Here is a 131,641-nt window from a genome sequence, read left to right on the forward strand (position 1 = left end):
CTAAAAAAGCATTAATAAGAGTAAAGAAGGTTTCATTCTTATCTCCATATATATTATCAAACTAAAAGCTACGTAGTGACATTTTATAGGACCTCTAATATGTGTCCAATTTGTGAGACATGTATCTTAACTTGCAAGGTAAGTTTTTTATATATACGCCATATTGTTAACTTATATCACAAGCTATTTACATGTGCAACACATGACTAACTTGTTGGCCAAGTTTCTAACCTACCAATCAACTATAAACATGTGTAAAGTGAAATATGTATCTATAAAGCTTCTAAGAAGCTTTGTCCCAAGATAATATCAAATCTATCTATATTTAGCTTCTATCTAATACTTCTTATGTGAGTAAATATGGGTGTCCATAAAAATAAATTATTTAAATAATTAAGCATGGTTCACAAAAGTGTGAATTATTCTTTAGCAACCATTGTGATTGAGACTAAATGTTGTTTTAGATTGCAATAAATTACTGCTTTAGTAGGCAAACATCTTTGGCATCTTATAGTCTTTATTAATTGTTATATAGATAAGAATCAATTCTATCAAGTTCAATACATAAGAAATTTCTTCCAATTATGGACTTAGATTTTTTTGGCATTTAGGCTTAATGTCTATATAATGAAGCAAAACTCTTTTAAAAAGACCATACCTATGGCTATAGAGAATTTATCTACTATTCAGTATTATGATACTTTATCATATGCTTGCATTTAGAATGGAGCTTATTGATCTCAAATATAGAGATTCTTCAAAGAAGGTTATATATTTTTGTAATATGATATATCTATGATACTTAAAGTCAAGGCAATATGTATAATTCTTTGTATCAAAGATGTCTTGTCCATTGATATTTTGTTGCTTAAAAATAATAAAAATAATAATAATAATAAACAAAAGTCTTAAGAATATTCAAAGAACTATGTTCTTTGTCATCTTCCTATTAATGATTTTGTACATTATAAATTGGAAGTTGTTCTAAATGGCATCTCTTGTTTTGTGTATGGTGAGAAAAAGGAGGTTGCTACTATATGACCAATACCAAAGTAGGTGGCATATAACATATTTGGTACTACTTTTTTGTATTCTTCCTTCAAAAAGTTAGATTTTCTTTTGTTGTAGAAAGTCTTCTAGCCATACTTCATTTGCTAATAATGAAAGAAGATTCCTTCTTCAATATTTGTTACATGTATTGGTGGTCTAATTGCCACAACATTGGCTTGGTTGTGTTTATTTTTATATCAATATAATTATAGCATTTATCTCCGACTACATGTGAATTATTATCTTACTTCATTGGTGGGACTTTCAATTAGTTAGGAGAAGAGGGAGAAGAAGGAAGGATATATAAAAGTGTATTTGCTATATTTTCTTTTTTGGTTTTGATTGCATATTTGATGATGATTTTTGGCACTCGATCTATTGTATATGACAATCTTCATTTACACAACAAAGCACAAAAATTAAATTGTTTTGTCTTCTTTTCTAAAATGAATGAAGGAATCTCTTCTACAAAATTGGCAAATTCATGGAGGCAAAAGCTAGTGCTTTGTTCAAAAACTAACTCCTTGTTTTTTGCAAGAGATTTGATAAAAAGTTCTTCTAAAAAATTATAAAGAAAAAAGAAGCATCATTTCTTGACTATGAGTATCAAATAAACTTTCTCCAAGTGAAAATCAAATTAAATAAAATGCTTCTACATTCCGCAAAAAAGTGTTTACTAACTGATTTTAAAATATCTTTTCAAGGGCTGCTCAGCAAAGTCCATTCCACATAGTTTTTTTGGTTGTTTGTAGTTGTTGTTTGTGCCAACAGACCCCCATGGAATTCACAACACACAATATCCAGTCTCATTTTTTCCTGAAATAAGGTCAGAGGGCTACACAAATGGCAAATGATAGGTCAGTTTCTAGAGAGGTGGGATATAGAAGCCATGTGGAGTGCATTGCACCACCAAAAAGGATCACATGATAAGATTACCCCATAGATCAAGAGGAACTGTACAGAAGCAAAAGCTGGATGCAGCAAATAGCAAAAGGAAGCCTGCACCACAACAGTGCTAAGACAATACACCCTAACAAAAGCCATGAGTAGAAGTTGGGGGGGGGAGGTGTGGATAGGGTGAGTTTGATGGTGGGAGTGGGAGTGGGAGGCACTCATTTGTTGCTGCTGCTGGCTGAGAGACCTGGTACACATGGCATTATAAAGCTAGTAAGTACACACAACACATGACAATCCCGTAACTTTACATCTCAGTACAGCCACTTCTTTCTTCTCACTCTCTGTGCCTCTGGCACTGTCAGATTCACACTTCAGCATTTAAAGCTCACACTCAAAGCTGCGCATTTCTTAATGGAATCTGCTACACTGGGGTGGCTCAATGTGATACAGATGGGTGGACTTTCAGAATTATTTATATTTGTGTTTTCAAGTAAATGCACACACACATAGAAAAATAAATGAAAAATGAAAAATGAAACAGAAAATGAGATTGATACACTATTATAATTGGGTTTTACTTCCCTATCTATTTGTATGGGATGTGTGTATCTTTATAATTGTTGATCAGCAAGCAAATCCAACACGATGGATTCAAAACACAAAAAAAAGTACTAACATGAAAAGACAAGTTAAAGTCCTAGGAGTGTGCTGATGAAATTTATTGCATATTTTACTTTAAGAAAAAGAAAAAAATGGAAATTGTATAATTATATGTACAATTCAAAATGAACATGAAGAATCTTTGTCACAATATTAAAATCTCAAAATACTTTGCTTTGGGATTTGGTTTAAATATTCAATCTGAATAGGCTTGAACACCAAATAGTATATGCATATAACCATACACAATGTTTTTTGAAATCATGAAAAAAAAAACAAAAAAAAAAATCATTTGTTTTGAAACAACTACTATGTTGTAGTAGAAACCACACACAATACATGCAATCTTGGAACAACAACAAATATTTTATGTAAACTCACTTTAAAGAGAAAAAAAAATTACCAACATTAATAAGAAATTATTGCATATTGCTCATTCAGTATGTATTTTTCATTGTTTTGTTACTTTCAAAATTGGCAGTTTTATTGATGGTTTTGAGGTAATCTTAATGTACACTTCTGGATATGTATGTATGTGTGTGTGTTAACCAACCAATTGACCCAAAAAAGATGATACAGGGTAAGGGAATGTATGTAAAACAAGAAAGAACATAACTCAAGAAAAGTTTCCCTCTTTGCAACTCCATTTTCAAACTGCAGCAACCACTTGACATATGATTACAAAAAAACACACAAAATAGTAAACAATAAATAGCAAAAGTTGTAATCTGAAAACGGTTCAGTGTCACAATACTCCTTTCCACTTGTAGGCACAATCTTTATTTTTGAATTCACAAGCAACCAAAATCCCTGAACGGTCGAAGCCCTAATTACCAAAATTAGAGCCATCAGTTCATCTTGGCAAAGGCTCTCTCTCTATATCCTGCAACAACAACAGCAACAACAACAACAACCACCACCACCTGATTTGGAAAGGTAGATAGGTCCCACTTCAGAAGGACAATAGCAAGGGAGGCATGGAAGAGGCCAAGGGTTTCAAAAACCTAAGGGAGAAATCCAGCCTGTGGGGTGGGGTTCTCTCATTGTGAAGCAGGAAGGGATGGGAAGCCTTCCCCCCCCTCTACACTCTTCTTGGCTTGATGTCACGAGAAGATGCTCATAAATACACGCATCACAATGTCAACAGCATTGGCATGTGGGGGAACTTCAAGGAAAGAGCAACCCCAAGGTATGTGTGTGTGTGTGTGTGTTTGCAGTGGTACAGGGACAGAGAAAGAATGGCCCAGGGTGGGCAGAGCAGGCAGAGTGAGCATGAAAGGAGGATGAGGAAGAGTGAGGGACAGGGGAGGGACAGGGTACTATGAAGTTACCAGGCTAGACGACTGCCATGGCCCCCAAGTGACAAAACATGATGCTCACTCACTCACAGGGGCATGCTTGGAGGTGCTGAGGGAGGGAGGCCCTGTTTTATGCCCCTCTGGGAAAACCCATGTGTCCAATTTCTCATGATGGGGAGGGGGGGGCTTGTGTTCAGGCATGATGTCCCTCTCTCTCACTCTCTCTCACTCTCTCTCTCTCTCTCACTCTCTCTCTCTCACTCTCACTCTCTCTCACTCTCACCAGGGGAGTCATTAACAACAACAACAACAACAACTCCAGCTCTCTTTCTCTTTCTCTCTATTTCTTTCTTGCCCTCCCTGCCTCTTGTTGGACACTCCACACCACCACCCAGTGAGTGCATCATTGGACACCAGCATTGCTGTTAGCCCTGTGACTGTGCTTGTGTGCTTGTTTGCTTACTTTCTCTTTGTCTCTCTTGGTCCCTCCTTGTTCAGGGGCCATGGATCTGTCCATTCTCACAGCCACAATTTACATTGAAGGTTGTTGCAGGTTTAGAATGCTGGTAAGAGAATCTGAGTTTTTCTTTGGATGTGTGTTTGGCTGACACTCTCCTACAAATAATGTAATTAGAGTCATTCTTGTAGTATACATGTGTGTGTGTATATATACATATACATACAGACATGTATCCTTTTATACACACACCAATACAGAATGTGTTGTTTTGTAACATCTAATATTGGAAAAATTAAACACAATTACAAAAAAGAGCACAACTTCCAAAAAGACATTTCTGGGATTGAGAGTCCTGAAATTGTTGTTAACTTTTGTTGGGAATCCCATACAGATGCATGGTTTGATTGATTTTGTAGGAAATGCATGCTACTTTGACAAAAAGTAAAATAATAAAATAATAAAATGAAATGAAATTAAAAAAAATGCATTAAAGCTTCATGTAGTGTCCACAGTGTTTCTTGTTCCTGTTTACAACCCATTGTGTAAGCATGCAGCAAGGTGCTTTGGGAAGTTTTATGACCCATGATTTATACTTTTGATTGTGGTGAGCCTTGGCTCTATTGTGGTAAGCAAGTAAACCTATTAAATGGAAGCATTATGGGAAAAGCTGGATAGTTACCCACTAGTATGCATATTCTCTCAACTTGAAGGACATCAACCATTGGAAAATTCAATATTTTTGAGCATGTTTCTCAATCAAGTATGAACTCTTTCATTATTGTTTCATCATCATGAAAGCAAACATTTGGAGCAATACACTTTTCAAGGCAAGCTAATGTAATGGTGTTTTAAGATTGAAGATCTTGCTTTGAATTTTCAACACTATCCTCCTGCTTACTGGAAACAAAATATGCTAATGCAAAATTTCTTGCATAATGTTAGTTTTTTCAGTATTGTTCAAACATTGAAATTGCAATGATTTTTCAAGTTTGACATTCACATGTACCTTTAAAATAAACAAATAAATAAATAATGCTTCAAGCCTATATTATTGAACAATGGTAAATTAAAACAAAATGTATTCTTTATTTGTTTATCTTTGCTGTAGTCATTCCTCATCAATCTTTTGAGTGTTTTTGGGCATTGAACTGGGATGTGTTTTTCCATTCAAGTATAATAACTTTGCCTAAATTTATCAACCATTGGCTCAACTTATGTGAAATTGATCAATCTTTGTCAAGATGAATATGTTTTGCTGAAAAAATAATCACTTTGCAACTGCAACATTGTTTCTTTTTATTAATTGGATCACAAGAACTTGGAGTTACCTTACAATCTATGTTATTGATGTTGATGTTTTTGTTTTTGGTTTTCTTGAAGCTGGGGATATAATATCCATTTCTAATAATAATAATAATAATAATAAGAATAAATTCTATTGTTAATTAGCATCCTGCCATTCTACATCTAGTTGTCATCTTCTTCAGATATTTTTAAAAGTTGCAGTTGCAAAGTACCAAGCCCACACACACTTCTAGCTTGAACCTGTCCAAAAGCAACATAGATGACCATTTCAGGCACACCACCTCAAGGTGCGGGGAACCCTTTAAATTAGCTTGGTAGGCAATAAATAGGAATGTGGAAGAACTGGGCAGCTAGTCTCTTCTCATATCCAAGGAGTGCAGCAAGCAAGGAATCAAGCAGCTCAAGGAAACAAAATAGAATGCTTTCATTCAATAACTGTGACAGGAATGTGGTCATTGGGCTAAGTTCACACCCACACACAAACCCATCCATCCATTCTAGCCCACTGTGTCCTGTAGTGTGGGCTTTACTTCACAGATTAGAGCAGGAGAAGAAGAAAACCCCTTTCTGGCTTTCTTTCAATCCCAACAGCAGCAATCTGCCTGAACTTACTCACCTGTAACTCCAATATTGTATTCCACATGAGTGCAGCAGCCCCATCTTTTGAGTCCTCAAGGAAGACAGTGATCACTAAGAGCCATCACTCCACTCTGTAGTAGTGGCAGCTCCACATCTTCAACACTGCCTTGAAGGCACACAAAGCCCACCCTCCTTTCTCCTCCTTTTTTTCTTTTTTCTCCCTTCTCCCCCATCTCTTCCAACAAAGCACTTTCCCCAGTTCTAAAGGAGGCATGGAGTGGGGGGTGGGGGTGTGGGATGTCCTGATGCTGATATCCAGTGTAATAGTAATCATCGATGCGCTCATTGGACCAGTTAGATCAGCAGTTTCAGCCCTGTCAGACCCCGCAAGATCATTATTTAAGATTGCACAAAACCTATTGTGGTAGACATGAATATTCTGAGACAATCATTTAGGGGAAAATGGCAAAGCCTGGAAGGGAAGATGAAGAGGAGACAGACAGACAGACAGACAGATAGTTATATATATAGATATATATATATGTTGTGATTGACAACAGAGTAGTGGTGAGGTGGTGAACTGGTGGTGGTGGTCTGGAAAAGCAATCACATGCCCTGAATCTGGCAGAAGGATATGAGGGAGTGAGAGACAGAGTGAGTGAAAGAGAGCTCTCTCAAGCCAGAGCATGTTGACAAAGTGGTGCCTGAAGCTCTCTCATTAAGTGCCTGGGCACAGATCCCACTTCATATTGTTCATCATGGAAAAGCCTGTTCCTCCTCCTCCACAGGTATTGGGTGGATGGATGGATGACTGAGCGCATGGATGAATGAATGTGCCCCCAAGAACACCACACGGATAACTTTCAATTTGGGTCCTATCACTTGGATACATAGTTTTAATTAAGTGATGTAATATTTTACTTGAATGAAGGTTGAAATGCATGTAAATCTTTTCCTGTTGACACAATTTTGGAGGACATTGATCAATTTAAACCAACAGTTGCTTCTTTCAGGTAATACGGAAGACCATATAAATAGACCTCTTCCTCTTCTTATTCACAGGCAATGTTTTGTTTTTGTTTACTTTTATCTTCTGCATGGTTTACAGTATCCATGGGTGAATTTTATGACAGGAGTTTCTGAAATTAAACTTCTAGCATTAATGAAGGAAAAATAAAACAGAGGTTTTGAACCTTTTTCTTTTTCTTTTTCTTTTTTTCATGTAAAGAATGAAGTTTTATTATGTATTGATATTACTAATACAACATGTGAGTTCCCTGGAAGTCCCAAATTGGAACATTCTAGAGAAATGGGAAGGGGAGCTTGTAACCAAGACCGTCGGAGAGCTAAGGGACAGGCACCCATAATTTCATCCATCCAAAACGCGGGTGATTCATTCATCCAATCATCATTCCCACGTAAGCAGTTTACCGCAGAGACAATGCGGTATACGCACAGTAAAAAAACAAAGTTACTAACGGGGGGGAGGGGAGGGGCTCTGGTAATTGACCGGAGTAAAATCGATATTTACCCCCGCCTGCCTGGCCTGGGATGGATGGATATGCGAATGATCCTTGTCCGGGGGGGGGGGTGATGGCGAAATACATTCATCTATTCTTCCGTCCATCCGTCCATCCTACCTAACCCAAGATTTTGTGGCCTGTTGCTGGGGCTCCTCTCCTCTCCAGGTGGGGGAGGGACCCACCTTAATGATAAGCACCAGATGGTATCATAACTGGCTCGCTTGGGGACACACACACACTTCCTTATCCCCCCCCCCTTTTTTTGGAGGTCAATCCATTTATAAATAATAACTTTGTCTTGGAAATGTTGCTTCTTATATACACTTCTATAATTAGGATGTTTTCTTCAATAAATAAAATAAAATAAAATAAAAACCTTTTTTTAAGTGTTGATATTTGTGATTTTAAAGTGTGTGTGTGTTGTTGTTGTTTGTTTGTTTGTTTGTTTGTTTTTTTTTTCTTTGTTTTTTGGGTTAAGGTGCCATGATTCTCTTTGTTTGTATGTTCGTGTGATTTTCATGGTTGGGAATTTTTTAGTTTCTCGATGTTGTTGTTTTATTTGCTTGATTGGGTTTTATTGCTACTTCTTGATCCTCTATGCATGGGGTTGTTTGTTTCTTTCTTTGTATGTCAAGTGACATCTTGTTATGGTTTGACAATGTCAAATTTTTGTTTGAAGCTTGGTCATTATTCATCTGGGTAGTTTACCTTTTTATATTATATTATTCTTATAAGGATATATAGTGCAGTAAAGGTTGTGGATTAGTTAATTAATTTTCTGTAATATAAAATTAGGATAAACTTATTGAAAGATTTTGTGATCATGACAATCTTGCAAACAATTCAAAATGGAAGTGAATATTATAAAAATGTAAATGCAAGAAAAAAATAAGGTAATTAATAGGTGCCAAATTCTATTTCAATAAATATATTCATTTATGTTGTGTTTCTGACAGCCAATAACCATAAAGCATGAAATTGTTGGATTTAGATAAGTACACATCGGTCTTTAAAAAAATTATCAGAAAAGTATGACTTACAATTGAACTTCAACCTCTTAAGTTAAGATCAAATAACCTTTAGCCATACTGTTTACATCATTTGATCAGTGTCTTTTAAAATAAAAAAGTAAATAGATTTTTTTATTATTATTTTTTTATACATGCATACAAAACAAAATACAATCTGTATGGCAAATAACACAAAATGTGTTTATTATAATTGTGATGATTCAAATTTGTTTACATGTTACAATACATGGAATTGGCTTTCAGCATTAAATGTAATGATGCAGATTTGGAAAGTCATATGTTTATATACGTTACAGAATAAACTCAAAACTGAAAAATTTAAAACTACTCATATTTCAAATCTCTAATCATACCACTGGTTTTGGTATTAATTGTGTCAACTGTTAATTTGAACATCATTTGGCAGGTTGTTGAAAAACAAATCAACACTCCATCATCTTGACAATGATCTCAATAAATCATCTAAAGCGCACTATCAAAAAAACAATAAATAAAATTGAATGTGGATCTATTATACTTATCAATGCAGTATTTTAAAGGTTGCATCAGCCAACACATTATTGAAGAACTATTAATATTTATTAGTTTTTTCTTCACCATCATTACTGACGTCTCTTAAATACTTTAATCAAAATATAAAAATATCTCAAAATATAAAACATTTATAATTATTAATTAGGTGGAACAGTTACATTTATACATACTCCAATTACTTGAGACATTTTAAAGAAAACATAGGAATATCTTGCCTAGACACTCATTAGCCAAGTTTTAAAATTTATATTAAAGGCACATACAATTGTATTGAATCAATTTTTTGTTTACTGTAAAGTAACCTTGTGCTGGTCAAGGAATAATGTGTTGATTTTTTCAAAAATATAAAATTAAAATTTTAAAAATAAAAAAAGTTAATTCAATTAAGTTTGAATGAATTAATAGCATTTCATGACGTGGCACAATTATCCAGAAAGAGGGAAAAATACCGTAGTTTCCATCAGTTTGTAAACGGTTAACAGTAAGTGGATTCATATCCACTTTGGATAGGTTTCACGATATTAAAATCTCCGAGGCAACTTCACACATGTCAAAGGAAAAAGGGGAATATAAAAATGCAGACCCATCCATAGAACTGTAACGGAAAGAAAGCTAGCAAGACAAGGTCAATTCAAGGAGTGAAAATTGTCGCATCGGAAATCCGTCCTCAGACAGACATATAGACTTCTCGGCGCTCGCATGGTGGTTCCCGAGGTTCCCGTGCACTGCGAACTCGCCCCCCAGACCAAGCTCCAGATCCATTCTCCAAGCAGCGATAGCGTCGCACCGTTCATGGGCAGAGGAACCGTGGCGGCGGCGGCAGCGACAGCAGGAACCCAGTTAGGTTGTGTTGTTATTGTTGTTGTTTCAATTTTTCATCGGCCGATGCCATTGCCAATGCCAATCCCAATGGTGGTTCCCGGTGCTGCAAAGGCTGCAAAGAAAAAAGAAATAAAAAATAAAGAAAAAACAGAAAACACATTCATCGGAGAATTCACCTTCTCGTGGGAGGGCAACCAGGAATGGCCAGCCGCTTTTAGGTGGCTTCCTCAATCTTCGAGGAGATTATGCTGACACTGCCACAGCCCATGCCCTCTCGCCTTAACCCCACAAACCAGCCGAACCACCCCCTAAGACCGAGTCTGTGCGAGATCTGCGACACCTTTTAATTTTTTAGTTTTTTAGTTTTTTTTGTGGGTTTCGAGACAAAAGCAAAGCATCGCGGGCCTGCTCCGGGAGGTGGGCGGGTTTTGTTTTATCCTTGTTTGCTGGATCGATTGATACTGCAGGCAGTATGTAGGTGTGAAAAACAACGTGTTGGTGGTATCCGGTTTGATTACGGCCCTGACCGGTTCCCTCGGCCTTGTCGTTACGTTTCCGATATAGCAACAGCTTAACCTCGGATCGGTCCACCAGCATCCGGCGGGATTTCTGAGAGATTCCCCCATATTCTGACCCTTTTGAGATTTAGGGCAGTGATGAATTATATGGGTTCCTTACGTGCTATTTATATCGGTTGATTAGATTAGTCGATGATAATTTGGGAAGTAGTTGGTCATTAACGCTTCCTGCTGCGCACCCTCGAGCCGTGTGTGAGACTGCTAATCAGGGAATCTTGGTGTGCCTTTTGAATTCTCTCATGTGTCTAGAAGTCTTACCTTGTTAAATCTTGCAAGAAGGTTAATTTTTACATCTCCTGGTGCAATTCCATTGCAGCACGACCTTACGTAGCTTTTGGTAATCACTCTGGCACTGGTGGCACATATAATCGCCATAGATTCTTGGTTAGAAATGGCATCCATATTCATTCTCTAGAATTTCAGTTAAAAAGCAGATAAGATGCAGCTCCACTATTTATTTAGTTCCTGTTCAGAGGTGTATCAAAGGCGTCGTCAACTTTCTTCATGTGTGGGAACTGAACAGATAATAACGCTCACCCAAAAACTCCGCTTCTTGCAGGAGTCATGTGGCAGCAGCTTTGAAAAGGTGGCTACATATGACGTATGCATGAAAAATCACCGTTCATTTGCGTGACCTGACATTCAGATCCCATGCATCGGTTGCCTTGATCGATTCATTTAGCATTGTCAGACAACAGCACATGTGTATACTTTGGTGGCTTGAAATATTCGATGGTGATGGTGTTCTACATGTCAAGGTTATATAAGTAAAATATCAGCGCGTGGATGGGCAAAGAGTACAGTCATTTAGGGACTGCATCTGTTCGGGAAGCTTAAGTCTCTGACATCTGCCTAAGAGCATCTCCAATTCCATCAAAGGCGAAAAGGAATTTGGTTTTCATTGTTTTCGCTACTACTCTGTGTTTAAAAGAGACTAAAGTAAGGGCTTCACTTTGTCGGAAGAAGAGTACCATTCGCATTTGTAATAATAATTCAATCTCGCAATTTCTGTCCACCTACTGTAAGTGGCTTCTTCCTTCGAGCAACCGCAATAAGAGGACTCACGGCACCTCAAATAGATGGTCTGCGAGGCTGCATTTGAAGGGAATCGATTACATGCAGATCCCTTTTTAAAGAGTTACCATATCCAGCTCCATGACTGTCGTTATGGGGGACAAGGGTTGTTCCTCTCTCAGTACATTATACTCATGAAAGTCGCATGCGTAAATGGAGCGCTTAAAAACGAAGACCTCGAATTGTGCAGAACGAATCTACGACTTGAATAGAAGGGAGAAGCACAGAATTTACTTCTCAATGAAAAAAATAAAAAAAAATCAAAAATCAAAAATCAAAAATCAGACTTTACAGGTGATATGAGTTTCAACCAAAAGGAGAAATTTATGACTCCTAATGAGGTTCTCTTTTGTAGCAGGAAATAAATAGGACCTAAACATTCCTACTCTATGTCACTTGGACCATAATGAATTATATCTGGGTTCATATCAATAAACTCCATTGCAAAATCGGAGCAAGAATAATTAGAGTTGAAACCGATCATCCGCCTGATCTTTGAAGCCTGCAGGCAATGAGTTTTGCAAGAATAACTGCAAAGCCTTACAAGGCTAGCCTGCACTCTTCGTACAAAAATAATCAGAGGGTCTCCTCAGCTGTCGATGTAGAAGCTAATGTTGCTTGATGACCTTTGGGCTGCTTAAAAGCCCACAAAATCATTAACACTTAATCCTCTATGAACACATCAGAAACCAACAAAAACGTCCACTCACAGAAGACCAAGCTTCACAATTCTGAGAAGGTGTATTCTTTTTAATGATGTGTAGCCAAAGAGGTATGTTGTGTTGTGAAAAGATACTCCTAGTGTAATCTATTGCATTAAACAATACCAACCCCTCAAATGTCGCACTAATGATCGTCTCAATGGGGCATTAGCAGGAATACAGTGGTATGTTCCATAGATTAGATATAATGATGTATCAACGACCCTCGGATCCATTCTAAGATACAGCTGTGAAGTTTGAATAAAAATTCACATAAAGGTCCACTTTTCAAGTGGTTACAATACGTGGTCTTTTAATTATGTGTTCCCCCAAATCCATTAGTACATGCCTGCTTGAATATCACCCCTACAAGCTGACGTAAAAAAATACAGCATCTTATCTGAACACGGAACTCGGAGACATTTTAAAAGAAATACATAATTGTCAACACAGTTTCTCCAGCTTTTGTCTTCCTCAATTGATGACAGCACACTGAAGTGGCATCAGAGTACTAGTTTAATACCAACAAGTGCTTAATTTGTTTTTCTTCATATTTCCAGAAGTAACACACTGGCAGCCTATCACTGGTGTTGCTGAGCACATATTTACAACTTAAACAGCAATCCAGACAAGTTAATAAGCCATTCAGCCTGTGAGCCAGGTGACATCCAACACAAGAGTGGAGTTCGTCATGTTTCAAAATTCTTGTACCAATGGTTTGAGCTTCACGTTGACTGATGTATGCAAGCCTCACCCCTCCACCTGCCCGACAGAAAACTACTTGAAAATAATCAGTAACGAATATATATATATATATATATATATATATCTATATATATATGTTCTCCAGTACAATTTTGCATTTAGTGATTCGGGTTGTTATTAACACCCCCTAGAGGACCCATAACTACGGATCACAACTAATCCATGAGGGATAAAAGCTGACTTCAGAAGAGCACCTCCTGGTGAACTCGCGCATGCGTAAACATGGATAAAAAACTAATGTCAAAGTAATCACTAGTGCATGGAAGGTACCAGTACACAAAAGTCATAGGATGGGGTACAAACCTCAAGGAGTTTCACTGCTTCTTTGGGGTGTCAGAGTGGGTATTACAGCCCGGACACTTGAGAGTCTGCTCCTTTGTAACGCCGCTCTGCAAATCAAACGAATCCTGCATGATTGGGAGAAAGGTCCTTCATATTAATGCCAGATAAACTGCGTCTCGTGAAACACACTGTCAGTGTGTGTGTCATACATACATGCCCTTGGTGAACAGAAGAAACCCAACTCACCCCAAAAGCATCTAACTTATCCCTCCACACGGTCACCACTTTCAGTTGAATCAAAGCGTGAAAAAATGCTTGTGTTGCAATTGAAGAAGCAACGAATCTGCGAGTGAAGAAGAAGAAGCCGGAGTTTGGTTCAAATCTGGATTCATCCTAATTTGGAGACGTTCTGAGATGTTTGTGCCCTCTCATCCAACCAGAGTTTAGATGTTATGTTGTCAAAATCCTCAAAAAGTACAATGGTCTGTTTAATCTTTACATTTATTTATTGAACCTATTGCTTATGTTTAATACATTCTAATGTACATGAACATCCAATTTTTTAACAAATTTTGAAATGCATGTTGTCTTACTCTCATGTGTAGTATCTTATAAAGTAGTATTTGCACCTCCCAATTGTGTGGTATTTCAACTCATAATTAATTACTACTTGAGAAAAAGATACTTCAAATTATATAATACAGTTCTGTAAGATTATGAAATGATTATTACAAATATTCTAAGTGAAATAGTTTAACCTTGATTGAAGATTCTAATTTACAAGAGTTAATAAAAAAAAACTAAGAAGAATTGGCTAGTATATATTTATTAGGAAGAAAACACATTTTATTCACCACAATAATGTAATTATGAAAAATGGATGAAAAAAGTTCACATGCATATTCTACCAAAATAATACATCCATAGCTGGTTGCAATTTTTTCAATCATCACATTAATGTTGACATATTATTAGATTTGCTTACAAACAACAATGTGATTATTCTAAGATGGATGGATTAAGGAACAATCATACTCCACTAATCTAATTGTTTCCAAATCCATACATGTTATCTAGACATTTGGTTGTGTTTGGAGTTGCAAAGCATGCCAGTAGAATAAGAAGCAAGATTGATCCGCATTACAAAATGGCAAGAAAATGCCTTTGAAGTTCGTTTTGTTGGCCTAGTGCCCAAAAATCAAGAGACACTTTATACTTAAGATAGAATGTGAGAGGTCTTAATTCTTATTTTTTTTTGATTGGCTGATATTAGAAAGTCTCTTTAACTTGCCTTTGTATTTTAAAAAATAAGTTAAAAGTCCTAAGAGAAAAAGATGCTGTAGAATGCACTTTTTTTCTTAAATGGCATAAACAATATTATTCTCTAGAATTTCCAATGGGTCCATCTTAAAAAAAAATGTTTAAAAAAAATAATTCAAGAAGCTGTGTTAGAAAATGTGTAAAATATCTATTAAAAAAATCAAATATTTTATACTTTTTAAAATTATTTAAAACAAGATATGAGCTGAAATATTTAAACTTGTTTTCTACTAGTTACATCAAGGGTTGCAAAATCTATTGGCCAACTTTAGGTCCATGTGGCTATCCTTCAAACCACATCCTCCACTGACTGTTAGAAGCTTGCCACTCCGTTGTGTTTATTATTGAACCTCTTGTCAAGATAATGTAAAGATGGATGACAGAATGACAAGACTAATTAAGTGACAATACTTGAAAATATTCTGTTATTCAATGGGTTATCAAAGCATAGATCATCAAATAGTGCTCACAAATTACAGGCCCAAAACGTGCCGAACAGCCTCCCGTGTAAACTTTTTTTGGACTAACCCCAACGAAGGATTTTGGTCATGCCAACACCTGATGACCATTGAGGCTGAGCCCACTAGACGCACGTTGAGTAACTAACATGCATCCTGTAGGCACTAACAGTCGTCATTTCACAAGGAGGTTCGGATAACATATGTAGCTGCATGAAGTGCAGAAATTTAATGCTGGTATAATGAATGATTAACATTTACAGTTCAATGTTGCAAACTGAAACTATATCTGCAAACACCTTTATGCACAACTCGCTTTCTTAACACACAAGGACAACTAATATACACTTCGCTAGTGTTCGTAGATATCGAAAATGAATGATATGAATATATGTAACTGGGAAGCCTAGTAAAGAGGGACCTTGCCCCTCCATTCTAAACAGCAATCTAATGTAATGGCAAAGGGGCTATCAAATCCAAACGTAACTCAATGCAACGATCCATCACTGCTACACTTCGTGAAGTGTCAGCGTCAGTTCTCGACCTTGATCAACACTAGTGGCTGAGAGAATGCTGGCCAAGCTTGTAAACCATGATGAATACCTAGTCGTCAAGCCGTGTATTTCAGATGTACACGAAATTTTAATCACACTACATAAGAGGGATGTAGGTGCCGCCATGACCTTTTCGTAGAATCAATGGGCCAGCAGAATCTGGCACTTTATCCAGGGCTTGCATGCCAGCATCGACAATATCAGAGAACCCAGTCGCAACGATGGCCAGCTGGACACACGACCTAATATCTCGCACTAGTTTTAGAAGGAACCTCATGGACTTGGCCAAATAGGTCGAGCCACACGGAGGAGTTCCGCCTGGAGTCAACCACTTGGAATAATGGTCCAAGTGATCGCCTCGTGCAGAGACCTCCGCGCGATAGAACCGGGCCAACTCCATAAGCATGCTGAATGGGAGAGGGAGAAACTCAACAAAATCCGATAAATATTGATCAATGCGACCTGGCTGTAGCATCTGATTCCATAATACAGGCACCCATTCTTCTGTTTGGTTAAGATCATACGCTTTGGCCACAATGAGAGCTTCTTCAAAGCGGGGCCGTTCAACAAGCCGGCGCCTTGCATTGGTCTCGGACAAATTAAGCCATGTTAACTCAGGCATTCGCAATTGAAGAGATAATAATGATGCTTGTGCACAACACATACTGGTATTCATACCTGCAAATAGAGTGTCTACAGTTGAGTACAAGGGTAGTTAATCAAACCAATGTAATGCAAATGTTCAATTCTCAATTTCATTCAAATACTAGGATTAGTATACGTACCAGCAGAAATGTTTGAAAATGCTTCTGCAGCCTCCACGTACAAGCGCATAGATTCCAGCACATCTTCACCATATTCAGGGTCAGCAGGATCTACCCATTTCTCCACGGACTTGCGTGCTCGGAGTAGCAATAAAATTGCCATTTCCTGTGGCATGTTGAAATGATTATACACCTGTGTTCCCCATCCAACAAGTTCCATACCATACAAGTTAAAAGACTTCAAAAAGGACTAGCGCATACAGCTCGAAAAGAATTATGTATCCATGCTGTCCATAATAACAGATCCCGGATCCACAAAGACTCTAAAATTCTTGCTGTGGAGAGGAGTGTATAACCATCCTCTGCATTTACATACCAAAGAGGGTAAAAGAAGGTAACGATTGCAAAGCTCCTTGCTAAACAGTCACTGCTCAACGAGAGCACGCACCTGCATCAAGGCATCCTGGTCATTGACATTGAAGCGCTTGAGAGCTGCGAGAACAGCCATGCAGAATCCACGAACAGATAATGGCGAAGCTTCTATGGCCGGATCAAAAAAAGGCTTCTTCTGAAGAAGAAGCTGCAGAGAACCATGCTCGATTAATACATCAAGTATAAATCGGAGTCTGTGAAAGTTGCTGACACCCGTGACAAGCCGTGCTATAAGAGCAAATTCACCTTCAACCACGTATAGATCCACACGTGTAGAAACCAATGAAACTAAAACATCAATTCCGTCTAAGCATGCAGACAATTCGTAATAGTGATGGGCCAAGATAATGAGTTCCACCTGCACCATCATTCACCCAGGTTATCAGCATCGCGTATACCTCAACAAGCCTATTTCAGCGATCAAGGTAATGGGTGTGGTATAAGTCATTAGTACGGCATCAATCCTCGACCAAAAAAGGACATGCTAGCTCTTATATAAAAGGAATAGATCAGCTGCATGATGTGCTTGAACAGAATAGGTTAGCCATTTCCAAATACCTCGCACGAGTGTGGAATGTCACGGCCACTAATGACCAGGCGCATTAGTGCATGTCCGATTTCAGATTCAACTGGACAGAGCTCAGCCCACGCTTTGAAGTCGGAGGACCTCCATAGCAGCGGCGCTGGTCCCTCTTCTCTGAATGAAGACTCCATAAAACCTCCACGATGTGCTGCCAAAAGTCCCTAAATCCCAGAAACAAAGACTCTATTGAGTAGCTTGCAGACATTGCTGGACCTTCATAAGAATCACACTGCAAAAATAGGGAGGTGGGGTGCTATCTAGGAGCATTGGAGTGTTACCAAGTTACCTTTAGATGAGATTCCGCTAAGATTCTCGCGATGGCTGGGGCTGGCATTGAGTGAGTATCCACTAGCAGTTTAGCCTCGGAAAACGCTTCTTTTCCCTTTAGCGAGAGGAGCTGCAGTAGCTCAGGAGGTGTCTTCGAAGATGCTTCTGTAAAAGTAAGGCCCAAGAAATGGCTGATCTGAGCCACTGCAGCTATCCTTCGGCAATGTCCACGTCCACAACCTTCTCGACAAGCATTCGTCAATGCGTTCAAGACCTATATTTTCACCAAATTCGAAGTTGTTGAGGTGTAAAGTATCTGATATCACACCACATTAACATCTAACATTCATGCATGGAGTAGGAAAGACATTGGCATAAATGTGGGTGATATGTACCTGCATGGGAGTAACTGAAGCATAATTATCAAAGAATTTGGTAGAAAGTAAACATTCTACTACTGTAGGATGCAAGAATGCAGGCACCGCAGACCACTTCGCTGTTGGCATAGACAAGGTTGCAATCTTTTGAGCGGCTTCAACAAGAAGAAGCTCCAGAGGTACATGAGTAGGGGCCAACTTTAGCTGCAACTGTCTAGCTGCTGGAACCTGGCCAACTTCCACCAAAGCTAAAACCGCTCTTTCCACCTCTCCCTCTCCAACCCGTTCTTCCCATCCTCTTGTTTCTTCATCCGGCGTTGAAGAGTTGTCCTCTGCAAGGTTAATTTGGGCATCGTTAATTTGGGTGCCCCTTATTTGACCTTGAACAACTGAAAGGCTGTGATGCCTGTTGAGAACCTCTCTGTCGTCGCTACTATTGAAGCGATTGAAACTTTCGGGGCGATCGAAACTGTTGCGCCGATCAAGACTATCTCTTTTAGTTTCTTCCGGAGAACTAGGAGCACCGTTCTCCGTGTTATCCAATTGCGTACGTCTCAACTGCTTGGTTCGACGCTTCATCCGTGCAACTGACCCACCCCGGGAGCTACTGACTTCCTCAGTTTGAACACTTCGAGAACGAACCAGCTTACGTCCATTGTCGTCTGCTGAACTTTCAATCTGCGACCTTGTGTTCGGCTTTCTTAGGTGACTGTCAACAGCTGCAACAGCATTTGCTGTAAGGTCCACAGGATTCCCAGAACCAGGTTCCCCATTCCGAAGTCCAATGGTGCTGCGCGCCTTAGACCGTCCTAAGAGAACAGTTTCCTGATCTCTACTAGTTTGTGCCTCTACTTTTGCTTCAACTGCAAGAAGCCATACTCGGATCTCTAGCTCATGTAACAGGTGTAACGGATAAACTCTGCCAACAAAAAACAGTTACACGTGAGCATATTTCCAACTTACATTTGACTGATCCTCAATACCAAATAATTCAAACTCGCATTGTGAGAACATGGAAATTTGGAAATTTGACATCGAGAACTGGAACTCAAGTACAACATTAAAAAGAAGAAAAACAAGGTACAAAACACTCCAAAGCTTCAGACGCATAACATCCTCGTAGCTTATTTTGTTACCTCCCGAAAGGCATAGGACAAGCTGCAGAATAAATGCATGTTAATCACGATACAAAGAAAGTGAAACAGGAAGAATGTTTACGGCGAGGAATCGTTAAACGAGCCACTAAGCCACTGGAGGGCCAGCAAGAGAATACTGTGTAATTCCGATGTTGGAACCTGCCCCTCCACTGCATTTGCATGTTTCAGGTAGAACAACCCTGCCTGTTTTCATAATGCCCATCATTTCCATCAGTTCTAATAGGTAAACGTACCAGTTAAAAACCTAAAACATTTCTGACTAATATTCAATTTTCTGCTCAAAGTTGCACTATTGGCAGCATCACTTGATAACGAACAAAGTATCAACCTGTAACGAAGGATAAGAGTGCCTCATGAAAAGTGCTTGGCAGTGGCTCCAAAGTGCTGCACGCTCCTCTGGGACATCCCACAGCAACTCCTTCCACTCCTCGACCATTGCTTCTGCCTGTCAGGCGAGCATAGCAAATCTTAGTATACAGTCTATTATGATGAGAAAAGAAGTACAATCAGAGTTGCTCACATAAATTAAAGGACACACTGGAAGCAACTGCACTCGACAATTATTGAATTCAAACACCAAAAGGAAGAGAAGGAACAGAAAAAGAACACGTTATTCAAAAATCTCAAAACAAAAAATTTCAACTTAGTTACTAGGATTGATAACTCCGCAAGACATGGCATGCAAGAAATATGCTTCAGGAATTGTGGCCCGGGAAGAAAAGTAACATGAAGATCTCCCTAATATTTCGCATTTGGCGAAGTTACTCACTTGAGTTTCAGTCACATGATGAAAAGCAGATCTAGTGTGTTGTGAGCTGAGATCCAACTGTCCTGCCCAACTTCGGGATTCCTCCCACTGGCCATTCTTCTCCAACTCCTGAAGCAATGCATCGTCATCAAGATTCTTTGCATCAGCCAACGAGCCCGACCTTGAACGAAGAGAAGGCTCTGCTAGTTGCATCTTCCAATACAGTTTGCGGAACCGAATGGCTGCTGAGCCTCCATCCCCAAAATCTGCAGCTGAAAGTAGTTGGAGGAGGCAACGGTGCTCATACGGCGAAGGACATGAATCCAACATGGCATCTGCTGCTGCCACCGCCGCTGCTGTGATCCACATTGTGTTACTCTTCGTACTTCTAGTATGCTGGCTGTGTTGTTTGCGCTGATCCTCTTTAAGACAATGTGAGAAGGATGCTAGTTGAGCTCCAGCATCAGAGATACGCATCTGTGCAAAAGCCTGTGTTCAAAGTTCCCCATATATAAACAATTTGCTTAACCAGGACAACAGCAATTTTCTTATTTCTGTGTCAAGAATTACATCTGCACATACAAGAAATAAATCCTTATCCGAAAGATTTTTATCATCTCGTTCTCACAATGAGTGATACATCTTTAGGGGTGTCTTTTCAACATATAAACTTCTTATTCGGCAGGATGGAACTCTTAATAGCCTCGTGAATTATGTACTATGCTCTGAAGCCTATATTTCAGAGGTTGCAGGTGAAAATATTTTACTCAGGAAAGTTAATTGAATTAAAGGTGTAAGTAGAACATTATGGTAAACGATGAACATTTTGATCTGACCTGCAAGAAGCAGATAAATGGCAGAAGCGGAGACGAAGGAGTAAATAACTCAAAGGCTCGAAGCAGGGGCACAAAACGCTGCTGCTCACATAGTACAGCCACCATAGCTGCCAGAGATTCCTGTTCTTCTGCTGCACTTGGCACATAGAGGGTAATTTTCTTACTTTTCTGTCTTGCATCAACCTCTTGTACCATATTAGAAGTAGTACGTCTAAGCGATACCTCCGAAGGACCTATATCAGCTTTCTGATCTTTCGATATTGTCGTTACATCCTTTGGTGACATAGAACGTTGCTTCTTTGGATAGCTCCAGTCATAACCAAATACGCAGGTATTCCTGTCAAGTTGAGCATTTGTTGCCTCCACAGCAGCTCCTACAGATGCAGAAACTTGACTAAATACATCATTCACCTGGATAACTGTAGTTTCCCTGTCAAAAAAAAAAAAAAAAAAAAAAAAAAAAACACGCGTTCAAGTGAAAAAGGTAGACATATATATTCGTCAACTCGCTCGCAAAAGTAATTATAGGAATGCTTGATTCAAGGTGGAACCTAATTCTGCTATGAAGGTAGATTTCCAACTCTGCTGGGAAATGTATGGGATTTGTACGCATTAGAAATGTTTGCGAGACGTCCAGAAAAAGTTGAGTAACTAGATGACAAGATATCGAAATAAATAAATCCATAAATAGGAACAGGCTTAAGAACCAGAGCTTGATAAGGAGGAATAAAGTAATAGACAAAGATTGCACTTTAGAAGATACCTGGCAGCTGTTAATTCCAGCCATGTTGTTAAGCAAGACAAGGGGGTCACATCAGCAAAACATGACGCCACAACAGCGAGCAATGGCCATCGTAAAACTTTGGCTCTACCCAAGAGTTCTCGACCCGGTTGCTTTTCTGTCTCACACTCTGCCAATAGAGAAAATAATTCTCCTGGCGCTCCATTCTCAAATGCATCCGGCGATTCACCTGTTGAACCGATAAATAATGTGCAAAGGATCACTGCTATTGAAGATGAATGCATCCCAGGCAATCGACCAATCAGATTATAGCCGATATCACTATTTCTCGAGACAGACACCACACTTCGCGAGCAGGGATATCCGGACCACCCACAGTTAAGAATCAGTAACTGGAAGCGTCACATTTAACTATATGATGGGTCACCAACCTGACGAAAAGTGAGAAACATTCGAATGCGGTGTTAATGGTTTTGGTGAAGCCGGCGTTAGAAATTTCAGGACAGTCAAGATGTGGCTTCGTAGACGCAAATCGGAAAACTCCTTGGATGCCTGCCCAAGATAAACGAGATAGATCGACAAGTCGGACAGGTAGGAATCAATGCTACAAGACTAACGACAATAAAGAAAAAAACATCTGAAGACAATTCAAAGTGACGTTAAATAACAAAGGTGAATGGCATGTATGACAAAAAAATAATTACATAAATGTATACAACCAAATTCACTGCTTCAACAGGCACTCAATAATAACGTGAGCAGAATAAGTTGAAGACGATTTACCACACTAATAAGAACAGTTGAAGGGCAGCTTTCAAGTTGAGCCTCTGCTAAAAATCCAACCTGTCATATCAAAAGAATTGTTAGCCGACCTTTGCCTACTCCAATCGCTAAACAGATTTACTTTAGAAATAACTCTACGTATGAATGGTAAATAGCAACATGTGAGTCACCTAAAAAGCAAAGGACATGATTACCCAATCATTGCATCTAGCTATCGTTGCCAGGTAAGTGGTACTAATAGGAAGCTGATGGCCACGACAGAAAGCTGTCACAAGACTCCATCGCTCACTCATAGATCGTTGCACAGTTCTTAACTCAGCACCATCACCAACTCCGTTCATGAGCCAAGCACCGGCATTGCTCTCCAGCTTCTTTAAACCATCGTGGTTCAAACTTGAATTCTCAAGTAGCTGCAATATGGCCATGACCGGCTTTCGAGGCCTTGAATTTAACAATCCTTTGCCACTAAGTATTCCAATGCCAATAGCAGTGTACTCCTCAGTAAGACCTTGAACTAAGGACCTCATCAAATCGGTTCTAGCATCTTTATCAGCTGCAGTCTCGTTCAACCCCGTATTTAGGCTACCTTCCTTATGCTGTTGGTCTCTGATATAGAGCGATATTCGACTAAGGGCTGCAACATCCACTTGCAGCAGTTGTGCCGAAAGCCCACAAAGCTCTAGGAAGGATACGCAAGCGGCCACTACGATGATGTTTTCAAAGTTTAGGATTGCTAGTGAAAGTACCTGCAGGTATAGTTCGGGTCAGAAAATATATAAACTATTTCAATGATAATCACTGCATATAGGAAGACAAAACTAAATACGATAGTTCTGTGAGTTAATCAATAAGGTATTAGATAGCTCAGTGTCTTACTCCCCATGTCAGCACCAAAATGATATCATAACGCATTTTCTCCGCAACCACAGAAGGAACCAAGCAATCCAATAGCATAACTGGAGATGTAGAGAAAAAATTGACGTACTGAAGTAATGAGAGACTCCTCAGTCTCTGTTATATTTGATAAAATACTTTGAGGATCGTAGGAAGACTGTCGACCTGGCTGTGGATTGAAGGAGCCTGATTTATGAGCCCGCAAGGAGAGTAGCGAGCTGAAAGCTGCTAGAGGACGACCCCTTCGAAGATAATGCTCAACATCCATACCAGCCTCCTGCGCTTCAAGAAAGTACAATCAAAGAGAAGTGCGTAAATAAGGTTTTCACCCATGCCACCTAACGAACGCACAAATAATCCTGCTCAAAATTCAACGAGAAAAAAATGTCTATTCGCCCTGAAATGTTATGAAATCACCAATGTTGATAAACTTGAGTGCGATACTCTATAGCCTCCTTTAGTGTACGTCTTGCAAATTTTCAGTGATACTGGATTTAAAGGTCGGAGGTGTCCACTGCTATCTAATATTAGAGCAATTGAGGTGTCAATACCTTTATTATGTGAATAACAAAGACCCATATTCAACAAGTTCAAAATGAATTCACATTATAAGTCAGAATTCAAACTTACCTCTGGAGAGACAGCATACAGTTCTTCCTTAATAGTCATCTGGGTTGAGTGCTCCCAGTCTGAAATGTGAGCTTCTTCCATCTCGACATCTGCTCTTCGAACTACACGCTCTCTGAGAGCTGTATCTGGTATAGCTCTAAGTGTTATCTCACTTGTCTGTGGCATAGCCACTTGAGTTTTCCCAACAGCTCCCTGCTTCCAGTGAAAAAGCCATTTTATAAGTCACAACATGTGTAAGGGTGGCACTCCTGGTGAAGAACTTTAATAATGCAGTAGCATAGAAATGCATTAAAGCTGAACTAAATTTAAAGTAAGAAAATAGAAATGGGTTAAAACTACAGCGTCAGGTCAAATTTTATCAATAGAAACCTGAAAAGCCAGCTGAATAAGACGGCGAACACTTGTTGGCAACCAATGAGGCATTATTTCTATAAGCGACACATCTTCCGCTGCAGATTTGAAAATAGTTCCTCGCCACTCCAAGTAACCAGACAAACCTTTCATCCTTCCTCCTTCATTTTCATTCCATAAAGCACGAATCAGATACATACATACGTACAAAAATAAATTAAAAAATCAATAAAATGAAATAAAATACAAGCAAAACAGCATCCAATGATCTAGCTTCATTAGTAAGAAATGTACAAGAAACTGACAGATACTCAAACATATCACCATACGTTCTTGAGAAGCTGATAACTAAATAATTAATTACCTATTTTGGGTCCAAGTGGCCGAACAAAACTCCATGCATCGTGTCCATAACATGCGGCGACCAGGGTATGCCACACAGTGGGGAAACGTTGAAGCCCAGGTTGAAGATCCACCGTGAAACACTGCCATGGGCGGAGTTCCTGCCTGTTCACACTGCCCAATCCTAAACACTTTTGAATAGGCAGGGGCCCATACATTAAAGTTGAAACTGCCACTATTTCTCTATTTGGTAATAAATTGCCTTCTTCCATCATAGATTTCAATTGGCCACCAACTCCTAACCCGTGGTTAGGTACTAAATTTTTCCTGGAGATAGTGAGAGCATTCGCGACAGAGGCATCATACTCCCGTCCTTTCAAACGCGAGAGAAGAAGCCACTGTGCCCAGTTGCAATTGCCCTACGCTCATGACAGTAAATTGTCAAATTAATATTGCCTTTCTTTACAGAATATGGCACATTCTAGATGTCATCCGCCACCTCATTGTACTTGACAAATGAGCACAAAATATGCATGTTAAACATTTAGGAACATCAAGTAGATGAGGTTATAAATAGAACATTACCACAGCAGACTGCATGGCAGCTACAGATCCTTTATCGAGAGCTAAGGAGTGGTAATTCAAGTATCGCTCCAAGAGATTGATGAGTGAATACTTCACACAATGCCGAACCACAAGTTCATGTAGTGCTCTCAGAGTGTCTTTGTGAAAAGTTTCCTTTCTAGGAACGCCCAGTACAGGTGATGATTGTTTACAACTGGTGCTGGACGGCTTCCCAGAACTGCGTTGGTAAACCAATTCAGCAGATGCTAGCAACGAAACCAGTTCTAAAGTCCCTTGCCAATGTGTGCGTAAAAATATATGGCTTCTAATAAGCTTCACTTCCATCATATGCCATAACCAAGCGCTGCACATGGACCGCATGTTGATACTCAAAATATGTACCTTGGGTACACAACGCATAATTTCTTCAAAATGTGGTGCTCTTGGTGATTGCTCATCAGCTGAATCCAGATCCGGATGTTTAACTTCATCGTGGAGATATTCAACATCCTCGTCTGCATCAAGATGAATTCGTAATTCGTCGTCGTCAAGAACAGAATAAGGGATGTCGTCCAGTAAGGCCGAGACCTGGGGCCAGTCGTTGTGCACCACATGGTATTCCAGCTGGGCACCCCAAGATTTATGTTCTCCAGTGTCCAGCGACTGGTCCAATACTACCTGTCAAATAAAACTCACATTCTCAGCCAGAACTCTCCACGAAGTAAAAAGTGACCAAAAGTCTAGGACCTAGTCAATGTGTGTGTTGTATTAAAGATATGATACATGGATTACACAAACAGATTGTTGTAAAACCTACACAAAGCGAAACCTGTTAAAAAGGCACTTTATTAGAAGTTGCAAAGTTTGGCTCGTTGACATATAGGATCATTCGACCGGTGTAGAAAGGAGATGACACTGACCCGGCCTACAGTCACCTCGTCCCAAACGTGCAACCACACAGCAGCCGTTACCAGGTACCCTGCAGCTGGGTTCACTTGCTCCGCACCTGCAGCATCTAAAGCTTCAGGATCTGCTTCATAATCCCATGACCCCAGGACCACTCCATCAACTTCTCCACACTGTAGAGTAAATGGGCTAACTGCTCCGCTGCCGCAGATTAATTGTAATAGTTCACAATCTTCCTCATTCGACGAAGGCTCCTCTACAGTATGGCTACTAGACTTCACCCTCTTAAGACGGTACGTGCTCCAAAAACTGCTGTTAGGATAGAGATTCTGTCAAATAAAAAGCCACTACATTCAGCTCAGCAAGTTAAACCAGATAATGTTTAAAACAAACATTTTATGCCAAAGTTATCAAAAGTTTACTTGAATATATAACACCTACTAACTCACCCGTACAGCTTTAGAAGATATTAACAAGCTAAAAATGACAAGAAAACCTGGTACCTCTAAAAATAAAACGATTTCAAGCAGTTGGGAGTCCCGAGAACCCAGACGATTAGAACTGCGCCGTAACTCTGTCCTCATTTGCTTCCGAAGACCACGCCTCACAGTTCCAAATGCCAACTCATAATGAGCAACATCAATCTCCTCTCCTAATCTTCGCAACGCTGCCATTGCCAGTGCTGTTTTGCCCTGCACCAGGCAAAGCCATAAATATGTAGTTAGTGCCACACACTGTTTACAACAACAGTTATCAAACACATGAAATGGTCACTACGAAGTGTTTCTAGGCTACTGTTAACACATGTATACCTTGCACAGCAACTCGTATACAATCCCTCGGCCAATTTTCTGTACATCCTGAAACACATCAATCATCTGGGGTCGCTGCGTTTGAGGACCGTTCAAGAACTCTCTAGACCGGATTTTATGTAGCTGTACAACAGCCAGGGGAACACGTCCAGCCCGCAATGCATCTCGCACTATATTTTCAGCATCAACATCCTCATTTTCCCAACGAGCAAACATTTCCGCCGCACTTTCAACAGTTGATCCTCGTTTAGGCTTTCCATCAAAGGGACCACCGATAGAGACACCCCAAGAACCTCCTGAACTATGGAATGTTCCTGTAGGCACCAAGGCACTTGAAGCGACACTATCTTGAGAGCCCAGAAGCACTTTGAGTTGCTCCTCCCTACTGGTAATTATATTCTCTGCTTCAACACTTTGCACAGCATTTTCAGGAGGAAATTCGATGATAGGTTTCGTTTTACTCTGTAAATCGACTGATGATCCAAATGCTTCGTTGCTCGCATCAGCCTGCTCAAGCACAAAAATAAGTCAGCACCCGAATTGTCATAAGACCATACGAATCATAGTCATCACATCAACTTCAAGAAGCAAATGTAAAGGAAAAATTGTTGCAGAACATGGAGATGAGTAACACGTAAGGTATGATCGTCTTTCGTTAATGTCTATTATTATGCAAAAGTGGATGACGTGGCGAGCGGCTAATACATCATACTCCTAGGAGTACGCATAATGTTCAGTCAGTGCAGACAGTGACTAAGAAACATATTGCAGAGCCAGTCAATTCAATGACAAAGGGCTCGGTGAACTTGGTCTAAAATTTAGCAATATCCAACACATTCCAGTATCAACATGTTCCTCGAAGGTCCGAATTCCAATTAAAAAAGACAGAATACCTTGGCACCTCGACTTGGTCCGTTGCGTTTAGCTTGTAATCGGTCCTGAACACTTCGGATCACTTCAAGCAGTCGAGCAAGATCGCTGACATGACCTACAGGCTTGGAATCAGACAGGTCCTTGTATGGGAAATGTGCGGAGGACGTAGAAACTATCGTTTTATTTGACCTAGAATGCTGCCGCTGCCAAAGCCCATGAGAGCGAATAAGCCTTGTTGAGAATCTAGCTGCCAGTTCAAGAAGCCTGCAATAATCACAGCCCAAATCGACATGCTACTTGTAGCAACTATCAGCACGAACACGCTCGCAACAATGATGGAACATGTTTGTTGCATAGAAGGTAAAGCACACGTCAAACTAAAGAGCTGACATCCCCGCCAAGACTACCACTTCTGAAGATTTATCTTTCACTGGTAATAATCTGCATTAATCATAGTTCTTTTTAAAGGCAGTCATAATGCGCAAACTTTTACTCTGTACATCGCGATTATCTCTAACAGATCTTCAACAATAAGGACACATATTATCATTCTAAAACATGCTAGTTACAAAGATTACTAGTTCACAGTTGGTAGCCAGATTCTCAACATGGCCAAAGAAAAAAAGTACACCTGCAGGCTTGTGCAAGCTCATTATCAGACCCAAAAGAATCAGCCATTAGTTCAACAGCACCAAGCAGCACTTGTGGTATCCCGGCTTCCGCAGCCCCGACCAGCACGAGTGCCTCCAATGACCTGATTCACACATTTTAAGTAATTGTTAAGGTGCTTAAGAACTCCGACTTACAATAGACTAGTAAAGCTCCAATCCTTGAGGAGGGAGACTTAACAAATCAGTCTTTGTATCACGGCAATGCAAGGCAAATTCACATACTCCTTGCTTATTGTGACAGAAAACCAACAAAAAAACTAAGACAATAGAACCTCCGTAAGAGATGGTTGTTAAAGAGACCAGGAGAACAACGGGAAAAGAAGAGAACAACAAAGGAAAATCCAAAAAAAAAGATGCATGAAAGCTTAAGAAAGTTTTCCACACTTGAAATGCAACATAAAAACAACCGAACGTTTATTCATATAAAACCTGGGAAGGTATATCACAAAGTGAGAGTTCTTACTGCTCCACTTCATCCACTTTAACATAGTTCAGAGCAAGTTGCAATCTCCGTAACCTCATAAGCTGTATACTCCATCCTAGAAAACACATATTCGTGGTTGAGAACCAAAAAAGTTTCACAGATTAAAACCAGGTGGTTCAAGGTGAACAAATTCATAGCCCATATGCAATAATGAGCTTCAATGAGAATGACGTATCCTTCACAGTGCGTGAAAGCCGACTTGTGAGAATGAACTGTAAAATATACACACTAACTGAAGAAGCTGTCTGCTAATCAATTCAAAGCCCAAAGACCTCAAAACGGCGACAGAGGATATTGATTCCCGAATAACCGATGAAGAATTTCATTTCAAAATTAAGTAGGGAATGTAAAGAATTGAAAGTATGTTAGAAATACCCCAACGAAGAAATTTGAAAGTAGAAAGAGTAAGTGGTTATGTCGAAGAAAATAAGCATCTCAAGAAGTAAAGATTCAGTGTCTTCCTACTTCGCTTACATTCGGGTCAACAAATTGCAACTTAGCCATACTGTGATGTGAGTATTTAGTGCACCTGTGATCTGATATTTGAACTGATTGGACTTTAATTCACAATGGAAAAGGAGGATTCCAATCAGTCCAGATGAAGTACTTTATAACCAGTTCTCGTGAAGCACAACATGTGGAATAGATGAAATTGAAGCTCTTGTGTTTCCAACACTGGTGTGCACATACAAACCAGCCACATCCACTAAAGAATCCAGGGAAGAGCGAGGCGGCCAGAAAAATAACAGTCAAATAAATAACTCTAGCTTACCATCCTGCCCAAGTTCTTATGCCCGCTCACACAGGTCAGGCCGGACAGTAGCAAATATTTGATTACGGAAGTTTTTTATATATTCTAAAATAGGCCTTAGAACTAGTACTAATTGCTCGGATGGAACGTGGTATATAGACCTAGATCTGATGTCCCTTTTCCGAACTGAAATTGTCTCAGTATTTGATTACTATTAAATTTCACATGATTGTGAGTTTATGGGGATTATCAGGAGTGCTAAACTGAATCGTGAATTAAAAAAAGTCGTATGCGATTCACATAGCAATCCTCACAAACGGTTCGTAATACAACACAATATCACAGCTTCAAGCCAGATTCTGTTGAAGAAAAGTTAGTTTGAATCGAAATGCTCACCATTCTCTAGGCACAATTGTTCTGTCTCCTTCAAACTGTTGAAGATAATACACCTGTCCAACACTTCTGTTTGCCATTGCCGAGTAACAAGTTTGCGGCTTTCAAAAGGCAACAAACAGTCCCATTTACTTGACACATCTTTCCTTCCCACTTCATTATACCACTTGGAACCTGATAATTGACGCTGCCGGCTTGCCAAAGGAGGAAGTACCACATGTAGGCCCGTTTGAGATACAATGTATAGGCACCCTTGAAAGCTGAAAGTTAAAACATTACCAATGGAGGATTTACTGACAGTTCTAGAAAATCCTTCACTGTCGTTCAATTCAGCTTCATCTAGTTGCCTGTGCCCTACATACAACCCATTTTGTAATAAAATGAACCCTTCGGAAGTATTGGCTGAGGCACACGTGATGCTGTATGGATTCAAAGCCATCCCAAGAAAACCACTTGAAGGCCTGTTGGGCACGAATAATTTTCGCAGGAGCTGCAATGAATGGGCAAAGCCTACTCCTCGGATCTGATATTGGTGAACACGGTCCTTGGTTGTAAACCCACTTGCTCCCAATGGACAGTTGCTAGAATTATTTATCCCAAAGGAAGGCAAAGATGTGCGACCCCCACGCTTGGTGGAAGTCGTAGCGCAAGAATTTCCACCCTCAAACGACAAATTAATCCAATTTCGGTTTGCTACAGCACTCTCATATTTCACACCACCAATATCTGATCCTGCTACTTCGTAGCCGGACAATGGCTTCAAATCATAGCACTCAGCACCTCGGTTCCCACGAGTTCCTGACGAAATGAAAGCCTCGCTTGCAAAGTAATCGTCAGTGGAGACCAAAGAAACGATACCCTTAGCATCACAGACAGCTAATAATAAGCAGTCAGCAGTCGCCGTGAGTTGGTAGAATCGGTTCTTAGCTCCAATATCAGAACCTCTGGCAGTTGTAGAAGTCTTAGTCTTCTCTTGAGATGCAAAAACCTCACTTGTGCCATGTTTAGGATCTTGGTCTACTTCTCCAGATGGCGCCTTCAAGGTCTCCTTCCCGATTTCTTCCTTTAAATCAACATTACAGAACTGTGGGACATCAATTTGTGTAATAAAACTTCCTGTAAAAGAGTTCCATAAAAATACTCTTCCATCTTCTTTTAAAGCTAAAAAAACCCTGTCTGATAATTGAAAATCTGTCCATGATACAACCTCTGCGAGCCCTGCTTTTGTGTCACGCGAATCAATGCGCGAAAGGACCTTCAAATCCTGACAATAAACCCCTGTAACTACGACACTGAAGTTATCGAGAAATTTGACTCGTCCCATAGTTGATTGAGCTGCATGTTTTTCCTCCGCCGCTATCTCAGCTTCGCAAATGAGCTCTGCGAACTTCTCCACCATTAGCAGTGCAACAAGATTCTGGGCAGGGTTAGACAGCAACCTTGCAATCTGTAAGTCCTTCTCTTCTGCACCGCTTCCAGTCACTCCTGAAAACTGTTCAACTTGAGTGCTTGTTTGTCCAAACTTGCTAAGAAGTGAAAATGAAGAAGACGTATAAGGTAAAGAGAATGAGATACACTTGGCTGACGTAGGCCAAGGATAATGTTTGAGGAACTGCAAGTGCAAACCACCCTTAAAATGCTCGAGTTGCCCGTCCACAACAAAGGACTGAAATGAAGACCCGCCATTTACGCCGACGTCCGCCACCGCTTCTTTACTCCTTGAGTCGTCTTTGTTAGTATTGTTCTCGTCTGGGAAGGATAGCTTCCTCTTTCCACGATCGTCGACAGAATCTGTGTGTCCCTCATGTTCTCTCCAGATCCGCCATTTGCCATTCCTTTCACCATCTTCACATTCCTTCGTATCCTCTAATGATTGTCCATCACTTCCGCATATGTTGTCCAACATGCTACCTACACCATCATTATTATTACAGAAGGCATGAAGTATCAAACCCTCACTCCCTGCAGTAAAAAGAATGTCTTTAAACGGTTCAGTTTCTAAATTCGCAGCAAAGTCGTCCCCACAGTATGCCCAAGTGAAGCAGTCAATGTTATCAATAACATAGAAAGAAGAAGAAACCTTGACCGGTTCATTGGACTCCGCAACAAAACCCGACTCCGCAGTTTCTTGGGAAGTCTGCGAGGAAGAACAAAGAGGAGTGGAAGCAATAGGGGTGAAGTACGGGGTTGCTGTGTAAGGCGGAAAAACGGAATTTTCATGAACTGTATTAGACGACCGCCTTGAAATAAATGTAGGAGTTCTGTAAGGCGTGGACTGTGAGCCTCCCAATGAAAACCGGAACTCGGAAGACGGAGGGACCTTTGATTCATGGTTCTCGGAATATAATAGCTGCTGAGGGGTGAAGGGAGCTTCAGTATGTGCGACTGCGGAATAATCTTCAGAAAATCCATTGGATGGGGATGCTGGGGGTGACAAGGTGTGTGGCAGAGAGGACGCCACTGACTCCGAACGCAAAGTAGTTTCCCCGTCTTTCCTGCTAACCAGAGGTACAATTACTGCTTGTTGCTTGTAGGAAAGAAGAGCAAGGCGTGATTGGGAGGATGAGAGAGCGCCAAGCTTGAAGAGGGAAACAGGAAGTGGGGTGCTGGCCCAATTGCAAAGTCTGAGAAAGGCTATTGGGCCTTCCTCCTCGAACTGCAGTCGTTCCAGCTGACCCATTGGCACACCAAGGTGTGGGATCAATGGAATCACACTGACATTCGAGCCGGACTATCAGACTCCGGAACATAGGAATGCTGTGAGGAAATAAAACATCCGCGTATGCGCTGTCTGTCATCAGTTCCTAAAATATAGAAAAGTCACGCTCTGCACGCTAATCAAGCGACAGAAATTGGTTAGAACTAGTACCAAGCTCCAGTTATAAGAGAAGCTGCATCTCATAGAAATGGAATATTGAATTGGTGTGTTCGCAAGCGAAGTACTGGAGAAGAGCATTGTGCATCAAAATACTCATATCAGTCTAAGCTAAGTTGTTCTAGATAGAAAACGGGTCCGGGAAGGTATTTAAGTACTTTATCAAATCATAGACTAGAAAAGTTATCAGAGGTGATTAATATGAGTGAAACATTGTCTTCACAATTTTTCAACACTGGCGATTTGCAAATGACACAACTACTAAACTGAACGTCAACACCGAATTCCAAGCAATCCTGACGTCCAAGTAACCTTGACAGTGCCGACTACCACTACCCGCTACAACTGAAGCTCTGAGAAGAAATTCAGTAAAACTATACGGAGGATGATCCCAAAAATTACTGAGCGCATATATTCGTACTCACATATTCAAAGAACTCAGAGAAGGTGTGGTTCGTTATCGTTACGATATCCCAAATTCCAAGGGTTTGCCCTCAATCTCAAATACCTTCACGTATTCTAACAAGCGTTTTACATAAACTAAGGAACAGCCCGCGAAGATATCTTATACAAACTCCCATAATTTATACCTCTCCACAGGAATGTGAGATTAGAAAGAAAAGAACGCCTCATTGCCTTCAAAATGAAAAACCTAGGGACTGCGTTTGTACAACAAGTCGATCATTCCCCTCCAGAAACATCCAATCAGCGCACCAAGCTCAAAATCGGATCCCAACACAGGAAATGACAATACTAACTCACCTCCAGACACAAAATCATCATGATAAGAACCCAGCGACGAGATCCAATCGCTATCCAACGACAACTGATCAACTCTGCGCACACACGCCGATGAAAATTTTTGAAGCTTGCATTCCCCGCAATCTGTAACGATCTCCCAAAATCCACTACCGTCCGAACCTTGTCCAGTTTTTGTAAATCATCTCATTGGTGACGATAAACAATCTACCGCAATGAGCTCGATGAAGGACATGCCAACTCCCCACCCAAGTATAGGGTATAGCAACAATCTTTGTCTTGTCTTCTAGATCCAGCCCACGTCCCGGAAGCATCATTTTGCTTTTGATGTCCAGCTTCTCCGAGACTCCGGCACTCAAGCCCTAAACTCCCCAACTGACAACTCACAATGACGGAGATGAGGAAGTGGGCCATGTTGGATGACATGTAACGAACATGGAGAGAACCTTCTCAGTTCCAGTTGTTTCCTCTTCCCTCAATCTCAACATAACATTTTTAAAGCCCCCCATCGTCACTCTGCCTTCTTGTCCTACCCCTTGCCTTCGCTGCACCCTATGCCCGCCACCACTGAAGGTGCACGCTCATCTTTCCCTCCGTTCACAGCAACATTCTTCTCAGCCGTAGGTGGTGTCTTTGCCTGTGTTGAAACGAGCTTTTACACGACAGCATCCATGGTTTTGTAATGTTGTGATTTTGGGTTCCTGATTTTCTCCCAGAGGCGTTTCTTTCTCGCCCCTCTGAGCATCGTTACGTTTGTTTTGAATCGAGAAACGTCTCGTTCAGCTGGTACAGGTTTTTGTAATAGGTTCCCTAACTTCCTGTTATAACAGCCATGCTGGAAGTCTATGTGTATTGTTTAAAACCGAGATTAGGTTAGTTGGGAGTTTTCTTTCTGGCGGTGGACGCTTATATGAAGTCAATGAGGTGGTGCTTATTATGTGCGTGAAGATGTAGTGTTTGTGGGAGGGATGATAAGTGGGTCGCATGAGTTATTTACTCGGATGTTGTGTGTTTTCCGCATTCCTTCAAGCGTTTGAATGATTGTGCTACGAGATGATTACACGATGGTTGGGTTTCTTTACATGGCTTCACTACTAGATACTAACCAGACTCTACGTCCCTCTGAATTCTTTTTCTAGCGTTTTGGAGTTCATGCGACCCTTCTTGGTTAAAACACTTTAAGACGGTTCGGTCCCTATGTACTTTGCCTCGTGACCGGAGTGGATGGACCAGGTTATATTCCTTCACTCACACGTAATCTGAATGATCTGCTGCAGAGTGGAGCCTCGATAAATCTTTGCAAGTGAAAGAGCGTGAAAGCCTTTAACAACCATGAGTTCTCCCGGTGCTACTCCTGGAGGCCGCGGGAAGTCCAAGGCCTCTAAATCCATATCTCGCTCAGCCAAGGCTGGTCTCCAGTTCCCTGTTGGAAGGATTGCTCGTTTCTTGAAAGCTGGCAAGTATGCTGAACGTGTGGGAGCGGGTGCACCCGTCTACTTGGCCGCAGTGCTTGAATACCTAGCTGCCGAGGTGATCTTTTCTCCTGCTCCCCTGCTCCTGGTAACGTCACTTGTAGGATTGTCGAAGGATATGCTCATATACCCCATATTTTTCTGTTAACCTCCAACTCTGCTCATCCTCGCTATCAACGATATGTAGAATGCCAAATACGTTGTAAAATACCGCCATAGTTATTCATTGCTTCTATGATTAATGTCGCTTCGTGGCATTACACCCTTTTTGCAATTTCAGTAGTGCTCCTCCCGCATTGGAGCCGATATGATAGAACCTCTGACCTACCGGTTCGGTGTGCCTGCTGTCAATGTCGGCATCTCTGAACACGGAGCAGTTAAGATGTGTGACACCATTGATCTATCAACCTTCATGTAAATTAGGTTTTATAGGAATGTACGTGTAATACCTTCTGTCACTTCCTTTAGGACGCCGTCGTGATATCACACGTATTTCTACGCCTCAAAAGCGTGCGAGTAATTTCCGTTTGTCCATTGTTGTTTCTAACGATGAAAGCTTGTATGCAGGTCCTTGAGTTGGCAGGAAATGCCGCCAGAGATAACAAAAAGAATCGCATAGTACCCCGCCATATTCAGCTGGCAGTACGAAACGACGAGGAGTTGAGCAAACTTTTGGGCACCGTCACAATTGCTGCCGGTGGTGTGCTTCCCAATATTCACACCATACTTCTGCCGAAGAAGACGGGCAAGGGCGGCAAGGACATCGGAGGGAGTATCTCGCAGGAGTTTTAGGTTTCAACGGTGGATGAGTTTTGTATATAACTCCATTGGATATTCTCTTCGAAATTTGAGAATGCACTGAACGATTCTGAGAACTTTGACATATTCATTGTGTGTAGGCACATCTACTTCTGAAGGCACACCTTATTCAACCTTGCTGTCAGATCATTCTGAGTCTCGTCTTTCTTTCTTTTATTTCCCTTTTTTTTTTTTTTTTTTTTTTTTTTTTTTTTTTTGCAACTTTAGGAACGTCTTTCTGAAGTCTCAATGTCATGCTACTTCTGCATGAACCGCTGATGACCCTGCCTGAATGTTGGCAACGTTTTTGGGTTGAAACGGTCTATCATAGCGCTGTGTGGGAAGCTGACACTCGTGCTGCTGATAAATGGCATCAATTTTGTAATTCGACGCGGTTCTCAACTTCCAGATAACTAAGGTGTATCTGACTAGCTGAAGGTTTCCATTTTTTCTTCCCCATGGGTTTCTGCGGTTTGTGGGTTGAAATCGCAAAAACGGATAGTTACCAATCGACAAATAGAATAAACTGTATCTGGAGCATCATAATTACACTGCGCAGACCTTCATGCTCACATGTTCTACTGTTATTTTGAATAGTCAGATCAACTGCTAAAATCTATAATGCGTTGATACAAATTGTTGTATGAGTACAGAACCTGAGAAAAATATTTTGGAATGCTGTTCTTAACTGGGTGATTAACTTTCAAATGTGTCCAATATATGCCTTACAGGTGACTGCGTATTTTTTGCATTGGTATGTGAAAAAAAATGAATGGAATTAGTTGTGCAGAAAACGAAAACTCCAGTTCTCAAATTGTCTGCTAGTGTTTGTCACCTCCAAAGAGGGAGAAAGTGCGTTGGCGGCTTGTTGTTATCTCCATGTGAAATACTTGTTTGAAAGGGGAATGTGCCCTTTTCAAGGAATTGAAAATGTGTTGTAAAACTCGACTAGAATGCAGGGAAGTAACTATGGTTCTCACATGAATCGAAGTTTTCAATTGTTTTAATATAATCACACACAATGACGTACGTTTTGTTTGTGTTCATTCCGTATTATAATGTCTGATATAGACAGTTTTTGTAATGAGTAAATTGGCTTAGGATAATATTCTTGTACACGTTCACTTGAATTCTTTGTTTGTTAAGACAAACAGATGGTCTCACCACAAACTATTTGATAATTCTACTTGATGTAGATATTTTTAACTTTCTCCAACGCTTTAATTTTTATTGTTAGTCCTTACTAATTAAATAACCAATTTTAATCATGAAGAAACTATCAAATGAACAATCATCACAACAATCTGTAGTATATCATAAATTTTATCTTGTAATGTAGTTTGGACAAAAATAATGGTTGAAGAGTGTTTATTGCAAGCTAGTAAAGCATGAGAATTTTAGAATTTTGTTGAGACATGATTAAGGATCTATGAAATAATTAAAAATATTCTAGAATAATTTCGAAGTATATAATATATTTTATTTATTTATTATTAATATAGAAATTTTGCCCAATGTACAGAAATGTAGTAGCTCATGACAATATCTAAATTCTCTAGAGTGTCCTCCATGTAAAACTCTCATTGAGGAGTGAATACATCACATAATACTAGAGAAAAGTAATGAAACTACAATTGTGTTATAGATGCATATATAAATTTTAATTTTAAAAGTTAATAAGAAGTCCAGACACATTAAAATCTAAAGTCATGTAGGTAATTTTACATTTAATAATGTACAAGTTCTAAAATATTTCACGATTAATAAACAAATCAGTCATTTAAGTTTGTTTTCCATTTCAAGGCATCAGTTGTACTCGATTTTATTATATTAAATGAATCGAAACAGGTCTTCACATGTTTTCTGGAGTACGACTTTATTACGCGAAATTAATTCTGTATCACAAGCAATAAAGAATATAAAAGCAAGATGTTTCTATTTGTATGTCGTTCTAATAATGATCATCCCTTACTATCTTATTAGTATGTCATTCTAGTGATAATTGTGTTCTCTTTGAAGTATTCCCACAGAATATATGTGTCTTAACAGTATTAAAAAGATTTATCTAGATTATGCATCTTCTAATTTCTGCCCAAATAATTCTTGATTGCTGTTAAAGCGCTACATCATTAGTCAAGTATTGAATTGTAGAGCTGTGTTGCAAAGGCTAAGGAATAGCCTACTATTTCTTAGCCTTTGCCACTAACAGCCGCAAACTCTCTTTGAGGCACAAATATGTACATGCTCAATACACCCACTTCCCTGATGTACACTAAAATTCCTGGGTCCATTGTAATCAAGATAAATATGTAAATAATATTGAGCTAGGAATTACCGCTCCAATGGCTGAAGTCACTGCATGCTCTAGGAGGAAAGTGCATCATTCTCACAAAATGCTCATTATTGCTGTTCAGAAAAATCTTTTACGCGCATTTTTGCCGCTGCAACTTCGTCTGCAAATCGGATGTCCAGTGTACGCTGGTGGGTGTAAAGGCCAGCATCTTGGATGGGTAATACCCATGCTTCCTCACACGACTCGTTGTGATGGCTGTGCCACCAACCGGGTGGCGTTATAAAGACAGCTCCTGTCGTCCAATCCACCCTGTTTTGGATTGACAAAACAATCGTATAATCAGTATATATGGAGATATCAAATAATAGAAATAAATAGATAAGTGTGTTTAATGTGGCAAACGTGTGGAAAACATCTTTACTTTGTAAGAGCGACTTCTAAAACAGAGCTAATTATTTACAACTAGAGTGCCAAAATGCGGCTTACGTGCTGAGGAATCCAATTATTAAAGTAACGAATACCGTTATCGTGTGACTCATACAAACCTGATCGGATCCTTAACCCATCCCTCGCTATCGAGCTCTTTGCCCATCAGTGTGTACGTCCCTGGAGCAGCACGCACGGCCAGGTCTAAAGCAACTGAATTGTGTCGATGCGGTCTCTGAACTTCCCCTGATGACACAAATACGATCCGCCACATAACATGTCATTCGAAGTTCTTCAAAGTACTTGAATTTTGAAATATCAGACATTGGTTTGTAGCGCGCGACGCATGACCTCAGAGGACATTTACTACAAATTTTACAACAAGAATTTCATAAACAAGCCCCGACATACACGCCTTGAGCTGTGAAAAAACAGAGTTCACAACATTGTTTGAACCTCAAGAAACAAACTGAAGATAAGTCACGTACTGACCAGCAGGTAAAACATTCAACAACGACCACAGAACATGGGATAATGTCTTGGTCTCAGGTGTTGATTCGTTGCCCAGTAAGATGCCCAGTCGGTTACGGTGCTTCGCTCCAGGTTCATGCCGTACGTTCTCCACGTTATCAAGCAATACCTGCCGACTGCGTCATACAGACAAGTCAAAATTCACGTTAAGTAAACACTATTCACCTGCCTTTCCATAGGAGTACTACATAAACTCCATCCAATCACTGTGGCAAGAAAGATCTTGTCCTCATATACGCACCTGAAGTAAGCTGGTTTGAACTTCTTAACTCTGGGTACAACCCCAAGATAGTTTAGCAAAGGAGCATCTGATACCCAGTATAAACCTGCGCCTCCGCTTTGCTCCTCCTCGTCATCTAGACAAAAGTGAGTGCAAGGCATTTCTTCCGTGCTGGAGGGAAAGACGAAGAGGTCCCCTGTGCTCCACTCCACAACACCCAATCCGTTCTGGGATCGGCCCCGACCATGGATTACATAAAAAGCCTGAGATGTGGCGCATGCATTTGTAGTCACCGATTCGCCAATACAGATTCGTACAAATGATGCCAGAAGATTTGGGGAGGTAGCAGGATATCCTTCAATGCCTATTGCTTTGCTAATATCCAAAGCAGTCACTCTAGTGGGTCCAGACATGTGCTCCGTTGCATCGAGCTTCTGGATGGGAATGGGAATCATGTAAGGATTTGCTGAGCTCGTATACTCGAAAATTTGTGTTGAGTGTTCCCAGGTCTCATTAACAGAAAACTGTTTTCCCAGTGACTTAACCTCATCGTTAAGCTCTTTAGAGCCATTGTGAATGTCGATTGTGGGCATTGCTGAAACCCCTGGAAAGTAGTCCAAACAAATTACACTTGAAGTTAGTCAAAAGCCTGTAATCACATACTGAGGAAGTTCAGGAATACCGAAGTGCAGAAAGCCATAAAGACATAAACACACACTTAGAAAATGTTAGAAAGAACAACAAAACACATGTAAAATCTCCAAGAACGAATTTACAGTTACATCAAACTCTTCTGGAACATGAAAAACATCTACATTGTGCTTGAGCTGCGGCGTTACGACCGTTCCAAAGATTTTAGCCTGCCCAAGATTAGGAAGAACATATAAGCGAGTTACTAGTTCTAAAGAACAGAGGAGAAACGAGCGTCTAAACACCATTTCGCTACTATGTCAATTGCTTCACAAGATGCACTTGACAATGACAAAACAGAAGGAGATCAAAATCATTGATCGACGTCTTCACTTGCCTTCAATACTTCTGTTAGAAGGTCGCACGAAACTGCGAACGGGGAATGCGAGAGCTGGCGCGCCTCCAACTAGAACATAAAACAAAGAATCGGATTCCGCAACTTAAACAACTATTTCGCGATGATAGAAATGGCAGATGAGCAAACACCAGCTGAAGGATCAGAAGCAAACTGTCAACGAAGGTTTTCTCAAGCAGTCGAAACAGACTCTAGTGCTTGGAGGAAGAAAATGCTCCAAGAACGCTGCAAGAATAATGCAGGAATAATGCAAGAATACATGCTATTCTGCCATGAACATTCTAAAAGATGGTACGTGCGTAAAGCAACTACTCAAATTTAAACTTCCTTGGAGCGACAGAGTCCATGAAGGTCCAATGAGACAGCAGAGCATGCCAGGTTCGAAATGGAAAAAGCACCCTCCACTCGCGACTATCTAGCAGGACAGATTAGTGGTCTCCACCCATTGCTGGTTTCGCCAATCGCCATTAGTGGGAAGTCTCCCACAAGACGCGTCTACCGCAAGTAACATCTGAAGATTTACCCGATTTCGAGTTCGACACAAGGCAAGTGGATGCTATTCTCCCGGAACCCTACTGACCCAATTCATGGCAAAGCGCAGAAATAGAAATAGCGATCCACCCCCTCGAGATTTCCAGTTGGGGGTTTTGTGCGGTCATGGAGCAAGCAGAGTGTCCAGACGGTTGAGGACGACACTCTCAACAGGTGGTCGCTATTCCACTGACAATTCAGGTTTGATCATCGACATGCAAGAGCAAGTTGGAATTTGGAACTTAGTCAATAATTTCTGACTTGCTAAAGGTCAAGGCAGCACCAGCATTTGGAGGGAGCCACTCGCCCAATAGCATCAAGTACAAAAGGCCATGCTGTAATTGCACATTATTAGGAGATGCAGCAGATTGCGTAGGCTATAGGTCTATAACGCGGCTTCACTACAGCAACACATCTTCGCATGTGAGACGATGAGCGAGATCAGAGTCTGTCTCATGAAAATCAGCAATCCCTAATGCCCGCTCAACATCAGGGTCCACTGCGCTAACACTTAGGCTCTCATGTAAAGGATCTAAATGGCATTTCATTCAGCAATGGAGGAGAAATGGAAAATTTAGGAGCAATTCGACTTACGATTTGTGAGCACCTGGTTCTTTGCTATCAATTGACAACTATCGGCACACATGCGGGCAAAAGTGACAAGAGCAAATCGTACTCATGCCCTAATACAAAAACCCCGAGCCTAATTCCAAAAAGTCACTTGATCCTCCTCCAATCGGATCGGACTGTAAAGCGAGCATCAGTTACACCACAATGTAAGAGTGCCTCGAATTAGTTGTTAATAATAAATCCAGGACAGACCATTGTTAATGCATGAGTGAATGGTTTAACATCTGCCCATGATTGTGAATCAAGAGAATGCATCGGATAGCAACGTTGCATTGCCAAAATCGCACAGGAGGAATATACTGTGGCAGAAGTGATGCCCTGCTGCAAAATCTTCATCAGAAGCTTTCCGTTTAATCAAAACAAATTAGATTACACTACATAAAGTTCGAGTCTAAAAATTAATCAATTGAGAGAAAGATATTGAAAATCATAAAATTGCAAACACACACACACGCACAAGCAAAAACATACTGATCACAAAGACAAGGCGTTCATATACATTCACGTGACAGTCTGCACATCTCTAATTGTCCAATCCAAACTGAATCCAGTGGAACAAATTCGACATTCTGTAAATTCCAAAGCAGAGCCTGACGTTGTGGACAACTATGGTTGTTTCAGAAACGTTGTGGCAGATATTGGTCGCGCGATCACCTACTTGAAGCGATACACTCACTGATGACAATTTGTATCCATTACAAACAATAGTGTATAGAGAAAACAATACAAATGTCAAATGACAAGTCTAAGCAAATCTTAGATTGCCACTGCCAAATGAGAGGCGCAAAGAATATTGTGAAGGAGAATCTTAATCAATGTCACAAAAATTATGTCAAATATGCTGCGCTACAAGAGACAAGCTGCAGAAACAAAGGAACTCCCATGTGCAATCTCGGTACAACTTCACTCAATTGTCCTGGAAACAAATCTCTACCCTGCAAATGCGCAATAGCGCTATGGGGATTGAGCAAACTTCGAACCAGGCCCCTTCAAACCTTTCCTGCGCTGCACCAATTGCCTCCACCCCAGCTTCTGCTGCGGCTTGTGGTCTAGCTCACAAGGAAGTGCCTGCGCGGTGCTGGTGAACACATCGAGAACCGTGAATGCAAGAATGGGCGACAGGTCGATTGTGCCCAGAGGCGGAATAATACCCCGGAAGACGTTCAAGTAAGGGTCACAAATCGTGCTAAGCGGGTTCACGATGGCCTCAGGAGCGTTCGGAAACCACGTCAACACCAGCCGCGCAATCAACACAGTGTTATACAGGTTCAAGAAATTGAGCACAGAGCTCGAGATCAGAACCTCCGCAACAGAGTCCCCGGGAACTATAGCTGCGAAGTTACGAGACCTCCACGCGACATGCTTCGACGACGCAGCCCGATTCAATCCCACGCCCACCTTCAATTCCTCCACCTGCAGCAGCATTCTCTTCAGAACGGGGTTCTTCCCCACAATGCCATCCCCCACCTGCTTCACCCACGTCTCCGCTCCCTGGAGGTGCTGCTCAATTCCGTGTTGCAGCTCCACCAACACTCGCTGCGACAGAAGAGGGAGATTGGGCAGGCCGTCATGGCTTGACTGCTTGACGAGAGGCGCCATCGCCAAGTTTTGGGCGTTGGGAGTTTCCAATACTGATCTCGCAGTTGTGAGTGACCCAGAGATGGAGATGCCGGTGCCCCATTGAAGATGTGGAGTAGCTTCGGAAACAGACAGGAAACTGGATCAGGCAGGACGAGCAGAGTTCGTGTGGGGCGTAGTGGGCCAGGCAACGGTGCCTTTCTCTCGCTCGCTCTCTTTTTCGCTCTTCGGTTCCATGAATAGTTTCCGAAAACCATGCACTCAGATTTCCTCATCAACACCAGGGTGTACAAAGTTTAGGAATTGATAAGTGGCAGATAAATCTTGGAAATTATTGTAGTAAGTAGACTTGGGGCGTTGCTGTAGATAGACAACAATGTGTAAAGGAGAGAAGATACACAAGTGATAGGGTACCATCTTTTCGAAGAGTGGTTGTGCTTTAGAAGGAATGTAGAAAGGCCATGGTTTGTGGGCGCGATTGATTAGTTGTGTTGAATTCTAGTATCGTTTTGCTTGTACACATTGTAGGGATAGGAACTCATGCAGTATTAGAAAGTTACTTTTCAGAACAATTACAACATAGTTTGGATTTATAAAGACTTAATATCACCGGTGTAGATCATTTGCAAGATCAATAAAGTTGGTTATTTTTAGTGTAAAATAACAAATAAATTTCTCTCACACTTTCACTGCGGCTACTCCAGAAAGTGACAGAGACAGCGGGATTCCAAATATGGTCATTCCTGGACACAGAAGTGTTGTTTTACTTTATGATAAGAAGAAATATATGTATATATATATATATATATATATATATATAAATCAGAGATTATTGCAAGGTAAGTATTCAACTAACCTGACGCACGAAATGCACCACAAAGAAAGGAAAGTACTTCCGGATCAATTGCACCCAAGAGGAAATGCCACTATAAATACGAGAAAATGATTGTTGACAGAACACGTTGAGCGGCGATACCTCCGAACACCTGTGACTGCTTCACCTTCACAGAAAAACACTGTGATCTTCGATTACTGGGGGTAGGCGTTCAGTGACAACCCAGTAACTCCACAAATCCTATTTACTCAAAATGAGGACTTCAACAGAAACCTAGGAAGCATGCTTTAAATATACTTAAGATGAAGTAAGCATTAAAGTAATTCAATAAGTAACTGGTGAGTAAATAGAAGCATGAAGTTACACAAGACAGAAATAAATAAATAAATAAATAAAAATAAATCCAGAGTACCATACTTACAGTAACCGATTGACTTATTTGATTAAGCTGGGAGTAAACTACGTATCTTTCAGGTTCATCAGCTCTAAAACCCTCCAAAGAGTGAAAGTGAACATGCAAATGGCATATGCTAACACTCAAGGATCCTGCCAGCATAAGACAGAACCTCGGAAACAAAACTACGAGCTCTGCTATGATTCTCTACGCCCTCGACTTCCGCCTAAGCTAACTGTTAGTGCTATCACCCCACCGCTGCACCAAATTACAGAACAAAACTAAAGAGCTCCTAGCTCTCAATGCCATTTGAACCAAAGATTTTCAAGACAAAAAAACCAGAACTCATAAAAACAAACGATATACATTACACAGTTTGACTCTGAAACATAAATATATAATAACTGCATCTTTCCAGCAACCGTTTGCCCTCCAGGACTTAAACCAAAAAACATGCAAAGAGTATGCCATTCAATCTTAAACCTTCTATTGTTCTTTCCGTTCAGATTCACTTTTCTGAACCTTCACATAAGGCAAAAGTCCCAACACATATTCCACCTTTGGATTCCAGTTGAGCTGCTCTGCTCGGCAATACAGTAAAAATGTGGTGCCGATATAGGAATTGAACCCCATTAACACATGCCACAGAGCATGACCTTGAGGGTTTACCCGGAGCTTGGAAATCTGATTGCATAAGTGCCGGTCCGCTAGCCAGCACATACCACCGAGAACAAGGAACAAGATGTATTTATGAGCCAGTTTCCTTACAGCTGGATCTTTTGTGTGAATGTAATACTTGTACATCCTTGGGAGACAGAGCACCGCCAACAAGACCAAATGCAGTTGAAATCCCACAACAAACCTAAACTGCGAGTGCAGAACGGCAAATATAGTCCCGTACAGAAATAGGACTGTGGGCATTGTGCTCCGATAGTGCCAGTCTGGAGAATAAAGCACGTAGATGTAGAGAAGCATCACCCATACCATAGGAGTCTCATCACTCTGCTGTTGACTGCTCGCAAACGTCGCGCATGCAAAAAAAAAGTAACTAGTAAGACACTACAACTTGAGGGTATATATCTTCCAAATATTCAGTCAAAACATCGATATTCGATATGCATGTCCACATTAAGCACAGGCATGGACGAGTAAGATGTATATGAGCACTGTTAAAAGTAAAGTGTAAAAAGCTTACGCATATTTAAGTGTGGCATGAAATAGACTGCTTCCAATACAGAGCGCAATGGTCGACAAATGAAGAACGCTGAACCGCCTTTCAAATTTTTGGCTGATGGCATAGTATAGACCTATAATTGCAAGAATGATGCCGGGGACATTGGATATTGTGTTGTAAAACTCGGCCACCATAGGTGTGACTTCATAGTTCTTTTCACACCATTCCGTACTCGCAGTGATTGGACCCCAGTAACCCTGGAGCCATCCAGACGAAGGCTCCCCAGCCATGGAACAGAAAAGGGCTCAACAGCTACAACCCACCTTGTCCAGCTCGAAACCTTTCAACTTGAGCAAGTGCGAACTCTTTTGTCCATAATTGCTCAAGTACAAAAACTGTCTACCTCAATTTCAACCTGACAGAAACAAGAAGGCTAAAAAATCAACAGAAAGGCCGCAAGGAAACAAATGTTGGCAAACTGAAGGGTATAAATGCACTTTACACATAATATCTGCATGCTTTAACTTAAACCGCCTACTAAACTCCTCAAGTTAAAAGGAAAAATACAACAGCTAAATGAACATAAATTAGCACTACGCAAAAAAGATTCATCGACAACCATATCAAAAGCAAGACCTGCGAGATGACTACATGTTAAAGAAAGCTTGGCACACAAACTTTACGCAACTATTCATCAGCCCAGGAAAACCATTCACACTAAAAATAAGGGCGCAAATGTCACACAAGGCGATTATGGATGACTTGGACTGATACGTCTTCAGAGAGTCATTCTATGACTTTAAATCCTTCAAAAGAAAGTCTATGAAATCGTAAGCTCTTCTGATACGATTAGAAAGTACTAGCCCAACTCCTCTATCCATATTTTTCTTTAAGTGAACAGAGGTTCGAAAGGTTTCTGTATTCCAAAGGAATTTAAGTGCTAATCAGAAGCAAGAGCAACTATGTTCTACTTCTTACTGCGATTGACAATCATGTACTTTGAGCTGGTAGACATGCCTAGGCGCGCTACACAGAAGTAGGGTTTTGGTGCAGTAGATCATAGTCTGAGAGCGTCCGACTCAAGCTACAAATTTCACTGTAATATATTTCGCGCAACAAAATCGAAGGTTAGATCACGGGAACGATTTCGCCAGATAGATACACAGGAGTAGGTTGACAACTACTGGCATAGGCAGTACATGAAAAAGACAATATGCACGGGAGAACAGAACTTACCAGGATTTATTACACAATTCATTCCTACCGTCATTCCCAGTGCATGACTCCACCTAAATAAAACTCTAGTCTACAAAACAGCAATCTTAGAAGCTGAAGGAGCTCTAGAACAGCCTGTTGACTCAGATCGCAGGTCAAAAACCGCTTTCACAAAACCAAATCCCCCTAAATCTAAAAGAAATCTAAGCCCATAGGCCAAGCTCCTGACTCCAGATTCGACGATGAAACATTCCAATCACTCAAAACCAAAACCCAATCCAATCATCCATGTAGAGAAATCCATCCGCCCTAACTCTCACCACCCTCTCCTTCTCGGTCCCCCCCCCCCCCCCACCACACAAAGAATAAACCTGCACACTGAGCATCGACAAAACAACCCGACCTAAACCAAATCAAAACAAACCAGACTCCTCTTAAAATTAAAAGAACACACTATACAAACTCGGCAAACATACCTGATGTGGGTGAGCAGATCGGCGCCCGTATACGTCCCAGAGAGCAGCAGCAGCAGCTCTGGAGAGTAGCGACCAATGCCCTAATCGAGGTTGAAAGCAAAACGCAGTCTAAACTCTACCAAACGGATAGAAGCGAAGCGCTATAGGAAGGTCCAGAAACCATCATCAATCCTCTCAAAAGCATCAAAAGACCCAGGAACCAAAATTTGCACTTTGACACCGAAACTAACTAGCCCAAAACATGGGAATGATTATGCGCTCGCTCAGGTTTGATTGACTGGACAATGGCAAGGCAAGATGGTCCAGCGCAGCGCAGCTAGCTAAGCTGTCCGTCCCTCCCTCCCCCCCTGGCTTCAAGGCCAGCGGTTAAACACCCTGCATCTATCTCCCTCCCTCCCTTCCTCAACCCCAGGACTGATCCTCAACAAGCCCACCCGCGCGCGCTTCAACCGGGCTCTCTTGCATGCTCATTCACCGATGCTCTCTCACTCCCGCGGCGGTCACGGTGAATTTCTCCATTTTTTGCTATAATTGAGCGGCACTGGGTAGCACTTTGCGGCCCCGCCATTGCCCTAATTTCGGGACACCTTGGTGACCGGTTGGCTCTGGTTCCCCCTTCTTCTTCTTCTTCTTCTTCCTCCTCATGAGTCATGTCTTGCATAATAAATCTGTAGCTCGACAATTGGGTTTCATGTTTGCGGTAATCACTACGTCAATCAATCCCATGGCGCACAAACTGACGCAACCCAGTCCAGTCCAGCTCTGTCGTGAGTGAGCATCTTCATCTTCTTCTTCGCCGAAGTATGGCCCCGCGCCGCTCTCGTGTAGAGATGTGAGTTTCAACGCAAATTTGGAGTCATGTTTATTTTGGAAGTTTTTACTGTGTGTGCTTTTGAATTGTTTCTTTGTTTGTTTATTATTGTGATTGGTGAAGAGAACCTGAAAGAATGTTTAGAATACTGTTCTAAAGATGTGATCTTCAAAAATGTAATAGAAATAAATGAAACTGAGAATTGAAGTGCGTTGCATAGGTGTGCTATTAAGAAAAACTACTTCATTTGGTATTGTCTCGAACAATCTGTAAACATTTCGACCTACGTAACACTGTACACATGTGACTTAATCGAAAAGTACTATAAATAACATGAGTACAAATATGTAGCATTCATGCCATGAATTTTGTGTATTAATTTATTTTTAATTTTTGGTGTGAATGATTCTGAATAAATATATTTGAATGGACGTACATTGTTAGACATTTAAGAGCTTTGAAACGAATTTTGTGCAAAACATGTCTGCATAATATATTTCTCTTATTCGCATGGGAACCAAAGCGATAGATGAAGAGCTTATTTATGAAAATATCATGAGATGGAACGAAAAATGGGTGGTCTTTACAAAATCATAAAAATTTAATACAAACTATATGAATAAGATTGTATCACACTGTCCACTGTATGATAACATTGCCCTATTTCTATTTTTACTATGTTCCGAACCAACACATATTATGAGAAAAAAATGTACATATCTTTTCATATCTTACTATCTCTAAACTTCATTATAGGTTAAGCTGATAAGATTCATGTCAAGTCTAAAATCAGAGTGGTATGGTGTTCAGTAAATAATAAACCAAGCATTCATAGAATATTTATGCATGTTTCAAATTATTACAAAATAATTATAACTTGGTATGGCATATAATGATTTAAGCATTTTGAAATTTATGTTTATTTTAACTGATTAATTTTTATCATTTATTTTGCTACTATAGTTTTAGAAAAATATGATTGGAAAAAAAAACCTAGACATGGGAATTGATTGGATCTCTACTGTCATTTGAAGTATTATTTTTTACTTTGAAGTTTACAATATTTATCAAAGTAAGATTTGAGTTATTGTGAGAGATAAAATTAACAAATAAATTAATGTAAGTGTATTATAGTTTAATTCATTTACATTTGCACAAAAAATATAATTTGATATTATACACTGTTTAGATATCATCAATGTATTTTTTGTGGTTTTGCAAATAGTATTTTTTTTAAGACAAATCCATAGTAATTATTTATCAATAAAAAATAAAGTCTAAAAAAATATGTATAAGTATATGTACAATTGAATTGATATTCAATTTGTTTTTCTTAGTGTATAATATATTGCTATTAGTAGTTTCTAAGAGCACTATAAGTTGTTTTATAGAACATAATAACCAAGTTATTCTGTTTTTAATTTAGAATTTTTTAGCATATGCAAGAATCAAATTTATTTTTTTAATAGATGAATACTTATCTTAATGGTTGAATCTTGTTGAAGTAAGTCAAATTAGATAAATATATATATATATATATATATATTTTTATCTATTTGCAATATAGATTTTAAAAAGTTGATGGAAAAAAAAACGGCATTAGAATAGTAGAAGGTACCACAATTTTAAGTAATTCAATATTAATAGTTAAAACTTCATCATAATAATAATAGTAATGAAGTGAGAAGCTAAATTTATATAGATTAATAAAATTAAGTTAAAAAACTAGATGTAGTGATATATAGGTATGTAGAAAAGAGAATATTTTATTAATTAAGGTTTGTTTCACATAGAAGATTAAATATAAAAAATCATTTCTAAATGTCCTCACAAACAAGATAAAAATGAGAGCATAAGAATATAATATCAAAGAACTTGCTAGCAACAATGTTAGATTCTAAAACAATTTTATACCTATATAAAACAACCCTTAGGCTTGTCATCAATGTCTTAGTAGACATTGCAAATGTCAAGTAACATTTTATCTCACCTTGTATCATCTTTGCATTGTTTAAAGTTCACGTTTTTTCTCAAAAGAACTTCTTGTTGGAAGGCTTTTATAACAAAAATCATTGTTGAAATCAACCTTTTTATATATTATGCATTAAAAACATCATAGAGATAAAATAAATTATTTTAATAATAATAATAGAAGTTCACTTGTTTATGAAAAAAAAAAAAGAAAAAAAAAACCATTGAAGATGAGATTAATGATTAAAAGAATGAAATAATTATAAAATAAATGATTTTTAAATACTATAATATAAGAGCATTATAGTTTAATCAATCTTAGTAGACATTACTTATAAAGATAAAAAAATTCATTTATTTGTGTGTGTTTTATTATTTAATTAATTAATTAATTACTAATTTATTTCTTACCATTCCACAACTCTCATATATATTACATAAAGATTATGTTTTTTCTTTTAAAATCATATGCGATTGTAAAAAATAGATGAAAAAAACAAAATAAAATTTTAAGTAAGATTTTTTTATTAATTTTATGAAAAAAAAATTATAAATAACTTAGTTTCTTATTAATAATTATGAATTGATAGAAAATAAATACTTAGAAGTAGGGAAGGTGATAGTAGAAGAAGTTTTTATATCAAATATTATAAAAATAATTGTCCAAAAAACATAAAATCTTTTACTATAGAATATTTTTAATTAATATAATAGGTAAGATTTTAGTATTTTTTTTCTAATAATAATATATTTGAAAGAAGAATGATAAAGCATCCCAAATTTTTTCTAAAGCAATCCACTCTATCTTAACCATCATTGCACCTTTGCATCTTTATTCTTAGTCATTTCTTATTCCCCATTTCTAGCCATTGCTATGGATGGAGGTAAGGGGCTAAAAACGTCAAGAACAAGGACATGGGCTGGAAATGTGAGGAATGGGTTTGAAGGTTGGAAATAAGAGAACAACTAGGAACAAGGACATAGTTGAAAGGGTATAATGATGGTTTAAACATGTGGATCAATTTAGTAGAAATTGGAATTGCTTTATCATTTCCCTATTTAAAATGGATCTTAAATGAAGATGGATTTCTATTTTTCTTTTATTTACCAAAAAATAAAAACATATTGTATATTGATAGAATAGTAATTAAAAAATATGCTAAGACAACATACACAAATAATTTCATGCAAAGATCAATTGAAAATTGGTGGTAAGTAATATGAAATATTCATAACATTGGATTTCAACTACATGACAATGTTCAAACCATTCCTCACAAAATTAACCTATCACTTAGTATAATGTTTTTTTCATTCTACTACAATTGTGGAAACCATCGGCATGTGAGTATGACAATACATAGTTACAGTGGTCCAACAATTTCATGCAAACGAAAAGTTACAAAAGAAATATTGTGAACAAACTCTACACCATCTCCACAACCCATGCGCTACTAATTGTACAACAACAGTATGTTGTACCGCATCGTTAATAGAACAAGAATGCATGGAATACTATGTTCAATATTCATTAAAACCAGATATGAATCTGTTGTGCTTCTGCTCCTATACCTGCCTGAGTGCCAAAAGAACCCACTCTTCTCTTCAGCCTGATGTATTACTGCAAATAAATGATCATGCTATGTATTGAAGGACAGCGTTCCAAGCCCACCCCAAGTGAGTGTGGAATCCCCCCCCCCCTTCAAGGCCACAAAAGCCTGATCTGCTGCAGGAATTCCGGAGTGTGAATTGCAGTTTTAGTTGAAGTTCTGCGAGGAGTTCTTGTCTCAGGTCTAGACAATTGGGTGGGGGGGGGGGGGGGGTGATTCATCTTGTGGGTCAGCATGCTACTTCTATGGTTGCAAAGCTCAGTTGAAGCATTTGGATGGTTTAATAGATGCAGCCGATCATGATTACCACCGAAGAGCAGCAAAAGAATGAAGGATACACGATTCCTTGAGTGTCGTGAGTGTCGATCAGCTGCCCCTTCAGCACGAGGCCGTCACAACGTTGGCATGAGGCCCGAGACGATGGCTTGGTACGTTCCCAATCCTTGCAAACATGTTCCACCTACCAGCGATTTGCGTGGCGAAATGCTTCGCATGGTCTTTAGAGCTTGACGTTCAGAGGTTATATTCCTCGGCAAGTCATGAACCCATCGTCACCAGAAGGTTTCTTGTGGTGATCAGAAGGTTGAATAGAAGGTTTTTTTTTCAACACTGCAGTGGGTTGTAGTTGATACCAAGAGTTGATTGTAGGCCTACAAACCTGAGGGCTGGAGTTGGATTGACTGGGCTGTTGGTGGTGTCGGAGTAGTGGAGAGAAGGTCCAAGATGACGAGGAATACTGGAAGTCCGATGCAGTATACTTGCGTTTATGCGACAATTTGCGGTGCCACGTCCCTGCTCGCGTTATACGGCACAATGGAGCACGCCATTGTCGGCAAATCTGGCAAGAGTGGAGAAGTCAGCCACGCCAACCCACAACGAGCAAATAGGGTTGAAGGAGAGGCAGTTGGGAAGGACGAAGAGTGGGGTCAAACTTGTGGACATGGCGGATGCTAGTCGAGATCAGTACCAAGGAGGCGTCGATACGGACTCCAGACTTCGAGCAATTGTCGTCAAAATGCAGGCAGTTTTTCGGAACGCTTCCAAAGAGCTTACAAATTTCGGACGTTGAGATACGGATTGGGACTCACGTAGAGAGAAGGCACGACCGGCGAAGCAAAACAGTATCCTGCTAGTTTCAAGCTCACATCCGAAAAATGCGAGAATGCTCACGGTGACCATTTGTTGCTTAAGTCCTTGAAGAACAAGGTGGATTACTGCCGGCTCCATGGAATCGAGCTCTACCACATTATGGACATGCTTAATGAGAAGATGGTCGGATGGTGGGTGAAGCTCTTCGCGATCCACATGCTCATGCTCGCCAGCTTGAGTGGATTCTGTGGATGGACAGCGACGCCATCTTCACGAACATGACATTCGCACTCCCACTTGAGAAATACAAGGATCACAACATGGTAGTCCAGGGGTGGGACAATGAGCTGTACGACCTCAAGAATTGGGTGGGACTCAACACAGGTCCGTCGAAATCTGTTAACAGTTGTCTGAGTGTAAATTGAGTACTTACAATCAATTGATTATACTCCTCACATGTTCGTTTATTGCCATGGAATAGGAGTCATCCTTCTCCGGAATTGCCACTGGTCCATCGACCTTCTCCATGAATGGGTGAAATTTAGCCCCAAAGGTCGAGTGGGGGAAGCTGCCTGAGCCCTGCTGACGGAGGCATTTCCGGACAGGCCACTCGTCGATGCAGAGGATCAATGAGCCTTAGTCTACTTGCTCATAACGTAGAGGTACATGATCTTACGGACCATTCGATTTATAAACAAGCTAAATTAGACACTAGAGAATGTGGACAGTGTTCCTAAGCATCGAAAGGGTGATGCATTCATGGTGGCGATGGGCAGCGAAAGTGTACCTGGAGCATTCGTACCACTTGCAAGGATTCTTCGAGGTTAGGACGATGCAGACGCACAGGTATCCGGGGATGGGGTACGTGGTGGCCGTTCGTGACGCACTCCACCGGGTGTCAAATCTGTATCGGATTGCCCAAAACACAATACGACATCGAGAATTGTCACCGACACATGGAGCAAGCTTACAAAATTGCAAACAATCAAGTGTTGCAGCAAACTGGCTGGCTTTACTTGTGGCTTCCTCCACAACTCAATAGTCAAACATATCTGACTGCCACCAACAGCATTCATAAAAAAAACTATTACTTACATATCAGCAAATCTTGCGGCTTGGTCCCTGAAACCCCTCGCCTGGCACCCCTACGATGTCCTCAATTTTCTACCTCCATATTTAATGGTGTCCTTTAGATTTTAGACCTCCAGGGATTGCAATCAGGATCCACAAATTACGTTGAGCGTCTCTGATCTGGTTGAGCGTGTCTATTGAAGAGATGGAGTGGAATAATAACTAACCAAATAGGCATTGTTGCCTTCAGTGTGAGGTGCCACCTGTCCTTTACGATGTAGACTTAGCAGTCAGAGGAAGACGATAGGGCTGCCCTGGTCAGTGCGTGCTTACAAGATTTTCTCTTGTGAGGACTTTCATGCATCTGACACCCAGCAGTATATGTCTGTCAACCGGGCATATGAACCTGGCGACGTAAGTACTCGCTGTTCTTGATGAATGCTGCTTCGCAGCAGGTGCGGCTGGTGAGGATGCTCAGAACACCCTATTAGTTGCAACTGCCCTCCGAAGTCATGTTACTCCGTCTGGTATGTTTAGTTATACCCATTATGCTCTTTTGCCCTGAGATCATATTCGACGCCCTTCATGTACATCCCAGAAGAGTACAAAACGGTTATCTGGTTTCATTATCACCAAATCTCAGTCACCAAAAATGAGAGACTTCGGCATAGTTTGTGACAATGTACCCAGTTTTCAGCAAATTTGCAAGGCTGGCTCATACAGTGCCGTAGTTGCTTCCAAACGGAAATCTACGAGCGCAAAGTAGAAAAAACCTTCATACAGATTACACAGAATCTTGACAGATGAATCTGCATTTATGTACAACATGAAATGATTGGATTCGCTCAGTTGGCTTGACATGCTAATCCTCTGCAAATTTGTCTTCAAGCTTAGATAAGAACTGGAATTCTGAAATGCAAACAAGCATATGGCTGTGCTACTCTGCAAAGGTGAAGCAAAGCTCGAGTACAACAGTCTTACAGCTGATAAACGCTCTGAAGTCTGAGTATTACTTGACAGCCGGTGTGACTTTTAACCGTTCCGAATAGTAACATTCACCCTCCTGCCTATGATGGCCATGCATATGACAGGCTCCGATTTGTGTAAAAACATTAATAAGGGGAAAATTCACTGCTGGCGGTTAGGTGTGCACATTGATTGCCACCTTGATGACTCGCGCCTCGAGTGTAATGGTGGAGAGCTTGGTTGACCAGCTACTCGGCTTCGCTGCTTGGTGGCCCGCCAGCCCTGGCAGCCAGGCACCCTAGCTGCCACTCAGTTTATGAAGATGTACTCATGAGCGTTATGTCCAAGACATTGTGTGTATTCCCTACCTTTCCTCTTCCGCAAATCTGGGTTTAGACACCCGTTCCCCTTCGGCTCTTGCAGATTCTCTGTACAGCTACTTCGCTATCTCTTCTGCGGAATCTTGCAATATTGTAGCTTGTCTTTGCATCTTACTCTGTCGCGGATTGTCACTGCAAGTGTACTGGCTCCTTGTCTGGCATGTGATTACCTGTGATCTGATAGTGCAGCAAGGTGAGTATCTCGCAAGTCATGTCGACCGCCATGCTTGCGTGAGAATTTAGGCGATTCGCCAAAATGGTTTGAGAGTGAACGTCGAAGTTGTTGGTGCTGTACTCTCGTGGTGGATTATTTCATTTCATTTTATTTTGTTTCGTGTCTTCGTGCATGGAAGGAATCAGGATGGAATCAGCCGCAGGAAGAACACAGAGAGCACTGGCAGTCTGGTTGGTCATTGCGCAGCTGCTGCAGATAGTGGCAGCGCAGGACTTGCAAGTGGATTTCTATGGTGGGACCTGTCCTTCGGCGGAGAAGATAGTGAGAGACGCTGTGGAAGCTGCCGTGGCGAAGGATCATGGCAATGCGCCGGGCCTGATTCGTCTCCACTTTCATGACTGCTTCGTGCGAGTAAGAGTTTGGCGAACCAGCGTCGGCATTTTTATATTTACAATTTTGGCCTCTCCACGAAGCTAAGACTTTCTTGTGTGGATTTTCTCGATGAATAATGTATACTGCACTATTAAAATTATCAAACTTGTGGAAGTTGCGTTTGATTAGGGGTGCGATGCGTCAGTCCTTTTGGACGGACCGAAATCGGAGAAGGTGGCGTCGCCCAACTTTAGCTTGCGAGGATTCGAAGTTGTAGACGCGGCCAAAGCAGAGCTCGAGAAACAGTGTCCTGGAATCGTTTCCTGCGCCGACATTCTTGCCTTTGCCGCTCGTGATTCCATTGAATTGGTACGTGAAAGTTTTCAACTCCATCAGAAGATTTTGAATAGCTGCTAGATCGACTGTTCGTAGGGATGATCCAACTGTTTTGTGGTGATTGAGCAGACTGGCGGAAAGAGATGGGAGGTTCCTGCGGGTAGACGAGACGGCAACGTGTCCATCAATGCCGAGGCAGAAGCAATGCTGCCGAGCCCGCAGCTCAATGTGCAACAGTTGACTGACAGCTTCACTCGCAAAGGATTATCTCAAAGCGATATGATCACATTATCGGGTGCGCACACGATTGGTCGAATCCATTGTTCGACCGTCGTGGCGAGATTGTATCCTGAGACAGATCCCAGCCTCGACGAGGATTTGGCTGTGCAGTTGAAGACCCTCTGTCCTCAAGTCGGCGGGAGTTCATCCTCAACCTTCAACTTGGATCCCACGACGCCAGAGCTCTTCGACAACATGTACTACTCGAACCTCTTCAGCGGCAAGGGAGTTCTGCAATCGGACCAGATTCTGTTCGAAAGCTGGTCCACGAAGCTTCCTACAATGTTCAACGTCTTGTCCACAACATCGTTCACTTCGTCATTTGCAGACTCCATGCTCACCATGAGTCAGATCGAAGTGAAGACGGGCTCAGAGGGCGAGATTCGTCGCAACTGTAGGGCTGTGAATCCCGTGGTGGAGGCCCCTTCTCCTTTGTAAGCAGCTTTGGGACTCTACTCATTTGACCTCGTGCTCACCACGGAGAAGACCCGTCTGCAAGAAGATTAACGAAAGTAAGTTCGACCTCCGAAAATGGGCATGTCGTTGTTTTTCGATGGTTTTTCTTCACATGGACACAGATTCCTTGATTGACTTATGACTGTAGGTTAAAGTACAGGAACTTGGCTCGCAGGAAGCCTCTGTCCGACTTACAATAGTAGATCGGAATTGAAACTGTATCAGAATCTGAATCAGCTTAGATATTGGATATTGTTACACATGAACGTTCTGTTCTCATAGAGTTAGGGTTTAGGAACAGCTTACCAGAGAAATCCCAACGGCCGTCAGAAAGCGGCAGCTGTGGAGCTGACAATGTTGCATCCTTCCCCGTAGCCTGCTCTTTTCAGGATTAAAGCTTTGATGTGGAGTTGTCACACTCAATAAGCCCTTAACCTACTCAATCTGAATATGATCGTCGCTGTCATTCTTCACTTCGTCTCTGCCATAATCCTTGTAATGGCTTTGTCACTGAAAATCCTTCATTCTAAGATGCAACAAAGACTTGCAAGAACTTAATAGTCATGCATAGATAGGGACGTCTGTTAAATTTCTTTTGTTTCCTATGAATTGACACCGATCTCGTACGCAATAAATATCACTGGGCGCAGTTTGGCTAAATCTGGCGCAATTTAATCGTCACAGCTATTTAGATTTCTGTCCAGAAGGATATCTAATCATCACATCATCGGTCATCTCCGTCAGGCAAATCTTTAACCTGATTTCAGCATCGAAATTCAAACTTCGGACATGTCAATCAATGACCACGATTACCTGACAACAGGCTTCGAAATCTCAAGAACACCCTCTCCCTCGATGATGACCATTTTTGGCCTGATCCAACTCGTCTGGCCATTCGAAGAACACGTCCAGCTAGCGCTGAAAGAGCCATATTCCGAGGAGAGACATTTCTGGATGGAATTCAAGATTGCGAACCAAAACACGAGAATAAAAATTGCTGTCCACGTCCACCTTCTAAAATACGTTGAAAGAACTGGAAAGTGGTCGGAAAAGATGTAGTGCGAGCCTTTACCAATGAGACTATATCAAAGACGTGTCACAAGGATCACCCTGCTTCACAATTAGAAAGCTTTTATTCGCATCTACAAGTACCAGGAATGAAAATATCCAAAGTAAACATACACAAATGAGTCGGAGGTGGAGTAAAAACAGGGATCGCCTTTCCGGCATCTTGAAAAAATTAGGAAACAAAAAAACGTTACACCGTGTAGTGATGACAGCCCCTCAAACATCGATTCCATGTCACTCTCATTTGGATCATATGATGTCATCCTCATTCCCAACTACCTTGTTCCTTGAAAAACTGGACAATCCAAAAATGACGTCGCTGTTGAAGTTCACATGACATTCTCACCTGGCAAAGATGAGCCTCATGGCACTCCTTGATTGTGACAATTGCGTGAACCTGAATAGTTTTTGCTGTCAGTGTACAATTTCAGACCACCGTTGATGAAGTCCTGGAGAAACTGATTTCCTCATGTTTCAGCGCTCATCGAACATTCCTTGTGATAGACTTCCGAACGTGAATGCCATGTAGTACGAGCTAAACATAATTCAATTTTTGGATTACGGAATCGAAGGCAGCTTGTGAAGAATTCTTGAGAATCACTGCGGTGGTTCTATGCTCAAAAACAATCGAGCTGCGAAACTAGTGCACCTATCCATGTTAACGAATTTGAGAAAGGCCCTGGTTGTGTCCGCGTTGCTGTTCAATGAAGGCAAGGCGTTCGTGCTGTGATCCACACAACTGCTTGCCGTCGATCTAGTGTAAATCTATAGATGAAATTCACCTGTATGCTAAATGTGGATAATATTTGTTACTGAACTCAATTGCTAATGTCTTTAAAACTTGAAACGTCGTAAATCTGGTGGGTAAAGGATTGGAAGTGGTGCTATTTTTAAACTGGTCTGCGATTGTCTGTATTTCCCCGCATTTTTTTTGGTGAATTTAGCTGTGCGATTCTTCGCGTGGTGGAAAGTATAAGAAGCGTGGTTCGGCAAAAGCATTTGCCACGTGTCAACTGTCAATGCTATTACGACTCCGCAGAAACGCCCTTTGAAGGCGTTAAGGTTTCTTTGTAGAAAGTCGATCATTATTCTTGGGAATTCGAGTTTTTGGCAGTGAATTTATGATGCAAGGGGTTTCGAGGTCCTATTTGCCTATGGCATCCGCACAACTTCATCAACCCTCTCTGCTTACTTCGCCTTGTTTGTATGCTTCTCGTCGTCGTCCAGTTCTCCAAAGTTCCTTCACAAATGCGGTTTCTCTTCGTGCTTTTGGAAAGAAATTTCAACCATCGTTTCCCCTAACTTACACTGCGGAGAATGTCGGTTTGAACCACCAGCAACTTCAGGTTTGATCTCTGACGTAATGTACATCATATTCTTGACCATGTGTGTATGAATTTCTAAGAAGTAGTTGCCGGCTATTGACTTACATTCAGAATTTGAAAAACGGAGATTATTGCCTCTCGCTTTTGTATATAATCGTCTTGACCTAAATTCTACTTTTACAGGCATAGCCATGGCCGAAAGAGCGTAAGCCTTATTTTGTACAAGTATTTTGGCATGTTACATTTTCTCTTGTACGTGTCGTCGCTTTGTAGGGGAAACTGAAGGCAACCCCCAATGATGGCCAAAGCCCTAATGACGATACCAAACTTCATCAGCTGCATGATATCTCCACATGGATTCTGGATTTTGCAGCTTCAAATTTATTGCCTCTCGGTAAGATTCCTCTACGCGGTGTACGTGCAGGAAGAAGCAAGTGATTACCAGATTCAAGAGTAATGAATACATAAGTTCTGTGTTGTCGAAAAAGTGATTATCGTTGCTTTGTATGAAATGGCAGCCTTGATTACGGGAGTTGTAGTCGGCTTGGTGTACCCACGTTCTGGTCAGATTGCCCACCAGTGGGGTCTATCAAAATGGAGCACTTCTGGAATATTTCTCATTTCTGGTGAGGCCAGCACTCAACATGATTGCTACTGGAATCACCTTTCTAATGATTGTTCTATATTTCTGAGTCATGTTGTGGAGCACATGTTCGCACAATCAGGTAATTCTTCAGAGTGGTAGGTTTGAGAACAGATGCTACCTTTGCTAATACTACGTGCTGTTGATGTGAAACTCAGGGTTGACTTTGAAAACCGGAGATATGCTCAAGGTAGCCAGTGCGTGGCCAGCTGCATTGTTTGGTGTTGTAAGCAACCGAAGCTTCTTTCTCTAATGTTCATTCTAATCTATGTGCTTGTTGGTTCAGTATTCTATGCTTAGGGCAGGATCTGGGGTCAGTTTGTACGTGTAGTATTGCCTTTTCAAGTTATTGTTTCGAGTTTCGAGACACTAGAAGGCACATTTTTAAGGTATCTGTTCTCATATGCAGTCTAGAAAGTTGGTACCTTGAGATTACTTGCGAGACTTGGCACGGTGCCACATTTTTTGATCGTTTTGTTGCGTTTCGATCATCCTTGATAAGAGAAAACTCTTAGCGCCTCAACTGTTTGTGAGTTAAGATGCTTGGTCAAATGTACGCGTTTACTTGAACAAGACATAATGTGTCGTGGCTCTACTATCAACTTTTGCAGGTTTCGATTCTGTTCATTACTCCTTTAGCAGCCCTTCCAATCTTGCGCCTTCAGCTAAATCCTAAAGAACTTGCTACAGGTTCTGCGTAAACTGTTAACAACTAGGGTGAATGAACAGTTTTTTTCCTGACAAATCCATATTGAATAGTGTAAGCATTATAATTATCTGAAAATACTAGAGGAATCTCATAGCTTGATTCTATGTATTAGAACATACTTTTGGATGCAGTTGAGACGGGCATGACATGGTCAGTGCAGGGCTTGCAATCTTCTGCTGTGTACCCACGACTCTCTCGAGCGGTGTATCCCTGACGCAGGTATGATAGCTCTCCCTAATCATCCTTATTGTTTGGCTGTCAATTGCGGGTACATCATGAAACCATCATTTCTGTGGCATGTTAATTTGCTCAAATCCACCTATGTGTGAATGAGCGACAGGTTGCAGGAGCAAACACTGCATTGGCTTTAGCTCTTACCATAACAACAAACCTCGGTGGCATATTAACTGTAAGTAACCTTATGCCAGTTGTACATTATATATGTATTCTTCTCATGATTGGACGAACCAAAATTGAAACTCATATTTGTGTCTTATTTTTTAGTAACATGTTAAGATATTCTAAATCCTCTTAAATTATGAAGTCTAGAATTGTAGTGAGTTACCAGGACCAGATCTTTTTAGTCAGATATTCCACCTTGCATCAAAAATCATAGGTCTTGCAAAGATCTTGAGTACATTTCCTAGTTGTGGAGCTTTTTATGGTGTATACCGTAATCATGATGTCTTACTGGATGCAGATGCCATTTTTGCTATCTTCTTTGGTTGGTCAGAGTGTTGGAATCACTCTTCCTGCAGGCCCTCTTCTAAAATCCTTGGTGGAGACGTTACTCTTACCCCTTTTACTCGGGAAGGTACAAACTCTTTACTTAAGACATTCATTAGTGACTCCAGCCCTAAGTGGATTTTATTTGTGCCAACTGAAGCAAAGAAAGCAGCAAATTGACAAAAGTTTGAACGTCTTAAGGATGTAAGTAATTGTCAAAATACTTGGAACAACTTCTCTTTGTTCCCACAGGTGGCTTTTTAATAATGTAGATTTATCTTTAGCTTATTCGACTTGGACAGAATGCCCTGATTGGGGTATGTTTTGCAATTTTCTGCAGATGATACGAGAATTTTCTGGTAAGAGCTGGACTTCCAATTGCTTTTGTGGCAATCGTTGCATGAGGTTGATATCACCGACTGTCGGGGCTTTGTTGTTACGAATAGTTGAGCAGCAACTTCCTTAGTTCACTTCTGCACGTAATTAAGTTGAACCAGTGGGTTCTAAATTGTTGCTCATTCTGGGAACGCGCAGGTTATGCGAACTTATTAGACGAAAAGAAGCGATATATGTCGATGATCAGCAGTCTCTTGCTTGGCCTTGTATGTGGTCTATTTCCTGTTTGGATGTAACATTGAGGATTCACATAAATCACTTAGCATAATGCCCAGTTTAGGAATGCGATTCTCAAAAGCCTTGTACGGATGACTTGTTAAAGTACTGTCTTTGCATCAAGTCTTGTATGTCATCACGCTTTAGTAAAGAGATGCGTTATGTCCTGAATTAAGCCTGTGTAAGTAAATTGAAATGTGATTGATTTCAGGTACCATGGATGCAAACAAGTTGTTCGAGAGAAATGTTACTCTTGGTGGACCCAATCCAGCTACTAGCTTCCATTTTTTGTGGCATGTACGTATTCATATAGGGATTGCTTCTAGTGTACACGAAGGAATTTGCAAATTGAAAGCAATTCCATGGTCAGAATCTTTAGTTCTTGTCATCACAATTCTGCAGATAACTAATTTACTGACCTTTGACATGTTGGGAAGTAAAACTCTTATAATTGTGCTGCTTGTTTTTTTCATAAAACTTGATGTGGAATCTTGCAGAGCTTTGCATGCAGTGTACGTCATATTTAATACTACTGTAATGTGGTTCTTCCCTGCGTATTGGGGCAATAAGGGTGGTGACCAAACTTCAGCAGCACGGGCAGTGATTCTCGTGGCCAGTCAGGTGCAGTTTTATTAAATTTCTTCACTGCAACCAATGCTCTTAAACCGATAGAATTTTTGATACTTGATCAAAGACTACTTGAGTTCTGCTATAACATCCAGTTTGAACCTTGATGCAGAAAACATTGCCAGTTCTCGTAGCAGTGGTGGCAAAACTTAATGGCGCTTTAGGGGAATCAGGCTTGCTGGTGCTACCCTGTATAGCCACGCATCTGAGTCAGGTTATTGCCCTTTGTATCTTGATTTAGGCAACCTGGAGGTGGTTACAAAACTTGAATTTCTGCATTAGTGATTGACTTAATCAGTGAAATCTGCATGCGATGGTTGTTCTTATTCCAGTTCTGTTGCTGCATTGTGTGTGCTGCAGATACTCTTCGACTCGGTACTCGTCGGTTACTGGCTGGATTCTGACAAATCGGCCAATAAGAAAACTGCTTGATGTGGTGCGACATGCAAGCCAAGGGTGCAATGTACACAACTTTTGCTATATATTTTGTATTCCAATTTGTGTTGAATTATGTGGATTTTAAGTGCAAATAAAATATTGATCCTTAATTTTGACATGACGTTCTACAACCTATAGTGATTATCAACCTGAAGACTCAGCTAGATCATATTTCCACTTCGGAAATTATTCTAATTGTTTTTCCCTTCACAGTTTATGACAATAATGTTTTTTTTCAAGGACCAAAGAGTTATTCTAGTGTAGTATTACGAAATACAAGCATTGATCATAGCCATGTTTTGTTACAGAAAACAATTATGCTTTCGAAGCATGTTGGATCATTTCATTGAATACTTGTTAGGTCCAATTTTTTGTAATATAATGAATGTATTATTCCTTAAACTTCTATTAGTTTTACCTCTTAATTCTTTTGTTTGTTATCTTTTGAATGGAAAAGTATTAGTTGTTTTGCAATAAAAATTAAAAATAATAATTTTAATGTTAAAAATGGATAGTTTGTCAAAAACATAAATAGTTGAAATTTTGTGTTCTTTGAATTCTAAATACTTAATGATAATAACTATATTTTATGTGAATGTGTTGTTATTTTAAATTGGATTTTAATTATCATAATAACTTTTGCAATTAATAATACAAGGCATGTACAAGTAAAAGTCTACTTTGGGATATAGATTTATATTCAAAATATTTATTTGCAGTCAACTCATGTTGCAATGAGTAGTATTATTATAAACAAAATAATGGTTAATAAAAAAGAGTGAAGGTTATTGGCATATCCACTGCTTATTCATTTAATAAAATTGCATGTTAAAAAGAAAGCATACATATAGATTTTATATTTAATTGAAATATTAATTTAAAACTCTATAAATATAAAGTATAAATGATGATGTAATAAGATATTTTAATTTTTTTCTGAAATATAAATAAATAAAAAATATTTTTTATTTTTTTAAAATTAAGTTTTATGTAATATAATTAATAAATATAAATAATAGGAGTTTTCTTTTGTTGCTTTAAGGCAACAAATGTTCTTTATTGTAGATGTAAGATGCGACTTATTACACTTAATTTTTTATAGTCTATATATACATTTTATTTTAAGGAAATATTAAAATAATCCAAGATTTTATTAAATCAATCAATCCATCATTACAAAGGACATAGAATGTTAGCTTTATCTATATCAACATTACTTTAATTTACGTTTGGATTGATACAATAATTGTTTTTTAAAAATAGAATTGGTTCAATGATGGTCATATGGTTAATAACAATAATTGCTTAACAATGGCTATATTTAATAGTATCTTTTTTTTATATATATTATATATTATATATTTAGCTAATATGCTACTCACTTTGTATTGTATTATTATAATATGTTTGATATTAGATTTAGTTTTTAAAGAACAAAGAGGTTTACTTTTAGATTATTTGAATTTTGTAACAAATGTTGTATTGTATATGTCTTATTCACTTGAGGGAATTTTTTATTATTTTGAAGATATGAAAGAGAATATAATGAGTTTGCCTATATTTAGGGATATATTGTTTGTAAGCCCCAATTTAACAAAGATTGCATTGATTTTAAAAATGATAGAAGAAAAATGTATATTAAGCAAACTAATCTCATATGGTTAACAACAAATTGGTTATTTGGGTGTCTTTTTGCATTGCTTGCACAATATATTCAAGATACTATATAATGGTATTTAACAATACAAAATGGTAAATACAACCATGGCTCTTTATCATCTCTTATAAGACATTTAATTGCATGAAAACTCTAACCAATAGAAAAAAGAGATGGCAACTCAAATCCTTGTATGAGATATATCACCAAAAATAATATTATAAATATATTATATTGTTGTGTTATAACATGTCTATTAGGTGAAAAAAAAAAGAAAATATTAAATTATAGAGAGACTTAAATAAAAATATTTTAGCAAATTATTTTTAAAATATAGATAATAGATAAGGAGGTGGTAAAAATTAATAAGTGTTAATGATGTCTTTTTATAAAAAGAGATTTCTACCTATTTTGTAGAATCACAAATGAGAGAAATCAAAGTAGTTCAGATAAATAATTGATAAAAGTATATTTAAAAAGAAGTTGAGAGTAGTTTTTAACAAAAGCTGTCTTGAAAAACCAAGAATTAATATCCAAAGAAGACTAGTGATAAACTTGAGTTGAAATCAGATTCTAAAATACAAAACTACACACTTACAATAATTTTGAGGTTTTTTTATTCATCAAAGAATACAATTGAGGAGAGGACTTTAGATGGATTGTTTAGACTTTGATTTCAAGTCATTTAAATAGATATTGAGTTTTTGAGGGCTTTTCAAAGTAAAAGATGTATTTAATGGTTTTGGATTTTGAGAAATAAAAAGAGGTTTACAAATTTAAAGATTGTATGAATTGGAATTTGATTTAGAATTTTGGATTTGGTTTAGGATTTAGGATTTGACTAAGATTTGGTTAGGGTTGATTTAGGATTTCATTAGAATTTGTTTAGGATTATATTAGGATTTGATTAAGGTTCATTTATAGTTTTTATTTTTATTGTTTTTGATATTTTGATTTTATTATTTCTTTATGATTTTTTAATATATATATTTTATAAGGTTAATTTATTTCTTTATTTTTTCTGTAATTTCTTTAAGACTTCTTTTTAATTTGATTTAAGATTGATTAACATTATTAAGATATAATTAGAATTTTTTCAAGATTCTATTAGAATTGTTAGGATATTGTTGTTGCAAATTCCATTTTATCTTCCATAGCTAAGTACCACATGCATTCTCAAGTAAACTTTATGAAATACGAAAATGAGAAAGAAACTATAGAAGTTAAAATATTCTACATACTATTTATAATGATTGTCAAAGATTTCATCAAATTGTGCTTGATGGTTGTACTTTGATTGTGTCACTTATGAAAATTCTATGTAATAGTGTCATATAGTAACACAACTATATGGTGAAAAATAAAAATATGTATGTTATTATAAAAGAGTCTAGTAGAAAGATATAATAGAAAAACAAAGATAAATAATAAGAAAGTAATAAAAACTTTAGACTTAATGCTCTTTTTTTTTTTGAAGAGAATTCTATTTGCTTTGTAGGAGCATAAATGAGCCAAATCAAAGTAAATAAGATAAGTAATTAATTTAGGCATGTTTAAGAAAATATTAAGAATAGGATTTAAAAAGAATTATCTAAAAATGTGAAGAATTAACATCCAAAGAGAATTAGTTGTGAATCAAGGTTGAAATCAGACTTCAAGATACAAAAGCAAGCACTAATTGCAACTTTGAGGCTCTTTGGTTGATTAAAAAATGGGATTTGAAAGCAAAAAAGAGAAAGGTTCTTTAAATATTAATTTCAAGTATTTTAGTACATAACAACTTTATAAAGCCTTTACAAAGTTAAAGTTGTTATTAAGTGACTTTGGATTTTGAGAAATTCAAAGAGTTTGTACTTTGGACAATTGTATAAAATTAATAGAAGATCTATTGGTAAAATTTCCTAAATAAGTAAAAATTATTATTTTTAATCTATGTTGTAAGTTTGAGCTTGATCTAACAATTTGTTCAAAGCTTATTGAAGCTTAAAGATATTGAGGTCTCGGAAATTGGAGTTTAGAGGATCAATGAGGATTTTTAAGATATCCGTCAATATACCAATTGGATTCAAATAAAAATTTGCATAGAAGTAATAAACTTCACTTCTAACATTTGTATAAAATTTGAGATATATTAAATAGAAAAATTAAGAGATTTTGGCTCTAGAATATTGGCATTAAGATTGGAGAAGGAGGCCAATTAATACCAAAGTAAATTTTAGGAGTTATTTTTTATTTGATATGTTTAATCTTCTTCAATTTTTTTTTGTACTTTTTGCTAACTTAGTTATTAAAAAAAATAAAAATATTTAATTGAAAATAATAATTAAATCATTAGTTATTGAGATTACTATTTAGAGAATGATTGGATTAAGATTTGTTGTAGCATTAGATTAGAGTTTGATATAGGATTGAATTAGGGTTTGGTATAGGATTGGATTAGGATTTGATCTAGGATTGGATTAGGATTTGATCTAAGATTAGATTAAGATTCGGTCTAGAATTAAATTAGAATTTGGTCTAAGGTTAGATTAGGATTTTTTCTAAGATTTGATTAGGCTCTAGTTAGAGTTTCATTAGGATTTATTAGGATTTTATTAAGATTAGTCTAAGTTTTAAGATTTTATTAGGATTTAATTAAGACTTAATTAAGTTTTACTTAGAAATTACTTAGATTTTATTTATAATTCTTATTTTTAATATTTTTATAAGATTCTTTGTTATTTCTTTAAAATTTTCTGTTTTTAATATTTTTTTTAAGATTATGATTCTTTTAAGTTTTTTTTTAATATTTCTTTAAGATTTTTTTATTATTTTTCTTGAAATTAATTATGAATTTTTAATATTTCTTTTGTAAATTCTTTTAATTTTTTTTTAGATTGAATAAAGTTTGATTAAGATTTTTAAGGATTATTTAAGTTTTATTCAAAATTCTATTAGACTTGATAAGATATTAACAAGTCTAATAAGATATTATTGTTGTATTTCTATTTACCTTCCATAGTTAGGTGCTCAATGCATTCTCAAGCAAGAATACACATAATACAACAACTATTCATATCAATTTAATTATGAATGTGATAAAAGAAACAAAGTAATATTTATTTATTTTTTTGCACATGCAAAATATATTGAATTAGCAAAGAGATATACATCTTTTATTATTATAGATTATATTTTTAAGACAAATTGATTATATATATATATATATATATATATATATATATACATATATTGCATGAAATAGAAATAGTCTATTTTAATACCTCTTTTATAAGTGTTGTTGCTTTTTTCCAAAAGTATTTTTTTATTGAACCTTAATTCAACTTTTACAATTATATAAAAATATTACATCTACTTATATTGGATGTGATAGAAGTTTGGCATTAAAATATACCATTGAAAATATTTTTCTTACTTCTAATGTTTTACTTTGCATATAGCACATTCAAATAAATGTTTTAGCAAATAGTAAGAAGTATTTTACCAAAGAGATAGAAGCATGTTAGTTTTGATTTATGGCATATTAAACTAATGCCATAAATACTTCTTTTGAGATGCTTTACAATCAAGAATAGACTATTTTTTCTACCAAGTTTATTCCTACCAATAGCCATGTAATTATTAAGTATTTGAAAAATACTTGGATACTACAAAAAAATATATTTTGTTAAAGCTTAGACAAATAATTATCTTTATTTAGGAAGTGTTACTACTTCTAGAGTTGAAGGTCAATATTTAGCTTTCAAATCATATTTAAAGATTTCTACCAAAGATTTATAAGAGGTACAATATTTTATTTTATTTTATTTCAATTATTTAAAAATACAACAAGAGAAATTAATGCATAAGAAAGTTTAGAAAAGACTCGTGTATGTTTTCAATATACAATTTTCTTCTTTATAGATGTTGTAAAATAAGTGTCTATGTATGCATTCAACCTTGTCTTTAAGCAATTTAAATGTATAAAAGAGATGCTTGATGTTAATACTTATATATGTACATTGACAAAGATATTAGAAATAGGATGTAAGCATAATATTTCAAAGGATGTAGCATACTAGAGATATTTTGTTAATGGAAGATTTTCATGCTTAAAATTATCTAATAAAAATTATTGGTCTAATACCTCCTTTGCCACCAAAAAAATGAATTTGTGTCTTTTAAAGACCTTCACATTGTCTTCAATGTCATTGGCCTATCTTTTGAGTTATTATTCCTTTATCAACATAAAAGAATGTGTATTCAATTATAAAAGCTTGTATCAACATCTATGAAATTAAAAAATTCAGAAATTAATCACCTATAGAGCCAATTATGTAGAGTAGTTTATTATATGAGATACAAAAAATTCTCTACACAATATATAGCTTCATAGTTTGAAGTTGTTGAAGTAGCAACAAATGTTTGGCATTGTAAGAATTGTCAAGATCAAGGATACAATGTGCATACTTGTTCTATCCAAAATATTATAGTATAATAAGTATATATAATTATATATCAATTATAATAAAATATATAATAGCTATATATAGTTACTTATCTAAAAAATAGATTAGCTTGTATGTAGGTAGTGAAAAATTAGTTTATTTAGACATGTAAAGAAGGATTCATGATCATGATTATGCAAGATATATACTTTCAATTCTTACAAAAATTGACATATTTATATTTATTTAGAAAATTTAAAATAACATGCATAAACATATGTATAGTCTTTAAATAGAGCATAATATTATAAAAACAATATGTATATAATAAGATGCATGTTTTTTTTTTGTTTGTGTGGCTTTAAATTATCTAATATCTTTGATTATTTTATTTTCTTTGTGATGTAGCTTCTAGCTTGATCTCTCTCTTTAGTAAGGATTTGTACAAAAAATAAATAAAAAAGAATATATTATATAAGTCTAATAGCCAATACGTCACAATTGAAATCATGATTGGTATTACCAATAGCCATAGATTTGCATACTATAGCTTTCGATGCAAATTTATTCCATCACCAATATTAATAACCAAAGAGTAGAAGAAAATTCAAATTGGATTATAAAAACATATTAAGAGTCAATATTAGATACAATCTCTACAATAGTGGAAAGAAAAATCACAACTTAATGTATTACACCTAATATATTTAATTAGTCCCTCTAAAGTTTTTTTTAATAAAACTATCAAGTAAATAAAAAAATAAATAAAAAAAATCATGCAATCAATTGGTTTTCTTGTTTTACATATTAATTACAAAGACAAAAGATTCATCTAGGTTAGAATATTAGAAACTATGCAAATGTAATAAAATATTGTCTATTAAAATTGGAGAAAACACCTTAAAAGATTGATATCTTATCTTAATTGAATAGTGTAGATAATATCAATGATTGCCAAAAAGTTCCCACAGTATTGATGATGTTAGATTGTAATTGCATTAAAACCTATTGTTGCTAAATTTGATGGCTTGAAGATATTGTTATTTCATCTCCATTGCCAATTTCAAGTTCCTTCTACACATAAAAATACAAGAAGCAACAATGACTAACCAATGAAACAAAAGTCAAAAATTGTTGAAACAATGATTCAAATTATACTACTATAGCACAAGTTGAACTCTTAATAATCTAGAATTACATTGAAGATTCAGATACTTCACACAAACATCCATGAAGATTAGGATAGACCTAAAGTTTTTAAATAACTTGTGATATGATTATACTACAACTACTTTGGTGCTCCTATAGCAATCAATGATACAACTTCTCTTATTACATATACTAGACTAATTTAAGTCAATAAAAAAAATATAGTTATCTCTATGATTTGCAATAAATGTTAATATATTACTGTTGAGAGAACATGAATAAGTTGCATTAGGATCTTGTATGTTGTAGAGCTAAATAGTAGATTTTTTGGAGAATGTTTTTAAAACAATCTACAACAAAAAGAACATACAACTTCAATAAACCATAATCATATCAAATGTCTTAAAGGATTTTAAAGACATTAGCATTATCTTTCATGAAGTTGAGGTTGTTAGCATGATTTTGTATGATAAAATCATCAATTTGAGATGTTTAAGAATCTGCACTCTAATTTCTATCACATGATATAAATGCTAAGAAAATGACAATTTAGTACAAAGAGACTCAAAATATCAAATATGCTTTGCACAGTAGTGATAATGATAGAAACTATGATGTGTCCATAGAAAAAGAGCCAAGTAGGTAAGAATATTAGTCAAATACTAAAAATAGCCCTACAATAAAGAAATCAAAGAGAATTTGAGTGATTTGAGTATGAGTCACAAAAAAATCAATTAAAAGGAACTGGCCACCATAGTGGGGCCTTTCATACCATGTGCTTGCCATCACCATCTCTTTCCATCTTCCTTTGTCTCAATCAAGGTAGTTGTACTTACAAAACATATTTTCCTACAAATTCACAATTGCTACTTGTTAATTCCAAAGTTTGGTAATGTTTTCATATTTCAAAGTTTGAACAAGATTCAACTTAAAGTAAAAACAAACAACACTTCTTTGACAGCATAATCTACACTCAACATTATAATACAGAGCAATAAAAACAATCATATTAAATAAGCATCACAACAAATTATGGATCAAAAGAGCTAGTATGCATGATAAGCTATAACTTGTTTAAGATGAGGTGACAAGCCTTGTACAGTCTTGATCGCTAATTAGAGCTTTGTAATGATAGCTTGGCTAATAATGATAGCACTAATTTACCCCAAGAATGAGGCATGAACATAATAATGGCACTGAACTACTGCAACGACAAGACAAGAGCTCTAGATTTGTCTCTATTTTTCTTTTAAATAAAAAACTAGGGTGTTTTTTGCAAGAAGAAAAAGATTGAGCAGCCACCATGATTGTAATAATGATTAGGATAATGATGAATGTGGTAGATTTTCATTAGTTGTGGATCTAGTAGTAAATAAACAAATTTAGAGATTATTTTTTTTCATGATGATTAGGATGGGTGAATCAGTTTTAGTAAAACCTTGGATTATTTTATAATTCTCTTATTTTATTTTTATATTATTCTATATATAGAATATTTATATCTATTAATTAGTAGAATAATAACCAACTAAAAAATCTTATTGATATGATTTTAAAAAAAATTATTTTATTTTTTGTTTTATTTTTGAGGATGATATTATAAGTTTATTGATATTTACACACACACAAGAAATGGGAGACGTAAATAAGTTTTAATGAAAATATAGAAATAAGGTCGAAGATGTCATAAAATATTTTTTAAATTTACAGAAAATTAAGTTATAATGTGAATATGAGTAATATGTACATATATAAACATTCATCCATTTCAAGAAACAAGTGAAGTCAATAGAAAATATGTTTTTTTTTGTTTTATTCTTTTCAGCACTTATTTGAAAAAGAAAGAAAGAAAAAGAATATTCATTTCAAAATTTCAGCTTTTAAGCCAAGATTTTTATGTATATGTACAGAGAAAAAGTTATTGCCACATTTCTGTATGAAAATTTGTGATCATCATTTCGGAAAACTTTACGTCCATCAGTTAAACTTGCGGTCAAAACAGTGTTGTGTTTAACCCAAATGTGAACTATGAAAGAATCTGTGCTATTATGCAAGATTATGACTTTCTAAAATTGGGTGTTTCAACCTCAATCATCAACGCTTTAAAAATGGTCAAAGTACAGACTCATGCAAACTTAAATAAAAATTCAATGTCATCAACCATCCACCATGCACACACACACATAAAAATCAGCAGAAGAAAACAAAAGCACTGACGCAGAAAAAGAGCATTGAAAGCTCCAACCAAGCGCATGCTCTTGAAACGCAACAACCATGAAACCCTAGTGTTGTTTTTTGTTTATAGTTTGTTTGTACTCCTATCTATCTATCTATCTATCTATGTATATAATAATACATTGATGGAGATTTCCAATGCAGCCATGAAAAACAAAAAGAATGGTGGGCTAACTCATGAGGGCCCCACTTGCCCAACAAAGGCAAGGAAAAGGGAAGAAGGAAGAAGAAGAAATGGTGCTCAGATGCATTCATTCCATGCTGCACCCAACAGACGAAGCTCCCCCACACACACACACTCTCTGTCTCTCAGATCGATCGCAGTGGGAAGCAGCAGCAGCGTCACCATGAGAATATGGATGCATGCTCCATGCGCGCATAGTAAAGTAGTAGCAGCAGGGCCACAGCGGGGAATGAATGAAATGAATGAATTAATTAATTAATGCAAGAATGAATAAGAACAGCGGTAGTAGTATTTATTATTATGTTTAATATTGTGAGGCCTTGCTATGAAACAAAACAAATCAACGAGAGAGAGAGCATTATATTGGTCTGGTCTCGGGACCCACTCACTCGTAGTTATGGCCTTCGGAACAACAACTACCTCTCTTCCTCCCTCCCTCTCCCCACCCCAAAGTACAGCACCAGCATCGGCACCAGCAGCGACGTCGTTCCAGCATCGGACTTAACTCCCACGCTCACTCCCTCCCTCCCTCCCTCCCCATGATAATAGATGATGATAGATGATAATAGATGATGCCACGCCAGGGCTTGTTTTTCTTCTGCTCTGACGTTGATGAGGAGGAGGAGGAACGCTTCGGAGGAGGAGGAAGAGTGAGGGAATAAAAGGAAAATACAACAAATTACAAAATTTTGATTTGTATTAGGAGCTTGTGGTTTGCTTGCCGTAGCTTGTAAGTTACATGGGGGCCTAGGGGTTCGAGGAGACAGGGACCCTGCAGCAACAACCCACCACATGGCACCAATTGCCAGGGAGCAGTTGGAAGAGACTAAGACTAAGCACAGACCTCGCGATGCGGTGATAGATTCGCGATGTTGATTGAGGCTTTGCTTTTGATCCATTGTAGAGTTCGTTACTTTTCTTCCTCACGGTGGTTCTGGTTTTCGTTCGTTTAGTGCGAGACAACAATCAGTTGCATGGTGTGGGGTGGATATCTTGGACTTGATTGTACTTGCAAGGTTTATGTACTTGCTGGTTGTTAGGGTTTCGAGTTTGGAGGAGAGGAAAGGTTGGATCCTTAGAGAGGGTGAGGTGATGAAGGGGTGGAGCGATGGTGTGGCGGTGATTGGGGACGAGGATCTATGAAGTGGCAAGTGGAAGGTGAGGGATTGTGATTGTAAGGTGTAGAGAGGGACGAAGGCGATGCATTTGGGGATCTTAGCAGGTGTATGCACTGGCGCACATGTGGACGATCGAGACTAGGAATTGCGGGCCAGGAGCATTTGGGCATTGCAGGCACAGAGAGACTTTAAGAACTTTGGAGAGGAGAGTGAGGGCGAGAGAGGATTTGGCTACTTGATGAGGGCGCTGGAACTGGGAGGTTTCGAGAGATTGATAATATTGGCATGAGATTGAGTTAGGCCGTGAGGACTTTGTGCATTCGGAGTGCATGAAGCGCGAATGTTAACAGTAGGTAAGAAATGCAACAGATCTCGTGGCAGATTTCATCGCAACTGAAGTGCTATGGAAGGCGAAACCGTGCAAAGCCTGAGCCCTCGAGCGTCGAAAGTGGTCCTCCTCTGGTCAAAGATGTTAGAGGTCTAACACCCGTGAAGAAGGTTTCGCCCACTCCAACAAGTGATCAGGCGGTGGATGTTTTTGTCGCGCAGGTGAAGAAGCCGCATGCAGGTAGGGGTAGACCTAGAAAAGTTGTTGGTGTCCCTAAACAGGGAGTAAAATCTCTTAGCGATGTGGTCACCAAGAAGATGCCGGCAACAAGAAGTTCGGCAGGTAAGCCTGTCGCGTTTGTCGCGTCTGACGGCAGGGAGGTTGCGAAGGATTCGATTTCTATTGAGGAAACAGTTCCCGAGGGGAGTTCCTTGAAGACTCTGGTGCGGTCTCAGGATAAAGTGCCAGTTAGAGTGAGAATCGTAGGTCCGTTTAGCAATGGAGGCTCTAAGCATGGAAGGGATGAGAGCTTTGGGTCACTTTCTTCTGGTTCTCAGAAATCTAGGGGGCAAATTGTGAGACAGGAGGCTCAGCGAGCTGCAGATGACGAGACTTCCGATGGATTGCAGCCGAATCAGAGAAAAAGTGATGGATTGGCCGCTAGAGATGAGAAGATTTCTTGTAGGAGGGAAATCGAAAGAAGTTCAATTCATGAGAAGAAAGTTGCGGAGGAGCAGGTCATTGATAAGAGGGAGGAGGGGCAAACTGTTCCTGAGAAGAAAAGGACTGCACATTTTCATTATGGGAGGAAAGATGCAGTGGAACAGGTAATTGACAAGAGAAATCAATGGTTACCTGTTACTGAAAGAAAAATGGGTGGAAAGACCCATCATGATATTCATGAGACGGGGGAACAGGTGATTCATAAAAGAGGTGAGGGGCGTTATATTTTTGAGATGTCAGCGGGTGGTAAGTCTCAGCGTGAGAGAATAGATGGAGAACATTCAACTCGAGGCAAACATCCATCTGCTTCGGAGGGTACCTTGGCATCTCGTCGGCGATTCATGGCTTTGCGAAGACGTCAACGCGAGGACTTGCTGCTCTCTCGAGCGGATGAAATTCTTCTCAAGCAAGAGGTGTGGATCTTTTGTTAGTTCCAATTTCCGATGCAATTACTTGTGCAATTTCACTCGCAGAATGTACAAGATCTTAAGTCATCTTACCCGAATACTTGAACATGAACTAATCGGACCTGCTTGTATATTCGATGTGAGCATGTTTCGTAATTCGAGCAGGCAGTTCTTGATGATGCTTATATCTTTCTCGATTTTTTCTTCCTTCTCTATGCAGCATTGCATTAGCAAATTACTTACCTCAATCCAGCTGGGTTGTAGTTGGATCTAAGGGTCGGTTATTATTACAAGTAGGAGACCAATGTTTTCGACATCGTTATCATAGTTGATAGAGGATTATTAAACATGGTAGTTGTTGTGATGCATCGTCATAGATGCGAAATTAAAAATTTCCACCAAGGCATCGCAGAGGTATTTTGAGGTATGAGCAAGCTCTCTGACATGTTAAACCTGACTCCTTAATGCAGTTTTTGGAGGCGAATAAAGACAAAAAGGTTCAGCCAAAAAGTAAGAAACCAGCCCGACCCAAGACGCACTGGGATTTTGTAATCGAGGAGATGACTTGGCTCGCTAAAGTGAGCATGTTTTTATGTTTCATTTCTTTGCATGTTCCTTAACGTCTACTTACGTATCAGGAAGTTTCATGATCCTCGGCTCTGATGGAAAATGTCTTGAAATGTTGCTTCATGACCATGAACTTTTCTTTCAGTGTGCTTACATGCCCACGATCGCACCACATTACTTCTTGCATACATTTTAAGACAATGTTAAAGTATGAAGTATAGCCTTTTGTAGAATAAATTTCTTGGTGGTAATGGCAGGATTTTGAGAGAGAGCGCAAATGGAAACTAACTCAGGCTAAGAAGATCGTATTGCGAGTAAATAGAAGTAAGCTGGATGTTGTAGCAAGGGGAAACCGACGACTAAAGGTTGGATATTCCTGCAATCACATGAAGAGTGCAGTTGTGAACAACGTGTGGTCTTTTCTGAGAATTTCATGTGGAGATTTTAGAACACGCTCTAAGCTAAGTGTTCGAAGAAATTTCTGAAAATACTTCTGGTACATCAGGAAGAGGAACAGCGAATGCGAAGGGTGGCTAGTAATATTGCTAAAGATGTCAAGAAGTTTTGGTTAAAAGTGGACAAGCTGGTAAAGTGCCTTTTGCTCGGATCGACCTTGTGATGCAAGCATATCGACTAGATTATTTTAACGTGGACATTTTCACACTTTTCTACCTGCGTGTTTAAGTTAAAAACTGGTATTTCATCTTGTTCACATGCTGGTAAAGTTTTCATTGGTGAAAATGAGTACATTCTTTCCTTGTTTGTAAAGGGTAGTGTTAGGTCATGCATCCATTTTATTACACAGTATAAATGTTGCTATCATACTCATGAGATCTTTTTTCTGTGTGTACGACATCGTGGTATTTGTGGGTAGCGTTCCGTATGAAACACACTCCTACTCCTTTGTTACAGATGACGGAAAGTATTGCTAGTGCTCCGATAGTATGCTTCGAAAACGGTTGTTATCATGCTAGTATTAATGTCTTCAATTTGGATCTTCTATTGTTCTTGACAGGTGTCCTATAAGCAGCAATTACTGGTTGAGGAAAGAAAGAAGAAGGCACTTGACAAGCATCTGGACTTCTTATTAGGACAAACGGAAAGGTAAAATTGTTGTTACTTATCATGTATACTGAGTTATTATATGGATAACTATCTATGGTATATTTTTATAGGTTGTGGCATTCTTGTGGCTCCCAATATGTTTTAGTTTTTACCGCAATGCTTGAGTTCCACTGAAAAGGAGAATGCTGAAACCTTTTCCCTCATAATTTTTTCCAGAAGTCACAGTCTCCCGTCTAGCGGAGGCAGTTTTGATGAATCTTAGGTAGAAGAGTGGAGTGGTTTACACTTTCTGTTGCTCGTGAGCCCATTTTAAGGTTCTGAAGCTATGTAAGAAGAATGAAATTAAGTGCCGGCCTTATAGTAATTTTTGCAGATATTCAACAATGTTGGCTGAAAACCTTGCTGATAATACAACTGCACATGAGCCACAAAGCCATCAACCATTTCCTTCATTGTGTAAGGAAGTTTCTAGTACGGATATACAAGTGCTATCAGTGCTCTCAGAGCAGATTAATGTTTCTGGTGAAGCTGAGAAGCTAGAAGGAGCTGTGCGAATGGAAGTTGAAGGTGATGATGAATTCATTGTAGAGGACAAAGATGAACAAGTAAGCATGTGGATTTTTAATTCGATCGGAATCTACTCTTATGCCGTAAGCTCGCTTGACTGCCTGGCAAGTGACAATTGATAAATCGGTTGTCTTTTATAGGCTTTTCAATCTTCGGATACAACCTGTTGTTTTTTTGTAGCTTAACCTTGACATTGGCAGGAGGATGACGAAGCTACATTAGAAGCAGATGAAGCCTTGATAACGGAAGAAGAAAGGAAAGAAGAGCTTCTTGCATTGCAAATAGAGAGTGAGCTTCCACTTGAAGATCTTCTCATTGCGTACAAACTTATGAGAGGTTGGTCTTTGTTATGGCTTATTGCAATTTACATTAGGTTGCACAACATGAACTTCAGCATGGTCTTGTCCATTGCATGGGGCAGGTTAGCTTTATTTTTTCCTTTCTCTGGCCTATTACGCTTTTCTAGAACGTGATATTTTTTGTAATTACAAAAGTTCCGACTTTGTGCTACTGTTGTTTAATACTCTGATTGGCAAAATAGATACCACATCTATGTGAAACGTGCATAGAATTTTGTATTTTCTAGAGTGGAATTGATTAATTATAGAGACTGGATAAGAGTTGCGGTATTAAAGAAGATTTTAAGAATTTATCATGTCGTGCATTTTCTCAGGGGATTCTGCCAGTGAGGCAGGTGACGATGAGGACAAAAATGGTGAAACAGATCAGGAAGATGACGATGATAAAGAAGAGAAGGTAGTAGAGGGTCCTACATATGTTACACCTGTTGAGGAGTCCAAGAAAGGGACTTCTGCAGCTGCACATGATATAGGATCGCTTGGACAGCCTGATTCCGTTGAGGGATGCTTGGGTTCATCGGATGACGGACCAGTTGATGTTAATGCTGCAGTGCCCCAATTGCTGGGCAAGAAAGAAAAGTCCTCCGAAGTGGGTGCTGTTGATAAAGCTTTGTTGAGCGATGAGGCACCAGCTGTTCTATTGGGTTCAGGCGAGATTATAGAAGTAGATATGGCTGGGCCTGTCGTTGACCTAGTAGCAAGTGAGACAGATGAAAACTTAGCAAAGCTTGTTGTCGGGGTTACCCATCGCAATACTATTGGTGCCTTCTTAACTCAGGTTAAACCTCAGAAACGGAGACATCTTAGTCCAAAGTCTTTGCAGCATCAGATTGGAGAGTTGCAGGTATGCACTGCTGTTAATTGCCGATAAATTGTAGAAATCATCTGTGCATTTACGTGGGATGTGTTTCTAGCCAATTTCTTCAACAGAGCCTGAAATACTTTTTTTCTTTTTCTTTCTAGATTCAAAGTGTATGGTGGTTGTAACAATCTGTCAGCCAACTATCGTCAGTTGTTAGTGATGTGTTTGCTTTGGTATCCGTGATCGTCAAAATCGTCTGGGACTGTGTTAGTGCCAATGAGTTGTTTGCAGGGAGTCTAAAGAGATAAAGCCTATTTACAGGTATTTGGTTAACATAACAATTGTATCAAGTTTGATCGAGGTTAGATATGGTTTTATTTTCGCAGGACGATAACGAGTACATTCCCGCTCTGTTAGGAGATGAGGATGTAGAGGTAAATTTTTGAATCTTTAGCGACGATCAGCTCTCTGACATTTTCGTTTACTGCAAATAAAGCAGCCTTTGCATATCTTATTGAATGATGCTGCACTGTCTGAAATTCTTATGTTCTTGTGTAAGGAAATTTACGAATGCTGTTTAATTATGATTAGTCGGCTTTTTGCTGTGCTAAGTTCATTTGTGTTCAACGCTTGTTGTCGTTGTGGTGATGGTGGAAGAAGCTACAGCTTTTCTTGTGTATTGCTCAACCAACCATTGTACAATTATCGAGCGATGTGCTGAGAAGGCCTCTATGTTGTCTACTTCGACTTGAAACTATGGCTTAAAGCTTTAACTACTGTTTTTGTGCTGGTTGATATAGGATGACGACGAACGAACCTTAGAGGAAGAGGAACGCATTGCTATGGAAGAGGGTGACAGAAATATCAATGAGGTAATTATCATTTTTCGCTACCATTTTGCTGTCGTATTCTTTTCGACTTTTAGTTGCAACATTGGATTGTTGTCCATCCCCTCTTATCTTGTTGGTCACCAAGTGGTAATTTGTATCAAGTTATCTGACGTTATTTTTAAAGTGCACTTAACAAGCATGGTTTATTGGTGATTTAAATGTAGACAGGTTGGAAATTTCTAATGAACACTTGTCTGCTGGTGGGTGTAGATCAATGAACTGAAGCTCGAGAGTGAGATGCCGTTAGAAGAACTTTTAGCGAAGTATAGATGTGTGAGTGTTTGCGCCTATTTGGTCTGCTTTACGAATACTGCCAACTTTTCTAATATTTCTATTGGATTTGGAGTAACGAGCTTTTAAGGATTTCCTTGTAAGAAACAATTCTAATTTCATCAGAAGAAGCTTAGCGATTATTTCGCTGGATTAGAACAATGCCCTATTCTATTGATGGTTGCAGTTGTAGCACTTGAAATCTCATTTTCATTTAGAAATTTCCTTTTCTTTCAAATGTTTTCAACAGGATTTCTGTTTGGTTGATCTAATAAGTGTGACGGCATGTACAATTAGTTCGGTTGTTTTCTTCATGCAAGAAGTCGTTCACTTAAAACTATTTTGTTGAACTTAGTTGTAGATTGAGAACACCTAGTTGGTTAGTTAAGCTTCTGTTGAATCTGATATAACATCGACTCATGACAACAATTTGTTGTGATCAGGGTATGGACTTTGATGGGGAAGATACTAATGATTTTTCGGTCGATCGACGAGATCGGACCAGTGAAGCTGGTATTAGTGGATCTAGTAGTGACGATGAGGATGATGAGAGGGGAGTTAATTACTTCTCCGAGGCAATAGAGAGGATGGGGGAACCTAGTACAAGTGGGCGGGACTATCAGCGATTATCATCAACTGAAGTAGACAGGGAAATGAATAATTTCAATGTTATTAATACGGTGGAGGTCAAGCAAGAAGTTGTGGAGGCAAAATTGTTCGACAATAATGTTGGAGACTTCCAGAAGGTATGTTCCCCTAAGAATGAGGTAGGGTGTCTGATCAATGATTTAGGCTGCTCACAAATATCACGTGCAGGATGGTGGTGGGGGTAATGAACCATCAGCTTGTCTGTTCGTGTCACTACGCTTTTGGTTTTCATCTAGATATGCTTTGAGCTGTAGTAAAAACGCTATTTTTGTGTATCGCCGGTTGTTCATGTTCAATGCTTTATGTGTTGATTTACTTTCCCGATACGGCGTGTTGTGTTCTGCTGCGCAATGTGCTAGGTGGACGTACATGGTCGGGTATTACATCCCGATGCTCAGAGTTTGAGTAGAGATGACGTATTGGTATCCGGATCTAACAAGGATGTATCGTCTTCGACATCCTTGTTGCTCGGAGGGGATATTTTTGATGTGCTAGAGGAGACCGCAATTCCAAAAACTATAGAAACGAAGGAGAGTTCAGCTGCAGAGGATGCTCTTTCCCTACCTGCTATATCGTCTGTAGTTAACGAGGATTCTAGATCTGTTTTCGGCATACCTACATCAGACCCAGTCAAGAGTGGCAACATGCTAGGCGATAGAGGCTTGGCATGTGACTTGCAGTCTCTTGCAGTTGGGAGAGTGCAGAAGTCTGATAGTAACATACAAAGCAAACCAGAGTGCACTACTAGCATCATTTGTCATGAAACTCCCAATGAAGTTCAAAGTACCGAGGTTAAGGATCAGGTACCTGCGTTACCAGAGACTCTGGACGTTGGGGAAAACAAAAAGAGTGAGGATAGGCTTGCTGATTATGCCGCAGCTGCTCAGTCGGCGCAACCTACTGGTTATACATTTTCTACGACTCAAGTGAAGACAAAATTACCATTTCTTTTGAAGCATTCTCTTCGGGAGTACCAGCACATTGGTCTTGATTGGTTGGTTACAATGTATGAGAAGCGGCTCAACGGTATTTTAGCAGACGAAATGGGTTTAGGAAAGACAATTATGACTATTGCTCTATTAGCTCACCTGGCTTGCGAAAAAGGCGTTTGGGGTCCGCATCTAATCGTAGTGCCCACAAGTGTTATGCTGAACTGGGAGACTGAGTTCATGAAATGGTGCCCTGCATTCAAGATATTGACCTACTTCGGGAATGCTAAGGAAAGGAAGTTGAAGCGACAGGGATGGTCAAGACCTAATTCATTTCATGTGTGCATTACTACATATCGTTTAGTTATTCAAGATGCTAAAGCATTTAAGCGAAAGAAATGGAAATATTTGATACTTGATGAAGCGCATCTCATAAAAAATTGGAAATCTCAAAGATGGCAGACTTTGCTGAACTTTAATTCTAAGCGCCGTATTCTTCTTACTGGGACCCCTCTGCAGAACGATCTTATGGAACTTTGGTCTTTAATGCATTTCCTCATGCCTCACGTTTTTCAGTCTCATCAAGAGTTTCGTGATTGGTTCTGCAACCCAATAACTGGGATGGTAGAGGGCGAGGACCAGGTATCATCTTCTTCCAGTATTTAACAAACTTTGAATGTGGAGCAGAACACTAGGATGATATGCGAAAGGAATTTATATCTGTTATACTTTGTGCAAGGACTTTGAATGACTGGAATTTCATCTAATCTCAGGTGAACAAGGAGCTGGTGGATCGCTTGCATAATGTCTTGCGTCCTTTCCTGTTACGGCGTTTGAAGAAGGACGTAGAGAAGCAATTGCCTGGAAAATTTGAGCACGTTATTCGTTGCCGTCTTTCTAAAAGGCAACGAAACCTTTATGAGGATTTCATGGCCAGCTCTGATACACAAGCAACTCTTTCGAGTGGCAATTTTTTTGGCCTTATTAATGTTTTAATGCAGTTGCGAAAAGTCTGTAATCATCCTGACTTGTTCGAAGGTCGTCCTATCGTATCTTCATTTGACATGACTGGGATCAAGTTACATCTAAGTTCTGCCGCTTGCTCAGCAACGGCTATGGGTCCCTTTGATGGGATTGACTTAGGAACTTTAAATCTGCAGTTTAGTCGGCTTAGCGGAACCATGACCAAGTGGGAAGCACACGAGGTAGGCATGTTGAAGGCTCCAGGTCCATTGATCGTCGAACTAGCGGGTACTGGTGAAGACACTTGGGACCGGCATCAGTCAAAGCACAAACCGAGTAAGGAAGTTCGTACCGTCATTCAAGAGATTCATTCGTCCCTTAGGGACAACAGAGAAAGGCAACGAAGGGAAAGGCTTTTGGCAATATCAGTGCTCAATGAATTTCGTTGTAACCAGCAACCTCTTTACGGAGCCGACTTTTTGAAGAGCGCGGAGATTATTCATCCTGTCTATGATGTGCACAAGGTGAATGGTAATCCTAGGCAGTACTTAGAATTTTCAAGCATATTGTCTGATATTGTGCAGTTGCCTCTCACTCGGTGTGAAAGTATGATTGATCTGATTACTGCGTTTGTGTTCGCCATTCCGGCTGCTCGAGCTCCACATCCAGTTGCTTGGTGCAGCCATCTGATACCTGCAAGCATAGATCTAAAGCAATCAATCTCAGAAGAAGTCCTGCAACGCGCAAATTCCATGCTGGTCCCCCTCAGGCCTGTATTTGTTAGAAAGCAGTTATTTTTCCCTGATCGAAGACTTCTTCAGTTTGATTGTGGAAAACTGCAGGAGTTGGCAGTTCTACTTCGGAGACTAAAATCGCAAGGTCATAGGGCATTAATTTTTACTCAGATGACCAAGATGCTTGATGTATTGGAATCTTTCATCAATTTGTACGGTTATACGTACATGCGTCTCGATGGTTCTACCAAGCCAGAGCAGCGACAGGTTCTGATGCAACGATTTAACACTAATCCGAAAATATTTCTTTTCATTTTGTCGACACGGAGTGGAGGTGTGGGAATCAATCTTGTTGGTGCTGACACTGTTATCTTCTACGACAGTGATTGGAATCCAGCTATGGATTTACAAGCTCAGGACAGGTGCCATCGTATAGGCCAAACTCGAGAGGTTCACATCTACCGCCTCATAAGTGAGAGCACTATCGAGGAAAATATCCTGAAGAAAGCTAATCAGAAGCGGATTTTGGATGATTTGGTGATTCAGAGCGGAAGTTATAATACAGAGTTCTTTAAGAAACTAGACCCTATGGAGCTGTTTTCTGGACTGAAGGAGATCAAAGTTCGTGGAACACCAGATAAGAAATTAACATCTTTTATAACATCTTCTATCGTCTCAGAAATTACAGACGCACCTTTCATCAAAGTCTTTGAACAGAAAGAACTTTCGAATGCGGAAGTTGATGCTGCACTAAAAAATGCAGAAGATGAGGCAGATTACATGGCAATGAAACGAGTGGAGCAGGAAGAAGCCGCTGAAAATCAGGAATTTACTGAAGAGTTATTTGCAGGAAATGTGGACGAGGAAGATCTAGCAGATGACTTGGATGAAAGCGGAAAAAGTAGAAAGCTCCAGACTGATATTGCGGGCGTGGATGGTTCTCGAGTAGGGGAAAGAGCTCCAGAAGATGGTGGAACTGCGATTATAACAGAGGTCATTCCATTTGGAGAATTTTCTATCCTTCCTGCTGACCCGGACGAGGAAATGGATATGTTAGCTGATGTGCGGCAGATGGCAGCTGCTGCAGCAGCATCTGGACGAGGGAGTATCTCCTTTGAAGACCAATTGCGCCCAGTGGAGCGGTATGCAATGCGGTTTTTGGAATTATGGGATCCGCGAGTTGACAGCATGGCTGTTGTTGCGCAGGTATGTATAGTGTATACCTTTAATTTCATGAACGTTGCTTTGGGTATGATTAACTTATGCTATGATTAAGTGTATATAGTCAATGAGCACACCAGATTGTATCATAACGATGAGCTCTTCCATTGAGTATAGTTCGTCATCAACTGTGATCTTGATTTATCTAAATCTACCTTGGGTGTCGTGAATGCAGGTAGCATTTGAGGAGAAGGAGTGGGAATTGGATCAACTGGAGAAGCTGAAAGAGGAACAGGAAGCAGAAATGGACGAAGACAATGAACCTCTATTTTATGAGAGTATGTGCTATCCATTTTCTTTCGCAACATCAAGTACTTTTATTTTTATTTTTATTTTTATCACAATTCATGCTATCGGACGCTCAATTCGGAGTTGCCTATTAGGAGTTGCTAACCATACCCGCTTTGATCCGCAGTCAGTCTCTAGCTGAAGAGTTCTGTTCATTTTGCCGTTACTCTTGTTTATGAGAGTACTCCCCGTTCATAGCGGGTAAAATCATATCAGGAAGAGTATGCTATTTGTGCTCGCTTTTTGTTTAGTAACATATGACAAACTATTTATGAAATTATTCACCATTTATTTAATATTTCACAGCTTGGGACACAGCACTAGCTGATGAGGCCTACCGCCAGCAAGTTGATATTCTTGCTCAGCAACAGGTTTGCAAACGAGCTTTAAAACTTCGTATAAAGTCTTTTAGTATTTTTTCTGCGATGTTTGTAACTATTTGAAGAGTACTATTTACATTCAATTTTTAGGGATAAGTTTGTTCTTTGGATTATAAAGATCACATAATATATATGGAAGTAAAATTGATCAATTTTCTGTCAAGTTTTTGATCTGTGATGTAACTTAGTGTACATAATGGTCCTGGATTATTGTGTGCTAATCAGGAGCAGAAACAGTTGGAGTGGGAAGCAATGGAGGAAGAAATGCGCGATACTGATAGGTAATTCCTAGTTGTCTATTTCACTTAACTTTTCTCCACGAAGTAGTCGATAATAGTGATAGTAAACACAGCTATAGTGAATTTTTTAAGAACATGTATGGTAATACTGGTTGCGGAATGATGTGTATTTAGGTTTTCAGAAGTGCTTTATTTTGATAATTCCTAATTAACTAAAAATCAGAAGACAGCAGTCTTCTCTGGGTTTAGTTAGTTGTCCTTTTGAGGACTACTAACTAGCTAGCAGATGGTGCTGAATCTTTTGCTGAAATTCAATGGTTGTGAACGACATTGTTCGCCTAAAAAACGGTGTGGTGTCTACCAGGGCTCTCGCTGAAGCCGCTGCAACGGTTAGAGGTGCAGAAAATTTCACTCTGAAGTCTAAAGGGAAGAAGAAGTTGAAGAAGGCAAAGTTCAAAACTTTGGCGGAAGGCTCTTTGATGACTGGGACTGAAGATATCTCTATCAGGGAAGAATTTCAAGTTGACAGGAGTAGTGACCCTTCTTACAGGGATCAACATTCTGACATGATGCTCTTACCCCATCGGAGTCTGTCTCAAAGAAAGCGCAAGGCTCCAATGTTGCTAAAAGAAGAAGTTCGAGTTGAGGCGCACACAAAGAAGCTCAAAAAGAATCATTTTGGCAAAGATAGAAGAGTGGCTGGAGAAAAGGTTCTTTATGAAATCCCTGACACAAGAATTTGGTTGTTAACAGCTGAGAACTAAGTTACAACTGAATTTGAAATGATCTGGAGTAACCAAGCTAATTTACCAGCTTAAGTTTACTTGCTAATTTTATGTCGACTTCCTAACTTGCTGGGTGTGTAAACTTGTACCACTTTTCATCAACCAGCAGGCAACTAATCTAAATGTCTTTCTTACGACATGTCATCCTCCATTTATCTGTCACTAATTTTTCAAATCCTTATGACTTTTTCAGGGTCAAGGGAAGCAGAGGACACTGGAGGATAATATCTTTAGAACAATTTTTGGAATCTCCAATGATCACAAGTCGTCAGGCTCTACTCTCCAGGAGAGTGTTGATCAGCCGGGTGGTTTATCAAATTCTGGTGTGCATGGAGGTACGGTCTTGGCCGGAAAGGATAAGAGAGGGAAACTTACGATCTTGGGAATGCCTCCCAAGAAGGGACCCTTGATAATGTTGGAAAAGGAACGGAAGAAAGACAGTTTGAGGTCCCAGGATCATCTCCCTCCTGCTTCACCCTGGACACACGGAGAGGATGCTGTTCTTTGTGCAGTAGTCCACGAGTATGGAGGTAATTGGCAGCTAGCGAGTGATGCATTGGCAGGTGGACCTGATGGCGGTGTGTACAGAGGTCGACATCGTCATCCAGTCTACTGCAGAGAGAGGTTTCGAGAGCTCCTTGCTCAAAATGCCGCTGCTGCTAGTGGAGATCCTGTTAGCGAAAGGAGTGCACTTAGTGCTGCCACAAATGCTCAACTGAAAGTAACTGAGGTAAGTGTGCTCGACTGTTGTTGATATCCAGTTTCCTTACGGTTTACGTGAATTGTATGAGTTCTTCGTCGTGATTTTCAAGGCGTCTGACTCATTTTATGGCTTCTGTTTCAGGAACATACGAAGCGTTTACTAAATGCTGTATTACAGCTTCCAGATAAAGAGCTTCTCCTTCAGCGGCATTTTGTGGCTGCTTTAGCTGCTGTTGAAAAGTGGAGAAAAGTTGCTGCCAAGCATGGTTCTGAGAAATTACTCACATCTGCTACCACAAATTCTCCGTCTGGCCGTAGTTTTGTGCCGCTGAGAAGCCTGTTAAAATCTCCTTCTTTATTAACTAAGGCCGGAGCTGGGATGCCGTCCCCTCGACAAGTGTCAACTGCTCTAGCACAACTTGAGAAAGGGACTAAAGTGCTTTCTAATCAAACTTTAGCCAAACCGCATCGTAAGGAGCAAGTTTCGGAGGATTCATCCCTTAGGGCTGAAATTGTGAACTTCAATATCACACAATACCTTGTGGGATCCCGCGAGTATGGCGAGTCCTCTGCAAAGGAAGGCGAACCAAATCTGCGTGCACAAGGTGTATCTGTGCCAATTACATTTGAAGCTCTTGGTTTTCCTTCTTTATCATCGTCTCCTCCTCGTCTTACTTCAAAGGCTGTACGACATCTAGCAGACATATTGGTGGAGAATCGATTCAGGTTCTGTATATTTCCTGCCTATTCTTTTTATCGTGTCTTTTGCATTAACAGTATTCGTTCCGTCAGGTATCCGGACTTGCGTGGAAGGACTTGTAAATCTTGGATGTGTTTTGTGTGTTGTGTTTGTCCTTCGCATCTTCTGGCAGTACTTGTGTAGCTAAAGTCATCCATTTATATTGCTTGTTTGATGCGAACATTGCAGGTTTGCTACTAAGATTGGTTGGGATGGAGCTACCCGTGATTGGGCTGCTGCTGGAGGCTCTGGCACAGGTGTTCTAGGCTTGCACATTCCAACCAAGGGAAAAGGGGGATCTAAGAAAAGGCATATCTTTGATTCAAATAAAACTCCCAAAGCGAAACTACTGAAGACGTCCAAGTTTGGCGTGAAAAAGGGGCTGACTGATTCTACATTCAATCAACCCGCTTGTGGCCCAGTGGTTAATGCAGATGATTTTAATAGTCCATCAGGTCATGATGTTGAAATGAAGGTGAAGGTAGCATTGTCTGGAACATCGTCAGGACGAAACCTGTTGCTTCTTCAAAAGACAGGCGTGAAACGAATTAAAAAGAAAGCTATGAATAGTGCATCATCCGTTTCACCGCCTGCTCCTGGACATCTGGACTTAAATGTTCAGCAGCCTGACGCACTGGTTTTGAATATTAAGGTATGTAAAAAGGTCAAAAAGAGCAGCTCTGGAGTTGTACCTGGAGCTATCGAAATTGCACACAAGATGGCGAAGAAATCGCCAAAAAAGTTAAATTCACTATCTAAACCTCTCACGAATCCTGAAGCAGGTGTTGGCTCTCCAATTGGTTTGGGTCTCTCAGGTGGCAGCCCGTCGAGATACCGTGCTTTTAATGGGGATAGTACACGAAATAATCTCTCTCCAGGAAGGGGAATAGATCTTAACGGATCTAGCGACGAAGATGTTACCATTGTGGGGATTTCAGCTGGTACTAGATATAATTTGCTTCATTCCCAAGTTCCAGCCCCATTTAGTAAGCCAGGGACATCCAGGCATTTCACCAAGAAATCCGAGATATCAAGTGCAGCAAGGTCGAACATTGCGGGACTTGAGAGATCTGTCGAGCTGGATTTTTTAGGTTCACGGTTATCTGTAAAAGCTTTTGAATCCTTGAACAACGAGGATTCTAGTTTAGCATCACACTTGATGAATATACTTACGTGTTCGCCAGCTCAGGACTTACTTGCATTTGATGGCGTTCCTGAAGGGCTCTCCCGAGTTCAATGGCCGCCTGCTCCAGGCGGTTGGCCTGTTTCTACACTTAATGATCTGGACCTCCCCATAGATCTGTCCTCGCCCTCATTTTCAGAGGGCAAGCAGAAGTCGGCGGTGGCATTACCCTTCAGGAGTTCTTCTCCAGGACAGGCGGGGAGGAGTCTTGGAAAGGAATCTTCCCTTTCAGTCTCACGATTGCAAATGACAGAGGGTACAGCGAGGATGGTCAACCTGCAAGAAGAGCCTGATCACACTCCTACATGGTCGCGAGAGACACAATCTAACAGTCAAAGCCAAGAAGCGGCTCGCTACACATCCTCAAGCCATCCCCCAGGTGGGAGTGATCGTCCGAGAAAGCAGATTCGCTTCAGTCCATGTAATCCTGTGCGTCCTATGTCAGAAACTGGATCTTCTTTATTGCACCATGCATCCCCGTCCCGTAGTTTGAAAGCTCCTTCACATATTAGACATCCCTCTTCTAGTCAGACGTACCAACCTGGAGCATTTCCAGAGGTTGTAGCACAATCCTTCCAAAGCCTAGAGTCCCCTGTAGATACCGGGTTGGAGATCCCTTTCGGTTTAAGTGTGCTTCAGAAACTATCAGCAGGTGCCAGATTGTCGCCGGATCTGCAATCCCACAACTCACCTCCTTAGAATACAAGATCTGATGTTCCAGTTTTTCTTTTTGCAAACTGGAGTCGGAATTGATTCCACAGAATAGCTCTGAGCTGGGTCTTGTTCTACTAAACAATTTTTGTAACACAAGCGAAAGCTAAAGCTGCATACCTGTGGCATTGTAGGATACCCGAAGATAACAAGTAAAGTTCGTTATATTCTTTTACCACATATACATGTAAATTAACTCCGAATCTATGTACCCAACTCACAGTAACTGTGCAAGTCTTGATTGTACAGATTTTTCTTGTAAAAAGGGAGCCTTTCTTGAGTTTCATTCACTAAATGTAGAAGTTTTTCTTCTTAGACTTTGATTTTGTGTGAGTAGGAAAATTTAGATGTTTTTCACGAAAGTGGGTTGACATGAAACTCCACCTTTTCTCAATCAACACGAAGAACTTCACCTCAAGCTTGTTGAGTTGATGAAATCCGTTCTGGTGAACTTGGTCAGAAGCGTTTACTTTGTTGAATATATCCACCTACTGTGTTTCAGTCTGGGTTCTGTCACTAGTTAAAGTTATGATATGATATGTTGATAAACTTATGATATGTTCTAATTGATTAGAATGAGGGTTTGGAAGTTTTGAAGATTTCTTATAATTACCATAAAGATTTTTGTTGGAGCTATTTGTGGATTTTTGTACAATGAGGGTTTAGGATATGATTAGAGTTTATTAAGATTGAGGCTTTTTTAGGTTGGTTAGAAATTAGAATATATTTAGGATTTTTTATACTAGCATTTGATATCCTAAAATTTGCTTATGCTCTTACTAGCATTTGATTACTTCTAAGATTTGATACTATTATTATAAATGTTTTGGAATATAATTAGTATTGTTCAAAGAAATTTTAATATGAAATTGTGAATTTGTGTTGGTAGGGTGCAATTGGAATATGTGTAAGTGATTCATCATTATACATTTTTGGAAATCAATTAAGATGTATATGTTTATGATATAAAGGTTTTTGCCTTACTTTGGAAGTAAACATTTATAATCAAGATGAAGTAATATAACAATTATTTTTTTCAACACCAAACATACAAGACACTAGTGGAAATATGAGAAGATAATTTCTAATGTGTGTTATAGAATTGAAGCTTTTACTATAAAGAGAGGACTTATTGCACAAAAATTAATGTAAAAATCTATATAATAAAGTTAAACATGTCATAAAAGAATTTAACTATTTAATATCTTATAGAAACAAAAGAATGGAATGAAACCTTCTATTAAGTGAGTTATTTTTTATATTGAAAAAAGTTATTTTACTTCCAAAGAATTACATAAATCCAATTCACAACAAAGTAATAATCTTTCAAGTAAAGAATAAAGAGACATTTGAAAAGTACTTTGGAATTTGAAGTGTTGTAATGATGTAGTAAGTAACATGCTTTTAAAGCATAATTTCAAAAAAATTAAAGGCAATATGATAGTTACTTTTGATATAACAATCTATAAAGCTGTAAAAGATAATAAAAAATATCTACATAAAAGGTTGATCTTTGCAAATGAACAAGAACATTTTCAAAACTATGGATTAATGAAGCATCTATTACAAAGTCTTCTAATCTTTGTAGTAGAAGTTCCATAAAAAGAAGAGAATTAGAAGATTTAAAATTATTATTAAATATAAAAAAGCTTGAACTTATATACTCTTAAGTAAAAAAGCTAGTGAGAAGGTTTATAAGAAAGTGGTTGAGACTTGTGTATAAAATTAAAAAGATAGATATTGGATTTAAAAACTTTTTATGAAAGAAATGAGCATTCTAGCAAGTCTAAGCCATTTGTGAATGTAAAATTCACCCCTCAACCCAAATTACAATATGGTCTCAATTAAGAGTTGCTTGTAATTAGTAGTGTGAAGTAGAAGTAGCAAGAACAAAAATATAAGAAGCACAACACATAAACAAGTGAAATAAGTACAACCAAGCAATTATAATCTATAAAATTAGTCATAGTATGTTCATTTAATTTTTATCCAATAAAAAATAAAAAATAAAAATAAAAAAATATATTTTTAGAAAATTAACTTTTTATCTTTTCAATGATATAAGAAACATATAAATCTGAGTTATTGTGAGTAAGTTATGAAGGTTTAAAAATAACAAGTAAATAAATAAAAAGTTAAGTAAATAATTTTATACCTCAAGGATAACTTGTTTAAGAGATCAAGAGTTCGAGCCTCACTAAGGCTCACAAGTAGTATATATGGGTGTCTAAGAGAGGCTATGAGACCTTAGTCTTATCCTCCTAACTACCTTCAAGGTGCTACAATCCATATGGGACTTGTGTATCTTCTTTTTTATAAAGACTATATTAGCTGCTGGTCCTCCTATTTTCTATTAGTAAAACCAATATTTTTTCATTTTTAAATTTATCATGGTATTTAAAAACACCCAATTAGCCTAAGAACCTTTTTTGGCCTTCAAACCTTAATCCATTTCTTCATAATGGCTCCCGAAGTGGTAAAATTCATTTTTATCAAAATCTTAGATATTACTCTAAAAATTCCTAAATAATTCCAAAAAATTTCTAAAAAAATATGAAAATATTTTTATAATATTAAAATCAATTTAAAGCTATATTTTATTTATCTTGATAATTTTTATAGTAATAAAATAAATTTATTTCTACTATAAATCCTACTTTTTATATAACTAACTAAAAAGACATGAGGTTCTTTTTTATGCTTCTTCTAACTACTAACTAAAATTTATAGTTTTTTTCTTTTTTATATAAATAATACATATAGATATAAATCCAATATAAATATTGATCTTAATAAATAATCCTTGATACTCAATAATAAATAAAAATACTAAACCTACTAAGATAATTGCTTCTAAGAATTATTAAGATTCCATTTTTACAACCAATTTCTAATTTTTTATTTGTCTTAGGATTTCTACACTACTCACTATATATTGTGGTTTTAAACACTCTAAATGCATCTTTTTATCCTAAAATAATTAATGAGTCAATTTGATGATTCATACTATTTCAACTTTATAAAATATTATTTTGTAACAAAGGTAATGCAAATGAAATAGGCCAATTTTTTTGCCTTTAAAGAAGAAAAAAATATTTGTATTTAGGAATAAAATTAATACAAATAAATTTAAGTAAGTTATTTAAAAAAAAATAGATAAGAAAATTACATTTTTTAATTGATGTTATGTTTCAAATTGCAAAAAGAATGTGTTACTTGCATGACATGTATATTACACATCATGATTTAGAGCTTAAAAATATCTTGCTTAATATCATAGAAGAAAATATTATAGATAAAAAAAATTGATATACAATTGTTAAAGTGATTGATTTTGGAATATCTAAGATTGAAGTTGGAAGCATACTAAAAGCTATAATGAATAAGCATGTTTATGATAATAGAAAATACATGGCTTTTGAAGTATTAAAGAATCAATTTCAAAAAATAACTATGTATTTGAAGAAGATGATTTTTTATTTTTAATAATATATTTTAAGTTTCTTTCTAAAAATGATCCATTTTATGATATAAGAAGGTCAAATGATATATTAAAAATAATTAAAAAAGATTATAGACCATAGTTATCTTTAAATTAATTTAATTGAATTCATTCAAATGTGTTGGAATATCAAAAATATGAATCTTAAAGAATTAAAAGATTATTATACTCTTGTATCACTCAAAAAGTCTAAATAATCACTTAAAGATGATATGATATTAAATTAAAATGGCTATTCTCAAAGACAAGAAAACTAAAAAGTCTTGAAATAAGAATAAGGACTAAAAAAAATTAATAAAACTGAAGAATGTTTCATTCTTGCCTCCATATATACTATTTAAGTAGGAGCTACATAGTGATGTTCTATAGAATACATGTCTAAATTATAAGACTTGTGTCTTAACTTAGAAGGCAACTTTTCTACATATGTGCTATATAATTAGCATATATTATAAGCTACCAATATGTGTAACATATAAATTACTTGTTGGCAAAGTATCTAATCTATCAATCAACTATAAATATGTATAAAGTCAAAATCAAGCCATGAAGCTTCTAGAAAGCTATTTTACAAGATATTATTAAAAATATCTACTTTAATTTACTTCTATTTATTCATATTATCTAAATCATGATTGATGTAAATATGTATGTCCATAATATGAAGCTAAAATCTATTGCAATGACCAAACTTTACAAGTATATGTGAAAGAATGATTCAATTAAAATTATTATATACTCAATACTAAGTTTTTTTGCATGAAGGAAAAAAATTCATCAAACAATAGAATTACAAATAATACAAAATAAATTATCATTGGCAAAACTTGCACTAAAAAATGAAAGAAAAATATATTGAATTGATTAGATTGACAAAAATCAATTTAATTTTTTTATACAAATTTTAAATGCTATAGTGATGAGTATATGATTTAATATGAAAAAAAATTTATAAAATATAATTAAAATTTAAAGTGTTTATTATGCATTTATTTATTTTTTAATAACTTATGATTTAATTTTTAATTATAGATTGATATACTAAAAGAAATACTTATTTTAAATATCACAATTATATATAAGTGATGTAAAAGCATTGTGTCTTGTTGGAATGGATAAAATAGACAAGACAATAACAGCAAAGGTAATATTTAATAATATGAAGCATATATATGATGCCTCATGCTTTGTTGATTGCAATGTAATGAATTTGTTATAAAACCTCATGCTATATTTTTAAATAATTATAAGATAAATCAAAACCAAAGGATTTGAAAGAAGTTCAAGAAATATTGAAATTCTTGACCAAAAACAAAGCCATCTTAGTCTTTGATGATGAAAAGAATTAAATTCAAATTGAAGATGTTTTGAACATAAATAATTTAATTGCTAGAAATGATAGCACATGAATTACAAAAACTTCACATTAAAATATTATTAAATATTCTAATACAAAAATATGTAAAATAAATGTTCAAGGACTTGATAAAAAACAAGTTTGAAGTTATTTACTTTTTCTTATTGATATGAAGATAATATCAACAAGAATAATATTGAAAAAAAAAGATATTGAGATGTTAAAATATCTACAAAGGTTGAAAAATGAAAAAGAGGTAGATAGGGATGAAAATAATAATGACCATAAGATTAACATTATATTAAGAATAAATTTTGACAACTTAAAAGTTGAAAGGAAGAATATGTTCTTGGACATATGATGATTTTTTTATAATGACTTGTGTCTTGATGACATGTTGAAAGGAAAGACATTATAAATATGAACTAACAACAAAGAAAAAAAATTAGAAGTTGTAAAATTTATATTAGAGACATTAATAAAAAAAATTGTTGATAGAAATAAACAAAGATAGAATTATAAGAGTGCGTGATTAGCAATATGATACAGATAGAAAGATTATTAAAATTAAAATAAATTTTAAAAAGATAAAAATATAAAATGTGAATGTAAAGCCATCTCATGAAATCTCAGAAAAGAAATTATAATGATATTGTAATTCTTTAACATTTGATGAAATAGGGATATGGAATTTTCATATCATTCAAGTATTTTTGTATTTTTGAGATGTATATTCATGTAAAAATAGTTTTAATAAATTTATTTAATTTATATTATTATAATATTTGTGTATTCATTAATTTTTTTTATTAATACAAAATTCTAAATATTTATATATAAAATATATTATTTTATAGTTGAAAGGATTGTATTACAACAATTAATAAAATATAACACATTTGATGAAATTAAAAGTGATTTTTTTTTTATCACTTTGAATATTAAGCTATAATATTGAATATTGATAAAGATTAAAAGATGCCAAAGATAATTGTCTATTAAAGTAATAATCCATTTTAATCTATAGCAATATCAAATTCCAATTACAATAGTTGCTATCAAATAATCTATACTTTTGTAAACCACATTTGACAATGTAAACAACTTATTCAGTTAAGCCACCAACTTCATGATGATTTTTATAAGTGGTATGATGATCTATCAAAGTTTTAATACGTAAAGCTTCAAATGCCTCAAGAAACTTTCTTCTTTGATCCATTAAGACTTCAAGAGGTGCTCCAAAATGTGCTAATATTTGATTAAAAAAAGCCATAGCTTCCAATTTTGAAGTATTTTTTGATAAGACTACAAGTTTAATCTACTTACTAAAATTCTTTACCACCACCAATACATATTTAGTTCCACATGAGAAAAAAATAAGTACTCTAATAAATTCCAAATATCAACAAGAATACAAATCTATGATAAATAAAGGCTTCAATTAATGTGATAAGATATTAAAGCTTAACCTAATTCAATCACACACTTCACATTGAAAAATATATGTAGTCACTTGTTGATATATATCATTCCACCAATATTAGTTGGACAATAAAGATTATATCCTAAACACTCCAAAATGTCTAAGTTCTTTATGTAATTTTCATATTAATAATGTTCTTTGATTTGGTCTTAGAACTATATACTTAGCTTTATCAAGCCACATATAAAATAACAAATTTTTCTTCTAAAAAAGCTTTATTATTTGGTGACTAATCTTATCTCTTTCTACATTAGAGATAGCAAAAGAAAATATTCCTTATTGAAGCTTGTGCAAGCTAGAAGATCTTCTCACACATTACTAATTATTTGATTCATCTCTAATTTTTCATCTAAATTTTGATTAAGAACCATAGTTGTAAAACTTGAAATTAAAGTCAAGTATGTGGTTGCATGCCATCTAAAGATTGCCTCTCTATTGAAATCTCTATGCTACCAAGTTCTAGTTAAGTCTTCTTTCAAAGGACTTAGATGACAAAAGTCTGTTGGCATTCAAATTGGTAATGTATATTTGATGTACAATCTCCAAGTTGTATTTTTGAAGCAAGAAAGGCCATCTTGCAAGTTTTCCAATAAACTCCTCTAATTCCATAAGCTACTTCAAAATTTGATTGTTAATTACCAATATAAATTATTGATCATACAAGTAAGGTTGAAACTGAGCAATGGCCTAAATTACTACCAAAGCTTCTCATTTGTAAGATGGGTAATTGGACTCTTCATTTTTGTAGCTTCTAAAAAAAAATACAATGACATATTTCCCTCTTATATCATCCTTTTATATTAAGATTGTTCCTAATCCTACTACACTCTAATTCGTGTGTAGTTAGAAAGGTCTAATGTCTTTGTATATTAAAGCAATAGAATTGAATTCAACTTTTGCTTTAATATGTCAAGTGCATATTGTTGCTTACAATTCTAAGTCCATTATTGATTCTTACATGTAAAAATAATTAAAGGCTTGGCAATAAAATTAAATTTTTTAATAAATCTTTAATAAAAATTTATTAATCCTAAAAAAATTGAAGGTTGTGAAATATCACTTGGTGTTGGGATTTTTTATAAGTAATCTATCTTTTCTTATTAAATTCTAAGATCTCTTGGAATAATCATATGATGGAAGTATAATAACTATTCATGGAAGAATTTATACTTGCTATGATGCAAGCCTAATCTTCATTGTTGTAATTACTTAAATATTGTATATAAATACCTCACATAATCTTCTAGATTGCTACTAAAAATGATAATATCATCAATGTAACATCTAGCAAATAATAAGCCACAAAATATGTGGTCCATCATCCATTGAAACTCAGTTGGTGCATTCTTAAGACTAAACAAAAATAATTCCTAGTAATAGAATTGATTTTTATTATCTTAATCAATTCTTCAAAATGTTGTCTTTATTCGATATTCAACCAATAATCATAATTGATAATAACTAGATCTTAAATCCAAAGTATTAAATAGTTAGAATAATCCTACTATATCAAATAATTCTTTTGGCATTGACATTAGATATCAATCAAATTTGGTCTTATGATTAATAAGATGGTAATTTCCATACATCTACTTCTCTATCTTATTGCCAAAAACATTGTCCTTCAAAGACATGATTGTAGCATAAGAATATTTACTATTAGAAATTCCAATCAAGCTTATAGCTAATAATTCTTAACAAATTTGGATATTAATTTTTTTGAGGCATTAAATTTATAAGGTCGTCAAAGATTGGATGATCAACTTTCAACTAAATATGAATAGATTTGCTTTTATAACCTTTAAGATTGTCATAGCTAAAAACAAAACAATTGAAATATGAGTGAATAATAGCTAGTATATTTTGTGCTTTGGCACCAATAAGATGTAGCCTTCATTCGAATGGCCAATCATCAAACTTTGTGGTCTCTTTTTTCTCAAATGGAGTACCAATACATGTTGGTACAATCTTTAACTACTAATTTGTTGAAGAAACATCTTCTATAACTCCAACATCTTCACTTATTTCCAAATGAGGGACTTCATCACTATAATATTTGTGTAAATTGATAATGTTGGTAGAATATGAAGTGTCTTCTAAAACAAATTCCATGAAAGAATCTCATGAGCATTTTTTTTTTCTAAAACTTTGGATAAAAGAGCAAAGATACATTGAGCTTATATTCCATTAGTTTTATACCACTTTAAGCAAAAAAATGACTTAGATTCCTCAACTATAATAAATTTAGGAGCCATTGCATTCTAATCATTGTTCTTTGGCCTTATAGTATTAAAATGGTCATTAAAACACTTTTAATAATAAGGCATATACCAAAAATTTATATTAAAGTATTAAGGTTTATAATTTGACTTAAAAAAAAAATGACATTGTCTTTCAATGATATCATAAGCAGTTATGGTATCAATTAAAAAATCCATAGCATGCTCTCTTTTATTGGCATTAGCTTCTTCATAGGTTTAAAAATTAGTATTCCAAACCATATCAAGTCCATGTGCATAGAATATAAATGATATTAGAAATGTTACAAAGTTAGAAAATGCACTATAAGGTGTCCCCATCTTATTAATCAAGGTAAAAAGAAGCTCATCAATCTTAATGACAATAAAAAAATATTCAATTATCATCTAAGATATCATTAACTTTTGATCCAAGAGGCTACTTAATCATAGAAAGTATTGTTATAAGTACATGTGATAAGGCCAGATTCGTCCAAATCAAACAAGGCCAATGAACATAAGAGCCTAAAAGCCACAACATCTACAAAGTTTGAAAGTTAAGAAGTTGATTAATATATTTATTAAACTCCAATACTTATATTCAAATATCACCTAATATAAGTGCATTTTCAAAAACATATCCAAGTAATGTGATTTGATGCATAAACCACCATTATATAAGTTGCATCAAATCCATAAATAAATTGAATTGAAAGTCATTCAACTCTCGACCTACTCCAGCATATAAATGACATTGATATGGCTATTTAGCAATCAATAAGTCAATATTATCTAATTTCTTCAAATCTTTATTGCTAATAAGGATGAGATCTCAAAAAAATTAGCTGAAACAACCAAGAATGGTAGAAAGTTATAATTACTTAGGATACAAAATCAAAAACCTTTAGAGATAATGTTGAGTTATTTTGTTAAGTACAATTCTATTATCCACATGAATATACTATCTAACAATAAGCCTAGCCTTTAATATTGCTACCAAACTTGTATTAATGCCTACAAAGAGCTTGACAAGAGTAATATTTTATCTAATAGATGCTAATGAATAAGTTGAGCAAAGGTAGGTAATAAAGAAGAATTTAGTATCTTCAAGATATCTAATAAAGATATTATCTCTTAACATTGGTAGGAGAGTTATATATGTATTTTTCATAGAAGAGATGAATCTTTTTAGTATCTTATATAATTTTTTACAGATGGTGGAATATTTGGTTCTATAGAATTGGATATAAATGCTAATGATTCTTCTAATAGAACCACTCCATAAGGCAAGTCAAATGCAAATGCACTACAATCAAATAAGATTTCTGCCAACATAATCATAAAGATTATTACAAATGTAATTAGAATGAATTTTTTCCTTCTATCACTAGTAGACCACCTTAGTTTAATCCATACTTCTTTAGTCCAATTATTTAGACCAAAATCAAATGAATAAAGTACCTATTGATTAACTAAAATATCATAGTTTGTAGCAGTAGTCATTACATACTTTAGAAATAAGTGTGAATAAGGTCGTCCAAATCTAATGAAAAATATCAATTGCAATGGCTGCTTGATATAGTTGGTAGTTTGCTCCTTGCCTCCTATCAAAGTCTCAATGGTGAAAAGAGAAGGTTCTAAGTTCAAAGGAATAAGTCATAATTTTTAAACAAACCTCTTATTAATCATAATTGATTAAGTGCCAAAATCTATCAAAATATATAAAGATGTGGCATGAATGGTATTGCCACAAATATGGCTAACAACAAGCATGTTTTTATCATTAATTAACCATAAAACTCTTAGGCACAAGTTTTGATGTTCTCAAGCAAGTTTAGTTGCAATATCAAACAAAAATACTATCTTTGTAGCCAATGGCCTATCATTTGAGGTATTTATGTTTGTTTCGTTTAAGTGACCTTCATCAAACATAGCAATAGTTTCAACTACAAGCTTTGCTTGCAACTTAGCTAAATCTACCTTTGTTGAAGGCTTTGTGACTGCTTGAACTATCTATAAAGATGACATAGGTACCTTGCCTTCTAACATTTATCAACTAGTTGAAAAATTCCTATTGATTTAAATTCCAAAGCCAACAAATCAACATTAGAAAACATATTCATATTCAATACTTTATAATTCAAAGCAAGTATTGTATCTTTAACACTAGTATCTCTATCTTATGTTGAAGTTGACCAAGAATGTCTTACTACAAAATTGATATCTCTAAGGCGAAATAATAAAAGCAATCACACATAAGTATTAGAATCTCTACAATTGCATGGATGGCCCAACAAAGTTTCTAGTGCCTTATTGTAGATCCTATATTCTTAGTTGTTGTTTGGGCTCATGTTGCAGTTGCAACTACCATTTGTCTCAATGCACCAATCATATAATATTTCAAAAAAAAAAGAACTTACTCTACCTTAAAAATAATATTTTTGTTCATATCTTTATAAAATTAGATTTATCATAATTTTTATCATAATGCATAATATATATATATATATATATATATTACTCAAATAACACGTTTTTTTTACAATTTGATATTTAATATCAATTAAAAAAATTTAAGATACTTTCTCTTCTTTTAATAACATATCATTTAAATTTATTTGCATTAATTCTATTTTAATATATAAGTAGTTTATTTTTACTACTATTACAAAATATTCACCATATTTAATGATAATATCTTTTATTAAAAATTAATATTTAATAAAATTATAATTATATAAATTGACTAAAATTCTTATGTCTTTGATAAAAAAAAAATAGTCAATATATTCAATATCCATCTATTTAGTTGCACACAAAAGTACTAATCACTTTGGTTTATAAACTTGTTCTTAAGATACATTTTTTTAATTGTAAATTTTATATTTTCAAGACTTTTCATATCTATTTATTATTTTTAAGCATCCAATTTTTTAACTTCTATACAATATATGTTTTCTAGCCTTAATGATAAATGCTTTGTTAATCTATTATATTTAAAATTCTTTTTTTTATTGGCATGGATTAACCAAACATGCAAAAACTAAATATCACCTTTTATTTCATAAAATATTACAATATTAAAAGGAGAAAATTTATTGGCTTCAAATTTCTTGAGATATTGATTTAAAAGCATATCATTGTCAATATCACAATAACATTTCGAATTCTAAATTATTTTTTGAAAGTTTCTTTATTATTCAAAGATTGTCATTCAAAAAATTGAAAGATTTTTTTTCACATCAATTTTTTTTTCTTTAATTATGTACTAGCAATTAAAATTTATTTAATATAAGAAATAAATTACTTAATAATAATGCAAATTCTAATGCATTATTTTTGGAAGTCATTAAATGTTCAAAAACCTTTGAAACATATTCAATATTTTTGCATAAATTTTTTTATTGTTTTTTATTAAAAAAGTCATTTTTCTTCATTAAAACCTTAAGAGTTCTGATATATTTAAGATTTTTTTAAAATATCTCTACAAATACCTTAAATATTTGTTATTTTTTCATATTGTTCTATTATTCTTGGAAACATTGACATAAAAAATCGATGTAAATAGCTCCAAACCATAAACATATATTTTTTGATTAATTCTAAAAGATATGCTATAATTTTTGTATATAAAAACTCAATAAATGTGGAGAATATAAGAACTGAAAAACATAGGAACATAGGAAAGAAGAATAATGGAAATAATGAAGCATGGATAAACAAGAAAATGGATGAATGTTCTATAGATTGTACTCTCAAAAAGCACAAATTTTTGCTAGTATTATATAAAACATAATTTCATCTTAATACCTTTTTATTTTAATTTATAAAATATATTTGATTATGTTTAAAAAATTAATAAATAAAATATGTCAGTGATATTTTTACTTCTAGTAACAAACAAATAAGTCAAATTAAAACACTTCAAATAGATAGAAACTTTGTTCTAAAGATGATTTTCCTAAATACTTGCACTTACTCTACAATTGATATTATCCCATACTACCCTAATTTGACCATTCTTTCATGCAGTTTTTTTTTTTTTTTTTTTTTTTTTTTTTTTTAATAAGTTGATTGATGTTACTTTCAAATTTTCTATTGATTAATCTCTCTTTTAGGATTGTTTCAAACTGTATACTTATTAGTCTATAATTCTTAATTTTAGTTTTTATACTAATAAAATTAGAAATGTTACATTATACAGAAACCTTCTTGTTAAATTCTCAATCCAATTCTTTCTACTTCCAAAATAGAAATAGCTTGAGGAAGAGGAAAAGGAAAAAATATATATATATATATATATATATATATATATATATATTAAAAATATTCAATGAAGATGGAAGATGAGTAAACTAGGATTCAGAAATGACCAGAAATAGAGAAATCTTGTTGCAAAAATTTCACATTGAACTAGTTAATTATTTACAACCAGAGGTTTGAATTTGGACTGCCTCATCTACATATTGTCATCCTTGGTAGCACAATATGAGGTGTAGATTGAAAACATATTTAGATGCCACAATTCTCAATTACTAGAATCAAGCATTCTCAATTACTAGAATCAAGCATTCTCAATTACTAGAATCAAGCATTGGTTGGAATTAGAGTAGCTTATATGACAAGTTTACAACAAACAAAATCTTCAGCTAGGAAATTCATAGTAATTTTGATTTTAGGCAAAGAGATGTGAAAAAACTTGGAATCTTCCTGAATTCTATTTCTCTGCACAGGAAAAATTATTGATTTATCATACCCATACTGCAGATATGATAAATTGCTTAAGTGGTCAGGAATGGATCGCCTACCTTAGATCCCTCGTTTGAGGTCCTCTAACCTCCGTCAAAACTCTTACAATATGGAACCAAATGTAAAGCTCGAAAGCCTCCACTCATCTCCGTTCCTTGCAAGAGTAGTTCGAATCTAATGCAGAGCAGTGTACTGCACATCTTATTTCGAGATTAGCTATCAGCATATATCTTCGACTCAGCGAATCCTGTTAAATCATCGAGAGGAGACAATCGATGTGCTAACAGAAGAAGAGAAACTCGAGTGAACAACTTTATGAAGATTACCTCCTTTCAAAGAAGCAAATATCTTTCAGTGTCTCATATATAGAAGAATCCGTCATGAAATCCAAGATCAGATGCAAACAAACTTTAATAAGAAAAATTACGTTCTACCTTCCCCATATAATATGAATAAAGTCACATTTTCGGCAAAGTAAGCGGCAAGAAGCTTTATGTTCCGACAAAAAAAATGATTTGCACGAACCTGATAAACTTTCATACAAATCGTTTTTCTTCAAATTAACATACTGAGAACAAGATTCTACATGTAAGCGACACATAATACCATAACCACAGATAGTATAACACAAAATGGGCAAGGTGCTCACATGTTCTTTACTTCAAAATTGAGTACTAGAAAAGTGCAAACTCACCCCAGCCCACTGAAGAAAAGTGACCTTAACCTCAAAGCTTTGCTTAACTAGGCAGCAATATTACACAATTGCTGCCTAGCTAGAGGAAATATCATCCAACAACCGTAACCATTAAATTAATTCGAAATTTGACACGTGTGCAAACTTCAAATACTGCATTGTACAGTACCAGAAGACAAACAAGCATTCTAAATACAAGATGTTAAAATATGTGAGCATAAAAGAGTCGAAAGACTAGCAGCAGAACCAACTGTGTTAGAATCATAATTGTACAAGGGTGATTTTAGACACTACACACGCGCAAAACCCCGAGTGTCGAGAGAAAAACCAACTTATGCTTAAATAACAGAGCGAAAAGTATGACAAGCATCCACTACAACAGTCGTGATTACTACCAGATTCAACGCGCCGTGCAAACTAACCACATCATCACGTGGGTCAAGTCTCAGGTGATTCTGAACCAAACGAGTCCAGCATCCAACAGAAAAGGTCAAAGGACAACTGTAGGAGTCCTGCGGGAGGCTGTCTGGAAATAAAAGAGAAGGTTCTTGCAGAATCCAATCCAAGCTGCACTTAAAAAAACATGAATGTCTTCAGTGAGTAGGTCACACAGGTGATAAGAAAGAAACCAAAGTCTGATGGTCCTTGAGACAAAAATCAACGGCGTGCAAGAGCCAGCAAATATTACCAGCAACGGTGCCACTTTTAATTCTCCGACATTTAAAGCCCTCTCCAGATTGATCAGGTTCCGAATGTGGCCAAGGTCCTGCCGCCCAGCATGGACATTCAGTAAGATAAACCAGCAAGAGAAAGGCATTTCAGCCTTTATACCCCAACTAATACTACCTACATTCACGACCCACAAATCAAAAGTTCCTCATATCTGAATCTCACAGCTCAAGTTCCAGTCGGCCAATCATACATGATACACCTTATCACTGCTGTAAAAAAATCTTCCAATCACAAGAGCATTAGTGAGATATGGCCTTCTTGGCACGCAGCGACTCTAGCGCTGCGTGCCGCAATTCATTCTCTCGCTGTTTCTGATCATATTCTCCCTCAATCTGCTCCGTTCCTTCATGATTATCTATTTTATCCTCCCCGTTTAAACCTCCAGTACTCATTGAAAGTTTTTTGTCTTTCCGTTTCTGCTTCTCCTCTCTCTTCCGTTTATGCCTTTCCTCTCGGCGGAGCCTTTTCTCTTCTTTCCTACGCCGTTTCTCCTCCTTACGTCTTTCTTCACTTCCTCTTGGTGAAAAGCTATCTTCATCATTGTCTCTAGCAAACCCATCGTCTTCAGCCTTCTGTACTCTAGACTTCTTTGAAACGTTTTCCCTGACCACACCAGAGTCATCGTCATCGAAATCAACAGATCGCCGCCCGTAGTCTTCGCTCTTCCTCTCTTTGGAGGGACTCTGAAACGTTTCGACAACTTTCCTCGACCCCCGTGTTTCTTTGCGTACCTGTTGCCTGTCTGGTAGAGGACTTCTCTCTCTCATAGTAGGTCTGTCCCTCTGATCAGTGAAGTAACGATCCTCCCTTCTAAAATCCATGTCACGTTTTCCATTACCACCATCCTTTCTGAATCTATCCAGGACGCTTTTCCCATTATCATCGTAATACCTGCCCACCTCACGACTATCACTTCCAGACCTGTCGACACCTGTGTTGCGTTCAATTTCACTGTGAGGGCGTTTTTCACCAGGAACACCAGTACGGGCTCTGGGAGACTCTTTCTGACCCTCATTTGAATCGTTATGGACCCACCGCTCTCTGGTGTTCTTGTCAGACCTGTGATACCCACTTCTCCTCTCCTCCATATCAGTAAAAAGCCTTTTCTCTCCGTCTACATCCCTACCACCTCTCCGAGACTCTCCCTCTTCTTCATTCAAGCCACTATGAGACCAGTTGTCTTTTTTCTCCCTGACACCTCGGTCAGATCCTGACTTCCGCTCATCTACGCCACTGTGCATTTTTTTATCACTGGCAACCTCACTTGCCTCTACTACCCCGACAATTTTCTCATCTTTGTCACCAAGCACACGTTTATTTCCAGTGCTGCCGATTCCATCTCTGTCTGACACTGCTCTCCAGTCATCACCGTCTGGAGGAGTCGCTCTATCTCCAAAACCAGTAGGTCGACGGAGAGCTACGGGTGGAATTTGATGAGGTTCTGGTCCTCGGAAACCTGGAGAACTGCTTAAACGTCTTTCCCTCCCGCCAGGCCGATCCACTCTGAAGATAGAACAAGGTGACGGTGAGATCATGGTGCGTATGTTGTGATATTGTTCTGAAACTAAAATAAACAAGGGTGATTGCCCAAATGACCAATATAGCACAAGAACTCAGCCAACCATGGATATGGAGAAAAGTGCGATGGTCAATCGCAAGAGACTGACCTCTCAGGGCTCCGAAACTCTCTCCTAAGATGCCCCCCGTTTCTACGACGAGGACTCCTGAAAATCAGATATCCAGATTTTAGAACGGAGCATCACACTTCTAGTGTGATCAAACAAATAACACGTAAGAAAGACAATCGTTATTTGAACTGTACTTCGTTCATGCATGGGCATTTCAAATAGTAACCTGGCACGGCTTCGTGGCGCTGGGGAAAGGGAATAACTTGAAGACCTTCGTGCGGGTGGAGACCGTGAAGCGTAACGACGCCTCACAGGAGACCTATGTGCAGGTGGAGACTTTCTTCTACGAATCGGTGATCGTGAGTAGTTCCGTCTCACGGGGGAACGTACAACCCTTGAGACACGAGACGGTCGACCAGGTGAAAAAGATCTCCGACGTCGCCGAGGTGATCGAGAAACACTTCGAGAATACCTGGACAAACTAGAATCTGATGATTGCTTGGAACGTTGGCGCCGTCTAGAATCTCTGCACACAACATCAGCACATTAGCAAAAGGACATAATATTTTCGTCAGAAGTGGGACATATTTATGGATATCTACATTACACCGAATGTACAAATGGAAGTAACGACTCCGCATAGATACAGGACCCAATGAAGCTGACAGGGGTGGACTGTACCGGCCGGGTGAAGATCGAACTTTGCTAACCGACCTTCTAAATTGTCTGCAAATGTAACACAAATTTCATCAAAACTCAATATATAAATGCACAAGCATCCTCTTTTACACATCACTTTAACGGGAATGAATAGAAGCTTGAACTTAAATTTAGCAAGACTGGACCAAAATCTCCTCAATGTACTGCTGAATATATTTCTCCAGAACCAAAAGCCGCTTTCCGAACTCTGCAGACTAATACATACGTGTGTGAGAAATCAGAAACTACTAGAATAATTAATATAAACTTCTTCCCTCTCACTAATCGGGATAAATAAAAAGAAATAATATTCTGCATAATAATGAAGACTCCAGCTAACATCATCCAGTGGAATAAAAATTCAAGTCTCAAGTTGAACTCAGCAAACGTATCAGATCAGGCCACAAACCCGTTCCCCCGCCTCGATCTTATGTCATCAGAATGTTTAGGGACCCGATCTTTGTCAGCAAATCCATTAGCTTCCTTGACTTTCTTTGCAGCCTCTGCTGCTGCGTCCTGTTGATGTGAGCACGCACTACTTGCTTAGAAACAATTAGTAGTTCCACAAGGAATAGAAGGTATACTAAGTATACTTCCATGGAGAATTAGGTACCAGCAGTAAATACTACGACAGTCTACATAATCCGCATATTGCACGGGTCAAAAGGATACGACGAGGGAAGTGACTCACTTTTTCACGTTGTCGCTCGTCCTCAGCTACTTTGTCGAGATCCCTCTTGCGCTGAAGCTCGGCTGCAATGCGCTCAGATTCGGCCTGTGAGCACGTAATGATCAGATAAGCACAAGACGAGAATTATTGCCTCAAACTGAAGAAGGCAATACGTAAAAACTGGATGATACAGATTATGTTTTCACCTTTGATGAACAAGCTGAAGTGATGCAACAAGAGAACAGATTCGAAACACCCACTCATGGAAAGTAGTGTAAGATAATCAGAAATTAGAAGAATGTTACCTTTTTAAGGCGGGTCTCTTCAGCCTTTTGATCCAAGAATTGCTGCGGAATACCACTGACATTGGACTGAGCGCTCATCAACAAGCTCCAAAGCTCTTTCATGAATTTTCCCGTATTTTTCTCCATGAAGCCTGTAAGCTGAATCTGAACATGTTTTCCATCTACATTCTGGACCACGACAAATGAAAACAAGGGGTATTACCACCAAATTTTGTGCGCTTACGAGTACAAAATGAAAACAGTACGGACATTCACGGGTGTAAATCTGTCTTGTTAAACTATAAAGTGGCATTAACTCTCTTCACAGTACGAAGGTCAGAAGATTCACATTGTGCACCCACCTTTTCTTCGAGCATACCATATATAAAATTAATTAAGACTTCATCTTCAAAGCCAAGTAGTTCCGTCACTCGAGTAGCTACCCAGGGTTTAATAACATCCATTTGAACCTTTGAGGTGTCGATCTGTAGACAAACATTGCGCGCAAAAACAAAAATTGTAAACACAAAATGATACACAAATTCCAGGTAAATGGTCAATATCTGGTTGTGTTGCATACTAATATTCAGAGGACAAAACAGTCTTTCCATTATAAAAACACCAAAAACAACAACAAAACTAAAAACCAAAAAATATATAATATGGATATTCCACAAAAAATTAGGTTGAATAGGCGCGACCACAATTAGCACTCACCGTGACATCAAGCTCGGGCGCAAATTTCTGAGACTTCAGCAACTTTTTCATCTTATTAGAAAAACGAGTATCCTGATCCGCGGACGTTCCCTGCTCAAGGACCAGACCACACTCATAAATCCGCAGCACTACTATGACTCTACAACGCAGCAAGAGATAGAAAGTGACAACTGCCCCAAGCAGAAAGAGCGTCCCGGTAGCAAGACGTGGGCACGGCACACCGAGCAAGCCAATAATAATTAAAAAAAAAACACTACTTCATGACGCGTTTACAGCACAGAAAGAGCTCCAAGTAGAGCTACTCAGCAAGATACTCAAAACCCCAAAGAATGGAAGGCAGTGCTAGGAGAAGACAGAAACACGCACCCGAAAAAAACCGCCCGACATGGTGTAGGCGGGAAGAGTGCCGCCGTGACGATTCTGACTAGAATGCAACACACAAAGACGCGGCAAGGCAACGATGCATGCCCGATGGTAGAGTTCACACCACACTGCGCGAGAAAAATAAAAAAATAAATAAAACAAAGTGATGCAAGTGCAGGGCTACAGAAGAAGAAGAAGCAGCAGAATAACACTCCGCAAAGCATACTCTCTCTCACACACACCAGCCCTCCTCAAAGCAATTTTCTCGGTAAGCTCCGGGCAGGGCAGGGTAGGGCAGAGCGAGGCGGCTGCCCGAACGGAACCCCTGACGGAACTCGTCTCTTCCGTCGGACAGGTTAGCAACTCCTAATAGGCAACTCCGAATGTAGTCAGCCCTTTTTAGTTCTCTATCTAAACAATTGTTTTAATTTTTTGCACGTTGTCCTTCTATACCATGTATGCTTCAGCCTAAAAATTCTTTAAACGTTGTATAAGAGGTGGGGCTTCCAACACCATCATGTTGAGAATGTGGGATCTTTTTGAATATGGTCTTTGGATGAAATGGGTTTTTATTTATTTATTTATTATTATTATTTATTTTTATTCTTATTGAAAATGAATAATAATGTCTTGTTAACAGAAGAGTGATATCTTATGAACACCTCCCATGTATGTATATATATTCACCTAAAAATTGGTGATTTTTATATTATAAAATATATTAATTTATTTATAAAGATCATAATAAGGCATAATCATTCTTACTTTGTATACATTAATTTTTGCAAATAACATGTTGCCAATAGATATATTTTAGTAGTTATCAATAATCTTAGATTCAATTTTCATAAATTTCAATTATATTATGTTTTTTAAAAATATTATGTTAAACTAGATTCGTATTTTGCAGGCGTATATCAAAATTTATGGAAACATTGTTGAAAAACTATTACTAGTATAAGGAGTAACTTTGTGATATTATGGATTAATAAAATAAAATAAAATTATAGTTATAAAAAAAATTTGAATGATTAAAAAAGCATAAATAATATTAATTATATTTTTAAATTTTATTATTATTATTCTTATATATATATATATATATAAGATTAAATTAAAGTTTGAAAATTTAATATTCTTGATTAAAACTATTTTTTAATACATTTTTTGGATACAATATGAAATACATTCTTTGAGTTATATATAAAATTTGATATTATTTTAGAATTAAAATAATACACATATTTTTTGTATTAAAAATATCTTTTAAACATATAATATTCAAAAAAAATAAAATTTTAATTATTATAAGATATTTTAAAGTATTGATATTTTTAAAATCATCTTTTTATATCCCTTCATGTTTTAAGCAATTTTTGTAATTTAAATTCTACTTACTACTAAGTTTATCACCTTTTGACTAAAAAAATATTTCTTATATTAGATTTTAGATATAATTTTTTATTACTTAGTTATTAAAATTATATTTAATAATATTATTTTAAAAATATTCATTGATTTTTAATTCTAATATCTTTTTTCATCTATAATATTGTCTTATTAATAATTTTATAAATTCACCATCTATCTTAATTTTTATTGTGTTTTTTATTGTGTTTTAATTATAAGTATATTTTTTTAATATTTAACATTTAATTTAATATTTTTATAAAAAATAATATTATACATCAATATATTTTATTTATAATTATTTTTTATAATGTTAAAAAATAAAATATAGATTTAGTTGTTAAGTATAATCAATATTGCTTTTATTTATAAACGTCCAATTTTGTTTTTGTGGTAACATTGCCAAATTTCATCCATTACTCATTTAATTTTTATTATATACTCTTCATATACTATAGTGCATATAAATTTTAAATTGTTTTGAAATTTATTAATTATATTTTAAAATATTAATTTATTTACTTATTAAAATAAAATTATAAATATATATAATATAATATATATTTTATTTATTTATTCTTAAATTAGTATTTCAGTTAAAATTATAAGAATCTTATAATTTATTGTTAATACTATCAAGGTACAATTTAAAGTCTTATATGCTTTCAAATACTTTAATACTTTTTTTTATTATTATTGCCCAATGCATATGATTAACATCATACAAGTGTTTATTTATAAAATTCATTTTTAAAGTACTTATTTTTGCATATATCTCTATTTAGAGGTACTTTGCATAATTTTTATTCTTCAAAGTAATTTATTTTTACTTGATTGATAATATTTGTTAGAACAAAGCTTGTTTCTAGATTACAAATTCATAACCTAAATTTTTACATATTTAATAAAAAAGATAAAAATTTATAATTTAAGTGAAAAATTAAATAAGTAAATTTAAATGATTAATCTTTTTGACTTAAATTGTTTCACTTCTACAATGCCATTTTGATGAGTTTTTTTGAAACAATTATTTTAATTGGCAATGGTTTTAATTTAGTTGCAATACTCCATGTTATTAGTGCAATCACTCAAATAGTTCTCAATTGCATCTAATAAATTCAAATAAGATTTTAAAAATTTTAATTGATATTTTATTATTTTTTCTAATTAACAAAAGATAATGCATCCATATGTTTTTGTGTTTCCAATAAAATAATGATTTTACAAAAAAACTAGTAAAAAAGACACTACAACAAAGGTAGATTTGTCTTAAATGGATACTAAGAAAGATAATGCTTTGCCTATAAAAAAACACCATATTGAATTAGGATGATCATTTTAAATAATAATAAGCACTTATAATTGGACTTAGCTAAAAATTACATTTGCATAAAATATCTTCATAGATTCAATGATGGCTTTTATATAGCCTTCAACTTCATTTAATTTGTAAAATAAGGTTCACACTATGTAAGTGAAGCTAATAGTATTTTTTCTGTATAATTTAGTAATACAAAGCTATATCTCAAGAATAGTATTAATTAAATATATTTTTTTACTAAATTATATTTATCAAAATTAGAATCAAGAGATTTTATAGTCTAAGTAGAGAGCAATAAGCAAAGTTGTTTGTAAGCTATTTTTAATACATTATAAGAATTGACAATTGAAGTATGTTTAACTCAAAGATTTATAATTACTATAGCTTATTATTTTATATAAATATCTTTTTGTACTTCTTTTGACTTAGATAGATTGATAATATAAATGGATGCATATATTAACTTTGAAAATCCAACCATAATTTTTTTTTATGTATAAATCCTTTGCAATGTACATACAATATTTAAAATAAGGCTAGTGGATGTATTAAAAGGTGCTCAAAGATGCATTTGAAGATGTCTTCACTTTTTTGTTGTAGTGACTCCTTACTTTCTAAAAAGTACCTATTTTTTTATTTTTATTTTTTTTAGTAGAAAATAATTTCTTCATATAACTTATTATGCTATTCACTCTTAGCATATTCATCTTTAAAAGATTTTATAATACCACCATGATAAGGACTAATATTAAGTTGTCAAGAATATGAATGTCAAAAAACTAAAAGATCAATACACTCTTCTATCATTCAAAAAGACTAAATATTTATTCAAAGATAGTATAATATTATATTAAAATGGCTATTGCCTACAAGAATAAAATTAGAATGTCTTGAAATAAGATTAAGGACTAAAAAGATATTGGTAAGACTGAAGAAGGCTTTACTCTTGCCTTTGTATATACTATCTATCTAGGAACTATATGCAACATTCTATAGGACTTCCAATATGTGTTCAACTTGCAAGTCACATGTCTTAACTTATAAGGGAAGTTTTGTACATGCATGCCATTAAGTTAGTAGGTACCATAAGCTACCAATACATGCAAAATGTGGCTTATTTGTTGGCCAATTTTTTAACCTATCAATTAATTAAAAATATGTGTAAATTCAAAGCCACATCTATTAAGCATTTAAGTAGCTTTTTTATAAGATATTACTAAATTTATCTACTTTAATCTACTTTTGTCTATTCATATTATATAGATAAATATTAGAATAAATATATATATTTATGACATTATCTTCCTTTTTAAGGACAAATTTGACAAGAAGTGTCGATTATATGTTGATGAAGTTCAAGATGCAAAAATATTTATTTGCTATATTCTCTAATCTTTGTTCCTTTCAAATATAATTAATAGGTTTTTTTTTCCATCAATAATTTCTCATTCTAAGGTAGGAAGACCATCCTTCTATTTAATTGTTGTTGAAGCCTTTAGAACTTCTTTTAAACAACTTGTATTTAAATTTTTGTTCTTATCTTTAGTAAAACCATCAAGAGTTGTTCTTATTTTTAGTAAAATCACCAAGCATTGAGAGTTTATTCTAAGGTTGTGATATCAAATACATTATATTTCACCATTTATTCATAAAAGAACATGTTATGCTTAAAGATCTTTATTACAATTATGTTATCTTGAAGGTTGTAACAATTGCAATATCTTGTTTGGCAACTTAATAAACAATAGTTTTTCAGTTGAAATTATTGGGTATTGATTTTTTTATCTCTTTAGTTCTATAATTACATAAAAATTATAAATAAAATAGAAAGTAGAATGCAATCTTTCTTAAATCTTATTTATTTTATAATAAATATTTATTCATCTTACTCTTGATTTTGATGGATTTTGTTGATGAATATCATCAACTTTCTTTGCTAGCTCCCATGTGTATTCACTAATATCATATCTATGCTAATTAACAAGAAATTCCAACATATTTTAGTACTACCTTGACTCTAAGACTTATTTCACCTTGAATTCTTGCTTATTATCCACTTTAATAGGATGCAATGGCATTTGTTTTGTTTTTGAGATATTCATTATCTTATGTGGCTCAAGAAGAGACACATGGAATATAAAATGGATCTTCATAGACTTTGGTAGATATAATTGATAAGCAACTAGATTGATTTATTCACAGATAGGAAATAGTCCAAGCCTATAGTAATCCAACTTATTACAAAGCCGTTGTTGTATAACATGAATTCTTGCTTGAGAATGTATTAGGTATCTAGCTATAGAAAGTAAATAGAAAATACAACAATAAGTTTCTATCAAGTCTAATAGAATCTTAATTAAATTTTAAATATTTTTTAATAATTTTAATTAAATTTTAACCAATTCAAAAGAAATTTTAATAAAATAAAAAAATAAAATATAAAATATTCATAAAATAATCTCAAAAAATAATAAAGAAATTCTAAAGAAATATAAAAATCTTTAAAAATATTAAAATAGAAATTAAAAAAGCTAAAAAAATATAAAATTATAAAATCCTAAATAAATCTTGATGTAGTCTTATTCAAATCCTAATAAAGCTCTAATATTATTAAATAAATTCTAACAAAATCTTAATAAAATTCTAATTAAATTCTAAAATAAATTCAAATGAAACCTTCATAAAATCATAACTACAGTTAAACCAAATCCTAATAAAATTGTAACCAAATTCTAATCAAATCTTAGATTAAACCAAAAATCAGATTTTAATCAAATCCTAATAAAATTTTAACCAAATCCTAAATAAGTCCAAAAAATCCAAAATAATTCTTAATCAATTACTTTAGTTTTTTTAAAACCTCAATTAATATTAATTAAATCATTGGTCTTAATTTTAAAAAAATTCACATCTCAATCCACAAGCACTTAACAAGCACACAAATTTTGAGGAAAATTGAGCTATAAATTCAAAAAAATCTCCTAAACTACTCAAATGTTGGCCACCTTCCTTTTTTAATCCAAATGTTGTTATTTCAATAGTAAAATTACCTTTTTGAGTTATTTATTTTTTAAAAATATTAGCTAATATATAAAATTCTATGTCTAAATAGCTTTTATTAATTTTTGCTTTAATTTAATTAGCAAATATTGTAAGTTGCAAAAATCCTTACTTTTCCAAATTTTTAATTATTCAAGACTATAATCTACAAAAAAATTCATAATTTTCAATCTAATTATTTGATGAATATAAAATTTTACAAATATATTTAAGACAAATACAATGAAAAATTAACAAAATTTCAACTATAAATATGCTACAACTATGATCATATTATTTTAATTATAAACCAAATAAAATTATTTTTATTTTATTTTTTAAAATCTAAAATTATTGAATATATCTCTCACTTTGAAAAGCCTTCAAAACCTTAACATATCTTCATATCACATGAAATCAATTCTTAAAAATGCTCTCACTAGTCTTCTTCCAAATTCCTATTTCCAATCAAAGAACTTTAAAGTCATCATAGATGTGTGGTTTAGTACCTTAAGATCTGAGTTTATCTTTGGTTCACAATCAATCCTCTTTAGGTATCAATTTTATATATTTTGAGATAAATTTTGCAAAAATCTATTCTTAATCTTTTCTTAAAATTACCTATATCAATTATTTATCTCATCTACTTTGATTTGGCTTATTTATGTGTCTATTAAGTAAATAAAAGTTCATTCTATAAAAAAGCACTATCAAAATTAAAGTTTTTACTATCTTTTTATCATTTATCTTTATTTATTTATTTATTTATTTATTTATTTATATATCTTTTTGTTAGGTTCTTTTATAATAATATCAATATTTTTATTTTTTATCATATATATGTGTTATCATACAACAATGATTAGTCTTGATATTATGACAAAGTAATCATACCTTATTGTCAATATAAAATTAAGATTGCTCCTTGCGATAGGTATTTGTATTGATATTTTGTTGTTCTTGAGCTTCTTTTAATTATGCCTTCATTGTTGTATATAGTTTAAATAAACAATTTTCCAAATCTTTTACTTTAGGATTATAAACTTTTGTAAAATAAAAACATCAAATTAAAAATGGTAATCATAATTAATTAAAAAAAAAAAATTGTAAAAAAATATATCTTGTTATTATAAGCAAACTCTACTAATAACAAAAGAGCTATCAAATCATCTCATTGGTAGTTGATAGTACACCTCAAATACTATTTCAAAACTTGATTTATTTACTTCATTTGTTTATTGATTTGAGGATGAAAAGCCAAAGTAAACTTTATATCCATATTTAGAATTTAAAAAAGAATTCTCTAAAGTCTTGATACAAATTAAGTCTTTTTATTCAATATAATATCTTTGAACAATCCATAATAGTAATAGATTTTATCAAAGAAGAAATTTAGTTGTTTCTTTACTTGTGATAGATTTAGTACATAGTACAAAATGTGCTATCTTGGTAGAAGGATCAACTATTATAAATATAGAATCATAAAAATCTAAGATTAAAAGATTTGTAATAATATCTATAGAAACAAAATACAATAATTGTTCTTGAATATATAATGGCTAAAGAAGTCTATAAGATCGATGATGAAGAGTTATTAATCTTAAACAAATAATTATACAAAGTCTTTGATTGCCTTTCATATTTAAAGCCATAAAAAATCTATTGATATTAGCCCCAAAGTCTTATTATATCTAAAATATTTGGCTATTGGAAAGTCGTGATGACTTTGAAAAACACGTAAATACACTTTGCATTCTAGAATATATAATTATTCATCAAAATAGAATAGATTATTCTTGAACTTCAACCAAAAAGTATTATGAGGCTTAAAAGAATTATTTTTAATATTATAAGTAAATGAATCAAAGGAAATATTTGATTAAACTTGCTTAAAAAATATTGAATTGACATTCAATGTTGATTTCATTGCTGAAAGATGAAAATACTTTCGTTTTAAAAAAATAATTCTTTGTTGATCAAAAATTACATTTTTTTTTCTTTAGATTTCAAGTAAAAATATATATAAAAATATAATTGATAAATCTTGTTATTTTTTGGATCAGTAAGTGAGCTTGAAATCAAATCTTAATAAAGATATGCTTTAATAAACTTGGTAACAATTCAAAACATGTGCTACCATAAAATACTTGAAATTCTTGTGATTTTTACATATTGTAATTAGATTAAAATTAGCTTCTAGATAATGATGCCATTCTTCAAATGAATCCACAATTGTAAAAAGTGCTATATCATAGATCTCATAATTGATCTTGATTGCTCAAATTTTTTTTAAATAAAAAACTACCAAGTAGAATTTGGTATATGCTTCTATTTATGACCACCATATCCATACTAAAGTTTTATGTATTTATTTCTACAAATAATATTTTTAAAAAATTAACACAATATAAGATTGGATTTTAGAGCATATGCTAGGATTTCTATGCTAGCATTTCTAGATATTTTAGAAAGCCTTATGTACAAACCTTCTTAAATATAAAAGGTTTTACTAATACAATATCTTTCTGATATTATTATCTTTATTTATCTTCTACTTTAAAGATTAAATCACTTATTAGAGCTTTGTCAATAAGTTAAAACTAAACTCTCTACAACTAGGTACTTAGTACATTCCTAGATAGAAAACCATGCAATATGACAGCATTACATTCAAAGTTTTGGAATTTAGCAATATACATGGTGGTTGAATATGATACTTGATATAAAGATATGAATTTAATCTCTGCTATCATTTCTTGATTATTTTTTCCAAATGTAGCCATGAATACTTTCAAGAATAAATTCAAGTTATAAAATAATCGTGAATTCTTTTTTTTAGCAAAGGTGCAAATTAAGAAAAAAGAATCTTAGACTAAAGTACACTTATGAATCCAACTTAAGTAAATCCATCAAAATACTAAAAATGGTGCAACTTTAAATAAAACTTCACTTATTATAGAAATCTTTAAAACTTTGATCTTCTTCCATTAAAATTTTTTGACATACTTTTCCTTAATTCTTTCATATTTGCAGTAGCAAGGCTTTTAGGATTCTGGTATGAACTTGATCTAATTACTTCTCTCAATTGTACAATATTTTGGTATAGATTTTGAACTTAATTATTGACTTCTTCCATGGGTGTAGCAATAATACCTCTATGATTCATATTGGAAATACATGAAATTTCTATCTTAAGAGTGTTAAAAAGCTTGTGAAGGTCTATAATAATTACAAACCTATTTTCATTTTTGCCTATAGTAGCATCCATAATTTTTCTTTTCATAGAGAATTCAATTAAATTCACAAATTAAATATTATTGGTTCTTTAATCTCTATGTTTTTATATCTTTATATGTCATATAACACATAAATATTACCAAGTAAATCTTTTTTAAGGTCATAATAATTTATTTAAGTACTTTATTTTGAATAGATCATTTAATAAACTTTGACTTGTAGTCATTTACTTACTTCCAAATTCCATGGCCTCGGCTCCAAAAATTCTTTAATATTAAATTAAAAATATAAAGCTTTATGAATCTTTTCTTGAATCATTTTATATCTTAAGACTTAGAACTATCTATATATAAATAAAATAGAGAGAAAAAAATATGATAGGATATTAATTGTTATTTTTATTGTCATAAATTAAAATTTTAAATTTAAATATATATAATTGATCTTAAAATAATTATTTTTACTACTTGATTTTAATAAATATGTCTTTTTTCTTAAATACCTTAACTATAATTATCTAAAGCAGCTTAACTATCTTTTATATTAAATACATATATGTTTTTATTAACTATATTAACTACCTAAAGTAACTTAAATTGCCTTGTCTAATTAAATACATATTTAATACATAGGTAGTTAACCACCTTCTTCTTTACAATAGCTATTTTTAACTTCTTTTTTTTTAATCATTTTTATACTAAGTCATTTCCTTCTTCTTTTTTAATCATTTTTATACTAAGTCATTTCCTTCTTCTTTTAATTTCTTTTATACTAAGTTTTTTTTTTTTTTTTTTTTTTTTTCTGTATTTTTTACTTATAAAATTTTCACATTAATTCTTTTATTCATCATTTTTTACTAAAAATGTAGAATTTAAGAATTAATTTTTAGAAATTAAAATTAATGATTAAAAATAATATATTATAAATTTTAGAATGTAATTTATGATTAATACTATTGTTTTAATTTTGTATATTAGTTATTTTTATTTTTATTATAATGATTAAGCTAATCATGCTTTATTAAAACATGGTTGGATTTTTTTTCAACAGCATTGCATTATCTATCATAACTTATTATATATGTATCAAAATATTAAGTATATTAAATTTATTTCCATCCTAATTTATTGAAAATACTATTCTTTGTTTTTTTTTAAGTTTTTAATTTTTTTCTAAAATTAGTTTCTTTTGAATTATTTCAAATTTTACTTTAAATACTTTGATTTTTTCAATGTAATTAAAAATATCAAAACATTTATAAATCAATCTTTTTATATATGTTTATTTTTATTTTTTTAATACTATAACCTACACTACTTGCTTAAGTTTCTATTGGTTGAATAAGGTATTATTAAGATTTTTAATTATTATTCTATCTAATTTTTTAAAATGTGATATAATAATTTATAGATCTCCAAGATTTAATAGTTTATGGCTCATTTGTATTCATGTTGTTAAGGTTTAGTAGTGCATGTTCTTGCCAAGTGTATTAATTCTTTTTATGATTTGATTTCAAAATAATAATTTTATATAATATTTAATAGATGTGATATTAGAAGAAGAATAAGATGAAGCATTGATATTAGATACTACAATCTAAATATATCAACAAGTTTGTAATATGAATATTGATATGTAAATGAATTGTTAACAAATTTTATAGAAGTTGATACATATATTGGAAAAAAAAAAAAAAAAAAAAAAAAAAAAACACACTTATGTGCTTGTCTTCAGTAATTGGTTGTTAATTCCAATGTGGAGTACATTACATTATATAAAATTAACATGTTATATTTTCAAATATATCTTAACATATACAAGGATTGTTGTGTTAACTTTAAAATGCTCCAATTGTTAATATAAATAATAAATTTATATTTTCCTTGCTAAATGAATATATTTTTGCTTGCTATACTTTGCAAAAATATAAATAGATGGTTGTGAACTTTAATAGATTGTTGTACTTTGTACGGATGCAATCTTTTACTTTATGCAAGTTATAATAGGATTGCAAGTTGATGTTCATGTTGACATTGTTGTTTTCAAGTTCTTAGAGTGTTGTATGTAATATATCAAGTAATTCATAGTATGATTTTGGCTTTGTAATTTCTGAAATTTTTGAAACATTGTCAAATTTGGTCATATTGGCATTAGTAGCAATACAAAGATCATCACATATCTAGCATATTACATTGTCTTTGTATAGTGGATTACAAAGAAATTCTAGCAATATTCTATTGATATTCAAATCTTGTATTTTTTGTTCAATGTCATTCTTGATAATCTCCATATTGTTATCTATTTCTCTATTCTCATCTTCCACAATTTTAAAATTGAGAAGCCTTGTATATTTTCAACAATTTGTCATTATCTCTAATTATATTTCTTCTCATCCATGTTTTGTCTAATGTATAATTTGTAATACATTGATCTTATAAGAATTGTTGTTCTTGTTATCAAATTTATAAGGAACAAATTATATTTAGGTGTGCTAATATTTTCAATTAAAAATAACAATAATTCCAATATCTATCAATTAGAAAATAGAAGTTGTGTTGGGAAGGAAGAGAAAAAAAGTGATAGGTGATATTTGATATTTCAATACCATTCAAGCAATGAGCTATATAATTATCAAGCAAAAAAAGATCTTTTTTACTTATGGCCTTTCATTTTGCAAATAAAGCATTTCAGACATTCAATAATTAATGTCGACATCATCCAAGCTTTCTTAGTCAAATGATAATAGAATCTAAGTTGCTCACCAAATTATTATTTTTAAACATGCATCATTTTCATACATTACTAATAATAAATAGATTATAATTTTTTAAATTCTTATAGCATTAGTCATAAATGTAATAAAGAATGTGTTGGCCAATAATTAAGGTTTATAATATATTGGTTGGAAATTTTTCTATTTGGTGATATGTTGTAGAATAGGCCGGATTTATCTTTGTTAAAAATGTTATCTTTTCATATTATATAATATAGTCTTTTAATTCAAATAACTAAGTTTTTGTTACTAATGGATTTAAATTTTAATTTCTTGGTGCAAAGAAAAGTAACAAAATTTATTTTATTCTTTAAAACATGCTATCAAATCAAAAACTTGGAATTATATTTTTTTGGAATGTTAAATATTTTTTAATATTTTTGTCATTTCTTCTAAACAAGGGTTATGTTTGTATTAATCCACCTATCTTTAGAATAAAAAATCTAATTTACAAGCTTGATCTCTATTGCTAAAAAATAAAACACACATTTGTAGCAATTGACTAAGTCTTTTTTATTCATATTCTTTATGGTGTAACAAAAAATTCAAACTTTTTAGCTAAAAAAAAAACTTTTATAAGACCAAATTTCTTTGTTGACTTTGTAAGGATTGATTAGGTTATGCATCTAATTTATATTCAAATATTTTGATTGAAAATTTATAGATATTATATGTTGGTTGGATTTTGATATGACTAAAATTTTAGGAAAGAGAGTTATGCATTCTTGTTACCTATATGTTATTAATTATGTGCATACAATTTTAAAACAAAAAAAATTAAAACTTTTAAATTATATAATGTGCTTGAATTATTTTTGAGTTTTGTTGTTGGCTATGCCCATGGTTGCTACTTTCCTTTTTGTCTTGTTGTTGTAGTTGCACACTCCATCAAAGATTCAAATCTTATCACTTTTTCTCTCTTAAATTCTTTAATCTTCATCATGTTTAGATAATGTAATCTATTTACAAAAAAACTAAAAAAATATCTGATTTCATTGTAAACAAGAAATAATTAATTTTTAATAAATTAAAATAATAATACACTAATATTATACCATAGATAATATTTTGAGACCATACAATCATTTCTTTAATTGTTATACAAGACATTGTTTTCTTTTATTCAAAAAAATATTAAATTAGTGAAAGTCGATGTATTTTTTTATTTTTCTTAATTAAGTAAGAATTTATATATTCTTTAAAAAAAGAAAATAAAAGTAATTATAAAAACAAAGAAAATAGTGCATTTAAAGCTATTAGAATAAAATCTATGTAAATCAAACTTTTATTAGATCCATGTCTTATTTATTTGCTCTTACCATCTATTATCAATTAATTGAAAATTTATTATAAAAGATAATAATATCTATATATAGCTTTCATAATAACAATCCTTAATAAATTAATAATTGATGGCTATGCTCAGCCAACTTATAGAGAAAATTCAAGGAAATTGCAATAATTAGAGATTGAATAAGATTTGTAAGTGTTTATAAAATAATAAATATAAAAAAATGGTTATTTAGTAATACAATCACTAGTTTGAGTTAGAATGGAAAGACTCAGCTTAGCTAAGAGTATTTATCAAAGAAAAGAAGTGCATAACATTATGTTGTTTGCTTGTCTAAGAACTAATTGTTATATGTGTATATATATATATATATATATATATATATATACATACATACATCTTTTTTTTTGTAAAAATTTATTCTAATTAATCATTCTTTATCTAAATAATTCTTATTTAAATACACAAGTTATACCAAAATTCAACTAGAGTCTTGATAAAATTTTAAGGACATACTGGAGGCATTTGCAAGTTGATTGCAACATAGTTCTTTCATATATTGTAGACATTTTAAAAGTATATGAAGATAGAGGAACCATTGATTAATAGTTTGGGATTTGTTCTACACTTTACTAATCTATTGTGGTAAACATTACTATAATGAGTAATAAAAATGATAAAATTCAAGGAAATATTACATATATCTAAAATGAAGTCAAGTATTTATTGAGTATGTAATCTTTTTGATGTTTTGTGATGCATATATATATATATATATATATATATATATATATATGGTTTTATATGGCTTTTATCAATTATTTAAAAGCTTTGGGAGCAAGAGATAATAATTTGTATTATATCAAATATTGAGAGATAAGTAAAATAAACAAAAATATATCCACTAATATTTTATTAGACAAAGACAAGCTTACAAGTTAGCTTTGCAATATTATGTATTTGAATTTAAAATACACAAAAGTGCTTTGTATCATAATGATTGGTTTGATATCATAAAAGCCAGACCAAAAAATTATAGTTTAGCTAATAAAATATGTTTTTAATTCAAAAAATTAATGACATAATTTTCAAGTGGTAGAGCTGTAAAAATTACTTATTTTTTAAATAATATATTTTAATGTTTGTAGACCTTTAAAGACCATATGTAAAAAAATACTTATAAGTGTTTCTAATGTCTTTTGATAAATTTTCAGCAGTAAGAAAATAATACAAACACTTAAGTTAATAAATGATTTTAATAAATTTTAAAGATTTCATGGCTCTTGCAAAAAGAAGTTAGAGAGAAAAATTAAGATGTTGTACATAATCAGTAGAGATGAATTCTTGTCAATTTGTTTGATTTTTATGTCAAAACAAATAGTTATTTCAAAAAAAAATTAAACACCATGTATTCTATAAGAGATATATTAAAAAAACATGTCAATAAAACCATTGTAAATGTGGAAAAAGTGAATTTCAGATATTCAACATATGTAAACAATAATCATGTGTTCTTTTAAATTTTTTATCAAAGAGTATTCATAAAGCACCAAAATTTTGTGCAAATTGCATTCACTGTGGCTTTTGTTCAAGACTTATAGTTGGATTATATAGAAAACAAAATTAATTCAAAAGACATCAAATAAATATTAGTAGAATGTTACAAAAGAACCAAGATTTATATACTAATTTGTTTATAATCCAAAAAAATCATCAAGAGTTAAGATGCTGAATTTTCAGTACCTAAAAGTGGTTATAAAGACTTTAAAATATATTAAAGAATAAGTAATATCATATTTAAAGAGAAATTTTATAATTTTAAAACTTAGATAATAAATAAGTTGTTATTACAAAAACAAAAAAATCAAAATTATAATATATTTGAAAATATTACAACATATTATAGGAATATTTTACAATATTATATTATCTCTAAATATCAACAAAAACATAAAAGGTACAAAACAAATAGAAGATGTGTAACAATAAAATAAATGAAAAGAAGAAAACTAGTCTTTTAATGTGAAGAAATATTTTATGTTAAGTGGCAACCATTTAGAGAGTGGTGAAAGAATCATTTTCTTTCTAAATCACCTAAAACATATTCAAATGCAGTGTTTTTTTTTTTTTTTTTTTTTTTTTTTAGTCCATTTACACTCAATAAGGCCATATATTTTAGAAATATATATATATATATATATATATATATACATGTAAGTAAAAGATGTGAATCTCAAAAGATATTTAAATGTATGGTTAAATTTACCACTATCAAGGATATTGCACTTACAGCAGTGATAGATTTAGAAATACATCAAATAGATATAAAAAAAATATTTTTTAATGAGATTATAATCTTCTCAAAACAACTTACAAAACAATCTTTTAGCTTATACTAGATTCAACATTCTTCAATAAAATGAACCTGTAAAAATACATAATTCAAACAGTAAATATCTGAAAAAAAAATATCCTAAGAGCATCTCGAACGCATAGGGTCTAATCTAAGGTCTTATGGTAATTTTTTGCGCAATGGAGTTGAAATAGAACGGTTCTATATAGAACCTCATATAGCGCATAGGCGCGCTACCATCTATCGTTCAAATTAAACTGCAATGATCTTGAGCATTCAAGACTGGTTTGATCGTGTTTGATGTGAAAATCTACTTGATGATGCCTTGGAAGAGTCTAGAATGCTGTTCAGTCTCAAACGGAAGACACTTGACGAGCCTGATCACGAAGGTTCTTGTCTAGGCTGAGCGGCCAACACTGACCGTGACTTTGAAGAAAGATATAGAAGAACATTTCAAGATTATTTTGCTAATCATCCAATTTACTCTTCAAAGTTTTTCAGGTGACTTTTTTGTATGTATTGTAGAATAGGTAAATAAACTTTGTGGTAAGTTACTGGTTGGTTATTGACAACCTTGAGAATTAGACTGATGATTAGGTAGTTTAGTTGGTAACAGTAGGTTGTTAGTAGAATAAATGGTTAAGAATTCAAATGGTCATAATCTTTGGAATTTGCTGGCTGACGGATCATCTTTTTAGTAGGATAAATAGGTTGAGGAAAGTAAGCCGAGAATCAAACTGTGAGAGTCATAAGCCGGGGTAAGCTTGGTGCTACTTCTTTGTTTTTTTTGCTTTTATTATTTGCTTATGAAGAATTGTGATTGAGAGAAGTATTGTTGAATTGATAGTTGTAGAATAGATTATGTATTGAATCAAGACAAAAGTAGTAAGCCTTGGTATTTTGTAGTTTGATAATTGATTTCAGATAGCCAGAGTACAGTCAATTGTGACACTAACAGACCCAATTCATATAACCAGTCTTTTCTTGTGTTTGAACCCACCTCTATTAGTTGAATTGCTTTGGTATATCAAAGCTTGAACGCAACGAGAACAATATTTTGGCACCGCTGCCGGAAAAATGATAACAATATGAAATGTTAGAAATTGATTGTATAGGAAGAATGAAAGATTATGAGTGATAATCATGAAAGGAAGGATTATCAAAGAATTAATCGACAAGCAAAAGAAAGACATGAGCGATTACGTATAAGAAATATCCTACGGAATGACAAAAAGAAATTGTAGGTCCAAGTAAAACCAAAGGAAGAAAAATTCAAATTCAAATAGCAAGGAGACCAGTGATAACACCAATGGCCGCAGAAGTGCCAGAAGTACTAATTGCAGTACAAATTGGAGCAGTAGGAGACCGAACTACAAGTGTGGCACCATTACCTACTTTTAGTGGTTGACCGGGCTTTGATCCCAATCACCATATATCTCAATTCTTGACAGCATGTGTCGCTAATAATGGTAGAACTGAAGACATTTGGTTGAGATAGTTGTCAACAACTTTAAAAGATACAGCTTTTGAATGGTATATTCGACAACCAATGGGTAGATTTCCCAATTAGGAGACCTTGAAGAATGCCTTCCTAACTCATTTTAGACCAATTGGATTTGAAGATCGGCTTCGAAAAAGTTTTACGAATAGCAGGGTATTTGCGGGAGAATCGATAGAGTTTTATTATGGCCGGATTGCGGATATACTTTGTAAATGGTCAAATAATCAAATGCCAGATGCGTTTATATTGTCGATATTAATCAATGATTTGCATCCACCAAAATTGAAAATGTTTGTAAAAGAAGCTCGATTAGCTATGGTAGAGGCATCGTTGGCACAAGCAAAGGTGTGGAAAGAATGTCATTATGACCAATTGTTAATAGTAGGGGCCATGATGATTCCAAATTTAGGAAGCCAATAAATACAATCGGAAAATGTGTCGATGGATAATTATCCACAAATGGTTGCCTCCAATGTGAAGCATGTTATGTTGCAACAATCAATTAATGCTACACCACTCTAAGCAATAGCACCAATAATGATGATACCTTATTTTACATCACCAACCTATCAACAACCGGAGTTGTTCACAAATGCGATTGTTAAAGATCCAAATGAAGCCTTGTTATTAAATCTAACAAAGAAGATGGAAGAATTGGGTGTGAATTTGGCTAAAGATAAGGAGAAATGACATAAGCCTTCTAATACGAGATCTAATGTATGGTGTAAGAATTGTAAGGGATAAGGTCATTTTGATACGGAATGTCCATCACCCAGACAAACGGGTGTTCAATGTACATTTTGCGGAGGAAAGCACCCTACCCAAAACTGTTGGCATTTACAAAGGCAACAACAATTCAATAATCAGACCATGATCCTACCGACTCAATGGGAAGTCAATCAAGTTCAAACGGAAAATACGTATAGATAGAATAGAAATCGATCTAATTGATAAAATCAAACATTCAATAATTTTCAAAGTTCCAATTTTAATTAGGGGTCTACACCAAACCTCCATAACTACAGGAAGGAGCAGCAAAGGTATCAACAATATGCTCCTTTGGTGTCATCGAACCAAGTACCCTCCATACCACTGGGACAACCAAAATCATTTTCAAACCCTACATGGAACAAGCCTAGTAGGTATATACCGATGGAGACACCCAATATGCCAAATGGGAGTGTAAGAAGACCACTTTGTTGTTTCCGTTGCAGACAGATTGGTCATTATGCCAGTGAATGTTTCAATTCTAGAGCTAGTGACGATTATGCGCCAGTGTGTATAAATTGCAAGGAGTCAGGACATACTTATCAGTAATGTAATGCTCCATTCAATTTCAATAATCAAAACAAGCAGATCCAAAGCCAAGGAAAAATAGAGGAGATAAATCAAGGTCCTCAAGATTTACCAGTTCATCTGGTAGAAGTGGTCGAAGCTATCCATACAAGAAGACAGCAAAAGGGAAAAGGACCAATTCAACATTTGGGTGATCCTGAAGCGAAGGGCCAATTGGACCCAATTATGGAGACATCCAATCCAAATCTTGACATGGGCCCCTTATTCAGTATAAGACCAAAATCGGTTGTGCATCCTAATGAGGTACCGATTACGGAGGCTTCAGATTCATATCAAGCTGTTCCATTCTCTACACAGTTTTGATAAACGTCCTTTCCATTGAAAGATCCTCTAAGAGGTGTGAATTCCAAGGAAGCAATCTTACTCGTTGAAAGAACCAATTTTACAAGCTTCGTCAAATTCAGTTCTAGTAGCTCTACGAATTTTCAATTTTGAGAATAACTGACTCCAATCGAATTAAATCTATGGGTATTTTACGAAGTATTGATACAATAATTGTGGGGATTACCTACAAAATTGATTATATTGTTTTTCGATTGCGAAGCTCTATATTGTCATACCCAATTTTATTTGGGAAGCCGTGGTTATATCAAGCTAAAGCTCGAAATGATTGGGGCCGAGGTACATTGATAATTGGGAAAGATAATGATAAAATTGTGCTTCAAATGTACCTTGTCCAATATCATAGAGAAACTCAAGTTGTCAGTTCAGAATTCATGTTGGATTGTGAAAATGAGTCTACCAAAGAAGAAATTGGTGCACTTGACCCAATTTATGCTGATACAAGGTAAATTGTCAAGCACACTAGAATGACCTACCAGTGCAGGAGATTGGGAGAGTAGTTAGTTCCTCTAGATGGTATTGATGATTTTGATCATATGATTGCATATTAGATGAATAGACGGGATGTTAATCACATTAGTGCTATGGAACTGGAGTTGGAAAGTTCTAATGTGTCGGATTTTATGAAAGATTTTGGAATTGAGTAGAACATCAGTTCAGGGACTTCTGAAATTCCACGATGTCAACCAATTAATTTAGGTAGAAGGGAGGCTCTCCAAATCATTCAAATTTATGACGGTATAAAAGACAAGGAGAAAGAAATTTGGATGGATTACTTTTTAATGCATAAAAGTACTTTTGCATGGTCGTATACCAATTTGAAAGGAATTCCAGCTAAAGTTTGTGAGCATCGAATTATATTAGAGGAAAACTCTACACCAGTACGTCAAAGACAACATTGACTTAATCTAAAATACTCACTTATGGTAAAAGAAGAACATGATAAACTCTTGGAGGTTGGATTTATATATCTGGTTCTTTTCAATGAATGGATTTCATTGATTGTTATGGTACCAAAAAAGAATAGAAAAATTCGCATCTGTCAAGATTTCCAAAAATTAAATGCGGCTACCAAGAAGGATTATTTTCCTTTACCATTCACGAATAGTATATTGGATGCCGTTGCTGGACATGAATGTTATTCATTTCTTGATGGATTCTCCGGTTATAATCAAGTAAAAATTGCAAAAGAAGACAAGTTAAAAACTACTTTTACTACGGATAGGGAGACCTTTGCCTATAAGGTTATGCCGTTTGGGCTTTGTAATGCACCAGATACATTTCAAAGGGTAATGATGCAAGTATTCCAAGATTATATACGAATTTTAATAGAAATATTTTTAGATGTTTTTTGTAAATTTAGTACTAGAGTTAGGCATTTAGAATGTTTAGGTCAATGTTTGAATCAATGTGCCAAATATGGAATTTCTTTAAAGTCGAAAAAATACCAATTTAGTGAACTTTCTGGTAAACTATTGGGTCATATAGTTTCGATGGCAGGCATTGCTATAGATCCGGATAAAATAAAGATTATAATAGAATTAAAGCAACCAGACACTATTACGGGTGTTCGAGCATTTGTCGGCCATGTCAGTTATAATCTACAATTTATCTATCTATTCGCAGTTATATGCCTTTCCTTGACAAATCTCTTGAAGAAACCACCAACCGATGGGACGAGTCCATTTTGGACAAAGCAATGTACAATTGCATTCAAAACATTGAAACAGAAATTGGTTTCAGAATCAATATTGGTGGCACCTTATTGAACAAAACCATTATAAGTTTATATGGATGCATCTAATGTCGCGATTGGTTCTATGCTAAGCCAAAAAGATGACCAGGATTTTGATCACCCTATTTATTATACAAGTCGTCAATTAATAGTAACTGAAAGAAATTATACAACAACCAAAAGAGAAGTATTAGGGATGATTTATTCTGTACAAAAGTTTCGACATTATCTTCTTGGTTATAAATTTGTTTTCCATGTCAACCATGATGCTTTAAAATATATGATTAATAAGCCTCAATCGAGTGGTCGTATTGCACGATGGATTCTACTCTTGCAGAAATTTGACTTTACTATTCAAGTAAGACTAGAAAAATCACATTCCAATGCGGACCATTTATCTCGATTATCCAATATATTGGGTAATGAACCCATTAACGATGCACTATCTGATGTAGAACTGTTTGCGGTAGATGTAATTACTCTGGAGTATAGTGAAATAATTCAATACTTGACATTTCAAAACTTTCCACCTAATTTTAATGAAAAGCTTAAACGACACTTAATATTAAAATGTGCACCTTATACGATGATTGGTGAAGCTTTATATAAACAAGGCAAGGATGGAGTTTTGCGACGCTGTATTTATCAGACTAAAGTGCGTACTATATTGGAAGGTTGCCACTTGGACAATTATAGTGGATAGGGAACAACACGGCTCATAAAGCTTTATAGACTGGTTATTGGTGGCCAACATTGTTTGCAGATGCCTACCAATTCGTCCGTCATTGTGATCCATGTTAGAGAACGGGTTGACCTATTGGAACTTCAGCAATGCCATTGATACCAATTTTGGCTCAAGCGCCTTTTGAAAAATGGAGAATTGATTTTGTGGGACCAATTGTACCAGCCTTGAGAAATGGACAAAAATAGTATATACTCGTAGCAACGGATTACGTAACAAAATGTGCTGAAGTAGTAGCTATGAAAACCGATAGTGCAAGTACAGTAGCAACCTTTTTGTATGAAAATATTATTACACGGTTCGGTTGTCCACGAGAATTGGTTAGTGATCGAGGAACTTATTTTATAAATAGTACAATCGAAGCACTCATGGCTAAATACAAGATAAAACATTGTAAGACTACACCGTATCACCCTAGAGCAAATGGACAAACAAAAAAGATTAATAGAATTTTATGTAAAATCTTAACAAAAATAGTTTCAAGAGCGGGAACAGATTGGGATACTAAGTTGTTTGTAGCTTTATGGGCATACCGTATTGTGTATAAAGTTACTACCAATGCTAGTCCTTTCCAATTGGTTTATGGCCAGGAAGCAATTTTACCTATTGAATTAGAAGTCCAAAGTTTACGAATTGCTATAAATACTAGATTGAGAGATCAGGATTTATTACGGCACCATTTAGAAGAATTGAAAAAATTGGATGAAACTAGAGCCAATGCATTAATGATAATGGAAACTACAAAAAACAAAGGAAGACTTATTATGATAGTAAGCTTAGACCAAAGGCTTTTATGCCAAATGATTTGGTACTTCTTTATGATAGTCGATTTAAAAATTTTCCAAGAAAATTTCAAGTTCGATGGCATGGGCCATATCGAGTTATTGATGGATTTCCATATGGTTTAGTGTAATTGGAAGATTTTATGGGTACTAAATTTACAACATGGATCAATGGTAATCAGCTTAAACTTTACTATCCATAAACCCGGGATCGATTTTCTGTTACAAAAGCAGGAGTCGACCCAATTGATTGGACCATAGTAAGAAGTAGATGGGGGGCTCTTGACAAGCATCGTGTTTTCTTTTGTGGTTAAGGAGAAGATGGCGAACATGGTGTCTGAGAAAGCAAGGTTGGAGACCGATTGGAAAGAACAGCAAGAATGGCTGCAGGCAGAGGTTGCGATGTTGCAGACTAAATTAGCCACATTAGCAAAGGAGGCCAATAATTTAGTGTGGACCAATACTCTAGTTTCAGTGACAACACCTTCGGAGATACCTTTGAAATTGACAAAAGAATGGCAGAAGATGTTGGAGGAATGTGACAACCAAATTGCCCGACTTGAGTCTCAAGGACGGGAATTGGGTTTGTTGAATGAAGATCTGACGGCGCGTTTGGATGGAGAACCATCGAACACCGAGGCAGACGACGAAGATGTAAAGAGCAGAAGGTCACCAATTCAAAGGGTGGTAAGCCAACACCATTGACTAAAGAAGCCAATGCTGCTATGTCTTTATAAGTTGAGGCTAAATAATGTTTGCGAGGACGCTGCACAATTAGGAGTGAGGCTATGTAGAATAGGTAAATAAACTTTGTGGTAAGTTACTGGTTGGTTATTGACAATCTTGAGAATTAGACTGATGGTTAGGCAGTTTAGTTGGTAACAGTAGGTTATTAGTGGAATAAATGGTTAAGAATTCAAATGGTCATAACCTTTGGAATTTGCTGGCTGACGGATCATCTTTTTGGTAGGATAAATAGGTTGAGGAAAGTGCATTGGTTTTTAACCACGTAAGAGCGCTGAATACTAGCTAACTCGTCATCTTCATCCACGTTTTTTCGAATGATCTCTTTAGCCTTTTTGGTTCCCATAGGACGCTTCAATGGGGTAGGTTGACCCTCATCTGAAGATAAATCTACAACATCTTCGTCTGGCCGCATGCGTTTGGAATGATTAGCCTTGGGAGTCAGACCATGTTCAAACTTTGG

At 35.8% G+C, this 131,641-nt stretch overlaps 8 protein-coding genes, 2 long non-coding RNA genes, 1 other non-coding gene and 2 pseudogenes across 32 annotated transcripts; 5 read left to right on the forward strand and 8 right to left on the reverse strand.

Annotated features, from left to right (window-relative positions):
* Positions 1-5,635: 5,635 nt before the first annotated feature.
* LOC149989579 (uncharacterized) lies at positions 5,636-6,953 on the reverse strand. The gene is made up of 2 exons (XR_016502395.1): positions 6,287-6,953; positions 5,636-5,910 (listed from the first exon to the last, which is right to left on the reverse strand). It is a non-coding gene; the product is annotated as an uncharacterized LOC149989579 (long non-coding RNA).
* Positions 6,954-15,528: 8,575 nt separating this feature from the next.
* On the reverse strand, positions 15,529-33,070 carry LOC112280545 (uncharacterized). The gene is made up of 26 exons (XM_073532924.2): positions 30,255-33,070; positions 29,087-29,162; positions 28,584-28,706; positions 27,973-28,216; positions 27,080-27,586; positions 26,771-26,959; positions 26,282-26,596; positions 25,383-26,039; positions 24,820-25,216; positions 24,474-24,616; positions 24,105-24,296; positions 23,566-23,751; positions 22,775-23,326; positions 22,581-22,640; positions 22,229-22,349; positions 21,819-22,026; positions 21,056-21,485; positions 20,241-20,708; positions 19,800-19,916; positions 19,533-19,654; positions 18,333-19,233; positions 17,957-18,211; positions 17,646-17,831; positions 17,104-17,445; positions 16,677-16,848; positions 15,529-16,569 (listed from the first exon to the last, which is right to left on the reverse strand). Exons 1-26 carry the CDS (start codon positions 32,929-32,931, stop codon positions 15,989-15,991), a joined length of 10,221 nt encoding a protein of 3,406 aa, XP_073389025.1. The 5' UTR covers positions 32,932-33,070; the 3' UTR covers positions 15,529-15,988.
* A 1,340-nt stretch (positions 33,071-34,410) lies between these two features.
* On the forward strand, positions 34,411-36,300 carry LOC112280550 (histone H2AX). 8 transcript variants are annotated; one of them, XM_024516153.3, is made up of 3 exons: positions 34,411-34,677; positions 35,163-35,415; positions 35,925-36,300. In XM_024516153.3, exons 2-3 carry the CDS (start codon positions 35,218-35,220, stop codon positions 36,147-36,149), a joined length of 423 nt encoding a protein of 140 aa, XP_024371921.1. In that variant the 5' UTR covers positions 34,411-34,677; positions 35,163-35,217; the 3' UTR covers positions 36,150-36,300. The 8 variants fall into 8 exon arrangements, with proteins under 8 accessions (XP_024371921.1, XP_024371922.1, XP_024371920.1 ...); XM_024516154.3 differs by having other exon boundaries at positions 34,411-34,671; XM_024516152.3 differs by having other exon boundaries at positions 34,411-34,509.
* A 1,813-nt stretch (positions 36,301-38,113) lies between these two features.
* On the reverse strand, positions 38,114-41,866 carry LOC112280547 (uncharacterized). 2 transcript variants are annotated; one of them, XM_090249160.1, is made up of 5 exons: positions 41,796-41,866; positions 39,647-40,229; positions 39,367-39,521; positions 38,994-39,120; positions 38,114-38,757 (listed from the first exon to the last, which is right to left on the reverse strand). In XM_090249160.1, exons 1-5 carry the CDS (start codon positions 41,845-41,847, stop codon positions 38,556-38,558), a joined length of 1,119 nt encoding a protein of 372 aa, XP_090105286.1. In that variant the 5' UTR covers positions 41,848-41,866; the 3' UTR covers positions 38,114-38,555. The 2 variants fall into 2 exon arrangements, with proteins under 2 accessions (XP_090105286.1, XP_024371915.1); XM_024516147.3 differs by lacking the exon at positions 41,796-41,866 and adding an exon at positions 40,653-41,279.
* Positions 41,867-42,622: 756 nt separating this feature from the next.
* LOC149989580 (ylmG homolog protein 2, chloroplastic pseudogene) lies at positions 42,623-43,725 on the reverse strand (annotated as a pseudogene). Its single transcript, XR_016502267.1, has one exon. The product of XR_016502267.1 is annotated as a ylmG homolog protein 2, chloroplastic pseudogene (transcript).
* Positions 43,726-43,998: 273 nt separating this feature from the next.
* On the reverse strand, positions 43,999-44,425 carry LOC112280549 (uncharacterized). The gene is made up of 2 exons (XR_016502268.1): positions 44,266-44,425; positions 43,999-44,152 (listed from the first exon to the last, which is right to left on the reverse strand). It is a non-coding gene; the product is annotated as an uncharacterized LOC112280549 (transcript).
* Positions 44,426-44,604: 179 nt separating this feature from the next.
* LOC112280548 (alkaline ceramidase) lies at positions 44,605-48,104 on the reverse strand. Of its 4 annotated transcripts, none has more exons than XM_024516149.3 (4): positions 47,504-47,907; positions 47,049-47,118; positions 45,834-46,227; positions 44,605-45,650 (listed from the first exon to the last, which is right to left on the reverse strand). In XM_024516149.3, the coding sequence occupies exons 3-4, from the start codon at positions 46,100-46,102 to the stop codon at positions 45,125-45,127; spliced, it is 795 nt and encodes a 264-aa protein (XP_024371917.1). In that variant the 5' UTR covers positions 46,103-46,227; positions 47,049-47,118; positions 47,504-47,907; the 3' UTR covers positions 44,605-45,124. The 4 variants fall into 4 exon arrangements, with proteins under 4 accessions (XP_024371917.1, XP_073389028.1, XP_073389029.1 ...); XM_073532927.2 differs by lacking the exon at positions 47,049-47,118 and adding an exon at positions 46,830-46,908 and having other exon boundaries at positions 47,504-47,831; XM_073532928.2 differs by lacking the exon at positions 47,049-47,118 and adding an exon at positions 46,791-46,908 and having other exon boundaries at positions 47,504-47,831.
* Positions 48,105-51,649: 3,545 nt separating this feature from the next.
* On the reverse strand, positions 51,650-59,091 carry LOC149989581 (uncharacterized). Its single transcript, XR_016502269.1, has 3 exons — positions 58,434-59,091; positions 57,833-57,969; positions 51,650-57,500 (listed from the first exon to the last, which is right to left on the reverse strand). It is a non-coding gene; the product is annotated as an uncharacterized LOC149989581 (long non-coding RNA).
* On the forward strand, positions 52,301-54,090 carry LOC112279868 (xyloglucan 6-xylosyltransferase 1-like; annotated as a pseudogene). The gene is made up of 4 exons (XR_016502048.1): positions 52,301-52,390; positions 52,544-52,750; positions 52,988-53,368; positions 53,466-54,090. The product of XR_016502048.1 is annotated as a xyloglucan 6-xylosyltransferase 1-like (transcript).
* LOC112280037 (peroxidase 5) lies at positions 55,379-57,492 on the forward strand. 2 transcript variants are annotated; one of them, XM_024514960.3, is made up of 4 exons: positions 55,379-55,594; positions 55,755-55,987; positions 56,138-56,317; positions 56,414-57,492. In XM_024514960.3, the coding sequence occupies exons 2-4, from the start codon at positions 55,763-55,765 to the stop codon at positions 56,999-57,001; spliced, it is 993 nt and encodes a 330-aa protein (XP_024370728.1). In that variant the 5' UTR covers positions 55,379-55,594; positions 55,755-55,762; the 3' UTR covers positions 57,002-57,492. The 2 variants fall into 2 exon arrangements, with proteins under 2 accessions (XP_024370728.1, XP_024370729.1); XM_024514961.3 differs by having other exon boundaries at positions 55,762-55,987.
* Positions 59,092-59,186: 95 nt separating the features above from the next.
* Positions 59,187-63,283, forward strand: LOC112280035 (putative sodium/metabolite cotransporter BASS4, chloroplastic). The gene is made up of 14 exons (XM_024514959.3): positions 59,187-59,433; positions 59,686-59,806; positions 59,931-60,038; positions 60,214-60,281; positions 60,667-60,745; positions 60,925-60,983; positions 61,105-61,173; positions 61,465-61,578; positions 61,831-61,849; positions 62,025-62,092; positions 62,314-62,399; positions 62,600-62,723; positions 62,842-62,943; positions 63,090-63,283. Exons 1-14 carry the CDS (start codon positions 59,209-59,211, stop codon positions 63,159-63,161), a joined length of 1,314 nt encoding a protein of 437 aa, XP_024370727.1. The 5' UTR covers positions 59,187-59,208; the 3' UTR covers positions 63,162-63,283.
* An 8,974-nt stretch (positions 63,284-72,257) lies between these two features.
* Positions 72,258-89,617, forward strand: LOC112279611 (protein PHOTOPERIOD-INDEPENDENT EARLY FLOWERING 1-like). Of its 4 annotated transcripts, XM_090249163.1 has the most exons (22): positions 74,415-74,607; positions 74,850-75,401; positions 75,866-75,973; positions 76,220-76,327; positions 76,468-76,548; positions 76,978-77,066; positions 77,389-77,632; positions 77,795-77,930; positions 78,268-78,797; positions 79,142-79,189; positions 79,556-79,627; positions 79,856-79,918; positions 80,359-80,661; positions 80,923-82,134; positions 82,266-84,395; positions 84,586-84,688; positions 85,005-85,069; positions 85,304-85,359; positions 85,682-86,027; positions 86,296-86,832; positions 86,947-87,530; positions 87,733-89,617. In XM_090249163.1, the coding sequence occupies exons 1-22, from the start codon at positions 74,566-74,568 to the stop codon at positions 89,423-89,425; spliced, it is 9,102 nt and encodes a 3,033-aa protein (XP_090105289.1). In that variant the 5' UTR covers positions 74,415-74,565; the 3' UTR covers positions 89,426-89,617. The 4 variants fall into 4 exon arrangements, with proteins under 4 accessions (XP_090105288.1, XP_024369996.2, XP_090105289.1 ...); XM_090249162.1 differs by having other exon boundaries at positions 72,258-75,401; XM_024514228.3 differs by having other exon boundaries at positions 72,259-75,401; positions 77,401-77,632.
* A 14,077-nt stretch (positions 89,618-103,694) lies between these two features.
* LOC112279963 (uncharacterized) lies at positions 103,695-108,764 on the reverse strand. Of its 5 annotated transcripts, XR_016502271.1 has the most exons (12): positions 108,556-108,764; positions 108,190-108,279; positions 107,835-107,957; positions 107,494-107,661; positions 107,210-107,293; positions 106,928-107,034; positions 106,501-106,545; positions 106,046-106,345; positions 105,859-105,915; positions 104,382-105,694; positions 104,148-104,225; positions 103,695-104,026 (listed from the first exon to the last, which is right to left on the reverse strand). XR_016502271.1 is itself a non-coding variant. In XM_024514792.3 (11 exons), the coding sequence occupies exons 1-10, from the start codon at positions 108,574-108,576 to the stop codon at positions 104,431-104,433; spliced, it is 2,259 nt and encodes a 752-aa protein (XP_024370560.1). In that variant the 5' UTR covers positions 108,577-108,764; the 3' UTR covers positions 103,775-104,225; positions 104,382-104,430. The 5 variants fall into 5 exon arrangements, 3 of the variants coding, with proteins under 3 accessions (XP_024370560.1, XP_024370561.1, XP_024370559.1); XR_016502270.1 differs by having other exon boundaries at positions 104,148-105,694; XM_024514792.3 differs by having other exon boundaries at positions 103,775-104,225.
* Positions 108,765-131,641: the final 22,877 nt, after the last annotated feature.

Source organism: Physcomitrium patens, chromosome 3 (genome assembly GCF_059467195.1).
Source record: "Physcomitrium patens ecotype Gransden chromosome 3, ASM5946719v1, whole genome shotgun sequence".
Taxonomy (NCBI): domain Eukaryota; kingdom Viridiplantae; phylum Streptophyta; class Bryopsida; order Funariales; family Funariaceae; genus Physcomitrium; species Physcomitrium patens.

Coding starts and splice junctions, on each gene's coding strand:
- LOC112280550 (XM_024516153.3), top strand. CDS start 35,218: ATGAGTTCTCCCGGTGCTACTCCTGGAGGCCGCGGGAAGTCCAAGGCC. Junction 35,416..35,924: donor TTGAATACCTAGCTGCCGAG/GTGATCTTTTCT, acceptor GCTTGTATGCAG/GTCCTTGAGTTGGCAGGAAA.
- LOC112279963 (XM_024514792.3), bottom strand. CDS start 108,576: ATGTCGGGCGGTTTTTTTCGG. Junction 106,546..106,927: donor AGATCGAGGCGGGGGAACGG/GTTTGTGGCCTG, acceptor TTACATTTGCAG/ACAATTTAGAAGGTCGGTTA. Junction 105,695..105,858: donor GAGTTTCGGAGCCCTGAGAG/GTCAGTCTCTTG, acceptor TTCTATCTTCAG/AGTGGATCGGCCTGGCGGGA.
- LOC112280037 (XM_024514960.3), top strand. CDS start 55,763: ATGGAATCAGCCGCAGGAAGAACACAGAGAGCACTGGCAGTCTGGTTG. Junction 55,988..56,137: donor TTCATGACTGCTTCGTGCGA/GTAAGAGTTTGG, acceptor GCGTTTGATTAG/GGGTGCGATGCGTCAGTCCT. Junction 56,318..56,413: donor CTCGTGATTCCATTGAATTG/GTACGTGAAAGT, acceptor GTGATTGAGCAG/ACTGGCGGAAAGAGATGGGA.
- LOC112280545 (XM_073532924.2), bottom strand. CDS start 32,931: ATGGGTCAGCTGGAACGACTGCAGTTCGAGGAGGAAGGCCCAATAGCC. Junction 24,617..24,819: donor GCCACTTGGACCCAAAATAG/GTAATTAATTAT, acceptor ATGAAAATGAAG/GAGGAAGGATGAAAGGTTTG. Junction 22,027..22,228: donor TGTTTCTCACTTTTCGTCAG/GTTGGTGACCCA, acceptor TCGGTTCAACAG/GTGAATCGCCGGATGCATTT.
- LOC112280035 (XM_024514959.3), top strand. CDS start 59,209: ATGATGCAAGGGGTTTCGAGGTCCTATTTGCCTATGGCATCCGCACAA. Junction 62,093..62,313: donor GCAGTCTCTTGCTTGGCCTT/GTATGTGGTCTA, acceptor GATTGATTTCAG/GTACCATGGATGCAAACAAG. Junction 62,400..62,599: donor GCTTCCATTTTTTGTGGCAT/GTACGTATTCAT, acceptor GGAATCTTGCAG/AGCTTTGCATGCAGTGTACG.
- LOC112280547 (XM_090249160.1), bottom strand. CDS start 41,847: ATGTGTGCCGATAGTTGTCAATTGATAGCAAAGAACCAGGTGCTCACA. Junction 39,522..39,646: donor TTCAAACCAGCTTACTTCAG/GTGCGTATATGA, acceptor TGTATGACGCAG/TCGGCAGGTATTGCTTGATA. Junction 39,121..39,366: donor GTTGAATGTTTTACCTGCTG/GTCAGTACGTGA, acceptor TTGTGTCATCAG/GGGAAGTTCAGAGACCGCAT.
- LOC112280548 (XM_024516148.3), bottom strand. CDS start 46,102: ATGGCTGGGGAGCCTTCGTCTGGATGGCTCCAGGGTTACTGGGGTCCA. Junction 45,651..45,833: donor CATGCCACACTTAAATATGC/GTAAGCTTTTTA, acceptor GTTTGCGAGCAG/TCAACAGCAGAGTGATGAGA.
- LOC112279611 (XM_090249162.1), top strand. CDS start 74,298: ATGCAACAGATCTCGTGGCAGATTTCATCGCAACTGAAGTGCTATGGA. Junction 80,662..80,922: donor ATGTTGGAGACTTCCAGAAG/GTATGTTCCCCT, acceptor GCAATGTGCTAG/GTGGACGTACATGGTCGGGT. Junction 85,360..85,681: donor GAAATGCGCGATACTGATAG/GTAATTCCTAGT, acceptor GGTGTCTACCAG/GGCTCTCGCTGAAGCCGCTG.